Source organism: Vipera ursinii, assembly GCF_947247035.1.
Source record: "Vipera ursinii genome assembly, chromosome: 6".
Taxonomy (NCBI): domain Eukaryota; kingdom Metazoa; phylum Chordata; class Lepidosauria; order Squamata; family Viperidae; genus Vipera; species Vipera ursinii.
In genome coordinates this window covers 28,212,938-28,357,116 of record NC_139515.1, presented here as the reverse complement: position 1 = coordinate 28,357,116, position 144,179 = coordinate 28,212,938, and positions in this window count along the sequence as shown.

Below are 144,179 nucleotides of genomic sequence, written 5' to 3'. Positions count from 1 at the left end.
CACATTGCTTGCACAAGCTTCTCTCTTGCTCCATTCACACATACATTGTTCACACAAGCTTCTCTCTCACTCCCTTCACGCACACATTGCTTGCACAAGCTTCTTGCTCTCTTGCTCCATTCACACACACGTTGCTCACAAAAGCTTCTCTCTTGCACCATTCACACACATGTTGCTTGCAAAAGCCCCTCACTCACTCTTTCACTCACCCTTCACTCTCAAAGGCCACTCACTCACTCTCTCCTCACCACTTCACTAACAAAAGCTTCATCTCTCTCTTTGTCCATGTGTTTTTTCTCTCCCGCCAAAAATCTGCTCTTTTTATAGCTTCTCTTCCCTCCACCTCCTCTTCCTCCTTTTCTCTTCCTGGTGTGCCAGAAGCTCTAATCAGCATGCAGCCGCACATGCAGATCCTGGGGCTTCTGTTGAGCCCTGCAGCTCCAGCTAGTCTCCTCCAGGTCTGTGCAGCACCGCTTTAGCTGGTATCCTCCCCCACTACACTTGGCTAGGGGTTGTGTACCACCTGCCATGTACTAAAGTACCACCGGTGGTACATGTACCACCAGTTGAAAAGCCCTGACCTAGGAAGCTGAAGTTCTGTTGACAACACCAATTTTTAATCCAGTGGTTTGTTTCTATAATACTTTGCTCTGTCATTGGACGTTGGCTTTTTCATGGAAGTATAGATGAAAACACCACTTGTACTCCTAATTCTTTAACTTTCTTCCCTATCTGTTCACTATCTGTTATTGTTTTCAGATTCATTTTTGTGTCATTGGTCCCCACATGTGGGAGAATACAAAGACAAAAGAATGCTGAGATGTTGACTTTTACTTTTTTTGTTTGTTTGATAGCTACAGTGCATTCAGAAAGTATTCAGACCCCCTTCACTTTTGTCAATTTTGGTATGTTGCAACCTGATTCTACAGTTGTTGAAATTCATTTTTTCTCATTAATCTACACTCAATACCACACAATGACAAAGTAAAAACAGAAGTGTAGAAATATCTGTACATTTATTAGAAAGAAAAAAACCGAATGCCTGTGAGCAAAGTGTTATTGAGTAGCTGAGGCAATTTGTTTATTCCTTTTAGAAGCTCTTACTTATCAGACCTTTGTTCATTTCATTGTTATTATTAATCACTCTTGTCTATCTCTTAACTTATTCTTCTAACTATTCAAATAAAGAGGACAACAGCTCCTTAATAAACATTTGACAAGAGGAGGGGGAATTCTAGCTGGCTAAGTGCAATATTCTCGTAAACAAAGGGTCAATTCAATTCCCAAGGTATTGACCAGATGTGTCCTCACACCATCTTCAGGTGCTATGTATTAGAGACTATATTTTAGTCTCTTAGAGATATTAATCTCTATACTTAGAGACTAAAGAGAATGTTAGAGACTTCCCTAAAGATATCTTGGGCAGGATTTCCACTGTTTAAAGTTATGATCAAGATATACTACCAAGCAATCTCTAGGTGCTATTGTTTTTACTTCTTATTTCTTAGGAAAATGTAAAAAGATGGCAAAATCCTATTTGGTTTGAAGCAATTGCCTTTAAATCAATGAAGAATTCTGCTCATTTTGTATGGGGCACTGTTGCCAACAGAGTAGATAATAATATATGGTTTGAGAGAGTGCAAATCATTAGTAAAGTTAATATTAATAACATTTTATATAACTATACTAAAAGATCTTTTTCAATATTCTCCAGTATCCTTCATATGAGAAGTACTTGTTTTTAGAAAGGATACATGGAAGATCCAACATGAAGACCAACCAGCTTTAATGTTGATTTAAAGCATAATTAGTAATACTGCCATGAAGCATTAAGAAAAATAAGTCTTGTTCAATATAAACAAATATGGCTTTTATAAAAAAAGTTGTTTCACTAATTTTCTAGAGTTTTCTGTAAGTAGGTTGAAAGTAGAACTGGAGGTGTTGAAAAAATATAACTTTTAATAAAGTCTGTTACAAAAGATTCCTCAGCAAATTTAATAGTCATAAGGAAAGTTCTTTTGGTGTAAGAGAGAATTATTAAAGACCAATGTAGAAATTAGCAGATAATATTGCAGAGAATTTTCCTACAAGGATCAGTTTTTAAAGTTATTCATAAACCGAATAGTGAAAAAGCAAATTTAGACTGGTTTAAACATAAATCAGTTACAAAGAGCCAATTGGATTTGTGCAAACCTGAATGAACTTTGAATTATTATTTTTTTAAAAAAAAAAGTCCTGGTAAACAAAGGTAAAGCGATGAACATTGCTATATTAGATGACACGTAATAGTATATGTATAAAGTTATGGATTGTAGATTACAGACAGATTTTTTTACTATAAATTATGTCTCAGAGAGGATTACCAATTAGGCTGCAACAATCCCTTTGACAACAACAATAACAACAAAATACAGTAAAATCTATGTTGTTCCCTAATGATTATCATGAATTTTATACTCAGATGGCATAGTTGTATTTTTTCAGGGGCACATCTGCAAAATATTCCTAGAATAGTAGTTATAGAGTAGCCAAGGATCCCTGTTTTTCTCCTCTTTTCCAAGCAAAGAGGCTTGGAAATCCTGGACCAACATATAGTGGTTTAACTTCACATCAATTCTGCCCAGTATAAATAAGAGTTTTATTTCAATCATCTGGATCTCTGGCCTAATTGTCTACATTATTTTTCTTTGTTGAAAAAATATGTAGAATCATTTGGAGAAAATTTTGTTGCAAAGAAAATCTAGGCAATTGATTGGAACTGCATTGCTGAGATTTTATTAGTCTTCATTACAATCTATGAAAAAGTACCTATAACCTTAAATGTAGAAGTTACTATTAATTGCAACGTAAAATTCCTTTTGGGTATCTTAACTGTCTGAATGTACATCAGGCACACATATCTATGCACACACACACACACACACACACACACACACACTGTTGTTAAAAAAACTGAAATTCTTGAAAACTAGGATTCAGTATGCTAGAGGTAAGGCCCTAACAGTGACTGGGAAGTCTCCAGAGGAGCACAGCAGTAGTTGGAATGATCAAAGTAAAATGTTGCTTCATTTTAATACTAGAAGCTCTTAATTTAACAACAGAATGTTGCACATTCTTGATAAAGAATCCAGCCCTAATAAGCAGGCATATACATAGAATGAAGGCTACTGCTAAGCTTGTAAGCCGCCCTGAGTCTTCGGAGAAGGGCGGGATATAAATGGAATTAAAATAAAAAAATAAATAAAATAAATAAATATGGGAATTTTTGCCTTAGTATTTTCCTACATCGAACAGAAATCACCATAACCATAGGACAGGGCTTCTTATAATATATTGTCCACTTACAATAGAACATCAATAGCACTATGTGACATTAGAAATTTACTCAGTAGAAGTTTCAGTGACTTTACTGGGGTTTGTTCTCAGGTTGGAAGGCTACAAAATTGCACTTTTAAACCCAGTGAATTCTCTACAGCTTGGATATACAATCTACATCCAACTGTTTTTGCAGTTCTCAATCCTAATTAGGTTAAAATTAAATGTAATGGATTTTAATAATTAGGTAAAATGAGATTTAAGATTTTTTTTAAAAAAAAACACCTATGTGCTATTTTTTATTTTGATCATACCCACTTTCTCTTATACCTTGCCCCCTTCAGTCCTGCATCTTATTCACCTATACTGCACGTATAAATCTTTCATGTGCTTTCATCTGGATAATAGAAGTAATAAAGAAAAAAAATCAGATACAGTTTATGTTCAAGTTGAATACAACCTGAACTTAAGATGCTTTACTATTAATGACTGAACAAGTCTTTTTTTCTTCACTGTCTTGTGTTCCTTCAACCTTTTAGAATTAAGCAACTTTTAAAATCTTTAAAAAGAAGTGGCTGCTGTAGGAAATATATTAAAGACACACTTCAATTATTTTATTCATTAAAACAGCTGAGTTCAGGCTTATGTAAAAATCTTGGAAAAGAGGCAGTTTTATGAAGAGCAGAGATGTCCTATGTAGACACTGCAAGCTCATTTTTATAATATCTGCAGATCTACAATAGATAGGTGGCCTTTGTTATCTGTAGTTCTGTTTCATGTGCCTGCCTGTATATGTGCTAGTAAATGTAGACCATACCTCAATAACCATAGTAAAAAGTTCTATGTATTCATAGTTTTTGATCCATAATCCTATTTGGAAATGAACATTTGAAATACATTTTCTATAATTTATGGTTGTGTAAATATATACATTTGTACACATATAATTATTTTTAAGATGTTATGTTTTAGGCCAGGAATGTCAAACTGCTGGCCCACAGGCCAGATGTGTCATGCCAAAACCGCACCCACTCCATTGCCAGCAATGGGGAAAAAGTCACGAAACATTGTGCCATATCACGATATGTTGCGCGACATCATGTGATGTCGTGAGTTTGACATGCCTGTTTTAGCTATTTTGTATTTGTCTGCTCATATACATTATATATTTTTATTTGGAATGTAGGTGCAGTACAAAGCCTATCTTGTCCCACAACATCCCTGCAAGTCAAATGGAGCTGAGTATGACTGGGCCAAATTCACTTAGAGACCATCTGTAGCTGAGGATGGACAAAAACCTGGGTGTCCCCAAATCTAATTCAATTATACTTAGAGATGGGAAGGCCTGGAAAAAAACTGAAAAAATTGGGGAAAAACAGTTGTTTTCTGTTTTTCCCCCAAAGCCATTTTTTTCTAGAAATATTGAAATAAAGGAGTGTGGGATATGTTCTTTTCCAATGATAAATAATATATCTATGACATGTATTCAAACTATATAACATGAACACCTTACTGAAAGATTTCTGAGACTTTTTGTAAAGTCTTAAATTATTGCAAGTTCTCTCATCTGAAGACAAACCCTGGAATACAATTCAAGTAATACTGTACTTCTCAATGTAGCTATCAAACAAGAGAAATATGCATTTGTGCCACTAGGGGGCACTGCAGGGAAAAGGTTCCAGTTTATTTTCCTTGTGTAGTTTGCTTGTGTACCTCCTTCAGTTGAATAATTGTTAGTATATAGTAGATCAGACATATCAAGCACAAGGCCCATGGGCTGGATCTGGCCCACCATGTGGTTCCGTCTGGCCCAGGGACCTGCTCTGGAAACAGCAAAGGACTGGCCCACACACCTTGGTCTGGCTCAGGCCGACCAGGCACTGATCTACAACCTGATGCCAGCCATCAAAGCCAGAACGTGCTCAGCCTTAGATCCATGGGGCAGCTCTGGAACCAGCTGATGGGTGCCCCTGCCCTGCCCCCTGGGCATGAACGCAAGCAGAGTCCGATACCTCTGCCCCTTGCTGGTTCCAAGCTGCCTGTGGATCTAAGGCTGAGTGTGTTCTGGCTTTGATGGATGCAACCAGGTTGTAGATCAGTGCCACCCCCTCCCACCAGTACCTCCATGGCCTCCTTGCTGACCTAGCCTCGCAGCCACAAGGCTTCCCTTTCACTGGGACTGGCCACGTCCACCCACATGGGATAGCAACAGCTGGTGGCAGCACAGACACTGGCAGCACTGGCAATCTCCGGAAAACATGCTGCTTGGCGGTGGCCTGCAGGAACCCTACCGAGGGTGTGCAAAGAGTGCAGGCGCAGAGTGAGGCCCCGCCCTCCCCAGGGACTCATTGTGCAGCAACCGGATTGAACTCTTTTCATGTGGGATCCATGTCATCCTTCCCCCCCTTCTTACTTCAGAAGCAAGCATGAGATTGAAGGGGACAGAGCCATCTACTCCCTTGGCAGGTAGGTGTTTGAGATGGCTCACATCGCGGCCCTGAGTGCCAACCTCACAATGTCCCCCTCATTTTCCCCCTTCTCTCTCTCTCTCTCTCTCTCTCTCTCTCTGTTGCAACCTCACTCCCTTCCATCTTCTTTTCCTCTCAACCCCCCCTCCCCCACGAGCTTGTAATATCCCTCACAGCCCTCATGTTGCCTTCCAGGGCTCGAGACCTTTCCACATCTCCTCTTCCCAAGATGCCTGGCTTTACGGAGGGGAAAGCAAAGTGGCCAGACAGTGCACGCCCTCCCCGAGGATACATCCCACGGCAGCAGGTTGGAATTGAGGCCCACATTTGTTTTGCTAATGTGCGCCAGGTAAAGCCATCAGAATGCGGATGTGGAGGGAAAAATGTGGCCGCCTGATTCCCTCCCCCCCAACAATTGGCGACTCTGTACAGCTGGCCCTGACATCTGCCGATAGGCTCCAGTCCACAGAGAGCTCCCGGTGGGTCGATGCATCAATGCCGGTGCATGGGCACAATGCCGTGCTCCCTGGAGGCCACATCTGGGGCTGCCAATCAGCTGGCAAACTCCGTATGGCTGGCCCCAACCTTCACCGACAGGCTCCAGTTGGCAGAGTTCTGGGCCAGCTGTACAGAGTCGCCAGCTGTTCGGCAGCCCTGGATGCAGCCTCCCGCATCCAGGGCTGCCGATCAGTTGGCAACTTCGTATGGCCGGCCCTGACTTCCCCGAAAGGCTCCAGTCGGTGGAGTTCAGGGCTGGCCGCATGTAGTCACCAGCTGATCAGTGGCCCCAGATGCAGCCTGCCAGGCCCACAGCGTCGTGCCGACCCCCGGGAGCTCTCTGTGGACCATGCACCCAGGAGGCTGCATCTGAGGCTGCCGATCAGCTGGCGACTCTGTATGGTCGGCCCCACTGACAGGCTCCAGTCCACAGAGAGCTCCTGGTGGGAGGAAGGAAGGGACAAAGAGGGAAGGAAGGAAGGAAAGGGAGGGAGGGAAGAAGGAAGGAAGGAAGGAAAGGACAAAGAGGGAGGGGAGGGAAGGAAGGAAGAAAGGTAGGGACATTGGGAGGGAAGAAAGGAAGGGACAAAGAGGGAAGGAAGGAAGGAAGGAAGGAAGGAAGGAAGGAAGGAAGGAAGGAAGGAAGGAAGGAAGGAAGGAAGGAAGGAAGGAAGGAAGGAAGGGACAACTTTTGGGTTGTCTTTTATGGTGGGTTGTAGTTCTTACACAAAGGCTGAGATTTCTTTCACCAGAATCTTGGCATGCAGTTTTTGCAACTGTTCCTGTATCAAGAGATATAGTCATTCCTTTATATTGGACTTAACACTGTTTACATTAGTGGAGAGAGAGAGAGAGAGAGAGAGAGAGAGAGAGAGAGAGAGAGAGAGAGAGAGAGAGAGAGAGAGAGAGGGGAAGAACAGCTGACCAGGCACCTGATCATCAAGGTAGTGGTGCATATTAATATGGAGAAATTTCTCATACATTCATCAGTGCAAAAGGAAAGTGATTCAGCAAAGGAACCACCACCGAAGAAATCAAAACTGGCACCAAATCGAAAATACAGTGAAGATTATTTGAAGTTTGGATTTCATTTCCTGGAAGAGAATGATCAGCAGCTTCCTGTTTGTGTTATCTGCAATGAAGTATTATCCAAGCATTCCATGAAGCCTTCTTTGCTCCAGACACATTTTACAACAAAACATAAAAAGCACACTGAAAAGCCAGTAGCAATTTTTGTGCAGAAGAGAGATGAATTTATAAAACACTGTGTTGCTTTCGTGAAGTCCACTACTATCTCCAAAAAATGTCTGGAAGCATCTTACCAATTGTCCTTGATAACAGCTAAGTGAAATAAGCCTCACACAATTGTGGAAGAAGTCATGATTCCCTCTGCCATTGCTCTTTGATGGAAAAATGACTGCTGCTATTCGTAATATTCCATGTTCTGATAACACCATCCAAAGACAAATACAAGATACTGCCACAGATGTTATTCAACAAGTGGTGGAAAAAATCACAGCAGCAGAAAAAATTGCATTTTAATTGGATGAAAGCACTGACATTGCTGGTAAGGTGCAATTAATTGTCTTTGTGCATGTTCCTGATTTGGATGATATACTGGAACATGTATTATTTTGCCACCCACTACCTGGCAGAATGACTGGGGAAGAAATATTCACAATAATTGACATTCTTTCCAGTGAATATGGAATATTATGGACTTGGTGTGTAGAAATTTGTTCTGATGGTGCAGCAACTCTTACAGGAAGAGCTTCAGGGGTGATAGCATAAGCTAAGGCAAGTAAGAGCTCCATTGTTTCAAATCATTGCATCTTGCATAGACACGCACTTGCTGCTAAACGGATGAGCCCAGTGTTACATGAGACTTTGGCGGATGCTGCAAAAATAATAAATTTCATCAAAAGCCGGCCATTGAATGGACGTTTATTCTGGCAATTATGCAAGGATTTTGATTCTGAGCACAGCACTCTTCTCTTTCATACAGAAGTGTGTTGGTTGTCAAGAGGTGAAACATTATTGAGATTATTCGAGCTACGAGATGAAACACACCTGTTCCTGACAAATGTTTCATCACTCCTAGCAGAAAAGTTTGAAAATGTCTTTTGGGTATCCTGCCTTGCCTTTTTGGCTGACATATTTGAAAAGCTAAATGAACTTAATCGGTTGCTGCAGGGCCACGATCATAATGTGTTTGTTATGGAAGACAAAGTTTGTGCCTTCCACAAAAAAATCTCCCTGTGGATAGGACAAGTAGAAAAAAGGAATATTGCCTCACTTCCCAATGTGTCAGAGTTTGAAACAGCTATCAAAAATCATTTGGAAAAATTGTACCCAGAGCTTGTATTTTCCATTCGTGTCAACAGGATGTGATACTAGAATTTTCTGGGTTGCATCACCCTTCATCATGGACAATGTTGAGAATTCTCAATGTTGAGAATTCTGATCTTTCCTCTCCAGAGCAAGAGGCACTTCTGGAATTGACTTCAAATCACAGTTTGAAGGAACTTTTCAATGAAAAAACACTGACTAAGTTCTGAAGTCAAGCTGCAAAACTATACCTGGAAGTGGGGGAAAAGGCTATCACAACCTTACTGCCATTTGGTTCCACATACTTGTGTGAAAAGGCCATTTTCTTCCTCAGCATGTATAAAAACTAAGGAAAGGAATTGCCTTCAGCTGGAATCTGACTTAATTCTGTTAGTAAGCACTCTCCAGCCCCGACTGCAAAGATTAAAGACAGAGAAGCAGGCACAGGTTTCCCATAAAAGTGTGGTAAATTGGTTACTTTTTTCCTGTTTTTGTTTGGTCAAGTTTTTGACACCTTGCTAAGCCACTGGTGGTACTCAAATATTGTCATGTCCTAAAGGTGGCACTCTCCTCTGCCTCTGCGCGTGCACAGGGAGGGCTGTGATTTTCTCCAGGCTGGGGTCTGAGCGGCGTAGTGCTGGACAATGGGAGGGAGGGAGGGAGGAAGGGAAGGAAGGGACAAAGAAGGAGGGAAGAAAGGAAGGAAAGAAGGAAGGGACAATGGGAGAGAGGGAGGGAAGGAGGGCACCCACCCCAGTCCCACCCCCCTCCACCAGAGACCCATGGTTTCCCCCCCCCACACACAGGCACCCTGCAACCTGAGGGAGGGAGGGACAATGGAAGGGAGGGAGGGAAGGAGGAAGGGACAAAGAAGGAGGGAAGAAAGGAAGGAAAGAAGGAAGGAAGGGACATTGGGAGAGAGGGAAGGAAGGAGTACCCACCCCAGTCCCATCCCCCTCCACCAGAGACCCATGGATTTTCCCCCCCACACACACACAGGCACCCTGCAACCTGAGGGAGGGAGGGAGGGAGGAAGAATGGAAGGGAGGGCGGGAAGGAGGAAGGGACAAAGAAGGAGGGATGACCCTGGAACACTGTGACTGTCATAAGTATGAATCAGTTGCCAAGCATCTGAATGTAAATCATATGACCCTGAGGATGCTGCAACAGTCATAAGTGTGAAAAATGGTCATAAGTCACTTTTTTCAGTGCCGTTGTAACTTTGAACAGTCACTAAGGGAATTGTTGTAAGTCAAGGACTACCTGTACTTTATCTTTTTTCCCTTTTTTTGGTCAAGTTTTTGACACCTTCCTGGGAGACTGGTGGTACTCGGATATTGCCTTATCCTAAAAGTGGTACAATGGGTGAAAAGGTTGAAAAGCCCTGCCCCAGTTCACACAGTTCTGCTTCAATCCTGGATCCACTGAGACTTGGGCTCAGAGGAGAAAGCGATTTTGTGTTCTCTTTTGTCACAGACAGGACTTTATTGGCAATCCAAGTTAACATTAGTATTCTTAAATTGTGAATTCTTAGGAAAATATCCCCTCCTTGTGTGTTGCAAACAGCCATTTCCAGTAGGGAAAACAGGACAAAGCAGAGTGGGGAAAATATTTTCCTTTTCTATATTTCCAGTCTGAACTGGACAATGGCAGGGTCCCTACAAGAGAATTCTTTTAAGGGTTATGTATTAATAGAAAAGCAACTAACTTACCTCTGTTCCTAAATGCTAAAGCTGTTGCACATAAAAAACAGAGGAGCTCTGATCAACTATCACAGCCATCATTTTGACAGCTTTGCTGTAATGTTGTCTGTAGACACCCCAACTAAATGCAAGCATGGGATAAACTGAGCCTGCTTTGTTCTTAGTCTTTTAAGTGGCCACAAACTACTAGAAAAGTGGCATTTGATCACAAGCCAAGAAGGCATTGAGAAATGTTTCCCCTTTTGCATTTGAGCATCCAAGAAGGGACAGGAAAGGAGAAAGGGAAAGAGGAAAGACAAACAAAAAGAAAGAAAGAGGGGAAGGATGAAGAAGGGAAGGAGAATGAAGAGGGAAGGAAAAAGAAAATGGGGAAATGAAGGAGGAAACCAAGGTTATAATGAGAGGGCAGAAGGGTCTGAGGGAATTCCTTCCTTAGCACATGGCCACGAGCAGCCCTGCTGCCATTTCACCATCCCCTTGTCCCCTCCTCCTGACCTTTCCTGGTGGTCTCCCATCCTATCACTGAGGATGCTTTGGTTACAAAGCCAGCTCTCCTTGCAGGGAGAGGGAGTGGACCTCCCTCTGACCCACACATTTTGCCCTCCTGCATACACCATGAACAACTGGGCCAAGGAGAGCGAGCCAATCAACAGCAGCCTTGAGGAGGAGATAAGCGCAGTCAGGCACCCCTTTAGGAAAGGCTGAAATGGGTGCTTGCCCTCCACTGCCCAGGGCTCCAGACAGCCTGCATCATTGGGGGTCCTCTGCATGGCCTGAGAAGGACAGCAAGACTCCTCTGGTGGACAAAGGTATAGTGCTCACCCTGGTCTCACCTTCCTCAGCTGGAGACAATGGATCCCCCCAGCCCTGCCAGAGCCACCACAGCCACTCCCCAACGTGACCAACATTGAGGTGGCCCTTGCCCACCGCTATTATGCCCACCTTGGCTACACCCACCCAGCCCCCCAAGGTCAACCAGAGCCCTGATGTGGCCCTCAATGAAATCGAGTTTGACACCCCTGTAGTAGATGGTAGTTTATGTTTTCCCCTCAAGCCTTCACTGACAGGTAAGAGGGTAAATCTGACAAATTAGTTTCTCTTTTGTAAACTTTAAATTAGAGGTGTCAAACTGCTGGGCCATGGGCCAGACACATTACGAAGAAACTGCGCCCAGCCCATTGCCAGCAATGGGGAAAAAGCTCCAATATGTCACGTGACATCATGTGACATCATGTTTGACATGTCTGCTTTAAATGATTCCTATTAATGCTTTCCACCATCACAGCATAATGTCTGGTCAGTAAATTTGCTTTTCTTTTCCTCCTCTCAGTAAAATGGTGAGACCATCATCTAAAGTTTGGAAATATTTCCACAGTGCAATTTCTGCTGAGAGAAAAGCTGCAATTTGCAAATATTGTTAGAAGAAATATTCTTTTCTAAAAGCTACAAGGATGTTTCTTCACCAGCAGCATCTTCAAGTAAAGAAGTGTTGCAATCCATTGCCTCACAAAATACACAATATCTTTTTTTATAGATAAAATGATACCTGAAAATCAGTAGAAAATTGTCACACTCTTGCAAACAGCAATATATGCTTCTGGATGAGCATTGTCAATAAGTGAAAATGCATATTGGCAGGAAGCTTTTAAATTATTATAACCATCATACCATTTGCCAAGCAGACATTCCTTGAGCAAGCCTCTTTTGGAATCAGAATATGAGCATATGATGGAATCTGCACAAGGAAAAATCAGTGAAGCACTATGTCTTGCAGTACTTACAGATGGATGACTAAATGTTTGGGGAGAAGGAATCATCAACTTTGTGATAACAACAACTCAACCAGTCTTTTGTAGAAGCACTGAAACTGGAGAGAACAGACATATTGCAGAGTATACCAGCAGTGAAATATGTGCAGTTTTAGAGAAAATTGAGAGTGTAAAGTATTTGCTTTGCTGACTGACAATGCAAGTAATATGAAAGCTGCATGGGAAATCATAATGGACAAGTATTCACATATTACTGCAACAGAATGTATATCTCATGGACTAAACTGACTTCATGAAACTGGATACCCTTCAAAGGATTTATAGAAGAGCTAAAGAAGTTATCAAATATGTAAAAGCTACTCATGTCACCACAGTTTTCAAGAAGAAGCAAGAAGAATAAATTTCACAATAAAATAGTGACACTAAAGCTCTGTACTAAAACATTTTGGGGTGAAGTGGTGATCTCCTTTGCAAGTTTACTAAAAAACAAAGAAATTCTTCAAGCAACAGTAATAATTGAGGATCTTAAAATTCCCAGAAATATAAGGAACCCTGCTTGATGAGGAGATGTTTTGGGTTCAGCTGCAGAATTCCCTACAGATTTTAACACCGTTTTTTTCAGTAATCCATGCATCTGAATCAGACACTGCACTTTTGTCAGAAATTCCTAACCACATGGCTATAATAAAAACGTCTGTTTTTGAAAACCTTAGTGCATCTCCACTTAGAATGGCTGAAAAAAATAAAGTGAAGGCTTTTATTAAAAAACAGAACAAATTTTGTTGCCATGCAATACATGCTGCTGCAAATCTACTGGACCCGATATTCAAAGGCAGTGGTGTGAGTGATACTGCTGCATCACTGGACTGGATTACAAAACAAGCTGTGCACTTAGGACTTGATGTTGGAAAAGAATTTTCAAATGTTAAAAAATCTAGAATGTTAAATAGCGGGTTCTTTGACACAGGAATGAAGACGCGAAACGGAGTACAGGGTAACTCATCGTTTATTTCATGCTGTGACTGTACTGGAGGAAATGGCTGCAACCAGCCACAATATATAGTCTAGCTCCTAGGTGGCAGCCAATAGGTTTGAATCAACCATTGCCACCTGGAGATAGCCAATTGCAGCACAGGAGACTTGTAGTGGTATTTCCTCAAAAAGTGGTATTTCCTCAATTGCAGCACAGGAGACTTGTAGTGGTATTTCCTCAAAAAGCCCAGTACATAACACCTCTCCCCTCTTAGATCAGACCATAATAACACCAATTAGTCTCAACAATTGTCAAGACTCAATATTCAAACACACTAAAGTAAAAGTGATAATAATAATAAAAAAACAATGTGGACTACAATGTGGTCTACAACGTCTGAATGAATAGGCTACCAAAATGGCCTTTTTAGACAGTTAAAAAGGTAAAGGTAAAGGTTCCCCCGCACATGCGTGCTAGTCGTTTCCGACTCTAGGGGCCGGTGCTCATCTCCGTTTCATAGCCGAAGAGCCAGTGCTTGTCCGAGGATGTCTCCGTGGTCATGTGGCCGGCATGACTAGACGTCAAAGGCGCATGGAACGCTGTTACCTTCCCACCGTAGTGGTCCCTATTTTTCTACTTGCATTTTTATGTGCTTTCGAACTGCTAGGTTGGCAGAAGCTGGGACGAGTAACAGGCGCTCACTCTGCTACGCGGCACTCAGGATTCGACCCGCCAAACTGCCGACCTTCCGATCGACAAGTTCAGCGTCCTAACCCACTGAGCCACCGCGTCCCTTTTTAGACAGTTACATAATAGCAATAGTTTCTGTAGTCTAGTGGCAACAAGATTTACAACAATATATAGCTCTTTATTTTACAACGTAATCTGCAAGATATGAAGGAGGCTTGTGTGCCCTAGAGAAATGTCTCAGAGTTCCCATCACTTTGTGGTCTACCAGCTTACCCAGTGGGCTGGGTAGACTTGTGTCCCTTTGTGCTCCTGAGTCAAGGGGATACGATGCACTCTGGCTGGCCTCTCCAGGTTGGCCCACCCCAGAGTCAGACTGTTTGGCAGAGTAGGCACAGCGGTTGCTGAAGTTCGGTTGGCTTGCTCCTTCAGGGGGTCCATGTTGCACTCCAGAGCTCCCCAGTTCTCCCTCTGGTTCCATCTCAGTTAAGAAGGAAAAGTCCTGGTAGTCCACGTTAGGGCTGGCTTGGCTGCAAGTTTGAGGACCTTGGGAGGGACTTATGACACAGTCCTAGCTTAGTGGCCGTTCTGGAAACTATTTCCTGAGCTGATCAATGTGTCGTCTGACAACTCGCCCTCCCTCCAACCCAACTTCATAAGATAGGGGTCCGGATGCCTTGGTAATTTGACCAGGAACCCACAGATTCCCATGACCATAGTTCCTGGCCCAAACCCACTTGCCCATGTGCAGCCCCCTTGGGGGTTTTGGTTGAGAGGCTTCTGCTGCCACTCTATCTGGATGCAACCTGTCCTGTTTAGTGATCAAACGCCTCCCCCAATGTAGTTCTGCAGGACTTTTGCCTGTGGCAGTGCAGAGCGTAGAATGCTGGCAGAGTAAAAAATCTGCCAATCTGTGATGCCAGTCACCTGTAACGCGCTTGAGTGCTTCCTTCATTGTCCTCACCATGCGTTCAGCTTGACCATTAGAAGACGGATGAAAATGCGCAGATGTTGCATGTCTGATGAGATTAACTCTAAGGAAGGCCTGAAATTCAGCAGCAGTGAATTGGGCCCCATTGTCTGAAACTAAGACATCTGACAACCCATGTGTGGCAAAGAGTTTTCTCAGCACCTGGATGGTCCTAGCAGTAGTCATGTTAGGAATTGGAATTACTTCCAGCCATTTTGAGTGGCTATCCACTACTATAAGGAAGAGCTGTCCTTGAAAAGGCCCAGCATAGTCTATATGAACTCTAGACCAGGGAGTGTGTGTTTCCTCCCACCTGTGAACTGGAGCCTGAGACATTTCAGGCCTAGATTGCTGGCATGTATAACAACCATGGACTTGAGCCTCAATGGCCTTATCAATGCCAGGCCACCAGACAACACTCTAGCTTCTAGCTAAAGCTAGACAACACTCTACTAAGTGTTTTATCTGTGGCAGTTTCAGCAGCAATGTCCCCTGAATTGAGGGGAAATTCAGGTATGTCATGTATGGACAATATTAAGCAGCTGGAGCCGGATCTGGATCCATTAGTGGCAGTGGTAGTCTGCTGAGGCCATCAGCATGGCCCATTTCCTTGCCTGGTTTGTGAATTAATTTAAAATTGTATGCAGATAGGAAAAGAGACCATCTCAACATTCTTGGAGATAGTATGTGGAGGGTTTGTTTGTCTGTTGTAAAAAGTCCCAACAGAGGTTTGTGGTCAGTGTAGACCATGAAATCCCTGCCATATAAATAGTCATGGAATTTTTTTATTCCAGCAACGATGGCTAGGGCCTCTTTGTCAATCTGAGCATAGTTTCGCGAAGCAGAGGACAATGTCCTTGAGTAAAATGCTATAGGAACCTGTTTCCCATTTTTCTCTATGTGACTTAAAACTGCCCCCACCCATAGGGAGATGCATCACATGCAAGACATACAGGTTTAGGCTCTTTGTAGTGAGCTACAGTGGACTTTTCTGACAATAGTGCTTTTAAGTCCTGGAAACTTTTTTCATGTAAGTTAGTCCATTTCCATGGAGCTTTCTTATCTAGAAGCCTGTGGAGGGGCTCTGCTATTGCTGCCTTATGAGGTAGAAATGTGTGATAGAAGTTTAGGAGACCCAAGAATGCTTGTAGCTCTCCTTTGGATTTGTGCCTAGGAGCCATTTTAATGGCCTTCACTTTAGAATCAGTGGGGTGAATGCCGTTAGCATCAATTTGGAAACACAGGAATTCTGTTGAAGAAACCCCAATACTACACTTGGTTTTTTTTTAAATTTGAGGACTGCTTCGCAAAGCCTCTGCAAGACAGCCCAGAGCCTTCTGGCCAACACTTCAGGGGATTCCCCAGCAATAAGAACATGATCAAAATAAGGGCAGACGCCCTGAATACCCTTGAGTGTACAATCCATGACTCCCTGAAAAATACCCAGTGCAACACTGACTCCAAACTGTAAGTGTTTAACTTTGAATGCCCCTCTGTGAGTCACACTCGTTTGAGCCACGGTTGTGACCTTATCAACCGGCAATTGCTGATAGGCCTGTGCTAAATCAAATTCAGCAAAAGTAGTACCCCCTTGCAAGGAGGCTAAAATATGGTTGACCACTGGGACCGGGTAAGCATGTTGCTTGAGGGCTTTATTTAGTGTGCATTTATAGTCAGCACAAATGAGAATTTCCCCGTTGGCTTTAAGTGGAGTGACTAAAGGAGTTTCCTACTCCCCACCATCAACAGGCTGTAACATGCCCTGTTCTACAACCTTATCAATTTCGGAATCAATTTTATGTTTTAAGGCAAAGGGGACCCTATGAGGCTTAACCCTGATTGGAACTACATTGGGATCTAGCTTAAATGAGATAGGTGGGCCTGTGTATGTTCCAAGGGTTGAATCAAAAACATCTGCATATTCCTTGCACACTGACGCGAGGTCTGCAGTTTGTGTCTGGTTTATACCAGTAATCTGAATACCTAAGGCATCAAACCAATCAAGTCCAATGAGACTCGTTCTCTTGCCCCCTACTACTATTACATCCAGGTGCCCCAAAAACCCTTTAAACTTTACCAACAAAGTGGCTTCTCCCTTAACTTTAATGTTTGCATTTTGAAAATCCATTAGGATTATGTCTGAGGGTTTTAGTTTGGCCCAATTGTTACTGCACCTACACACAAAGTTAAAAGTGTCTTGAGAAATGATTGAGACTGCAGAGCCAGAGTCCAATTCCATCTTACCTGGATCTCCTTGTACCAGGAGCTTAAGTTTGGGTTTGAGGGGGCGTCGAGCCCCAGTGCAGCATACACTTCTAAGGCTTCTGAAAAATCCCACACTAACTGGACCCTGGGCCCCAGTACCTCTCCTAGTCAGTTCTTCTGACTGGTGTTTGGGTGGCCGGTCTCTCTGGCGGGCTCTGCAAACCACCGTGATGTGGCCTGTCCTTCCACAAGCTCTACACATGGCTATACGAAATCTGCAATTGGTGCAAAAATGATTGCTACCGCACCCCTTACATCTCAGTAAGAGAACTGCCTTGTAACTGTCTTCTCACTGCAGGCTGTTGCAGTGTTGCGCGTTGGGTTGCCTTTGGAGTCGGTTGATTTCAGGTTCTTCTTCCTTGGAAGATTCTCTGGTGCATTTGGCATCCTGAAGGTGGACCATTTCTATGAACTTTGTCAATTTGGCGGGCTGTACTGTCTGAACTGCACCCCCGGCAGCTTCATTGGACATCACCTTGTCCTGTGCTTCAGAAAACGTTAAATTTGGCCTAGCAAATAGTCTCTGCTGAAGCGTTCTGTCCTGTAGGCCGCAGATGAGCTGGTCTTGTAATCGCTCTTCTAAATTTGAAAATTTGCATAGGTGTGTGGCCTGCCTTAGGCCCACTATGAATTCCGAAGCTGACTCCCTGGGTAGCTGCACTCTTTAGTCGAACTTGAACCGCCAAGCCATTTCAGACATCTTGGGCTGGAAGTGCCCGGTTAGCTTCTTTTTGAGATCTGCGTCGGAGACCGCTTTGATTGGTGTCAGCACGAAAAGGTTCTCGGCCAAATCAAAGGTTGCCGGGCCACACATGCAAAGTAGCGTTGCGGCCTTCAGTCCTTCTTCCATGATCTGATTGGCTCTGAGGTAGTTTTCTACTTGCGATAAATATGATGGCCATTCCTCCGGGTGTTTCATTATCGAATTCTCACAGTTTTCCGACCTTCGGCATTCTTTCTTTCTGGTTCCTGTGTTCTTCCGGATCCTGCTTCCAGGCTCAGGGAATAAGTCCACTGAGCATGAGGTCGCTAGTGTAGCATGCTAGCCGACCTTGAGAGGGGGGAAAGTGCCTCTTCCCACCAGTGTGTGTTGCCTTTCCCTTGTAGACCTCAGCTCTTATTCAGTGAAGCAGGATCCCACCCTTGTCGCCACTGTTAAATAACGGGTTCTTTGATGCAGGAATGAAGACGTGAAACAGAGTACAGGGTAACTCATCGTTTATTTTGTGCTGTGACTGTACTGGAGGAAATGGATGCAACCAGCTGCAATATATAGTCTAGCCCCTAGGCGACAGCCAATAGGTTTGAATCAACCATTGCCGCCTGGAGATAGCCAATTGCAGCACAGGAGACTTGTAGTCTGGGTTGCTGGAGAGCTGTTAGCTGCTCCAGCAACCAACATGGTATTCCCTCAAAAAGCCCAGTACATAACATAGAACATCTTCATCAATTTAGGCCAGGAATGCATTATGAGATTCTGCAAAACATATCCCTCCTGAAACATGGTGGTAAGGTCTCTGCACCACACAATCTCTGACACCTCTTACATCTTGCTTACTGCAGATTGTCTCTTGTATGTGAAAGAATCTGGTCTATGTTTGGTAATATTCATACCAAATCAAGAAACAAAGGATAGAAATGCTTGTTTCAATCTGTGCAAATTTAAAGTTTTTAAAAGTCCATGAGAAACATGACAAAAAGGAAGAGGAAGAAGAAACAGAAAATGATAGCAATAATTCAGAAAATGAGATAGAATAAACTGCATGTATATGTTGTATCTTTGCTTCTTCTTTTTTTAAAGCAACACTCAAAAGGTAAACCTTTTATGGAGCTTAAATATTGAGGTGGACCTTAACTTTATTTGCTATTGGTGCTAAGGGGCAAATCTGATTATTTTTTATGTTGATGGTTTTGTAAGGTCCCAGTCCCTTACTTAAACTTGAGATACCATATCAATCTAATCAGATAACCCAAGCGGAGACTTGTTGATTAAGCAGCACTTATTTTTAAATTTTTTTAATTTTAATTCCATTTATAATTTGATCAAATTAAGCAGCTGGGTGGCCAACAATATGGAATTGTTGGTAGCATTGCTTTATAAACTTTGTTAGCTAATGAAAATCAGACAACAGAGCCATTACATCATGAATAAGACATCAATCATTCCTGTACACTCCCTTATTCCCTCCTTCAGTATATCACATCCATGTACATGTTTTTCTTTTCTTTCTTTTTTATTGAAAAGTTTTACAATACATTTTAAGATAAAAAAAGAAACAAAAAAGAAAAAACCCTCCTCTCCCTCCCCTCTCCCCAACCCACCCCTACCCAACCCTCCCCCCTCCCCAACTTCCCAGAGCTGAATACAGGGTATAATATTACAAACATAAGCTAAAATATGCTAACAACCCAAAAATAAAACATTAAATTCTGTCGCACTTTAACTCTCCATAGTCATCATATTGCTAACAAATAACAAATAACTAATTATACATCATATAAAACCACTACTTATTCAAATGCTAAATGAAACTTTTTAGTCCCATATTTATTCTGAATATATTCAATCCATCTTCTCCATTCCACAATATATCTCTGTTGCGATTGTTCTTTCAAATATGCTGAAATCTTTGCCATTTCCGCCAAATTAGAAACTTTCAAAGTCTACTCTTCTATAGTCGGCAGTTCCTCCTTCTTCCAATATTGCGCTACTAAAAGTCTCGCTGCTGTGATTAGATTCAACATCAATTTAGTGTCTATAACAGTAGTATCTGTAATAATACCCAACAAAAACAACTGTGGAGAAAACTTTATCCTTTTCTTAAATATCTTTTGCATATTCCACCAAATTTTAATCCAAAAAGCTTTGACTTTTTTACAAGTCCACCATATATGAAAATACATTGCGTATTCACAACCACACCTCCAGCATTTGGGCTGACAATTCGGGTACATACTTGCTAGTTTTTTAGGATCTAAATGCCACCTATAAAACATTTTATAAAAATTCTCTCTTAAATTTTGGGCCTGTGTAAATTTTACATTTCTAACCCAAATCTTTTCCCAAGTATCCATTGTTATAACCTCCTGAAAATTCTGGGCCCACTTTATCATACAATCTTTAACAAGTTCCGTTTCTGAGTCAATTTCTATCAATGCGTTATATATCCTTCTTATATGTGCTTGACCTTGATCTCGAATTTGTTTTACCAAATTTTCATTGGTTATTGAGAAACCAACTTTCTAATCGTCTTTCCATCTTGCCTGTAACTGCCCATACTGGAACCAAGTTTGTACAATCTTTTCTTTTTTTAAAATATTATATGGCTTTAATTGCCACACATTCCTTTCTAACCTTAAAATTTCCTTATACGTAGTGTCATCATGTTTAAATCCAATGTTTATATTTTCTATTGCATGTTTAGGTATTGTCCAGATTGGTATCTTATAATTTAACTTATGTCTATATTTTTTCCAAACTCGCAACAGAGCATACCTTAATATATGTATCTTAAACACATTATCCACCTTCTTGTCATACAATAGATATGCATGCCAGCCAAATAACAAGTCATAACCCTCAAGATTTAATAATCTCCCTTGTGTTAAATTAAACCAATCACTTATTGATGATAAAGCAGCAGCCTCATAATATAATTTAAAATTAGGCATTTTAAGACCACCTCTTTCACACGTGTCTTGCATTATCTTAAATTTAACTCGTGACTTTTTCCCTGCCCAAACAAATTTATTAATGCCTTTTTGCCATTCCTCCAAATTTAAATCCTTTTTAAGTATAGGTATCATTTGAAACAAAAATAAAAACTTTGGCAAAACATTCATTTTCACTGCTGCGATTCTTCCCAGTAAAGATAATTGTAGTTTTTTTCCAATTATCTAATTCTTTTTGTATTTTTGCCCATAGGTAAAGGTAAAGGTTCCCCCGCACATGCGTGCTAGTCGTTTCCGACTCTAGGGGCCGGTGCTCATCTCCGTTTCAAAGCCGAAGAGCCAGCGCTTGTCCGAGGACGTCTCCGTGGTCATGTGGCCGGCATGACTAGACGCCAAAGGCACACGGAACGCTGTTACCTTCCCACCATAGTGGTCCCTATTTTTCTACTTGCATTTTTACGTGCTTTCGAACTGCTAGGTTGGCAGAAGCTAGGACAAGTAACAGGCGCTCACTCTGTTACACGGCACTCGGGATTCGACCCGCCAAACTGCCGACCTTCTGATCGACAAGCTCAGCGTCCTAACCCACTGAACCACCGCGTCCCTTTTGTTTTTGCCCATAACAGTTCATAATTATTCTTATATAACTTCACATTTGAGGCTTACAAATAAAACCCCAAATATTTAGTCTTTTTAACTATTTCAAATCCCGTTAACTCTTCTAGAACAACCTTTTGTTCTATAGTCATGTTCTTAGACAGTATTTTAGTTTTTTGTGTATTTATCTTAAATCCAGAAACTTTCCCATATAACATTATTATCTCCATCAACTCTACAACTGAGTAAGTCGGTTGACTTACTGTAATAACCAGGTCGTCCACAAACGCTCTCAATCTATAATCCTGATCTCTTATTTTAATTGCCTTAATTTTATTTGAATCTCATATTTTAATCAATAATATTTCCAATGTTAACACAAACAGTAAGGGTGATAACGGACACCCCTGTCTTGTACCCTTTTCAATATTACATGTTTCTGTCAAACTACTATTAACTATTATACGAGCTGTTTGCTTCTGATATATTGCCCTAATAGGTTGTAAGAATTTTTCCCCAAACTCCATTTTCTCCAATACTTTCACCAAAAATTTCCAGTCCAATTGATCAAAGGCTTTTTCAGCATCCAAAAAATCAGCGTTGCGGAGACCTGATTATTCCTTTCCAAGAATTCCAGTAAATCTACAATATGTCTCACATTATTCTTCATTTGTCTACCACTTATAAATCCAGTTTGATCACTATGAATCACTTGCTGCATTACCTTCATTAATCTATTAGCTAAAATTTTTGCAAATATCTTATAATCAGTATTTAAAAGCGATATTGGTCTATAGTTTTTGGCTTGGGTAATATCTTGATCTTCCTTTGGAATCAATGAAATAAAAGCTGTTTTCCACGATGGAGGCACTTCTCCTCCCAATTGAATTGTCCTAAACAATTCTCTTAAAGGTTCCACCATTTCTGACTGTAAATTTTTATAATAGACGGCAGTCAAACCGTCAGTTCTTGGTGCCTTACCCACCTTTAATTGCTTAATTGCTAAAAAAAATTCTTCATCACTTATCAATTGATTCAACCCTTCCTTTTTTTCTTGTGTAAGAACAGGGATATTAGCTTCCTGCAAATATCCATCTATGTCTGCATCTCAAATCTTATCTCTAACATACAACTTAGAATAAAAATCAACAAAAGCCTTTTTAATAAGATTCTGCTGGTACACTACTTTACCCTTGTATTCTATTCTATCTATATTGCATGCTCTCTGTTTCTTCCTTAACAAATAAGCTAACCACCTACCCGGTTTATTAGCATTACAAAAAGTTTTATGTCTAGCATACCGTAAGTTAGTTGCCACTTGATCTGCCATGAACATATCAAACTGACCTCTTAGTAAACTAATTACCTCTTTAGTCTTCCTATCAGATGGATTCAGAATTAAAGCCTTTTCTTTTTTCTTAATTTCCTCCTCTAATTCTTTCCTCCTAAATTCCAATTTACGTCTATGTTTATTGTTCAAATATATTAACTCTCCTCTCATATAAGCTTTACTTGCATCCCAAACCATCTCCATAGGAGTACCTTTATGCATATTAATTTTAAAAAAATCTTTCATCTGTTTTTTACACTCTTCCACATTTTATTTATTTATTTTATTTATTTATTACATTTATATAACGCCTTTTCCCGAGGGACTCAGGGCGGTTTACAGGGTAATTAAAAACCAAAAATACAAAAGTTAAAAACCAAATTTAAAAAAGATTAAATTTATCCCTGTATAAATAAAACCCAATTAAAATAAATTAGTCCTCAGCCTGGGCCAGAGAGCTTGAAGAGCCAGGTCTTCAGGCTCCGGCGGAACGAACGGAGGTCAGGGGCAGTCCTCAGCTCCACTGGCAGCTGGTTCCAAAGGCCAGGCACCCCCACAGAGAAGGCCCTATCCCTGGGTGTTACCCACCGGCAATCTCTTACCGGTGGCACCCTGAGCAGACCCTCCCTGTGGGAGTGCACTGGACGAAGGGAACTTGATGCCGGCAGCAGGTGTTCCCTCAGATATCCCGGACCCAAGCCATGTAGGGCTTTATAGGTCATCACCAGCAACTTGAATTTCACCCGGAGGGCAACCGGGAGCCAATGCAGCTCGCTGAGTAGAGGTGTTACGTGTTAGTATCGGGAGACCCCCATCACAACTCTCGTGGCCACATTCTGCACCAGTTTAAGCCTCTGAGTGGTCCTCAAGGGCAGCCCCATGTAGAGAGCATTGCAGTAGTCCAAATGGGAGGTCACGAGCGCATGAGTGACTGTGTGTAGGGCATCTCGGGCCAGATAAGGTCGCAACTGGCGCACCAGGCGAACCTGGGCAAAAGCCCCTCTGGTCACGGCTCCTATATGGTCTTCAAAATTGAGTCGTGAATCCAGGAGGATGCCCAAGTTGCAAGCGCTATCAACGGGGGGTAACACCTCACCCCCCATCATTAGAGATGGAATAGTCTGATTGACCTGAGATGCCGATATGCACAGCCACTCAGTCTTGGCGGGATTGAGACAAAGCCTGTTTCTCCCCATCCAGACCTGGACCACCTCCACACACCGGGACATCATGGCGAGGGCATCGCTGGGTTGGTTTGGGGTGGAAATAAAAAGTTGGGTATCATCAGCGTACTGATGCGTATTTTCCTGATATCTAAACAAGTTTTCATTTAATCGCCAAGACCGTCTGTCTCCATTATCTTTTTCTATCTCCAACCATACTGGACTATGATCAGATATAGTTCTTGGACAAATCTTGATCTTTTTAATCCTAGAAAATCCTAGAAAAAAAATCATTAGTAATTAATACAAAGTCAATCCTTGAAAAAGATTGATGCCTATCAGAGAAAAAAGTAAAGTCTTTTTCTTGCAAGTTCCTTTCTCTCCACACATCTCTCAATTCCAAGTCATCCTTCATCTCAAAAAATGATTTAGGCAGTCTAGCATGACTTGGCATACTTCTAAAAAGGCCTCTTTTGTCCATTTGTACATCCAAAACGCCATTCCAATCTCCCATAAAAATACAAGATTTGTAATTCCACTGGATAATCTTACTGTGTGATAATTTGTAAAAAATCTCCTTGCTGTTGGTTAGGAGCATATAATCCAACCAAAAGTATTTTCTTTCCTTCTGTTAATAGTTCAATTATAACATATCTTCCTTGTTTATCTGCTTCAAGTAAAGTAGCTGTTAAAGTATTCTTAACGTAAATAACAACTCTGTTTTTTAGGAGCAGAGGCAATAAACTGTGTCCCCAACCTAAAGTTTGTCAGGTACTTTTGATCAGCTACTCGAATATGTTTTTCCTGTAAGCAAATAACATCATTTTTAAATTGCTTTAGATATTGAAATACTTTCTTTCTTTTATGTGGTGAATTTAAGCCATTAACATTCCAGGTTAGAAGCTTTGTTGCCATCTTTTGCGACCTGAAGCTTTTGGAGCGCCTCTTCCAAAATCACCTGCACTCTCTTTGGCTTCACTCCTCCCACTGCTTCACTACAAGTAAGTTTTTGAGATGTAGCCATGACTCTCTGTTGTTCTTGCTCTTGTCTCATTTGTCTGGCTGCAGTGCGTGTCATTCTTTGGTCTCTGACCTCCTCCATTGGTACTGAAATCTGATCCACTCCTGTAGTTTGCTGGGATTCTCCATCTTTCAGCTGCGTAGCTCCTTCAGCACCTTGTACACTCTCCCTTCGTAGCTGACACTCTCCTTCACCATTCCTCCTTTTAAATTCCGTGGATGGTGGGGGGCCTGCCTTCAAAATATTAGCATAAAAATCTTGTGCCTGTAAAACTGTGTTAAGGCAGTATCTCGTGCCTGTGTGCATCACCACCATACCTACTGGGATCTCCCATCTGAACTGGATATCCAGTTTCCTTAATTCTTCTGCAAAAAAAGGAAATGCTTTCCTTCTCCTTAAAATTCTTGGAGGGATCTCTTTCAAAATTAAAACTTCTTGGACTGCAACTGTAAATTTGTTATTATAAAAAGCTTGAATAACCTCATTTCTTTTTTTTTATTTTTTTTATTTTTATTAAATTTATTATTTAAAAACATTGGACACAGTACCAGCGAGCTGACAAACCTTTTTGTCTACAATGTTTAAATATATATATATACATGTATATATGTACATCAAAAATACACTTAAATACACTTAGATTACAAATCGGTGAAATACCACAATATTTAAAACAGTGAGCTAGTCTGTAAAACCTAATAGAGACCTTTCTTTTTATCCATCCAAAGATACAATTTGTTCCAAATTCTATAATAGTCTGATTGATCTTTATTCTTTAATTCCAAAGTTAATTTGTCCATTTCAGCGCAATCCCAAATTTTCCTAATAACCTCTTTTTGTCCTGGGATCTCATTCTTTTTCCATTTTTGCGCAAATGATATTCTAGCTGCTGTGATAATATGGATCGTTAAGTATAGCACATCTTTAGGATATTTCTCTTTCGTGATTCCCAACAAGAAAAGTTCTGGACTAAACTCCAGATCTTGTTTCAAAATTTCTTTCAGCCAAATCCAAATCATTCTCCAAAATTTTTGTGTTTTACTGCAAGACCACCACGTGTGGAAGTATGTGCCTATCTCTTCAGAACACTTCCAACATTTGGGAGATGCTGTTGTGTACATTTTTGCTAAGCGGGCTGGGGGAAGATGCCATCGGTAAAACATTTTAAATAAATTTTCTTTATACGATGAGGCCAGTGTTATCCTTTTATTCCTATCCCAAATTGTTTGCCAAGTATCTAGGTCGATGTTATGTCCTAAATTGTTAGCCCAGGTCAACATGGGGTCTTTCACTTGCTCTTCAAACAGCTTATATCCCAAAAGTAATTTATAAAAATTCCTTATTTGTTTAGAGTCCGGTCCCAATAATATTTTGTCCAATGCTGTTTCAGAGGTATATATCCCCCATTCATTTTTATCCTTCCTAAATCTCGATTGGATTTGTAAGTAGGCCCACCAATCGAGTTTTATACCTTGTAATTCTAGTTCATTCCTAAGTTTCAATTCCCCCTCCTCATTCAGAATATCCTTGTATGAGATTATGTTACCCAAATCAAACAGATTTGGGTAAACTATCGCTTCAAGGGTGGATAGCCAGACCGGTATTTTGGTGTAATTGTGAGATCTAATTTTTTTCCAAGTATTGAGTAGCGCTTGCCTGATCCGGTGTCTTTGAAAATGCGAGAAAAGACCTTGTTTCTCCGTCCATAGGAAAGCATGCCAGCCATATTGCAAATCGTGACCCTCTAAAGTTAATAGTCTTCTATTTCTCAAGATTACCCATTCTCTAATCCAGCTCAGGGCCGCGGCGTGGTAATATAATTCCCAGTCTGGCAATCCAAAACCCCCATTTTCCTTCGTGTCTTGTAAATATTTCAATTTAATTCTTGGTTTTTTCCCCTGCCAAATAAAATTTAGTGATAATTTATCCAAATTTCGAAAAAATTTAGAGTCGAGTTGAATTGGGATATTCTGAAACAGAAACAGGATTTTAGGCAGAATATTCATCTTAATGACAGCAATTCTTCCCAATAATGAGAGTTTTAGGTTTCCCCATCTTTCCAGGTCACCTTTTATTTGGTTCACTACATTATCATAATTATCCTTTTTGAGTGAAGTGCATCTAGCCGTAATGTTAATCCCTAGATATTTTATTTTCTTGACTATTTCTATATCCGTGATTTCGGCCAGATTACCTTTTTGTTTATTGGTCATATTTTTAACAATCATCTTGGTCTTATTTCTATTTATTCACAGTCCGGCAACCTCACCATATTTAGATAATTCTTCCAATAGCTTTGGTCCCGTCTGACATGGATCCTCCATAATAAAAACTAGATCGTCCGCGAAAGCTTGCAATTTAAAGGTTTCCTTTTTAATGGTTAATCCTTTTATCTTTGGGTCATTTCTTATAGTTCTCGTTAATACTTCAAGAGTCAATATAAACAGCAACGGTGATAAGGGGCAGCCTTGCCGTGTTCCCTTTTGAATTTGAAACTTGCTAGATGCTTCCCCATTAATAATTATTTTTGCTTCCTGATTGTCATAAATTGCCCTAATTATATTTATAAATTTTTCTCCCATATTCATAAAGCTAAGCTGTTGGCACAAAAAAGACCATTTAACATTGTCAAATGCCTTTTGGGCGTCTAAGAAAAGTAATGCCATCTGTTGTTCGCTATGTAATTCATAGTACTCCAATGTATCTAATATTATTCTAATGTTGTGCTTAGTGTGTCTCTTAGCGAGAAAACCATTTTGATCTGCGTGTATGAAATCATTCAGAAATCGTTTCAATCGTTCCGCTATAATTGATGTAAATATCTTGTAGTCCGAGTTAAGAAGTGATATGGGTCTGTAATTTTGGATTAATGTATGGTCTGTGTTATCTTTCGGAATAAGGGTTATGTTTGCCTCTAGCCAAGATTTAGGCGTCCTTGCGCCTTCTAATACTGCGTTAAATACCTCCACTAGGGGTTGAGCTAGGATATTTTGTAATTCTTTATAAATCTCTGATGGAAGACCGTCGGGTCCCGATGCTTTATTATTCTTTTGTGCATTAATAGCTTTTATCACCTCAGATAGTCGAATTTCCTCGTTTAACATATTTCTGGTATCTTCTGTGACCTTAGGTAGTTTGGCTCTTTGAAAATATTCCTCCATTTTCTCCACACTTGCCTGGCTATCTTCTTTATATAAACGTTCATAAAATTCCTGGGCTATAATTTTTTTTTTTCCTCCTGGTGGAATATTCTCCCTTCCTCATCTCGTAGTTCGTGAATCCAGTTTTTCCCCTTTTGTTTTCCCAATTTGTATGCGAGCCACCGGCCCGGTTTATTTGCATTTTCAAAAAAATTTTGTTTCGTGTTTCTCAATTGTTGTGCCAATTTCTCTTTGTCTAGGATGTTAAGTTTGTGTTTAATCAGATCCATAGATTGCTTGATATTCTCTTTTTGTGGATCTTGTTGGAGTGTAACTTCTAAGCTCTTATATTCCTCTTCTAATCTTTCCCGTTGTTGTCTTTTCCCCTTATTTTTATATACCATATATGCCCTCGCTACCCCTCTCATCACTGCCTTAGCTGTATCCCAATTGTTTTGTACTGAGGTGTCTATAGCTTTATTTTCCTTAAAGAAAAAACTTAGTTCTCTCTCCATCTTAGATTTGAATTCGTCTTCTTTTAAAATTGCTCTTTGAAGCGTCCATCTGGATATTTTTTTGGAACCTTTCCAGATAAGTTTAATAGGATTGTGATCTGCCCAAGTACCTGTCGCTATATGTACCTCATCTATTTCTGAACTAATTTCTTTCGTCATCCACACCATGTCTATTCTAGACCATGAGTTATGTCGGTTGGAGTAATATGTATATTGTCTAGCCTTACGATTTCTTTCCCTCCAGACATCTTGGATATTTAATTCCTCAGCCAAGTTAAGAAAAGATCTCGGTAGAGTTCTTCTCTTCTTTTTCCTAAGCGTCTTTCCCATATAATCCAAATTTATATCTAGGATAGCATTAAAATCTCCTATTAAACAAATCTCCTCATAATCAATGCTACATATCTTATTGTGAAGTGTTTTGAAAAATTGTTCTTGGTTATGGTTTGGGGCATATATCTCTACCATCATGACCTTCCTGTGATTTATTATAACCTCGACTATCAGTATTCTACCCTCTTTATGGTTATAAATTTGTTTTGCAGTCAATTTTGGGTTTACATATAGTGCCACTCCTCTCTTTTTCTTGTGTCGGTCTAAGGAAACGAATAGGTTCCCTATTCTTGGTTGTACTAACAAATATTTTTGTTGTTCCTTTATATGGACTTCTTGTATTGCCACGATATCCAATTGTTGGTGAATAAGCCTATTAAAAAATTTCCGCCTTTTCACTGGCGAATTCAATCCATTAATATTCACAGACATAATACTACACTCACCTCCCTTCATCTTACTTATTTCTGGTTTTTGTGGATCTCGTGATTCGGGGCTCTCTCTCTTCCTTGTCTCTAGTTCCATGTTTCTCTGTTAACTCACCGGATTTGTTCCTTCTATCCTCTGTAGCTAAGATCTTCCCATCCATTGCCACACGTATTGTATCTCTTTCTCTTACCTCCCTTCCATCTTGATCTTCTAAATCTACTTCCTCTTGGCTATGGAAGTGGCGTTTGTAAAAATCTTCTGCCTTCTCTATCGTGTCCAGTCTATGCCTTCTATCCTGCCACGTAACAAGAATACCCTCTGGAGTTAGCCATCTAAAGTTTACATTTTCTCTTATTAGTTTGGATGTTAAGAATTGATAGCCGCGTCTCAGATCCCTCATCCTTTTAGGTATCTGTTTAAGGATGGTGATTGGTTGGCCCCGAAATTCTAATGGTTCCTCTCTAGATCTATGCAGAAGCTCATCCCGAATTGATTTTTTAACTAACCTTACATAACCTCATTTCTAATTGCTCTTTTCATAAAATAAACCACCACATCTCTATGTAGCTTCCTTTGTCTTGCAATCCAGGAATTAACACTGAATATTTTATCTATATCCACCATAATATCTTCTGCTGAATGCCCCAGAATCTGTTCAAGAGCTTCTGAGAGTACTTTTTTCAAATTTTCCTTAGGATCTTCTTTCAAACCTCTGATTCTCACAGCAAATTCCATCTCGCAGTACTGCACCAATGTTAAATCATCATCAATCTTATCCATCACAGTTTCAGCATCCATCATTTTGGCATCTAATCTCATATTATTTTGGCTAAGTTCTTCCACTCTCTCATCCAAACGTTCAATGCAAACAGCGAGCCCTTGAAATGCAACCAAAATATCTGCCCTTATTTCGGTATTCTTCTCCTCAATAAGCTCAGCTATTTGTTGAGATTGTTTTTTCAAAGCCTCTTGCAAAGCATCCTGCAAATCTTTTGTTGTTAAAGCTGGTGAGGGTGTGGGTGCCGGGGAAGGAGGCATCAAAGCCTGTAATGAAGATTGCTGAACTGGCGAGGCCCCCACACTTCTAGGAACTTTAGTTGGTTTGGTAGCCATTTTGGCAGCACTTAGTTCTATTGCGCACTTTCACTTTCCGCACCGTTTGCAACTTTTCCACAAAGTAGTCTGAGTTAAAGTTCAAATACTTGCTATTGCAGCATTCTCCTGCACAGCTCTGCCTGCATCCAAGTAATCCCCAATTCCCTCTCAATGGCAGGGATGGTTGCAGCATCCTGCTGTGCTCCAAAGCCTTGGAGCAGAGGCGTCCCAGAGTCCGGAGCAAACTCAGGCTTCGGGGGGGCTCACACCCTTCAACCACCAGAGTTTAAACTCTGGTGGTCTAGAGGAGCTCTACCCCTGCCTGGGCGCTCACCCCCTCCTCTTCTCCCGAGGAGTGGGTTTCCGAGCTGATCATCGCTGTTTTTGGCAGCTCTATGGAGACAACGGGGCTGACAGCTGAAATGGCTGCCGTCAACAGAAACTTGCCACCCGGAAGTCCCCATGTACATGTTTTTCAAGCCTGCATGAGATTTCCCTGGTGCAAAAGCTGATTACAAAAAGCAAGTAAGCAACATTTAGACTAAACAATTTCATTTTGTTCCAGAACCCTTCAGTTTCTTGCTTTTTTATTGCTTTTGAGGGAAAGGGGGCTGGTTATCTGTTTTATTGCAAACATAATACTTTTATATACATAGCATTTCACCAAATTGGAAAACTACTCTACACTTACCAAAATTTCTATTTTTTTCTAGAAAAAACAGGGGAAAATGGGTTTTTTCATTACTTCAAAATTTCCAGAAATTTCATATCTCTAACTATGCTGCACTGTACTGTATGGTTGCTTTAATAATGTTCTGTATGTAACTTTTTTAGCAGTTTGAGTGCTCTAATGTGATGTTTGTGGCCCCACTTGTTCTGTGAGGAGGGGAGATGTTTCCACACTACTAGGTATTGGGTTGCCCCATGGTACTTCCGAGAATCTAGGATTTCTTTTATTTCAAAGTGTTGTTCTCCTTCAACCATGATTGGAGATGGTGGAGGGGGGATTTTTGGCCATAAGGGCAACTGTTGTTCTCATTTCAGCAAGCTGCAGTGAAAGACTGGGTGTATTTGTCTGAGGTTCTTTGGTAATTCTAATTCTACTGTTACTGGGTTTATGATTCTTTTAATTGGAAAAGGTCCTATATATTCTGGACCAAGTTTTTTAGAGGGTGGTAGGGATTTTAGGTATTTTGTACATAAATATGCCATTTCTCCTACAGTGAATGGTTTAGGTTCGACTCTTTTTTTATCCACTTGTGTTTTGTGTGCCTATCTAGCTTTGTCTAAGGCTTTCCTAACCACTGGCTAGGTGTTTTGTTTCAATCCTATGAAATTTAGCTGGAAAGGGTCCAAAAAAACATCTAGATGGACTATACAAAGATCAATATTAAAAGAAGATGACTTCAGACTAAAGATGGAGAGAGAATTTGACTTCTTTTTTAAAGAAAATAAAGCAGAAGACACCTCTGTCCAAAATCACTGGGACACAGCTAAGGCAATTATCAGAGGAGTAGCTATAGAATATATGGTGAAAAAGAATAAGGAGAAAAAACCAATAGAAAATGTTAGAAGGGTAATACAAAAAATTAGAAATAATACTCCAACAAGAACCACAAAACAGAATGTAAAACAACAAATGGACTTAATTAAACATAAAGTCAACATCTTAGAAAAAGAAAAATTAGCACAACAGATAAGACGTACAGAACAGAATTTCTTCAAAAATGCAAACAAACCTGGCCGATGGCTTGCACACAAATTGAAAAAACAAAAGGAATCCAACAAAAGTTGGATTAGTAAATTGCGAGATGACAAAGGGAGAATACACTATCAAGAAGAGGAGAAAAAAATTATAGCCCAGGAATTCTATGAGAAATTATACAAGGAAGATAACCAGGAAAATGAGGAGAAAGCGGAGGAATGTTTCAAAAAGGAACACTACCAAAAGTTACAGATGAAATTAAAAAAAGTTGAATGAAGAAATTAGGATGACAGAGGTGATTACGACCATTAATAAACAAAAAAATAATAAAGCATCGGGTCCTGATGGCCTCCCGTCAGAAATTTATAAGGAACAACAAAACATCTTAGGACAACCTTTATTGGATGTGTTTAACACAGTCCTGGATGAATCCCAAAGTCATGGTCAGAGGCGAATATTGTTCTGATCCCAAAAGACAACACGGACCATACATCAATCGAAAACTATAGACCAATATTTTTACTTAACTCTGATTATAAGATATTTACAACAATTATAGCTGAACAATTAAAAAGGTTTTTAAATGATTTTATACATGTGGACCAGAACGGATTTCTAGGCAAAAGACAAACTAAACACAACATTAGGATAATATTGGATACGCAAGAGTACTATGAAATATATAGTGGACAACAAATGGTGTTATTATTCTTAGATGCCCAGAAGGCTTTTGATAATGTTAAGTGGCCATTTATACATCAACAACTTAGATGTATGGATATGGGTGAAAAATTTATAAACATAATTAGGGCAATATACTCTAATCAGGAAGCTAAAATAATAATAAATGGGGAAGTAACCAGGAAATTTCAAATACAAAAAGGAACACGACAAGGATGCCCTCTATCCCCATTACTATTTATATTGATGCTAGAGGTCCTAACGAGGATAATTAGAAATGAATCGCATATAAAAGGATTAGAAATTTTTTAAAAAATTTAAACTTCAAGCATTTGCAGACGATTTGGTATTTATTATGGAGGATCCACAACAATCAGGACCGAAACTGTCAGAAGAACTAGATAAATATGGGGAAGCCGCTGAGCTGAAAATAAATAAGGGTAAAACTAAAATGATTGTTAAAAATATGATGAATAAACAGAAAGAAAATTTGGCTAGGATTATGGATATAGTTAAGAAGATAAAATATCTAGGAATTACTATTATGGCCAGATGCACTTCAATCAAAGAAGACAATTACGACAAAACAGTGAAACTAAAGAAGACCTGGAAAAATGGGGAAACTTGAGTTTTTCATTGTTAGGGGGAATTGCTGTCTTAAAAATGAATGCACTACCTAAAATCCTATTCCTGTTCCAAAATATTCCTATAATGATAACTTTATTGTCACTTTGAATGTACACCAATTGGCATACGTCAAAATGAAATTTCGTTGCATACAGCTCTCAAAGGGTCACCACCTCCAATATATACTCCTTGTTCGTGGGCCGAACTAGATCAAAAAGTTTTCGGGAACCTGAACAAATTGACACTAAATTTTATATGGCAAGGGAAAAAACCGAGGATTAAAATGACTCCTGCGGGATGCTAAAGAAAATGGGGGTTTGGGACTACCGGACTGGGAAATATATTACTATGCAGCGGCGCTAACCTGGATTAGAGAATAGATAATTTTAAAGAATAAAAGATTATTAATTTTAGAAGGCCATGATTTGCAATTAGGTTGGCACGCATTCCTATGGAATGAGAAACAAGGGCTATATCAACATTTTCAAAAACAATGGATTAGACAAGCACTACTCAAAATTTGGAATAAAATTAGAAAACAAAATTACATTAAAGTACCAGTCTGATTGTCCACCCTAGAGGTGATAGTTTACCCAAATTTGTTCAATTTGGAAAACAGCACTACGTACAAAGATATTATGATGTGGGTGAATTGAAATCCAGACAGGGACTAGAACAACAAGGGATAAAATTGGAATGGTGGGCTTACTTACAAATACAAACATGATATGGGAAAGATAAGAAAGAGTGGGGGATAAATATTCAAGAAACTGCATTGGATAAAATCTTACTGGGGCCAGATGAGAAACAAATAAGGAAATTGTATAGTCTGCTATTGGGGTATAAAATGATTGAGGAACAAGTTAAAGAATCAATGCTGATATGGTATTGGTTTTGATATATGGCAAACTCTCTGGGATAGAAATAAAAAGATAACACTGGCCTCAGCTTATAAAGAAAACTTATATAAAATATTTTACCGGTGGCATCTTTCCCCAGCACAATTAGCCAAAATGTACAAAACAATATCCCCTAGTTGTTGGAAATGATCTGAAGAATTAGGTACTTATTTTCATGTTTGGTGGTCCTGTAATAAGACGCAAAAGTATTGGCAAAGGATATGGATATGGTTAGAAGAAATATCAGGACGGAGAGTAGATTACAGACCAGAATTTTTCCTACTTGGCATAACAAGAGAGAAACATACCAAAGAAGAGTTATATATAATGATACACATCATCACAGCAGCAAGAATGACGTTTGCCCAGAAATGGAAAAATAGTGAAATACCTGACGAGAGAGAAGTGATAAATAAAATTTGGGCATGCGCAGAAATGGACAAGTTAACTTTGGAAATAAAAAATAAAGATCAGTCAGATTATTACAAATTTGGAATAAATTTTACATATGGTGGGAACAGAAAGGAAGGTCTCAATAGAGATACCGTATTTTCCGGCGTATAAGACGACTGGGCGTATAAGATGACCCCCGACTTTTGAGAAGGTTTTCAAGATTTTTCGTCTTATACGCTGGAAAATACTTACATGCCAGTTGCCAAGTGTCCAACACAAGCCCGATTCAGCCCCGTCTGATGCAGATGGTGCAAAGCCTCCCTTTTGAAGCCCAAAGGGGCTTTTCCTTCCACCCACCCTTTGGAATAAATGCAAGAGCTGCGTTCACACAATGCGCTCTTCCAGGCCAGACTCTGCAAACGGCACGCCAGAAGCTGCAACCACCGCGGGAATTCCGAGTCCCTGCCTTTCGGCAGCCTGCATGGCTGAGCGCAATCTGGCTTTGAGAGCACATTTGCAGACGGAGCAGCCGCCGCGTCTGGAGCCAAGCCCCGCCCAGGAGGCGGTCAGCCAGGCAGGCTCAGAAGACGCGCTGGAGAGCCGGGCTTGGTGTGGCCATGCCGAGGCTGGCTGGTGAGGGCCGCTGCGTGGTCTGCGGGTGAGAGGGGCTGTCCAGACTGCCGGAAGAGATAGCGGGTAGCAGGGCACGCTCTGCTTATGCTCAGAAGCCGCTTGGGCGAGGGGGAGGGGCTTCCTGCCGCTCCCAGGGTCTGGCGTTTGCAAGGGGGAGGGAAAGGGGCTTAGAGGCTCTTGGGGGTGGGAAGGGAGAGTCACGTTGGAGGGGGGACTGGACTAAGGAGACTTGAAGTTGCTTTGCAAGAACAGGAGCGTTCAATTGATTTATGTATTATTTTCCGGCGTATAAGACGACTGGGCATATAAGACGACCCCCCAACTTTTGAGAACATTTTCATGGGTTAAAAAGTCATCTTATACGCCAGAAAATACGGTATATAGGATGCTGATTTCACATATTACTAGAATAAGGTGGTCAATAAGATTGAATATTGTATAACTGTACATAAATGAAATGTACATAAAATGTATATATGTATATAAAACACAAAAATGATGTAAGACAAGCAGGAATGTCAGACTGTTAATACCTTGTCCAAAGTTTTAAATAATAAAATTTGCAATATTTTTTTTAAAAAAAGAGAAAAGCAACCTGGAACTAAGGAGAAACTTCCTGACAATCAGCCAGTGGAATAGCTTACTCACAGAAATCCTGGGTGCTCCATCACTGGAGATTTTTAAGAGGAGACTGGACATTCACCTGTCTGAGATGGTGTAGATTGTCCTGCTTGAGTAGGGGGATGAACTAGAAGACCTCCAAGTTCCCTTCCAGCTCTATTCTATTCTATTCTATTCTATTCTATTCTATTCTATTCTATTCTATTCTATTCTATTCTATTCTATTCTATTCTATTCTATTCTATTCTATTCTATTCTATTCTAGTCTAGTCTAGTCTAGTCTAGTCTAGTCTAGTCTAGTCTAGTATGCAGGACAGACGAATGACTATGAAATAAGGAACAAAAGAGGTATAAGATTAATAAGGCTAGATCCCTACAGTAGAATAGTTCCAGATAAATATATTCAAATTTAATACTAATCATTATGTATATCTGCCATATTCAGCAAGTTCAGAGTACCCTGTTTTGTGTTTTTGCAAGTTCATAGGAATAGTTCTACCTTGATACTCTAAATGTACAGTTTTTTGTTAGAACATGATCTGGTACATTGAGTTAAAACGTAATCTATTGGGAAGTTTAATTTCATCTATACATTCTGGTTACACACATCTATTTTTTGTTTTGTATTTTGGTGAATTCATCAGAAATTAGTTTCCACTGAAATAATTAGTACTAAATGGCACTGTTTGATTATTTCAATGGAATTTAGGCATGAACAATTTGCTCATGTATTGCATTCACAATAATAATTGATGTTAATTGATTTAATTCAGATATTTTTATATTTATTCATTTCAGCCAGAGTTTTTGAAAGCACATGGAATTTTTGCTCATTTATATGATAGAAAGAGATCTACTTTTGAAGAATGTAGAGCTGAAGAATCATAGTTTTAACAATACCCCTTTACTGCACTAGTGAGGCCACACTTGGAATACTATGTACAGTTCTGGTCACCATGATACAAAAAAGACGCTGATACCTTAGAAAGAGTGCAGAAAAGAGGAATGAAGACGATAAGGGGTCTGGAGGCTAAATCATAGGAAAAGTTGAGGGAGCTAGGTATATTTAGCCTATCAAAGAAAAGGATTGGGTGGGGGGAACATGATTACTGTCTTCCAGTACTTGAAGGGAGAAGAGGGGATTGTCTTATTGTCCAGAGCACCAGAGGGCAGGACAAGAAGTAAATGGGTGGACACTTATTAAAGACAGATTCAACCTGAAAGTAAAGATAAATTTTCTGACAGTGAAAGCAATCAATGGAATAGTAATGAGTTGTGAGTGCCCATTACTACAGATTTTCAAAAAAAGACAACCATTTGACCGGGATGGTATAAGATCTCCCATCTTTGAGTAGGGAGTTGGACTAAAGGATATCTCAGGTCCCTTCTAGTCCTATGATTTGATGTTCTATGTTGTAAGGTATATTAATAGAATATTAAGGTATATCATCAGTTTTTGCTTGAGATACTTTAAGAACCAATTATCTTCACACATAGGCTGATCCAGGTGTTAATACCTGGAGAAAATGGATTTAAACATTTTTTTTCTTTTTTGCTTGCATTGCAGTTTTGAAATTATTTTCTCAATTAGATCTTTTTTTAATTCTAGAAAAATAATAAATGTATATTTATATGACCTTTAAGTGTTCTTAATTGGAAAACATAATTTTATTAAAATACGGATTCTTTCCATTGCTTACTGTTATTATATGCTTTTTTATTTTGTTGCTTTTACATTTCATCTTTTACCAATCATTTTGATACCTGCTTAGCATAAAATGATATAGAAAAATGTAAATAAATAAATGGACTGACTTTGTCATAAAGCCACTGGATATTTATGATACTCAATATATTCATTGAAGTACAATGCAGTTATAAACATCAAGCTTTTAAAACTTGAGACAACCATCTGGGATAATTCTGCAACTATATGGTTTAATTAGGTAGCCCATTGGATTGAACTTTGTTGTGGTTTGTAATTTTGATAACTTTTTAATAAAGCATGAAAATGACAAAAGTGTGGAAAGTTGAGCAGAGTGGCAACCATCTGAATATGCCCTTATACAGAAGAACCTGACATTAATTGTAGAAATAAGAAATTGCTAAACAAAATCAGTATGTCAGATAGATTTTATTACACTTTACTATTCTACCAATCACAGCTAATATATTTAATATTTCAGACATTTTTCATTTCTTTTAAGCAAAGCAGAATGTATGACTAATTTGAGTTTCCAGTAAGCAGATTTGAATTTTGTAAAGTGAAAAAATGTACTACCTGGATAGCAATTAACATCCTTCGGAATTCTAGAGAGCAGTTAATAAAGTCACCTCACAAATCAAATTCTTGATCATCTCTGTAGATGATTAGAACATCGATGAACATGTTTTTAATGGTTATTCTAGATTTAGTGGTATAACTTGCCATTGAACAAATTAGAAGTAAACATAGATTTAGGCTGCAATTCTATGCACACTTTTCAGAAAACATGAATAATGTCAATCTGTCTCTTCTGGTGTGGGGATATTAAATCCTAACATGCATAATATAACTGTCTCTGGGTTGCTATTGTCTGAGTGCTGTTGATGATTGTCAAGCCAGACCAATGCTAACGGCCAAGAACTTGTTTGTAAGCCCTAAATGGCATTTAAGGACAAAGGATTATGGATTTCTCATACTACCCAGAGATTTTGTGAGCATAAGACTAAATGTGCTTTATTTTGGTATGAACCTTCAGTGACACTGATTGATGATTGTGATGGTAAATAATCAAAGTATGACTGCAGAATAAAATGAGTTCCTTCTGAGCAGATTATAAGACTGCAACAGGTTAAGTTTGCCTTTATAACTCAAATATTTGGATATGGATCACGGTTTGCACACTCTGCTTTAATGTTTTTAAAGTCTAATTTAAATGTTTAGAATTAACAAATTATAATGTCCTTTTCTGTGTGGTATAAATTGTTCTTGTTGATTTCTGCATGCAAGCTGCTATTTAAAGACAGGATTTTTTTCTGAATTTTATAATAAAATCAAGATTTGGATTGTAGTAAGTACGTAAGCTTCAAATTAATAATTGTGGAATAGCAGAGATCCTTAGATATTTGTTACTGTGATAATCTCATTCAGTATTTACCTCTTCTGAATTGTTTCTGTTTATAATAATACTTGTATTATTTTTACTAATTTATGACAAGGTGACCAAAAATGTATTATTATTTTTTGTATATATTTTATTGGTATTTTTAACATAACATAAATCATTCAGTAATTTGTAAACAGTATGTTGTCTGGGTAACATTTATAAAACAATTTTTTACAATTGAATTGTATAATCTATATTCCATATGTTAATTTCATTTGATTTCCCCTTTCCCCAAAGTATCTTTCTATTGCAAGACATTGGATTAAGACAATTATCATTATTTTAATTAACAACAATTAAGTACATAGTTTTTCCAATAATCCTATTTGTCATTTTAGTTGCCTTATCATAAATCCTGTTCCCATGCTCATTTCAACTTATTTCTCCTCCCAAATTCTAAATATTCTTACTAGTGACAACTTTTTCAACAATTAACTACATTTACATTGGTGGATTTAATTCTATTTTCATATAAGCCCTCTCATACTTGTATACTTTTTAATCAATAAGTAAAAAAGTAGAAAGAGAAAAGAAAAGAGGAGAGAGACAAAAAAGAGGAAAAAAGAAGAAAGAAAAAATAAAAAAATAATAAAAAACAAAAGCACTGAGATACAAAAAACAACATACAACTTAAAATATGTATCCCTCCTAATTTAAAATATATTTATTCCCTCAATTTCCTATTCTTTTTGACTATAACTGAGAATGTATTTAATCTATTTAAACTTTAAGCACTCCATTCAGTAGATTCAATCATCTAATCCTTTAACTCTCATTCAAAACACACTTTTTTATGCTTTTCTTATCGTCACATTTAAATAACTAAAACATTTGCTTTGTTTAAATCATTTCAACTTTTTTTTACAGAAAGGAAAAAGAAAAAAAATATTGTATTAATTAAAAGAGTAAGAGTAATATATTTCAAAGTTTTTCCATTTCTTTAGCCATATTCAAACAAATGTTTCTTATTGTATTTGTTAACAAGAAAAAAAATCATCTCTCTAAGAGTAATATATTCCAAAGTTTTTCCATTTTTAGCCATATTCAAACAAATGTTTCTTTTTTAAGTATTCTCTCTGATAAGTCCCATTATCTATTTTCTCAATTTCCATTTTAATCTTTTGTTTCTGGCCATTGCCTTGGTGGAGCAGTGGGCTTATGCCTCCTTAAGCAACAACAGCTGTCTGCAATCAGTGCAGGTTCGCATTCCACCAGGCTCAAGGTTGACTCAGCCTTCTATCCTTCTGAGGTAGGTAAAATGAGGACCCAGATTGTTGGGGGCAATTAAGCTGACTTTGTAATAATGCCGCTTGGGGGGTGTATGAAAGCCCTAATAAGCAGGCATATACATAGAATGAAGGCTACTGCTAAGCTTGTAAGCCGCCCTGAGTCTTCGGAGAAGGGCGAGATATAAATGGAATAAAAATAAAATAAAATAAAATTAATCAGTATGTTTGCTGCATCATTCGTTTCCTTGTAAAGTATTTTTTCTCATTCTTTTCCTTATCTTCAAAGTTGCTTGGACATGTTGAAATATTTCCCATTTGTATTAAATTATGATTTTTTATTTTATACAGTTCCATCTTTAAGTCTCTATCTTCAGAATTATGTTCACTCATCTCTACTGTATTTTCCTGGGAAATTTCTTGGAGTGAAATTAAGTTGAAGATAAGTTGATTCATAGTCTCAAGATTGTTCTGTATTTCTTTGTAGTTTAAAATCATTGTCCTTTGAAATTGTTGCCACTTATCATATCTTTCCTTTTGTAAAGTATTCATTGCTTCAGATTTGTTACTCTCACTTTGTTTACACAGCTGCATTTTCTAAGAACTTTGAGGGTCAGAGAAAAAAATCCTCACCCACCAGTAGGTGTCAGCGTTTGCTCATTTTTCAGGCCTTTCTAGTCTTTTTTCTCTCTCTAAAGGGTACGTTTCGCCACTTCTGGTACCCAAAAGGAGGGAGTAAAATCCCCCTCCTTTTCCCCCCGGGAGATCTCTTATTTTGGGGACTTTCTTCTTCAGGAAAATAGGTAGGATAGAGAAAATCAATATTCTTACCCAGATTCAAGCATGCTGTTTAAAATCCGATTAGTTTAAAAGCTTATAGCTTCCGTTGTCACCAGGTATGGCTGAACATGAAGTTAGCCAGCCTTTTCTTCTGTTGGTTTCTGGGAGGCTTCTCCTGGACCGTTCGGGGAGACCACCATCTCTCCTAAGTCCCTGGGATTTCCTTTCTTCATTCCACCCCTTCAGGATGGGTTCTGGCCCATTAGGGTCCCCAACAAAAAGTAGTTTCAGCCAAAGGGTTCGGCATTCTGAATCTTCAGACTGCTCTCTGGAAAACAGGAACCGGAAGCCCAAAAATGCATTATGTTTTTACTGGATTCTAAAAACTGAGACAAAGTGATTTAATATTCTGCTCTGAAAACTTACTACCATTTCAATAATATACAGCTATACTCATTATATTTATTAACAGTTCTGTCACTTTTAATCAATACTATGTATCATCATATAGACGATCTTGTTTTGCACTTACATAAATCAAAATTTATAATTTAAATTTATAAAATTTAGATGCTGCTCATGTAGCTTGAAAGCATTACACACACATATGTATACAATATATATAATTTATATATATGTGTGTGTGTGTGTGTGTGTGTGTGTGTGTGTGTCTGTCATATGTTAACTCTTAGATTACCTTGCTAGGCCCCAAACATGGGGCAAATCTTTATTTCCTGTTTTCAGCCTTATCTCAAAGACCATTGAACAGGCTGTAGTCACACCGGACAGTTCATATATTTGTGTAAATTACTAACAAAGAATTACTAACAAAGACTACAGCCTGTTCGATGGCCTTTAAGATAAGGCTGAAAACAGGAAATAAAGATTTGCCCCATGTTTGGGGCCTAGCAAGGTAATCTAAGAGTTAACATATGACACATATTTCTCCCCTTGCAAAAAAGCTAACAAAGCGAGAGAGAACCTGTGGCTCAAGAAGTAAAAACACTGCCTAACGTGCAAGCAGCCCAGGTTCGAATCTCAGAAGGGTATGACTGACTGATGAAGACTAATGAGTCCGAAATGCATATCAGCCTCCCTAAATTCTTTGTTAGTAATTTACACACACACACACACACACACACACACACACACACACACACACACACACACACATATATATATATATATATATATATATATATATATATATATATATATATATATATATATATATATATATATAATGCATGAAACATATGTAAATACAATATATAGGAAAATATGTTATCAGCAAGCAACTTCTATATTGTTGCCAAGAAAATGATATAAACATATACACAAAGTCACTAAATTTGACTCAAGGGAGTTATAAAACATTTATAATGATAATAAAACTATTTTCTTTGTTTCTTTTGTGATTTTACAAATTTTAAATATTATTCAATTAGAATTACCATGTTATATGTTAAAATAAAAGCTACAAGCTTACTGGAATAAGCAGTTGTAGTGTCAGGTCCCCAAATCCTTATTGTCTCCCTTCCATATGTGTAATGTATTGGGCCTTGTTTTACTGAGTGTACCACGTGGGTTTCACTTCCCTTCTGAAGCGCGCCATCCCTTATCTTATCCAAGCATCCAGGTTAACATCCCCCCACTTCAGTGATTCAAAGCAAAACAGTTAAAGCAAAAGACTGCCTCTTATATTGTCAGAGCAAAAACATTCAATGTTTGCAGCATTGACAGTTGGCTTCTTCTTGAATTTCTTGTTTTTCTTTTTCAGTGGTATTGTGCTGGACTGGGCTTTTATGATCACATTGTTCAGAGTTTCTCATGTTTCTTAACTTGTTTTCTCCTTTAGGATTTTCATCCATAAAATCATTCCTAGGTTTTCTCTGAGTTTCTTAAAATCAGCTCTTTTGAATTTTAAGACACTGGTTGGATTATTATTACCTGTATTTGTATTATATTGAATTCCAGTATGATGTGGTCACTTTCACCCAAGGTTCTGGCAACTTCAGCTGTATCACTTCTCCTCTATTAGTAAGAATTAGGTTCAATATAGCTTTACTTGTAGTTCCCTTCCCTCGTTTTGGATGGCAAAATTGTTGGCTAGGTTGGTTAGGAATCTGTTTGATCTCCCACTCATTGCAGAGTTGGACTCCCAGTTGATATCTGGGTAGTTGAAGTCTACTAAGGTCTTCCCTCCATTCCTATTAGGACCTCAAACTTAACTGTTGCCTTCATGTCCATTGCTTGCTGCTCTGGCCTCTTGTTTTCTCTGCTCTGGTCAGGCCTGCCATTCAGTTTTCTGGTTGGTTCCGCTTCGCTGTATCGTCTGATCCACTCAGCCAGCCACTCAACTTTAGATATCAGAGCTCTCTAACTCATTGTGCCTCTGATGCTGCTGCTGCTGCCTTTCTCCCCTCTACAGATTTTGCTACCACCAATTTCTCCCAGCCTCTGGTTCCTTTTGTTGGTGCCCCAGGCCCCTTGTCCTCTGCCAGTCAGGCTTGCTAGGCTAGTAGGTGGTGCGAGGGCTTCTGATCTCTCTGGGGATGGAACGTTGATCAAGTCCTCCATCTGGGGCAGGTCACTGAGGTGGGCTATGGGGCTGGAAGGATGCAGGGAGAGGGATGTGGTAGTCAGGCTGACTCTAGTTTGCTGGGCCCTGGGTTGGGATATCTGGCTGCCCTATCGAGCCGGGCTGCCTAGGTATGGGTCTAGGCTATTCCTGAATATACTGTGACTCACCAGTTTGCTGCCTCCAACAGCCTCCCTTCTTGTCTGATATTCAGCTGCTGGTTCACTGTTCTCAGTTACCTCTTTTCCAGCATTGGACTGCTTAGTTGGACTCCTTGAGCTGGATATGTTGTGCTCTGCTGCTGGCCGCCTCCGACTCAATGTGCAGCCATTCATTTGCTGTGCTTCTGTTTTCCTCCTTACACCAGTTTCTTCTTTTCCTTTATCCTTTCTATCCTCCTTATCTAACTTTTTGCTCCTTTTTCCTCCCTTTCCCCCCTCTCTTTGTACCTTCCTACTAAATTTAGTAACTTCTCTTCCTGTAATGTGATACTGCTTCCTATGCTGCCACCATCTTGCAATTCAGTATACAAGGTTGGGATTGTTTGGTTGCAGTCCTTAATTAAATTTGGGCAATTTTGCTCTTCCATATCCTCTTGATTAAGCTTTAGTTCATTGGGGTTTTTTGCCACTTTTAAAGCCACATTTAGACAATTCTGCAACTTTTTTGGGATCAATGGGCTAAAAGAAGAGATAGAACTTTACATAATCTTCCTTGTATCTTGAACATCTGAAACTTCTGATTGACTTTTCTCAGCAGTTTTCTTTAAGTATTAAATAGTTTGGAACCAAATTGAATGCCCGAGTTACCATATTTTTCGGACCATAAGACACACCGGACCATAAGACGCACCCAGTTTTTAGAGCAGGAAAACAAGAAAAAAAATTCTTTCTCCTTCTCTCTCTCCCTCTCTCTCTCTCTCTCTCTCTTTCTCTCCCTCCCTCTCCCATTGTCCCTCCCTCCCTCCCTTCCTTCTTTCCTTCCTTCCTTCCTTCCTTCCTTCCTCCCTTCCTTTCCTCCCTCTTTGTCCTTCCCTCTCTGCATTAGAGCAGTACCCGCGGAGGCGGCCCTGCAGTCCGGCTTTCTCTTGCAGAAAGCAAGCTGAAACAGAGTGAGGGAGATTGCCAGAAATGCGAATCGGCCGATCTCGCGCTCCTGCAAACTCCCTCGCTCGGTTTCAGCTTCCCTTGCTACAAGGGAAAGTAGGCTGAAATGATTGCAGCAGCGCGAGATCAGCCAATTCGCATTCCTGGCAATCTCCCTCACTCCGTTTCAGCCTGCTTTCTCTTGTAGCAAGGGAAGCTGAAACTGAGCGAGGGAGAGTGCAGGAGCGTGAGATCGGCGTTTCTCAGCACGTGCCGATTCGTGCTCCACTTGCAGAGGTACGGATCACCTTCGGACCATAAGACGCACCCTCATTTTCCCCCCCCACTTTTGGGGAAAAAAAGTGTGTCTTATGGTCCGAAAAATACGGTACTTTTTAAACAAATAGCACCATTTTTTTAATCTTCAGGACATATTGGAATCATTATAGTCTGAACATAATCCAGCAAGAGAGTCCAAAATAATTTAGTGTCAAATTAAGACACTGAAAGTCCAAAGCTATTTCTATGCCCAAAAAAGTGGAAAATCACATTTAAAGAAATTCAAAGAATTAATATCCTTTAAGACACCTAGTGTTTAGAAGCTGTTAAGATAAAGTAGACATACTTAGTAATAGACTATTGTCCTTTTAAGGGTATCCAGTAGCACTTGCTATCTTAGGATAGCATTTGCCATATCTAAAGTCAGCATCCCTGTCACTATGTTTCTTTCAGTAACCACAATGGGCAGTGATCTAGGGCAGTGGTTCTCAACTTGTGGTCCACGGATTCCTGAGGGACCGCAATGTCATTACAATTCCATGAAGACTTGAACAAATGTTATGATTTAAATCTTGAGTTAAGTCTTGGTGGTCCATGGCCATAATCTGTGGCTATAAAAGGTATTTAAAGGGGGTTTGTGATGAAGAAAAGGTTGAGAACCACTGATCTAGGGTATAAGCTGCATATCTCAATTCATTTTTTCCACACTCTTAGATAACATATAAATATCCAGTACTTTAAAAATGATATGTAAATCTTAGAATAAATGAAGATTCATACATAAATGGAAACAGATTACATATAGTATTGATTCTGCTTCTTGATCCATCTGAAGTAGTTCTAGACCTCTGTTTTCTGAAATCTTTTAGGTTATTAAACTAGATGATGAATTCTTTAGGGATGAGTTCCTGTTACAGTAGTAAAGTGTCATCCATTCATTGCCTAAAAAACTCAGATATATATTTTTAATTCTATATATCATAATTATTATATTCAAAACATCAACTTCAGCCTGAATCTCATCCATCCCTGTCATCATGGCATTTACTCTTCCTGAAGTTGAATCTGTCATAATTTTTGCTGTAGCAAATTCCATATGAATTAAGGTTAGATTAAATCCCACATATGATAAATTAGAGATTTTATTCAAAGTATCATCGAGTTCAGAATACTCAGAAGAACAGAGAACAAAATCCTACTGTATGAAATTATTGAAAAAAGCTAAGTCAGTTGCAACACAGGATGCTGAAAAATACAAATCTTTTTTTAAATCCTTTTTATCTACTACATGAAAGTTCTCAAGTTTTAGTACCTATTTCTTTACAAAGCTGTTATTAAAATAAATGCAAATTTGTATATTACATAGTGCTAATGAATGCACACATAAAACATATTCATAGACACTTTAACAACTCAACCTTTCTTATCCATGTATTGCATTAACTGTTCTAACTGCTGATACTTTCTCTCAAAATGTAGGTGTTGCTCTGTTTAACTATATGTGAAATGAGCTCCTGAAAAATGAGAAGACAATTTTAAAAATCATGTGGCAAATATAACAGAGGTGTCCTCAATGTGAGACTGCTACTGAAGACAATAGTCCAGTATAAAGCATAGAAATTTAATATTTTTAATAATACTTTCCTTTTTTCTACACACATAACACAGGTGGTAAATGGAGATTATGGCAATTAGTCTTTTGAGAAACACTCTTTAGAACCAAAATATCATTTTAAGTGTTCAGATTTAAATATGTATAAAATATATTTTATGCATAGGGAAAATGGTTTTCATTTAAATACTTCATTTCCCTGTTTTTTTCTGGGGCATTGCATTAAATGAAAAACCTCAGTCACTAGCTGCTGCCTATTTCTGGTGTTAATTATCTTTTGTTTGCCCTTGATAATCCTGAGGTTGGTATGCAGATAATGAAGGCTGCAGAATCATCTCAGAGTGGGAAAAAAACAATGGTATTGTCAATTCGGCATCACAACACTTTATAAATTATGAATGTTATCTACATTAAGAATAGAAGATTTTTAAAATTACTTCCATGAATAGATTAAATTACAAGTATTATTACATTTCATTTTATTAAGTGCATCTTAGTAGTTATTAGAGCAAATGAACATGTTCTCTCAATTACATAATAACATTAGAACTAAAAATTGTGCATCAACAGTCCCACATGCATAATGCAGCTTTGTATATTAACAATATTTTTCAGTTTGTATGAAGACAATTATTACCTATCCAACAATAACATTGTTATTGGTTGATTAAAATTCAAGAACTATCTTTTCAGATAAAAGCTTAGTTTTTTAAAAAAAAATATCACAAAGAGGTTTCAGTCTCAGGAAAAATGCAAATATTGTAATGATTCAATTTTTATTTAATTATGTAAAACAAAGCTTGTATATTCCAGTTTGAAATGTAGTAGAAAGGTATTAGTAATTTAAGATAGTAATGTATGCTAAAAAGATAATTTCATTTTGTTTTGAAAGGGGTAAAGGGTCATTGTAGTTCTATTCTCATAATGAACTTTTTTGTCCCTTTTCTTGTTTGAATAAATAGCTAAACGTTAATAAAGGCCCATATAGAAAGAAAATAATAGCTATGGGAAGATCCATGTTAGAAGGGTAGCATTCTGTGTAAATTCATTTATTGTATTATTAGTCCATTCTAAATTCCATTTTACAGTAATATATACACTGATAATAAAACATAATCATGAGCCACTATAGAGCAAGTTTCTCTTTATAAATTTTAAAATATAGCACCAACAATGTATTTCTTAAACTAATAATTACAAAAGCCACAGATTTATTTTTAAAAAGATCTGAAATAAATATTCAATATTTATTTGGACCTGAATCTGTGACACATAAGGGAAGAAAAATCCATAGAACTTTATTCTAATTAAGTGGTTGAATTGAAAAAAGGACAAAAAGTGAACTGCACTTGCAGTGCTTAAGCTCTTGCTGTACTTTGGATCTGCACTGAAGAATCAGACTGCACAGATTTTATCGATGCCATAGTCCATGTATTTATAGATGTAGGCTGCATTTTCAATCTGGGGACAGTTTGTTTGTTTAAAGAAAGGCATCTTTACTCTTCAATTCAATCATTGTTCTTCAATTTTGGAGTGCTTCCCTTTTCGGCCAAAACAAGATATCATGTGAATAATATCAAAGCAATCAAACTATATTGATAAGAATGTTTTTAATCTCCTAAATAAATCTATTCCAATTACAAGTCTGTATTAGTAAATATTTTTATACTAAGTTTCTTTCAACATTCTCTTATCCTTACATGATGTTTTGTATGCTCTTATCTCTTTCTAATTTGTATTGAACATTTTAAAAAAAGTTTTGATACAATGATAGCTTTAGAAATATTTTTAAGATATGAATCAAAATTAAATCTTTAAAGCAGCACTGATTCAAATATGCTTTGAAATAAATGAGATTTAAATTGCATGGTGGAACTGGAAAGAGACAGAAAGTGAACTGCAGTTCAAATAAATATAGACTATGAACTGGATTTTTATAAGAGGAATAAAAGGTTTTGTTTTTTCTCAGATATTTTGAACTATCATTGAATCTTTTTACTAAATATACTTCTGCTATGTAAATAATTCAACTCATTCTTTATAAGTGTGGTATGATTTTTAAAATTATTTTTGTATAATCACAGAATAAAATATAATCCCTTGCACTGGATTTTTGTATGCAGCTATAAATATTGACATGTTACTGCTACAGTAAATGAATTTGGTTTATTTATATGAAGGCAGTTCAAAACCAAGCAATCTGCTTTAAATATAAAGGTATTAACAAGAGTAGGAGAGAGAAATAATAAAATGCCAAGGTATAACTCTTTAATCATTGCAGGATTTAACAATCATTTCAGTTCTTTGATTCAGCAAGCTTCTTTAAATGTGGGGGGGAAAGTCTGCACTCCCTAGGAAAATGGGGGGGGGGAAATCCTCATCTTCTAATAAAAGTTCTGAAAATTTTGAATACTATTATTTTTCATTGTTGTTTTTCTGTTTAACTTTTATGAAAGCCTGTATTGAGGATAACCCTGAAAATCCCTGCTTATTTACTTCCAATTGTGCAAACTTAAAATCAGTAAATATACTAATTGGGCCCAATATTGAAATATATGCAATTAAGGCACCTTTTATATTAGTGATGCTGTGAAAGACCAAATGGTTTCTTCTGATGCTATTAGATAAATTTAGACTTTTTATTACTATTGGAGCAGATTAAAAATCCATAAGTTAAGACACTGGCTGGAAATAATGTAATTGGGCTGCCAAAATAACTAGATATTTTAATTCCAATTAGACCCAAGTTATAATGTGCTAATAATAATATCAAAAGTTTAGCGCCCACTAGATTGTCTTCATATCTGTCTAATACAATTAGTCATGACTTTTTGCTGCTTAAAAAAGTTTCAGGCATTATAGAGTTAACTATTTCCCTGAATTACTGCTATTTAAGAAGAAAAATCATATTACTTTCTTAATCTTTCTAATTCTTCTCTTCTAAGATCATCTTGCATTTCTTACTGTAACAGTGATTCTTAGTGTTGTCTTGTTTTCTATCAATTCTGTTAATCAATTGAGAAGCTGACATCAGGCTTTTAGGTAAGTGCTACAAGCTGAGCCCTGAGAATTTGTAGCAAGATACCAAGTATGTAGAAGATACTTCTCTGTCCATTTGAGCATCAATATTGCTTTAAAAGTTAATTACTTTGATATTATGTAGGTAGCACACAAAAGATCATGTAGTAGTTTATGATCTGTCTTTTGACTGTCACAAGAAAAAATTCTGGGAAATGAAAGGCAGACATAGTTCACTAAAATTGCACTGAATCCTTTCTAATCAATAAAGATAAATCAACTATTTGTGGTTAAAGCAATCCTCTCTTTTACTGAGATATATTATCTTGATTGTTTTAGGAATAATTATTTCCAAATATGATGACTAACTTTTGAGACAACAATAACCATGATGCAAGGCCACGTGTGCTTAAAGATGTTTTTTTTTTCTCCCCAGCTTGAAGCTTTTTAATGACTTTAATTTGGTTTTTTATGATTCCAGAAAATATAGTTGGGTGAGGCTGGCTTTGTTTTTAAATCCTGGCTCTTTTTCTTTTAATAAAATTATTTTGCTGACAAAAATACTGATCCTGTTTCTTGCTTTTAACAGACTGATTCTGTGATATATATCTTATTGGAGAAGGCACAAACCTCTATGAAATGTGTGTGTGTGTGTGTAAATTAGCTGAGTAATTAAATATGCATGGCAACGAGAAGGAAAAGAATAAATAAATTGAAGCGAAGAAGTAAGGTACTGTAATCTAATGTGGATTTTCTATCTAAAATTAATGACTGATACGTAATACACAGCATGTAGAAACTAACTGCTGCACAGAGAAAAAAATCTTTTCATTGCATTGTATTTTCTGTCAAGCAAACTTTTCATATAAAGCATTAGGCAATTCGTGTAATTTAATGAACATCTTGAATAAAGTACCTTTTAATACAAGTGATCAAATTGGGTGCTTTTTATTTCTGTTCAAAATGCTATAAAAGATAATAATGTGTTTGTTTTTAAATGACCAATAATGCCTAGTGTCTAATACAAGGCATTCCTATAATTGGACAGCAATTTCAGTGGTGTGATCTTTTAAATGACTTGATATTATTTCTTAACACCTTTGCAAGCAACAAGGAAATAAAGTTTAGACTGCATTTTCAAACAGGAGGCATATCTTGTAATAGCTTATTAGACTGTCATCTTAAAAATGAAAATCTATACTAAATGATCATTTGAAAATCTTGATGCCCTTTGTATTTAATTCTCTTTTACATTTTCACTGTGGAAATTTTGTTCTGTTATTAAGAAAGATAATTTGATGAACTGAAAAGAAGGGTCAGGAAAACTTCCACTGACTAATCTTTCAATTCATTGGTAAATAGCTGGAGTATTAACACTATTACAGGTATCGGTATGATGGGAATATCGGGTTGACCTAGCAATATTGCTGCTAAAAACCAATATTTTTTTTTAAAAAAATAAAATAAATTTATCACAATAAAGAAAACAAAATTGAGCAAATGACTACAATGAGGGAGATGGGCATAAAGTAAGAGACATATTTGTTACCAATTGTAAGTTCTTGTAAAAAGTCCTTTTTGTTTATTTTATCCAAATATATTGTAAATACATATATTAATCCTTCTGAACTGTATAATAATATTAATTAGTCCATAGACCAAACTACTTTTTGTGTAGAACTAATCACAGGATTATAAGTACTGGTTTTGGGTCAGAATAGCACTATACTATAATTCCAGAAGAATGATTTGAATTATCTAGGTACAAATCCCCTTCATGGATTACTGCCTTGTCGTGGCGAAGGGGCTTGCGTAATTCAATGAAGCTATGAGCTATGCCGTACAGGGCCACCCAAGACGGAAAGGTCATAGCAGAGAGTTCTGACAAAACGTGATCCACTGGAGAAGGAAATGGCAAACCACTCCAGTATCTTTGCCATGAAAACCCTATTGACAGTACCAAAAGGCAAAACGATATGACGCTGGAAGATGAGCCCCTCAGGTCGGAAGGGGTCCAATATGCTACTGGGGAAGAGCAGAGGGCTAGTACTAGTAGCGCCAGAAAGAATGAAACGACTGGGCCAAAGCCGAAAGGACGCTCAGCTGTGGATGTGTCTGGTGGTGAAAGGAAAGCCCGAAGCTGTAAAAACTTTTCTCCATAGGAACCTGGAATGTAAGATCCATGAATCAAGGAAAGCTGGACGTGGTCAAACAAGAGATGACAAGACTAAACATCGACCTCTTAGGTATCAGCGAACTAAAATGGACAGGAATAGGTGAATTTAATTCAGATGACCATCAGGTATACTACTGCAGGCAAGAATCCCTCAGAAGAAATGGAGTAGCCTTCATAGTCAATAAAAGAGTAGGAAAAGCAATACTGGGATACAATCCTCAAAATGACAGAATGATCTCAGTTCGAATCCAAGGCAAACCATTCAATATTACAGTAGTCCAACTCTATGCCCCAAACACCAGTGCTGAAGAGGATGAAATTGACCGGTTCTATGAAGCTCTACAGCACCTTATAGAACTAACACCAAAAAATGATGTCCTTATCATCATGGGGGATTGGAATGCTAAAGTAGGAAGCCAAAAGATAACTGGAATAACAGGCAACTTTGGCCTTGGAGTTCAAAATGAAGCAGGGCACAGGCTAATAGAATTTTGTCAAGAGAATATGATGGTGATAGCAAACACTCTTTTCCAACAGCCCAAGAGATGGCTCTACAAATGGACATCACCAGACGGTCAACACAGAAATCAGATTGACTATATGCTCTGCAGCCAAAGATGGAGAAGCTCTATACAGTCAGTAAAAACAAGACCAGGAGCTGACTGTGGCTCAGACCATGAGCTTCTTGTTGCAAAGTTTAGGCTTAAATTAAAGAAAGTAGGGAAAAGCACTAGGCCAGTCAGGTATGAATTAAATCATATCCCTGTTCAATATACAGTAGAGGTGACAAATAAATTTAAGGAATTAGATCTGATAGACAGAGTGCCTGAAGAACTATGGACAGAGGTTCGCAACATTGTACAACAGGTAGCAACCAAAATCATCCCAAAGAAAAAGAAATGCAAGAAAGCAAAATGGCTGTCTGAGGAAGCTTTGCAAATAGCTGAGGAAAGGAGGGAAGCAAAAGGCAAGGGAGAAAAAGAAAGATATGCCCAATTAAATGCAGAATTCCAAAAAATAGCTAGAAGAGATAAGAATGCCTTCTTAAATGAACAATGCAAAGAAATAGAAGAAAACAATAGAATAGGGAGGACCAGAGATCTTTTCAAGAAAATTGGAGAGATGAAGGGAACGTTTAATGTAAAAATGGGCATGATAAAGGACCAAAATGGCAGGGACCTAACAGAGGCAGAAGAGATAAAGAAGAGGTGGCAAAATTACACAGAAGAACTATACAAGAATGAGCTTAACATCCCTGATAACCACAATGAGGTGGTGACTGACCTCGAGCCAGACATCCTAGAATGTGAAGTGAAGTGGGCCTTAGGAAAGCTGAGCAACAACAAAGGTAGTGGAGGTGACAGTATTCCAGCTGAGCTATTCAAAATCTTAAAAGACAATGCAGTAAAAGTGCTACACTCAATTTGCCAGCAAATTTGGAAAACTCAACAGTGGCCACAGGATTGGAAAAGATCAGTTTATATTCCAATTCCAAAGAAAGGCAGTGCCAAAGAAAGTTCAAACTATCATACCATTGCACTCATTTCTCATGCTAGTAAAGTTAAGCTTAAAATTCTACAAGCTAGACTCCAGCAGTATGTGGATCGAGAACTACCAGAAGTACAGGCAGGATTTAGAAGAGGCAGAGGAACTAGAGATCAAATTGCTAACATACGCTGGATCATGGAAAAAGCTAGAGAGTTCCAAAAAAACATCTACTTCTGCTTCATTGACTATGCTAAAGCCTTTGATTGTGTGGATCATAACAAACTGTGGCAAGTCCTTAAAGAGATGGGCGTACCAGAACATCTTATTTGTCTCTTGAGAAACCTATATGCGGACCAAGAAGCAACAGTGAGAACTGGACACGGAACCACTGATTGGTTCAAAATTGGGAAAGGAGACTGGCAAGGCTGTATACTGTCGCCTTGTCTATTTAACTTATATGCAGAGCACATCATGAGAAAGGCAGGGCTAGATGAATCAAAAGTTGGAATTAAGATTGCCGGAAGAAACATTAACAACCTAAGATATGCAGATGATACCACTGTAATGGCAGAAAGTGAAGAGGAACTAAAGAGCCTCTTGTTGCGAGTGAAGAAGGAGAGTGCAAAACTTGGGTTGAAACTAAACATTAAGAAAACCAAGATCATGGCATCTGGCCCTCTCAATTCCTGGCAAATAGATGGGGAAGAAATGGAGGTAGTGACAGATTTTATTTTCCTGGGCTCCAAGATCACTGCAGATGGGGACTGTAGCCAAGAAATTAAAAGTTGCTTGCTCCTCGGGAGGAAAGCAATGGCAAATCTAGACAGCATAGTAAAAAGCAGAGACATCACCCTGTCAACAAAAGTGCATATAGTCAAGGCTATGGTCTTCCCAGTTGCAATGTATGGCAGTGAAAGTTGGACCATAAGAAAGGCTGAGCGCCAAAGAATTGAGGCCTTTGAACTGTGGTGCTGGAGAAGACTCTTGCGAGTCCCTTGGACTGTAAGACGATCAAACCGGTCAGTCCTAGAGGAGATCAACCCTGACTGCTCTTTAGAAGGCCAGATCTTGAAGCTAAAACTCAAATACTTTGGCCACCTAATGAGAAGGAAGGACTCACTGGAGAAGAGCCTAATGCTGGGAAAGATTGAGGGCAATAGAAGAAGGGGACGACAGAGAATGAGGTGGCTGGATGGAGTCACTGAAGCAGTAGGCGTGAGCTTAAATGGACTCCAGAAGATGGTAGAGGACAGGAAGGCCTGGAGGAACGTTGTCCATAGGGTCGCGATGGGTTGGATACGACTTCGCAACTAACAACAACAACAACAACAGGTACAAATGCTTTTTAAACAGTGCATATTTTCTTTGTGTCAAAATTTTCAATTTTCAGACATCTCTTCAAGTTTCCCCCTCTTGGCACTGACTGCATGCAGCATGAAAAAACTGCAAATGTGGGACTTCCTGATGGCAAGGCGTCGCCAGAGGCAGCCATTCTTAGGCTGTCAGCCCCGCGGCTCCATAGACCCGCCGAAAACAGCGCCGATCAGATGTTTCGGTGGCTCGGAAGCCCCCTCCTCAAGAGAAGAGGAGGGGGTGAGCGCCCAGGTAGGGGTAGAGCTCTTCAGGGCCACCAGAACAAAAGTTTTGGTGTCTGAAGGATTGAGCCCCCCCAAAGCCTGGGCTTGCTCCGGACTGCGAGGCGCTTCTGCTCCAGGTTTTTTGGAGCAGAACAGGGCGTCTGCAACCATCCCTGCTAGCAAGAGAGAACTTTGGAGAACTTGGATGCATGCAGAGTGATGCAGGAGATTCAGGTGAAAATGGATTTATGATCTTTAACTCAATGGACTTTGCGGAGTTTGAAAGTGAAAGTGCGTAGCAGGCAATAGTGGGTGAAAATGGCGGCTAAATCTTCTAAAGTTCTTAGAAGCGCGGGGGCTTCTCCGGTGCAGCAGTCTTTGTTGCAAGCTTTATTGCCCCCTGCACCTGCACCTGCACCAGCCTTTACAGTTAAAGATTTGCAGAATGTGATGCAAGAGGCTTTGGAAAAGCAATTGCAACAATTAGCTGAGATTATGGATGAGAAGTTAACAGAAAAACTAGCTGAGGTTATGGATGAAAAGCTGGATGAGAAGTTAACGGAAATAAGGGCAGACATCTTACATGTATTTCAAGGCATGGCTATATGTATTGAGCATTTGGATGAAAGAGTGGAAGATCTCAGCCAAAATAACATCAGATTAGAAGCAAAAATATCAGAGACTGAGAATGTGGTGGAGAAAATTGATAGTGATTTGATCCTGGTACAGTATCACGAGATGGAGTTTGCCGTCAGAATCAGAGGCTTAAAAGAGGATCCTAAAGAAAATTTGAAGGAAATAGTTTCTGAGGCTCTGGAAGGGGTGCTGGGGCGACCAGCAGATGTAATTATGGAAGATATAGATAAAATTTTCCGTGCAAATTCGTGGATTGCAAGACAAAGGAAATTACCCAGAGATGTGGTGGTTTATTTTACAAAGAGAACAATTAGAAATGAGGTCATTCAAGCCTCTTACAATACTAAATTTGCAATTGCGGAGCAAGAAGTCTTGGTTTTAAAAGAGATCCCTCCAAGAATCTTAAGGAGAAGGAAGGAGTTTGCTTTTTTAGCACAAGAATTAAGGCGACGTGATATTAAGTTCAGATGGGACATACCAGTGGGTATGGTGGAGATGCATGAAGGTACGAGACATCGTCTTACTACAGTGATGCAGGCACGTGATTTTTACAGTAATGTTTTAAAAGCAACCCCCATACCACTTTTGGAATCTATAAAGAAAAATGGCGAGGGAGAGCCTCAACTACGTAGTGAGAATCTACGAGCTGCTGAAGGAACAACGCAGATAGAGGAGAAAGCTACAGGAGTGGATCAAATTTCAGTATCATTGGAAGAGGCTAAAGACCAGTGGGTGACGTGTGCTGCTTCGAGACGAATGAGACGAGAGCAAGAACAAGACCAGCAGAAAGACATGGGACTTCCAAAACTTACCTATCGTGAAGCTGTGGGAAGGGCGCTACCTAAGAATGCAAAGGGGATCTTGGAAGAAGCGGTCCAAAAGCTTTGGACTGCGAAGGATGGCGACAAAGTTTTTAATTTGGGATGTTAATGGTTTAAATTCACCGTAGAAGAGAAAGGAAGTTTTTCAATATTTAAAATAATTTAAGAATGATGTTATTTGTTTACAAGAAACACATATTAGACTCATGGACCAAAAGTACTTATTAAATTTAAGACTGGGTGCACAATTTATTGTCTCTGCAACAGACAATTACTACACAGCAAGATTACTCAGTTGGATTATAAATCTCTTATTTTTATGGGAGAGTGGAATGGTGTTTTGGACGTACAAATGGACAAGAGTGGTTTTTTTTTGAAGTATTCCAGGTCATGCTAAACTGTTTAAATTCTTTTTTGAGATGAAGGATGACTTGGAACTGTGAGATATTTGTTTTGTTGTTGTTGTTGTTGTTGTTGTTTTTCCGATAGATATTAATTTTTTTTTCTAGGATTGATTTTATACTAATTACCAATGATTTCTTTTTCAGGATTAAGAAGATTAAGATTTGTCTAAGAACTATGTCTGATCATAGCCCAGTCTGGCTAGAGATAGATAAGGATAATAGAGATAGGCGCTCCTGGCGTCTAAATGAGATTTTGTTTAGAAATCAGGAAAATGTGGATGAATGTAAAAAACAGATGAAGGATTTTTTTTTTTTGAAATTAATATGTATAAGGGCACCACTATTGAAATGGTTTGGGATGCTAGTAAAGCTTATATGAGAGGTGTGTTAATATATTTGAATAATAAATATAGATGTAGTCTGGAATTTAGTTATTACATAAGAACAAAAGGAAGAGATGAATCAATTGATAATTGAGGAAGAAAAAAACTGCTTTTATTTCTTTGATACCGAAGGAAGATTAGGATGTTACTCAAGCAAAAAATTATAGACCAATATCACTTTTGAACACGGACTACAAGCTATTTGTTAAGGTTTTAGTTAACAGATTAATATGGGACTAAAAAGTTTCATTTAGCATTTGAATAAGTACTGATGTGATATTTACATTTCTTGTAGTTATTTTATAAGAGTTAAAGTGTGATAGATTTAATAGTTTATTGCTGTTTGCATATGGTAGATTATGATTGTTTCTATTTTTATATAATGTATTGAGCTCTGGGAATTATTTAGCATTTGAATAAGTACTGGTATGATATTTATATTGCTTGTAGTCATCTTATAAGAGTTAAAGTGCGACAGATTTAATAGTTTATTGTTGTTTGCATACGGTAGATTATGATTGTTTTTACTTTTATACCTTGTATTTAGCTCTGGGAAGTCAGGGAGGGGGGAGGGGGAGGGAGGGAGGTGTTAGGGAGGGTTGGGAAGAGGGGAGGGGGTTGGGAGGGGTTTTGTTTTGTTTTGTCATAAATAAAATGTACTGTAAAACTGTTTAATAAAAAAAACTGCAAATGTATCTGAAAGTATGTAAAATTCATTTTGGCTTGAGATGAAGGTAATTTAAATTCTATACTAAAAAGTAAAGTGTACTACATCATATCATAAATTCTTAAGATGAGTAAGACAAGACATGCTTCTTTGCTGTTGCTGTTGTTGCAAGAGGTGTAGACTGACTCGGTTTCCAGAAAAAAATATTTTCAGTTCTTAGCACCTTGTTGATACTTTCATGCTTTGAATTTTTCTGTTTTCCAGGGCTTATTTTTATACAGCAAAAGGGACCATTTGTTAAGTTATTTGCAAATAACTTAACCCTCCCATCCCAAGCAACTAGCTCCAGATTTTAATCTAATGATCCTTTAGAGTGCCAAAGAAGATGATTGACAGTGAGCAACATTTACCTGACACCCTTGAACATTTCACAGAGACAAGTTGATAAGAATTTGTATAAATACTAATATTAAGCAGAATTAGCTTTGGGAAAAAATAAAGAAATTGTACTGAGGTGAAAATTGTCACTGTCAGGAGAAATGAAGTTATATCAGAACAAGTGTCATACAATTTTCTCTAGAGTGTTTTTAATAAAAATAGCTTTTCTTTGAATATTTTGAAGTCAAACATGAGAGGCAATCTGTGCATTTGTCAGAGTTTGAGAGTGTGAAAAATTGCTGCCTTAAATCGTTTAAGCTGAAAAGCAACTTCTTCCTGCTGAGATAATTTTGCATTGACTTACTGTGCAAGCCCTTCAGGCATTCCCAGCTCAGAGCAGAACTTTTCAAGGTAGAAACATAGAGAGAGAACATTGAAGAAGGTTGGACAAGGATCAACAACAACTCCAGGCATTCGGGCAGATCTGACTTTGATTAATTAGAGAGCTTCCCACCCCCATTTCCACACGTGCTGCATGATGGATCGTTAGAGTGGATGAGGATACACAAACCTGGAGTTGACTCTTACAGGAGGTTTTGACATTCATGCAGAGAGAGTTTTCAACTGACTAAATTGTAAGATTTTAATTTCGCCTAACAGACAATTGTCTAAAGTAGAAGCAGTTTGCATTTCTGGAAATTTAACCAGTGATTATATGAATATGCAACAAATTTTAAACCCTACAAAGTATTATTTATTTCGTTCTTTCCGATTATGAAAGTTTAGTCTTAATTTATTGATTCAAAATTTATTTTTAAAAGCTGCTTAATAAACAGGTAAAAGAAATTATCATTTGTGTATGTTTTAATTAGATTACAACATAATCAAATGTAGGGTTTTAAGAAAGAGTCCCTTTTATTAATAAAATAATTGTTTCCAAGTACATATACTTAAATTTGAGATGTTAGAAACTTTAAACTAATGTCTAAAAATTTAAATAATAAAATAATAATTTCTATTAAATTGTTTGGAAGTTATATGATTTTAGAAGGTAATTGATGAACTGGCTATAGTGTTGAAGTTAATTGAATAATACTTGCTTTCCTAAAAATAGCCAAACAATTCTAGCATAGGATTAATAAAAAATAATAATTTCTAGTTTTTCTTAATGCTTAATTTTATACTGAACATAATTTTGCAATTTTCAATTGATACAAATTCAGGGACATGTTTACAGTCAGCCTTTGCTAAAATTATAGAATAGCCTTGCTTACTATCTTATGAAATGGCAGTATTATTACTTGGCCTGACCCTAGATCAATGAAGGAAACAAGATATATGTTTATTATATGGAAATCTTTGAACAGGCAACAAAATAACATTTTATTTTTCAGTAGTCCATAAGTATTCATTTCAGTGTTTGGTGATGATCTTTTGTTATAGGACTGATCTTTAGGTCCTTATTGCAGAAAATTGATTTTCAGTGTACATTTTCACATAATGTACATTGAGCCTGAGTTTTCTTTTGAAGCCGTTCTAATTTCAAGGTGGTTTATGGACAGAACGTAAGGCCTTTTGGAATAAAACTATTTGAAATCCTGGAAAATGAAGATCTTGTTTTTTATATGTTGAAAGAAGCTTTTTTTGTTATTGTTTTTGTTTTACTTTTGTCGCAAGCCTTAATTCATTTTGAGCCTTAGCTTTCTTCACTTCATCTTTGCATGCTCTGGCTATTTGCTGATATCGTGCCTTAGTTATGTTCCCCTCTTTCCACTTTTTATAACTTGTCCTTTTTGTCTTTCAATTTATCAGAGAGTTCTTTATGCAGCCATGCAGGTTTCTTTTGAGACCTATCATTTTTCTTCTGTGTTGGTATTGTGCTAGATTGGGCTTTTATAACCTCACTTTTCAAAATTTCCCAAGCTTCTTGAGTTGTTTTCCCCTTGAGGATTCTCATCCATGGAATCCTTCCCAAGCTGTCTCTAAATTTATTGAAATTAGCTGCCTTAAAGTCCAAGACTTTAGTTTCACTATACTCTATTACTTGTGCTTGTATGACGTTGAATTCCAATACTGTATGATCACTCCTCCCAAGGTTCCTGTTAGTTCAACATCTTTTATCATTTCATCTTTCTTACTGAGAATTAAGTCCAATATGGCTGATCCCCTAGTTCTCTTCTCTACTTTTTGGGAGACAAAGTTGTCTGCTAGGTTTGTCAGGAATCTGTTTGATATTCCACTTGGTGCAGAGTTTGTCTCCCAGTTGATGTTAGGATAAAGTCCCCAATTATTATTGTGATGTGCTTCCTACATACCTTAGTTAACTGACCAGAAAAAAGTTCATCTATTTCCTCTGTTTGGTTGGGTGGCCTTTAGTATTCACCTATGACAATGTCATTCCCCCCCCTTTTATACTGACCCAAATGCATTCAAGGCAGTTTTCATCATTGTTATGCTCTAGTTATTTCTTATATAGAGAGCAACTCCACCTCCTCCTTTATTTGGTCTATTTCTTTTAAAAAATTTAAATCCTTCTAGCTGTATGTTCCATTTGTGGGTTTCATCCCACCAAGTTTCCTTAGTGGCAACAATACCATATATGTGCATATTATTTATAAAGAGTAATGCAAATAATTTGTCTTCTCCTTCTTGAGATTTTTATTTTATTCTTCCAAATGAAGTCTAGAGATGTGAGCATTCCTAGTGGTTTCCCAGCTAGGCACTAACCACTACTAATCAAGTCCAAACCTGCTTTGATTGCCCAAAGTAAACTAGGTGTTGCGCTGAGCGACCGATCAGGGTTCTGGCCTCAACTCTTAGAGCCCCGTAACAGGGGTGAGAATTTAGAGGGACCCTCGCAAGGGTGAACACCTTGAATATGGAAAGATTCTGCCCTTTGCCACCGACCCAGTGTGCCGGACATATCAACGGTCACACTTGGGAACTGCAATAGCGCAGGAACAGGATCCTAGGACAAACTGAGGCACCAACACAAGTTTGTTCAAGGTGAGAGAGCACAGAGTGCCCAGGGTGGATGGTGTTGTCCCCCCGAACAGCTTTGCACAGCACTCTTTTATTGAGCACTTTCATCAGGGAGGGGGAAATACACTCATGAGGGAGCAACATATGGAAGGTCATAGGAAAACATAACTCATTGCATACAACTGCTAATGAAGAGAGCAAAAGTCATCACAGGAAACAATAAAGCATAGCTTATCATATACAAATGCTAACAGAGAACTGCTAATGAAGAGGGCAAAGGTCATTACAGGAAACAATAAAGCATAGCTTATCATATACAAATGCTAACAGAGAAGACAAGAGTTATCACAGGAATGCAGACTTTACAATTGTAAATGGGGGGAAGGCAGAAGTTTTATCACTAGAGACAGGAAGGCAGAACTTTGTAACTTTTAATATAGGAATCAAAAAGTTCTTTTGGGAGTCTGGGATAACTACAACTCCTCCTTTTCTGTTTTTTAAAGCCAATTACTGAGAAGGCCCCTCAATGTCCAGAACTTTCTCTTCTAGGATACTTATGCGGGAAAAAGAGAAATCCTTCGATACCTCCTGTGCCGGCGCCAGTGTTCCTTTCAAAGAGTGTTGGTGTGAGGGTTCATCAGAGGTAAATTCTAAAAGAGGATGTTTGCATTCACTGTCAACAGTGTGTTTCATAAACAGAATGTCATCGCTAATGCTGCTCAGCCTTCGTTGTAGAAAATCTAAAAGTTTACCCATAACACATGGGCCAATTGCACATGCAAGTAATAATAAAATTAAAGGACCAGCTATGGCTGAGAAAAGGGTGGTCAGCCAGGGAGAGAAGTTAAACATTCCTTGATACCAAGTATAATGCTGGGAGCGTTCCCCTTCTCTGTCTTTTAATCGTTTGTTTAATTCTGCCATGGAGTCAAGCACAATCAAAGAAATACTGTTAGTAATACTTCTGATAAAAATAGGCAAGACACAAGGTAAAATAATGCATCCTAATACAATCATACCAATTAAAGCTACAATAGCTTGTAAACCAGGTAATTTGGGAAACCAGTAGCCAAGTAATTCCTGAAAGTTGAAACCATTTCAAGTTTGGACAGGAACATGAGCTACAGAGTTCACATAGATGATGATGGTAGACTCGTTGTTAACAACAGGTGGCTGCGACATCTGTCACCCCATTGATCGCCAGGGTTGATTCGGCTGATCTGGCTGGCTAGGCGGGTGTCCCCTTCCTCCCTCACCGCTCCATGTGCGTCCCTCCCGAAGCTGCGCGCTCGGTGGAAGAGGACGACCATCCCAGATAGAAGGAGTGTACCGATCTTCGGTCAAGGGTTAACAACAGGTTGTTCCTTCTGGGTCCATGCGATGGGCAAAAACAGTGTGAAAAGAGTCATTTTTGACTGGAACCAATGTCAAAGGTGTGAGACATTGTAAAGAACGGGATGGGATAGCTGGTGAGGTGGAGGCACAATGAAATGCTGCAGGCTGAGTGGGCGGCAAAACTTTGACGTCTGGGGTAAGCTTTCAGATGGAATTGTGTTTTAGTGGCATCAGTCAGTGGTGTTAAAGCTGAAAAAAGTCACAAACCATGCTGTCATCTTTAATGGGTTCTGCAGTTGTGTTTGTGGAGGCATGATACGGACGAACGTGGCGACCGGGGATCCACAGCACTTTGTCTGGCAGTTGGACTGCAGCATATCCTCTGCCCCAGGTGATAAGGTCTGCGGGGCCTTGCCAAGTCAGGTCTGGAAGTTGGCGATACCACGCTTTGGGTTTAGGCTGATCTGCAACTGGAGATGAAAAATGCTGCTCTGCAGCTGTGGTTAAGGGATAGCCAGTCAAGTTGGAAAAGTTTAGAGTGTAGAGGAAAAGGTTAAGAGTTTCTTGCACTGCTGGGAGGTTGCGGTTTCGTTTTCCCCCGTTCTGATTTTTATAGCGATCTAAAGCATGTTTCAAAGTTTGGTTAGCCCTTTCCACCAAGGCTTGGCCTTGGCTATTATATGGAATTCCAAATTTGTGTGTGATTTGCCAATGATGACAAAATTCTGCCATGGCTTGACTGCTATAAGCAGGGCCATTATCTGTTTTGAGTTCTTTTGGACATCCCAGAACTGCAAAGGTCCGAATACAATGATTAATTACATGTTTGGTGGCGTCACCCCTTTGGGGGGTAGCCATGATGAATCCTGAAAAGGTATCAATTGAAACATGCAAATACTTCCATGGGGCAAATGGTGCATATTGTGTGACATCCATTTGCCAAATTTGGCAAGGCTCCAATCCCCTTGGATTTACACCCATAGGAATTGCAGTTGCTTGTTTGCTGCAGGTTGGACACTGCTGGCGAATTGCAATTGCTTCTGCAGCGGTGATGCCAAACTGCTTTTGTAAAGCTTTGGAATTTTGATGAAAATAGGAATGACTTTCCCAGGGGGTGAGGGGTTGCAAAGAACAGGCTGAAGGTCCGGAGGCAGCCTGATCTGCAACATTGTTTCCTTCTTGCAAAAAACCTGGAAAAGGCTGATGACTATGAATGTGAGCAACAAAAATAGGATGTTGGCGTTCAAAAAGCAAATTTTGCAAGGTTAAAAAAAGTTGTAACAAATCTGGTTGAATGGAGGGGGATAAATAAGATCCATAAATCACTTGAATTGTGTGATAAACATAAAAGCTATCCACAATAAGATTCAAAGGTTGAAAGGAAAAAATTTGACAGGCCAAAATTGAAGCAGCCAGTTCAGCTTTTTGAGCTGACCGCTGGGGTGTTGTTTGCTTGGTTATCCATTGACCATTTTCCAACCAGGCACAGGCGCCACACTCCTTGCTCCCATCTGCAAAAACTGTAACAGCAGAATGTAGGGGGTGAGGAGACAAGGGTGACAACCAGTCAATGGGTACAGTGCGAACAATTTGCATACGATAATCGGGTGGTGGGTGGCAAGAAACCTTGCCATGCCAATCAGCTAAGGAAAATTGTAATTCACTTGAGGTTTAAAAAAATGATTCCCAAATTTGCAAAGACATAGGCACAAAAAGAGTGTCTATCTCCAGCCCAATCAAGGCTTTCGTTCGGTGACGAATTTTAAAAATCAATTGAGCCAATTGTGCTTCTCTGGTTAAAACAGAAACTTTGGGCGTGTGGGATAAATGAATCCACTCCAAAAATTTCAATTGGTTAGCACATTGAACAATAGCAGCAGTAAATAGTCCAGGCGTATTTAAAATAATAGCAGCAAAAGGAACAGACTCACATCATGCAACATCCACCTCTCTCTTTCTTCTACTTCCCATGTTTCTCCCTATCCATATTTCTACAGTACATTCTTGTTCCTATCACAAATCTGTGCAAACCAACTTAAAAACCACTTTTCTGTTTCTCCCTTCTATTATCCATTCATTCACTGCCCTTCTGCCCTTCTGGCCTAACTTCTGTCTTCTGTTTCTCTTAGCTATTAATCAATCCTCTACATTTCTCTTCTCCAAAAGTATTGAAGATTCCATAATCATATTTGGAGTCAGTGTATATGTTCCTCCTTTCCTGTATTAACAATCTCAGAGCCTGTTGTAAGGCATGAAATCCACAGGTTAGTGCTGATTAAGGGAGGGAAATTCTCCCAGATATCACCTTCTATCAATGTGTCCTGCACACAGACACAAAAACATCAAAAACAAAAAAACAAAAACAAAAAACAACTCCACAAAAAGATCAGAGTAATTTCTTTTGGGTGATGTTTAACTAAAAACTCAAAGAATTCAAAAAACTTGTCCAACAAATAATCTCTCCTCTTTCGAGTAAAAAAAAATTGCAAGCTGAAACTGCAAGAGTGGGCATCAAGTTTCACATCCACCCCCTTTCTCAGACTGGAATTCTAAGCAGAGAAAAAAAATGGTTAAAAGGACCAGCCACCCCCCCTCTTCTGGCTGTCTCTCCCTTTCTCACTCTTAAAGTAACAGAGCGGGGTTGGGGGGGTAAAAGAAACTTTACAAAAATCTCACCACCAAAAAAAAATAGTTTGCTCTCCTTTACATGCATTTTCTCTCACACATCATCCATGGCTTTTACAACAATAAAATCTGCAGTTTACTGTTCCTTTCACAGCCTGGGACGGGGTGGGGGGTGGTAGGTGGGTTTGAGGGCTAACACACTCACATTTACATATCAGCAAATTAACTCATTCACTTCCATTCTGACTGCTTGCATAAACAATTTCACATACAAAAATTCCATTTCATACTTTCTCCAGACAAACCATACATTGTTAAATAAGGCCTTTTTGTTTGGTGTTATCAGAGAGGATTTTGACCCTCTTCCAAGTCTTGGAAATAACACAGAACAACACAGACAGACATATATGCACACATACTATTAAAACAACATTTATTTAAAACAGAACAAAACACACATATCAATTTGGGGTTTTAGGTCAAAACAATAATCCAAAGAGCTAGATTAAAAGAAAAAGAAAAAGAAACTTGATTTTATTTCTTTGATTTTTCTTTTTTTTAGGTTACAACAACAACTACTTTCCTGTTCTTTGATTTGGTAGACAAGAATTGTCAATTTAGCTTGGCTCGGAGCCTGCAATGGGAAGCTAGATCTCAGACAAGTCCAGGCAGTTGAAATCAACAGGCGCGCCCCTGGACTTTACTGAGAACAGCTCGCCCCAAGAGGCTCTTTCAAGCCCCACATAAGCCAATTTTAACAGGAGTTATCCACAAAGTCTGAATAAGCCTGATTGGGACCTTGATAAACCTTTGCAAAACCTTCCTGTATCAAATTAAAAGCCTCCCTTGGGCTTTGAGCCTGTTGGTCATTAGTAATGAATTGTCCCGTGCCAAATAATTGATCCCTATTTACTCCTTGAGGTAATCCAGCAAGAATTTTTTCTCTATTTCTTTTTTATTTATATTCAGATTCCCAAACAAGATATTGTGATAGAGTCAAAACCATGTTAGCTTACCTATACTTATTAAAAATCCTTGCACATAGTTGATCAATTCATGATGCAAGGGTGTATACTCTTGGATTGGTTAACCTCCGGCTGCTGGTGCTGGCAAAAAATTAACAGGATAACAAGATGACAAATCTTCCATGTTCAATTGTCATTTAACAGATTCTGGCTGAGCCTGAGGGGTTCAGCCGCAGCTGAGGTGCCCTGCTGAGTTTCTCCTGGCTGAATCCTCATAAGGAGGGGGAGCCGGAGAAACTGAAAAGGCTTAATGAAAAAGAGAATCAGTGAAAAGTTCAGAGGGGTTAGAAGCATTAAGAGGAAAAGAAATGTCCCGGAGGCATGAGCTGCAAGCATAGAGTGAACAAAAGGTGCCCCTTGAGTGGGGTGGGGAGGCGGAGGAGGGAGATTTGGAGAAGGAGGAGGAGGGAAGGGGGGAGGAGGGGGTTTAGAAATAGTAATGGCAACAAGCTCAGAGGCTTTTTCCTCTTTGCCAGGAGCAGAGAGAGGGACAGGCACAGCAGGGCAAAGAGAAGAGGCAGAAGGAAGATTCTCCGGAGGCAGAGCAGAGGGGGGGACAGGCACAGCAATAGGAGGACGTTTCTCTGATTTTTCATAGGGTGGGGGCGGCACGGATGAAGGCGGAAGATCAGAAGAGTGATCAAGAGGTTTAGAGGTAGAAGATGTCAGATCTAAAGGAGATGGCAAAAGTTTTAATGCTGCCATCACTGCTTGCCATGCGGACAAAATGTCAGCAGGCGCCCTGGGATGACTGTGAAGATATTTACCTAGCTTTTCCCAGGTTATAACAGACAAAGTGCCTGATTCCGGATAAGCTGGACAATTTTTGTTAATATATTGTAAAAGTTTTGTTAAAAGTCTCTTTCCTACAGGATGGACCATGGTGCCATTGTGTTTTTGAACAAAATTAGCCTTCTGCACTATATTAAAAAGTTCGTCCCTATGACCTGACGAAACTTTGAAAAGTGGGGAGCCCATTACTCACGATTAAAAGCCTTCTCCGAGGTGCGTGATAACAGGAATGCAGGCAGTACACCCCTGGACAGGAGTCGTACTGTGGAGTTGAAGCCGCGATCCAACGGACGAGCCCCCAGTTGTTGCACTGAGCGACCGATCAGGGTTCTGGCCTCAACTCTTAGAGCCCCATAACAGGGGTGAGAATTTAGAGGGACCCTCGCAAGGGTGAACACCTTGAATATGGAAGGATTCTGCCCTTTGCCACCGACCCAGTGTGCCGGACGTTCCAACGGTCACACTTGGGAACTGCGATAGCGCAGGAACAGGATCCTAGGACAAACTGAGGCACCAACACAAGTTTGTTCAAGGTGAGAGAGCACAGAGTGCCCGGGGTGGATGGTGTTGTCCCCCCGAACAGCTTTGCACAGCACTCTTTTATTGAGCACTTTCATCATGGAGGGGGAAATACACTCATGAGGGAGCAACATATGGAAGGTCATAGGAAAACATAACTCATTGCATACAACTGCTAATGAAGAGAGCAAAAGTCATCACAGGAAACAATAAAGCATAGCTTATCATATACAAATGCTAACAGAGAACTGCTAATGAAGAGGGCAAAGGTCATTACAGGAAACAATAAAGCATAGCTTATCATATACAAATGCTAACAGAGAAGACAAGAGTTATCACAGGAATGCAGACTTTACAATTGTAAATGGGGGGAAGGCAGAAGTTTTATCACTAGAGACAGGAAGGCAGAACTTTGTAACTTTTAATACAGGAATCAAAAAGGTCTTTTGGGAGTCTGGGATAACTACAACTAGGTTATGCCATCTACTGGAGAAACAATGTTGTAGAAAAGCAGACTTGCAGAATGATTTTTGCATTTATTGTTTAGTCTATTATCTAACCTTCAAATGAGAAGCTAACCTTCAAATGAGAAACTACTGCTTGCTCTCCTTAGAATTGTCATATGTAAACCTGGTTTAAATGACAAGCTGCTTTCAAGTAGGGACCTGGCCTAAAAATGTATGCCCCAAGACCATCCTATGAGGAGTTAAAATGTGCAAACAATAACATGAAAATAACTTCTGAGAATTCAGTTTGTAACACTGACTTATAAACAGTTTATGTGTATATTTATGAAAAAGAAAATTGTGAGTACGTTTGATATAAACATGTTGAAGATTATACACTGATTGGATTTTCAAAAATTAGTTTAGGGATAGAATAATATATGTAAAAAAATAAGTTATTGAACAGTAATTAAACCTTGATCTTGTTTAATATTTTGAATAGACCACTAAAAACTAGTTCATAAGTTGAAATGGAGCACATATATAACAAAAGACAGAATATAAATCTAACAGATAAATCCAGAATCTTAAATTGGTCATAGCAAATTCTGTCCTGTGAAGTAAATAATCATTTTGTTAAAATAATTTGCATAATTCAAGAATTCTCCATGCATCAAAAAATCCAAATGTATACACATCAATATCACATTGACATCTTTAAACATTTTTTCTCTTTCTGACGTCATATTAATAAATATGTATTAACCTAAGCTGAAAAAATGTAAAGCAGGCCCAAAACATGCCTGCTAATAATTTAATAATTCTTTTTTTGAGGTGGAAGGAATAATTTATATTGTTGATGAATCACATTTTTAGTCCCATATCACCTGAACAGATTTAAAATAATATGCAGCACAATGCTTATCCAGTTGTAGTTATCCTAGACTCCCAAAGACCTTTTTGCTTCCTATATTGAAAGTTATAAAGTTCTGCATTCCTGTCTCTAGTGATAAACTTCTGCCTTCTCCATTTACAATTGTAAAGTTCTGCATTCCTGTGATAAACCTCTGCCTCCTGCTCCATTTACAATTGTATACAAAGTTATAAAGTTCTGCATTCCTGTCTCTAGTGATAAACCTCTGTCTCCTGCTCCATTTACAATTGTATATAACAAGACTTGTCTCCTGTAATTGCCCTTGCCTCAAGATATGGCTTCCTGTCTCTTGTAATTGTCCTTGCCTCAAGTTATGCCTTCCTGTGATAATGTCTCTTGTAATTGTCCTTGCCTCAAGTTATGCCTTCCTGTGATAACCCTTGTCTTCTCTGTTAGCATTTGTATACGATAAGCTATGCTTTATTGTTTCCTGTGATGACCTTTGCCCTCTTCATTAGCAGTTGTATGCAATGAGCTATGTTTTCATATGACCTTCCATATGTTGCTTCCTCATGTGTGTACTTCCCCCTCCCTGATGAAACTGCTCAATAAAAGAGTGCTGTGCAAAGCTGTTCGGGGGCAACACCATCCACCCCGGGCACTCTGTACTCTCTCACTTTGAACAAACTTGTGTTGGTGCCTCAGTTTGTCCTAGGATCCTGTTCCTGCGCTATCGCAGTTCCCAAGTGTGACCGTCGGAACGTCCGGCACACTGGGTCGGTGGCAAAGGGCAAAATCCTTCCATATTCAAGGTGTTCACCCTTGCGAGGGTCCCTCTAAATTCTCACCCCTGTTACGGGGCTCTAAGAGTTGAGGCCGGAACCCTGATCGGTCGCTCGACGCGACAACTGGGCGCTCGTCCGGGATCGCGGCTTCAACTCCATGGTACGACTCCTGTCCAGGGGTGTACTGCCTGCACTCCTGTTACCACGCACCTCGGAGAAGGCTTCTAATCATGAGTAATGGGCTCCCCACTTTCCAAAGTTTCGTCAGGTCATAGGGACGAACTTTTTAATATAGTGCAGAATGCTAATTTTGTTCAAAAACACAATGGCACCATGGTCCATCCTGTAGGAAAGAGACTTTTAACAAAACTTTTACAATATATTAACAAAAATTGTCCGGCTTATCCGGAATCAGGCACTTTGTCTGTTATAAACTGGGAAAAGCTAGGTAAATATCTTCACAATCATCCCAGGGCGCCTGCTGACATTTTGTCCGCATGGCAAGCAGTGATGGCAGCATTAAAACTTTTGCCATCTCCTTTAGATCTGACATCTTCTACCTCTAAACCTCTTGATCACTCTTCTGATCTTCCGCCTTCATCTGAAGCCCCCCACCCTATCCTTCCACACCATCTACAACATCTTCTGAGAAACCTTCCTTACATTCTTCATCATCATCTGAATTTCTAGCCTCCTCTTCTCCAACCTTATTGCCAGGAGGCCAATTAACAAATCTTCTTACTTCATCTGTTTTTCTGATGGATTCTCCTGAAGAAACATCTCTTTACCCTTTAAATTTAGCCCCGGGTGGAGGGGGTCCTGCAATTCATCAAAATATACCTATAAAATTATTAAAAGATTTGAAAATGGCAGTAAAAGAATATGGTATCCAATCGCCATATGTTAAAGGATTACTTGATTCATTAGTAGATGCTAACTCGGCAATGTTACTTTATGATTGGAAAACTCTTTTTTCTATGCTTTTAACTCCTGCTCAATATGTCATCTGGCAATCAGAATACGAAAAACATGTTGAATCAGAGGTCCGAAAAGGACTCCCTCAGGTTGTGACACGTGAACACTTGTTGGGCATCGGTCAATTTGCCACCTTAATTCAACAGCAAAATTGTCCTCGGCGTGCTTTTGCCATAATACATCTCTGTGCAATGGCAGCTTTACGCCGAGTAGATGATGCCTCCGGAGAATCTGCTCAAAATTTTCTCAAAATTGTTCAAGGACCTACGGAACCATATGCTACATTTATCAGTCGCCTTCAATTGGCATTAGAACGACAAATTGATAATAAAGCTGGCAGAGATGAACTAATTATTAAATTGGCTTATAGCAATGCTAATAGTGATTGTCAGAAAGTCTTACAACCCATTGCTAACAAACCAGGAGTTACACTTGCAGAATTTTTAGAACTTTGTCACAGTGTAGGGACAACTTCCTATACGATGGAAGCACTGGCGGCAGTTATTTCTGCTACTAAAGCGTCTCCTGAAACTTCTCCGGATGCTTTTCCTATCGCAAGAACAGGAAATTGTTTCAACTGTGGCAAACCGGGTCACTTCAAAAGTCAGTGTCGACAGCCTGGGGGAGGGGGTGCGCCTCGTGGCCAAGCACGGGGACCGCAGCCACCCCCCAACACAAAGCCAAAAACGGTCTGCCCACGTTGCCGCAAAGGATTCCACTGGGCTTCGCAATGTCGAGCAAATGTTTCCATTCAACAAAATCAGGGAAACTAGACACGGGGCGATCAACCAGCCCCGCTCCAAAGGTTGAAACTATTTCCACACTTCCTTTTGATTTGGCAAATACTCAACCTTCAAATACATTTTCATTGCCTGTTATTTTAACTTCAGATATAACATATGATGATCCTGGATCAATTTTTACCATGCCATTATCAATTACATTACAGAAGCCTGTTTCCTCTAATATTCCGGCTTTACTTATTCCTAATTCTGTTTTAATTGTTGAAGGAGTAGTCGCTGCTCCTTTCCTTTATGACTCTACTTCACTTCATAATCTTTCTTTATCTGCCTATGGCAATAGGACCTTTCACCTTAGAGCAGGCACACAAGTCGCCACACTAATTTTTCTGTCGCCACCAACTAACGACACCCCTGGTGTTTTTTCTTTGCATCAACCTGTTCATGCTTCTAAATCTTTTCTTACTGTTTCCTTACAAGGCCGTTCTTTTTATGGTCTAATAGATACAGGAGCTGATGTTTCCGTGATCCGTACAGCTGAATGGCCTGCTGATTGGCCTCTTACCAATACCTCTGCCGTTCAGGGAGTGGGAGGAGCACAGGCTGCCAAGGTTAGCACTAACTGGCTGTCTGCCTCCACTCCTGATTCTTCGGCTACTGCTTTTCTTAAACCTTACGTGCTGCCTCTTCATTGTAACCTCTGGGGGCGAGATATTCTTTCTCAACTTCTGGCTACACTACATATTCCATAAATATGCTGCCTAAACCTTTATCACTTGCTTTAAAATCTAGTCTTCCTGTGTGGGTAGATCAATGGCCACTTCCTATTGAAAAACTCACTGCTTTAATAGATTTAGTCCAACAACAGTTGTAGCAGGGTCATATTGAGCCTTCTACTAGCCCTTATAACACACCAATTTTTGTCATCAAAAAGAAATCGGGAAAATGGAGATTATTACAAGACTTAAGAATGATCAATAACATTCTCCAACCAATGGGCCCATTGCAATGCGGCCTACCTAATCCTAATTTGATTCCTCAAAATTATGACCTTGTTGTAATTGATTTGAAGGACTGTTTCTTTTCTATTCCGCTTGCGGAACCTGACCGTCTTCTTTTTGCTTTTACTATTCCTGAGTTTAATAATAGTAGACCCACTAAAAGGTACCAATGGAAAGTTCTTCCTCAGGGAATGTTAAATTCTCCAACAATGTGCCAATACTATGTAGATAAAGTTTTAGAACCATTTAGACAAAAATATCCAAAAATTTTGGTTTATCACTATATGGATGACATACTAATTGCAGCAGAAGGACCAAAGGGTACTGTTATGCAAACAGTCCCTTTCCTTACTCAGCTTTTAAATTCTGCTGGTCTTTTTATAGCCCCAGACAAAATACAGTCACAATATCCGGTACAATATTTGGGTCATAAGGTACTTGCAGCTGCAGCTGCCCCTGATCTTCCACTTTTAAATATTGGACCAGTTACTACCTTGGTCAAATTACAACAATATCTTGGTACTTTGAATTGGGCTCGACCTTATTTCTCTCTTCCTACTAATATTTTATCTCCTTTATTTAAGGCCTTAATAGGCCCCAAACATCCTGCAGATAAAATCATCTTGGATTCACACCAATTACAAGTGATTCAAGATGTTAATCTGGCCCTTCGTACTTTGTGGGTGGATCGATTAGAAGCCAACATTCCAATATCTTTGGCTGTTCTTTCCACTCCGCAATTGTATACAGGAATTCTTATGCAAATTAGTAGCAGTAAAAAACTTCTAATTTTGGAATGGTTACACCTTTCTCACACTCCTAAAACTTCTATTTTTTCTCGAATCACCCAACTTGCTGCTCTTTTTACCAAAGCTCGAAAACGGGCAAAGGCAATGATGGGTCTGGAAATAGACACAATTTATCTTCCTTTCCGATTGACACAATGGGAAGAAATGTTTGTAAATTCAGATGTCCTTCAAATTGCTCTTGAAAATTGGAATGGAAAGTTATCTTTCCATCTCCCCACAGACCCTCGACTACAATTTATCAAAACGATCCCAACTACAATTTTTAATCCAATAGCAAAACAACCTATTCCGCAGGCACTAACAGTGTTTACAGATGGTTCAAAAGCCATTGGGGCATGTGTTTGGCAACTTGATTCCACATGGCACAAACATCTCACTACGGGACAATCATCAGCTCAACAAGCTGAATTAGCTGCTTTTAATCTGGCTCTTTCCATTTTTCAAAATCAGCCATTGAACATAATCACGGACAGTCTTTATGTTGCCAACATTGTTTTTTCCATTTTTGATGCCTATATTTCTCCTTCTTTATCACCATCATTAATGACGTTATTTTCACAGCTGCAACAATTGTTACAAAAACGAACAACACCATTATTTGTAGCACATATTAGGAGTCATCAACATCTTCCAGGATTCCTATCAGAAGGGAATCATATGGCGGATGAAGCCTGTAAATCTGTCTTACAGATTTGTGCTTTAACAGCCGGAGAAAGTCACTCATATTTTCATCAAAACAAAAAGGCTCTTGTGAAGCAATTCGGACTCACACACCAAGAAGCTGCTGCAATCATTCAACAATGCCCTACTTGTAGTCTTCAAGCTCGAAGTATCCCTGAAGGAGTAAATCCTAGGGGTACACAAGCTTGCGAGACTTGGCAAATGGATGTTACACAATTTCCTCCATTTGCCCCTTGGAAGTATATTCATGTATCCGTAGATACGTATTCAGGCTTTATCATGGCCACCCTACAAAGAGGGGAAACGGCCAAACAAACAATCAATCATTGTATTAGATCTTTCATAACACTGGGATGTCCTAAAGTTTTAAAAACTGACAATGGTCCTGCGTATACAAGTACTGCATTTTCGGAATTCTGCTATCGATGGGACATTATACACAAATTTGGTATTCCATTTAATAGCCAAGGGCAGGCTATTGTGGAACGCACAAATCAAACACTTAAAAATGCATTGCAACGATATTTAGGGTCAAAAGGCGCAAGCCCCCCGACACTCCCAGTGTTGCAAAATGTTCTTAATGTTTGTCTTTATACTCTCAATTTTTTGAACCTTACAGGGTCACCAGCTACTTCAGCCGCTTCTCGACATTTTTCTAACCCTCCTTGTCCAACCTCCAGACCTTCTGTTTATTATAGGGAACTACCAGATCCTGCTTGGAAAGGACCGGTACCCCTGATCACCTGGGGAAAAGGCTACGCTGCAGTCCAACTTCCGGATCGCACATTGTGGGTCCCTGCATGTTGCGTACGGCCCTATCATGCTATCACAAAGCTTTCCCCTGCTGCTGACTTTATGTCTTTGCCTTTACTCTTTAGCGACAGCTCGATTGAGGGCTGACCCGCATATTATACTTGCACCCCCTTTTACATCTGTCACTTTCACTTTTCGAGATGACTCTCTGCCTCACTGTAATGATGCATTGCAACACCGCGGTCGTTATCTTGCCTCTCCTTTTCCGGCACATATTCAATACACTTATTTTCCATGTGCTATTTTCCTTCATGTAACGGTCACCCCCTCCACTATTGGCTCTTACTCCTGCCTTGGATTTCTAGCCAATGGCACCCGTTTCAATCAAACCGTGTATCTCTTCTCTTCATATTCTGCCTCCTACCTTCCTGTTCCTTCTCTGCTTGCATCTTGGCTCTCCAGATACCCACCCTATTCAAAGGATCCCTGTGCCGTACGTTACGTCCGTTGCAGACACCCCTCTCCTGTCAACACGCTAAAGTGCCTCTGGTCTTTTGATCGCCTCATCGGCCACTGTGAAGGAGGAAGCAAAATTCCCCTGCTGCCTCATCATCACATCCATCAACGGGCTTCACCAAGTCACGACCAGCGAGGGCGCGATCAAAGTCCTTTGTCACTTTCCCGCCGGCTGCATAACATTGCTTGGACGATTACCGATGCACAGCCTGCTGCACCAGCCGCTCCAAGAACCATTCTACAAGCCTCATCACCACGTCAACATTTTTCTCGATCACGACGCTCTTTGCCCTCCGTCCCTGACAACCAGCATCGCCCTGCAAACTACACCTGGACTATCACTGACTTTCAAGGAAACACCCTATACTCCATTTCCAACCGTACCCTGTGGCCCTGGTTTCCCACTTTGCTGAAATGCTCGTAGGAGCCCATGGGTTTAAGCACAAAACAAAGTGCGATCCTTCCCCTCGTGAGGTCTGGAACACAGGCCCAGGCCTGTACATTTGCCCAGGCTATATTACAGACCTATCCCATATAGACGAATGTGGAACCGCCTCTGATTGGTATTGCAAATCCTGGCAATGTGTGTCCACAGGAAAAATTTGGTGGACTGCACCTTACACTACTGATTACATCAAGGCAGAACTGGGGCCGGACTCCAACTTGCCTTGGTCTTCATGCAGCAATTGGGCCTGCTGTGGTGTTCGCCTCAACCCAATGCACGTTACCTTCACGTCACATGGAAAGAGGCTCCCGCTTGCTGCTTGGTTAGCAGGGAAAAAGTGGGGGGGCAGATCCAATGATAATTCTGGATACCGTCATCCAGGTAATATTTTCATAATTCGACTCACTATGTCCCTAGAAGTATCCCCACCTGTGGGTCCAAATAAGCACAATAACTCTCCTTTTTTACAACCCTTTCCAAGGGAAACTAATCCGTTGATAACTCTTGTTTCCTCCACACACGACGCCCTAGTAGCAGCCCATGCTTTCCCTGACAATGATACCAAATGTTGGTTGTGCTTATCTTCTCAACCCCCTTTTTATGAAGCTATTGGCTCCCCCTCCCCATTTGCAAATAGCACCTCTGATGCCACTTGCAGGTGGTCCAATTCTTCTATAACTATATTTTCCATTGAAGGCCAAGGATGCTGTCTTGGATATGTACCTTCTAATTACTCCCACTATTGTATTAATGCCTCATCTGACGCTTATATATCTTGTATGATATTTTTACCAAATGAAAGGACAGGTCTTCCTTATGGAGTTGAGGGGTGGTCTACAATGTATACTCACTCTACAACAGCAGATCTTTCCAAATGACTTAAGGGTCAGTTCTTCATTCCCTCCAATGGATCCATCTGGGCCTGCTCCACTGGTGCCACTGCATGTGTCAGTGGAGACATATTACACACACAAAAAGCCTTTTGTATCCAGGTTTACCTTCTCCCAAAAATGTCTGTCTTTTCTGATAATGACTTTATCTCCCGTATGGAACCACCCCAATATTTTCTTCGAGCTAAGCGCGAGGTAATCACCACTATGACCTTAGCCATTCTTTTAGGCCTGGGAGCCACTGGTGCAACAACAGGTATTGCAGGTATGGTCCTGGGTGACCAAAACATCCGCAAGCTAAGCATCGAAATTGATGCAGACCTCAAACGAATCGAACAGTCTATGGTTGCTCTCCAAAATTCTCTCACCTCACTATCTGAAGTTGTTTTACAGAATAGAAGAGGCTTGGATTTCCTTTTCTTGAAAAATGGAGGCCTATGTGTAGCTTTGAAAGAAGAATGTTGCTTTTACACTGATAGCTCAGGTATTGTGCTTGACTCCATGGCAGAATTAAACAAACGATTGAAAGACAGAGAAGGGGAACGCTCCCAGCATTATACTTGGTATCAAGGAATGTTTAACTTCTCTCCCTGGCTGACCACCCTTTTCTCAGCCATAGCTGGTCCTTTAATTTTATTATTACTTGCATGTGCAATTGGCCCATGTGTTATGGGTAAACTTTTAGATTTTCGACAATGAAGGCTGAGCAGCATTAGCGATGACATTCTGTTGATGAAACACACTGTTGACAGTGAATACAAACATCCTCTGTTAGAATTTACCTCTGATGAACCCTCACACCAACACTCTTTGAAAGGAACACTGGCGCCGGCACAGGAGGTATCGAAGGATTTTTCTTTTTCCCGCGTAAGTGTCCTAGAAGAGAAAGTTCTGGACTACATTGAGGGGACTTCTCAGTAATTGGCCTTAAAAAACAGAAAAGGAGGAGTTGTAGTTATCCTAGACTCCCAAAGACCTTTTTGCTTCCTATATTGAAAGTTATAAAGTTCTGCATTCCTGTCTCTAGTGATAAACTTCTGCCTTCTCCATTTACAATTGTAAAGTTCTGCATTCCTGTGATAAACCTCTGCCTCCTGCTCCATTTACAATTGTATACAAAGTTATAAAGTTCTGCATTCCTGTCTCTAGTGATAAACCTCTGTCTCCTGCTCCATTTACAATTGTGTATAACAAGACTTGTCTCCTGTAATTGCCCTTGCCTCAAGATATGGCTTCCTGTCTCTTGTAATTGTCCTTGCCTCAAGTTATGCCTTCCTGTGATAATGTCTCTTGTAATTGTCCTTGCCTCAAGTAATGCCTTCCTGTGATAACCCTTGTCTTCTCTGTTAGCATTTGTATACGATAAGCTATGCTTTATTGTTTCCTGTGATGACCTTTGCCCTCTTCATTAGCAGTTGTATGCAATGAGCTATGTTTTCATATGACCTTCCATATGTTGCTTCCTCATGTGTGTACTTCCCCCTCCCTGATGAAACTGCTCAATAAAAGAGTGCTGTGCAAAGCTGTTCGGGGGCAACACCATCCACCCCGGGCACTCTGTGCTCTCTCACCTTGAACAAACTTGTGTTGGTGCCTCAGTTTGTCCTAGGATCCTGTTCCTGCGCTATCGCAGTTCCCAAGTGTGACCGTCGGAACGTCCGGCACACTGGGTTGGTGGCAAAGGGCAAAATCCTTCCATATTCAAGGTGTTCACCCTTGCGAGGGTCCCTCTAAATTCTCACCCCTGTTACGGGGCTCTAAGAGTTGAGGCTAAGCTACAGCATTTTGTAATTTTACTTCTAACTTTGGGTATATTTATAATGATCTTCTGAATAAATCAACACATTTTTATTTTCCAATGAAGTTCTGTACATCTCATCATAGAAGGAAAATTGAGTTTAAAAAGAAACATTTTTCAGTAATTCAGTTCAGGATTGTAGCCCAAATATTATATATTTATAGGTGTCTCACACACAGAAATACATGGATGTATATTAGAATTGTGTGAATTTTTGAGTAGGGTGCTTTTGTTGTCTTGTGAAATGCCTCTGCAAATGGATACTGCAATTTCCGTCTACATATAACTGCAATTTTTGTCTTGTCACTAAAATACCTAATAGTCTTTTGTCACTTTAAAGAGAAACTGATATATCAAATTACTTACAATAACATCATATTAAAATCATGTAGATTTGATATTGTACATACTTCATTTTTCTCTCCCATTTATCATTAAAAACATTGTCATAACAAAAGAACTCTTTTCAGATGCTTCCAAATTTCAGATAGTTTAGATACCTGACTTTATGATGTGTTGAAAATTTCAGTCTCATTTATTCCACCTCTATGACTGTGCTTTAATCAAATTAATGTTTTCTTAATTTCACAGTGTTGGAAAGATAGGAATGAAATATTAATTACAGTATATGTTTTCAATATCATTTAGTAGAATGAAGTTTACATATTTATTTATTAAGCATATTTTTATGGCTGCCCATCTTATCAAAGGAGACTCTAGTTCAGGAATGTCAAACTCGCAATGTCACGTGACATGTCACAATGTATCATGACTTTTTTTCCATTACCAGCAATGGGGTGGGTGCAGTTTTGGCATGATGCATCCGGCCCACGGGCCGGCAGTTTGACACCCCTGCTCTAGTTGGTGTATAACTAGGGTCTTCAAACTTGGCCCTTTTATGACTTGAGAACTTCAACTCCCAGAATTCCTCAGCCAGGCATGCTGGCTGAGGAATTTTGGGAATTGAAGTCCACAAGTCATAAAAGGGCCAGGTTTGAAGACCCCCTGGTGTACAATAATCCAAGAAAACAAGGTTTATATAAAAACACTCATGTAAATATATTAAAAAATCAGTGATAAAAATTAAATATTATTAAAATTAATATAAACCCCAGATATGGCGTGAATGAGTATATCCATTTCAGTAGTGGAGCCATCCGAATATGCCTTCAGTTAAAGCTACTCCTTTTATTTTGAAAGTTCACCGTTTTGTCAATTCTGTATAGCTACAACAACTTTTATTTTTTCAAATGCAACCTTCAGGATACCGTGGTGGATATGTAATGCATTTGCTTTCATTTATCACTTCCTCCCAGAAGAATGCATCCATTTTTAAAAATACCCATTGTGCTAAAGGTCAAGAGAAATTCTTAAGGGTGAAGCAGCACTCGCCTGTTAAAATGCTAAAAACTAAGAGGTAAAAGGAATCAAGTGTAACCATTATCCATTTCAGAATATGAAGAATTTCATGTGTATCACACTCATGCTCTGATACCAAGAACAGAATGGCAGAGCATGATTCCATTCTGTGACAATGGAAGCCAGAATAATGTCGTCTCCTCCTCCTCCTCCTCCTCCTCTTCCTCCTCCTCCTCCTCCTCCTCCTCCTCCTCCTCCTCCTCCTCCTCCTCTTCCTTTTCCTGCAAAATGCTGTGGATGTAATATACTTAGACTTCAACAAGGCATTCAGCAAAATAGATCACAACCTCCTTCTTGGCAAGCTAGATAGCATCACCATGAGATGGGTTTGTAACTGGCTGACAAACCATACTCAATGAGTAGTCCTTCATGGTACTACATCTACATGGAGGGAAGTAAGCAGTGGGTACCACAAGGTTCTCTCTTAGGCCCAGTACTCTTCAATAGCTTCATAAATTACTTAAATGAAGGAGTAGAAAAAGAGCTTATCAAATTTACAGATGATACTAAGGTGGCAGGAATAGCCAACACCCTAGATGATAGGCTCAAGATCCAGATGGATCTTGACAGACTTGAACACTGGGCCCTATCTAACAAAATGAAATTCAATGTAGAGAAAAGTACATTGAGGCAAGAAAAACCAAAAGTACACATATAGATTGGGTGAAACCAGGCTTAATAGCAGTAATTGTGAGAGAGATCTTGGAGTCTTAGTGGACAATCTGTCAGAAGAGTATAAATCAAACTCTATCAGAGAGTGATGAATCATGGTTCATTATGATGCATGATAAACAAAGAAAACCCAAAGCATATATTCTACTATTAACCTTTTAATTACAAAGAAACTTGTAAAAACACAGAAAGACTCATGGCTACATGTCTATCTTCCCAGAGAGCACAAAGAAGATAGATATGTAGCCATGAGTCTTTCAGTGTTTTTACAAGTCTCTTTGTAATCAAAAGGTTAATAGTAAAATATATGCTTCGGGTTTTCTTTGTTTATCATGCATCAAAATGAACCACGATTTACCAATCTGATAGAGTTTGATTTATACTCTTCTGACATGGTAGCAGAGGTCAATGGATCAACCATCTTTAACTACATAACTTGCCTTTTCGGGATGATGTACCTGGAATTTTGATACCCTAGACAAGTGACTCTGACTAAGCAAATTGCTATTAGCTGATGGTACATAAAAAACATCAGGAATGTATGCATCGAGCTCTTCAATGTAAACAGTTCCTTTTCCCATGACCTGAACAGGATGATTTGAAAAAGAGTAAAGCTCACGAAGTTCAGGTTCAGGCTCGTGCATCTCTGTATAAAGTTCTTTTCTATACGTAACATGTAATGCTGCTCCACTGTCCAAAGTCCAAAGAAGTCATCTGTCGTACTCTGGTTGCGGTTGTGGATCATTGGTTAAAGCCAGTGTGGCGAGTGGGGCTTGCGGATCATGCCTGGGACCATGACCATGACCTTGTCATCCGCCTCTACCTCTGCCTCCTCTGGAATCTGTTCCTCTGGGCTGGTATGTGGCGGGCACTGGAAATCGTTGGGGACAATCCCGGGTGGCATGTCCCACACGATTGCAGATATAACATCTTGGCATCCTTGGAATGTAGGCTCTTCCACGGAAGGGAGGCCTCGCTGGAGCTCTTGATGCAGGTGGTCCTCTCAAATGTGGCACGGCTTGCATAAGTGCCTCTTCTTTGGTTAGAATTCTGCATACATGGTCCACTGTGCATTGAGCGATAGGCACTTGATTAATCTTGGTAATAGCATCTTTCCATTCATAGTTCAATGAGTTAATAATAATGCTGATCATTTGAAAGTCATCAATAGGATAGCCTTTTTCACCCAGTTCTTTTCTTATACCTTTCATTTTAGTTAAGTGTTCTCCAATACGTTCACCAGGTTTTAATCTAGAACCATGGAACTCAGACAAAAGCAAACATGTAGACTCAATTGACATAGGCCGATAACATGCTTCTAATTGAGTCCAAATTTGTTGAGCAGTTGCATCTCGTGAAAATGTGAGCTGCAATTCAGTGTCCATTGACATCAACAATGTTGTGCATGCTCTATTATTTAAGTTCCATATGTCAGGAGTCCATGGCTGGGCAGGAGGATTAAATACTATGCCATGAGTACCTTCTCTACGGAGCAAAAGTCCAACCTCACTGACCCATGCCCTGTAATTCTGTCCTGACCGCTTCAATTTTGAATCACCAGCCAGTGGTACAATAGAGGGTGCCTGTTGAGGAACATGCAATTGAGGTACTGGCTGTGCAGGTTGTGCAGATCGGACTTGACCTGCAGGAGGCGTTGGTGCCTGTGCTTGTGGCAGTTGAATTAGAGCTGCCGTGGGTACTGGTGCTGGGTGTGGCTGTACTGGAGCTGCAATTCCACCCTGGCCAGCAGGAGGCGCTGGCACTTGAGCTGCTACATTATATTGGCCTGCAGTTAGCACTGGCCTTTGTATCTGAGAAACCAGTGGAGGCTGCACTTGGGCTGACGGCTGCTGTGCTCCATCTGGGACAGGAACCTGGATAGTAGCAGTATTAATAGGGATTCTAGCTGGAGCACCAGATGCTTGGAGCAATAGTTCATTAATAGACATCTTTGAAAATGCATTCTGCATTCTTTGAAATGCATTTCTATCTTGTAAAACAGATTCACCAGCAGATGGTGCTATAACATTAGATTCAGGTATCATTGTAGCCTGCACTTGGTCAGGAGACTGTGATGTGGGAGCCTCCTGTTCCCATTCGTCTGATACAATACTCCATTGTGGGTGTGGCAATGGCTTTGAAGAAGAAGGCAACATGGCCACCTCTGGAATGTGTATGCCAGCAGAGTCTCTCCCCTGCTGTTTAATCAATGAGGCATATGCCTTTGCGTGATGCAGCTCTTTGTCAAAAGCTTCAATTTGTTCATAATAACTTTGCAAAACCTTCTCCTGCACAGTTTGTTTAGGGCTAGGAGGATAATGACTCACTCCCTTTTCTAATGAGCCTTTTGGTCTAGCACCGAGCCCCTCAAAAATAGTCTGTGCTCCACCAGAGTAAATTACTTCTTGGGTGTCAGCTTGAGTAAAATCAGAAAATGGTGAAACTGACCTTGACTCAGAGGCTGGATTCTCTTCTCCAAGACGTGTAGCGGATGGGAGGGGAGTCTGAAACCTGAAGGGAAATCTCTCTGTGAAATGGCTGTCTCCTCTTCAGCAGACTAATAATGGGCCTTCTTTTTCCTTTTCTTTGGCATATTGCAGCAATTAATCACAGCTTCCTCAGTACCAGACTAACTAGTTGGCTTAATTGCCTATACGCTTATCAGGGGCAATAAATCTTGAAAATAAAAACAAGCCATCCTCTGCTACCAAATGTCAGGGAAATTAATACTTCCCTATCAGAGGGCGATGAACCGTGCTCCATACGACACATGGTAAGCATCAGGTAAAAATAAACAAAACCGAGGCATATTCTACTGTATATAAAACTTTAATTGGAAAGCAAAAGAAAAGCTCCTAGGTGACTACATCCTTCATCAGACAGAATACAAAGTAAAAAAAATGAGAAAACCTCTGTAGACATGCGCAGTTCTAGGCATGAAACCATAACATGGCTGGACATGTGACAATCACCTTGGTTACATTGATAAGATTACTATTCAGCTGGCAGAAACAGAGAGTGAGACATGCGGAGCTGACAAACAGAAAAAAAACACAGTGACACAATCAATTAAATATGAGCCAACAGTGTGTGGCGGCAGCCAAACAAGCTAATGAAATCTTAAGTTGCATTAACAGAGGGATTCAGTCAAGATTCTGTGAAGTACTAATACCACTCTATGAAACCTTAGTAAGACCGCACCTAGAATACTGCAACCAGCTTTGGTCACCACACTATAAAAAAGATGTTGAAACTATAGAAAAAGTGCAGAGAAGAGGAACAAAGATGATTAGGGGACTGGAGGCTAAAACATATGAAGAATGGTTACAGGAACTGGACATGGCTAGTCTAGTAAAGAGAAGGACCAGGGGAGATATGATAGCAGTGTTCCAATATTTGAGGGGCTGTCACAGAAAGGAAGGGCTCAACCTATTTTCCAATGCACCTAAAGGCCAGACAAGGAATAATGGATGGAAACTGATCAAGGAGCATTCAACCTAGAGATAAGGATAAATTTTTAGACAGTGAGAACAGACAACCAATGAAACAGCTTGCCTTCTGAAGTTGTGGGAGCTTCATCCCTGGAAGCTTTCAAGAAGAGACTGGACTGTCATCTGTCAGAAATGGTGTAGAGTCTCCTGATTGGGCAGGGGGTTGGACTAGATGACCTACAAGGTCCCTTCCAACTCTGTTATTCTTTACTGTTCCTCTTCCTTCTCCTTCTTCTTCACAAAGAACATATAATGGAATTTTAATCTTACTGTATGCTTAAGAAAAAACTTATTGTAATAATTGCTAAACCTGTGTGCTTTGTATCCATTGCAACTTCTCTGCATAGATACTCATGCAGCACCCAGAGAAGAAACATGTGGAAACACAAGCAACTCAGCTGTTAACAAGTGCAAAAATATTCCCAAGGGAGAAAAAAAATCTTCTGCAGAGATATGGGGAAGAAAATGCTTTATACATATATCATTAAAGAAAAACAAAGATGTAAATCCCGCTGAATATTAGATTCAGGTATATCCTTCCCTCCTAGTGGAAGAAATATCTAGTGCCATAAAATTATTGAAAAATGGCCAAGCTTCAGAAAATGATATTAAATACTTTGAATGGCTACATAGCATTGGCACGGTCAAAGATGTAACCAAGACTGAAGGTTCCCTCCCCACAAGGTTACAAAATAACAAATTGAACTTCCCATCACTAATATATGTCATAAATCACAATCCACAATTATCTACTTTGGCAGGCTTTATAATGGAAACTCCAGCCCGCCAAAAATAAGGTAGCTTGACCTTGGTTCCCACAAGAAAGTATTTGTTATGGCTAAACACATCTCCCTCCTCCCATTGCTGTGGCAACCAAAAACGAGCTGAAGATGGCTGAGGCTAGGATCGTTTAAAGGTTTGATACACAGTTTACACAAGATACATGAGATGCCTTAGAGAAGAAAAAATACTCAATGCATGAAAAAATGCTAAAGCGATTCTTGTACACTGGAAAGGGGCCCAAGATGATTTAAAGTACTAGTGCCCAATAAGCCTTCTTTCAGTCATTTACATAATACATTAACATCAAGATAATAACAAAAAGAATATTTTGAACATTAAATGATGCACAGCCAAAAGATCAGGTAGGGTTCAGAAGTGGCTACAGCACAATGGATCACATTCAGGTTGTTCAGCAAGTCATTCAAAAGCATGATGAGTACACAATGCCTCTGTGCATGGCTTTCATTGATTACAACAAGGCATTTGGCTGAGTATTCTAGCAAGCAACTTCTATATATATACATATATACATATACATATACGTACATATACATACAGATATATATATATCCCCTTCATGGATTACTGCCTTGTCGTGGCGAAGGGGCTTGCGTAATTCAATGAAGCTATGAACTATGCCGTGCAGGGCCACCCAAGACGGACAGGTCATAGCAGAGAGTTCTGACAAAACGTGATCCACTGGAGAATGAAATGGCAACCCACTCCAGTATCTTTGCCATGAAAACCCTATGGACAGTACCAAAAGGCAAAACGATATGACGCTGGAAGATGAGCCCCTCAGGTTGGAAGGCGTCCAATATACTGCTGGGGAAGAGCAGAGGGCTAGTACTAGTAGCGCCAGAAAGAATGAAGCGACTGGGCCAAAGCCGAAAGGACGCTCAGCTGTGGATATGTCTGGTGGTGAAAGGAAAGTCCGATGCTGTAAAGATTTTTTCTCCATAGGAACCTGGAATGTAAGATCCATGAATCAAGGCAAGCTGGACGTGGTCAAACAAGAGATGACAAGACTGAACATCGACATCTTAGGTATCAGCGAACTAAAATGGACAGGAATGGGTGAATTTAATTCAGATGACCATCAGGTATACTACTGTGGGCAAGAATCCCTCAGAAGAAATGGAGTAGCCTTCATAGTCAATAAAAGAGTAGGAAAAGCAATACTGGGATACAATCCTCAAAATGACAGAATGATCTCAGTTTGAATCCAAGGCAAACCATTCAATATTACAGAAGTACAAGTCTATGCCCCAACCACCAGTGCTGAAGAGGATGAAATTGACCGGTTCTATGAAGCCCTACAGCACCTTATAGAACTAACACCAAAAAATGATGTCCTTATCATCATGGGGGATTGGAATGCTAAAGTAGGAAGCCAAAAGATAACTGGAATAACAGGCAAGTTTGGCCTTGGAGTACAAAATGAAGCAGGGCACAGGCTGATAGAATTTTGTCAAGAGAATATGATGGTCATAGCAAACACTCTTTTCCAACAGCCCAAGAGATGGCTCTACACATGGACATCACCAGATGGTCAACACAGAAATCAGATTGACTATATGCTCTGCAGCCAAAGATGGAGAAGCTCTATACAGTCAGTAAAAACAAGACCAGGAGCTGACTGTGGCTCAGACCATGAGCTTCTTGTTGCAAAGTTTAAGCTTAAACTGAAGAAAGTAGGGAAAAGCACTAGGCTAGTCAGGTATGAATTAAATCATATCCCTGTTGAATATACAGTAGAGGTGACAAATAGATTTAAGGAATTAGATCTGATAGACAGGGTGCCTGAAGAAGTATGGACAGAGGTTCGGAACACTGTACAAGAGGTAGCAACCAAAACCATCCCAAAGAAAAAGAAATGCAAGAAAGCAAAATGGCTGTCTGAGGAAGCTTTGCAAATAGCTGAGGAAAGGAGGGAAGCAAAAGGCAAGGGAGAAAAAGAAAGATACGCCCAATTGAATGCAGAATTCCAGAGAATAGCTAGAAGAGATAAGAATGCCTTTTTAAATGAACAGTGCAAAGAAATAGAAGAAAACAATAGAATAGGGAGGACCAGAGATCTTTTCAAGAAAATTGGAGAGATGAAGGGAACGTTTCATGCAAAAATGGGCATGATAAAGGACCAAAATGGCAGGGACCTAACAGAGGCAGAAGAGATTAAGAAGAGATGGCAAAATTACACAGAAGAACTATACAAGAATGAGCTTAACATCCCTGATAATCACAATGAGGTGGTCACTGACCTCGAGCCAGACATCCTAGAATGTGAAGTGAAGTGGGCCTTAGAAAAGCTGAGCAACAACAAAGCTAGTGGAGGTGACAGTATTCCAGCTGAGCTTTTCAAAATCTTAAAAGACGATGGAGGAACGTTGTCCATAGGGTCGCGATGGGTCGGACACGACTTCGCAACTAACAACAACAAATATATATATATATTTACATTTATATACCGCCCTTTCCCGGAGGACTCAGGGCGGTTTAGAGGGTAATTAAAAACCAAAATACAAAAGTTAAAAAACCAAGTTTAAAAAAATAAATAAATTTATCCCTGTATAAGTAAAAACCCCAGTTAAAATAAAATTAATCCTCAGCCTGTGCCAGAGAGCTCGAAGAGCCAGGTCTTCAGGCCCCGGCGGAATGAACGGAGGTCGGGGGCAGTCCTCAGCTCCACTGGCAGCTGGTTCCAAAGGGCAGGCGCCCCCACTGAGAAGGCCCTATCCCTGGGTGTCGTCCGCCGGCAACCTCTTACTGGTGGCACCCTGAGAAGACCCTCCCTGTGGGAGCGCACTGGACGAAGGGAACTTGATGCCGGCAGCAGATGTTCCCTCAGATATCCCGGACCCAAGCCATGTAGGGCTTTAAAGGTCATCACCAGCAACTTGTATTTTACCTGGAGGGCAACCGGAAGCCAATGCAGCTCGCGGAGAAGAGGTGTTACATGGGAGTATTGGGAAACTCCCATAACAACTCACGCGGCTGCATTCTGCACCAGTTGAAGCCTCCGAGTGGTCCTCAAGGGCAGCCCCATGTAGAGAGTGTTGCAGTAGTCTAGCCGGGAGGTCACGAGTGCATGGGTGACTGTGCGTAGGGCATCTCGGTCCAGATAGGGTCGCAACTGGCGCACCAGGTGAACCTGGGCAAAAGCCCCCCTGGTCATGGCTACTATATGGTCTTGAAAATTGAGTCGTGAATCCAGGAGGACGCCCAAGTTGCGAGCCCTATCAATGGGGGGTAACACCTCACCCCCCATCGTTAGAGATGGAATAGTCTGGTTGACCCGAGATGCCGATATGCACAGCCACTCAGTCTTGGCGGGATTGAGACGAAGCCTGTTTCTCCCCATCCAGACCTGGACCGCCTCCAGGCACCGGGACATCACGGCGAGGGCATATATATGTGTGTGTGTGTGTGTGTGTGTGTGTGTGTGTGTGTGTGTGTGTGTGTAAATTACTAACAAAGAATTAAGGGAGACTGAAATGCATTTCTAACTCTTTAGTTTTCATCAGTCAGCCATACCCTTCTGAGATTCGAACCTGGGCTGATTGCACATTAGGCAGTGTATTTACCTCATGAGCCACAGGATCTCTCTCGCTCTGTTAGCTTTCTGCAAGGGGAGATATGTGTCAAATGTTAACTATTTAGATTACCTTGCTAGGCCCCAAACATGGGGCAAATCTTTATTTCCTGTTTTTCAGCCTATCTTGAGGCTATGGTTGGAGTTGTTCACCAATATGTTATTTCAGCCTTGCTTTAACTTAGTAAAAGATGACAGAGTTAAAGCACTAACTGATGTTATTGACAGCTAGTACTATCTCATATATAAATTATCCACCACTTTCTACATATTGTGGAGGATATAACAGGGTGGCATCCACCTGCACTGCAGCACTACCATTCCTAAACAAATATAAAAGGCGTCTACTCCTGCTCTGCTGTATCCTGCTCTTAGGAAGAAATAGACAGAACACCATTGGTGTGAAAATGTCCAATAAATGTCTATTTGGTTCTACATGCTAAGAGTTCATCTGGCTTAGATTCTGATGTAATGATAACAGATTTGATGCACTTTATTTCTACTGTTGGATCCCATTGGCCATGGGAGAAAATATAATTTTGGTGGAAAAGAGATGTAGGCACTGTCATGGGTATATAGAGGAGAAAAGATGTTTCCAGAGCATATCTGAACTATGATTAGACACAAGTAGGGAAAGGTCCATCATCATTATATTGGGAAAAATCCCAGTTAGATGAACTCATAGTTAATTGAATGACTAAACCCAAAAGGTACTCATTAATGATTTCACTTTAATTTAGAGGGAAGCATTAAGTAGAATGCTGCAAGACTTTATCTTTGGAATGTTTTTAATCAATGATCAAGATGAAGGAATTCAGATACTTATCAGTTTTGGAAGGGACACTGAGGTAGGAGATATATCTAATCATGCAAAATAATTAGTCCACTCTACTCTAACCTGGTCAGACCCAACCTGGAACACTGTCCAATTCTGATCACCATAATTAAAAAAGTATTGTGACAAATTGGAGTTTAGAAGAAGGCCACCGAATATGCTGGTGATCTGGAAATAAAGTCCTGTGGGAAACAGTTAAGGAATCTTGATATGTTTAGCCCACAGAAGAAAATAAGCAATATAAGAGCATATGGCCTTATTTTGCATTGCCCTAGAAGACAGGACTAGAACCACTGGCTTAAAGTACAAAGAATGGTTCAGACTAGACTTCATGAAGAACTTCCTAATTTCCTAAGCTTTTAGCTAATCAGCTGCTCTTCACTGAAGAGTTTTAAAAAGAAGATGGATGGTCATTTGTTAATGGTGTTCCAGTGGATGTTCCACTGAAAACTAGATGTCTACAATTTTAACACTATAATTGTATTATTTGTGCATACTAATTATCATGCCCCAGCATGATACTGTTGTTGCTCGCTAGCCCCATCTATTGGCCAGGGCCAAATACCTATCTGTATTGTTTGGAAACTGACCCAGCCATTTAAGAGTCATCTTCCCAGCAACCCGCACTCCAAAAACAAGTGCATCCTGGGAGGCCAGACTCCGTTTCCTTTAGCATTCAGAAGGAAACAGAAGCCCAGGAAGAATCCAGCCTAATCTGTGGCGCACGTTCATCCAAGGACAAAAATCTACATCCCATACACAAGCAGCAATGGTGAGATTTAGATTTATCTATATTCATTAATTGTTATGCTCACCATATTTTTAAATGGGTTCTTATTGTATGTATTTCTATTTTTCCCAGTTTCACCCATCTTCTTCCTTTAATAAAGCATCCATATCTATGCATATGGTCTGTTTTATTGGAGGATAGGTGGGTTTAGCTGCATGTCAGGCTGCAGACAGAGTAACTTGTAGTGAGGACAGAACAGTAATAGCTGTCTTCAGATACAGAAATTCTGAAGTCTTCCTACCATTCTCTAATTTGTCTTTTAATATGTATTATTTTGAGGAAAAAATCCCCACTCTTCTGGTGAATTCATTTTTGGCTGCTACAATTGCAGCACATGGATTATTTTCTAATACAATTCCTGCTCATATGTGAGCTTATTGTATTTCCTTTTGTGTCTTTTTTATTTTTCAATTTCCCTTCTTTGTTCATTATGGATATTTTTCTTTTGAAAAATATACAGTATACTATGCGGGAAAAAAGCATATTGTACAATGTCACTAAGCAAGATAGTTGTAGCTGTTTGACTTAACCTTCAAACTATGTTGAGAGTCCACTTTCTATTGGAAACAATATTTGACAAGCCAGTACTGAAGGACTGAAACAGCACAGGCATGGTAAAATACAAAGCCATTCTACTGATATGAAAAGGAGAATTTAAAAAGTAAGGGGTAGATATTTTTATTTTATGATGCCCTTGTTTCTAGTTGTTAAACAAGTATGTTTTAGTACTAGTACTTTCTACCCAATAACTTGTTAAAACTCCTGTTTTAAGCCCCTTCAAATGTAGTACAGCAGGGGTCCCCAAGTCCCGGTACATGGACTGGTACCAGGCTACAGCATACCAGCAACTGGTTCACCAAACAAGCAAAGCCCCATCCGCAGGGACTGAAATCCAAAATATGAAGACTTTACTACTTATATAAGAATAACAGTAAGTAAAAAAGATTTTTTTTATCTAAAAAGTTGCTAAGCTTGTAAGCCGCCCTGAGTCTTCGGAGAAGGGCGGGATATAAGTGGAATTAAAATAAAATAAAATAAATAAATAAATAAATAATTTTCAGATTTGATCATACAGATGATCAAAAGCAATTCCAAATAATGATCCTATTTGACTCCATGCCACAAGTGATAAAATGCCACAAGTGATATTGACTGGGTGTCCTGTGTGACTGTCTGCTTTGAAACTCAGTTAGCGACCAGGAATAAGCCAATATTGCTCAAACTGCTAAATCACCACAATTCTTCTATTTCTTTATATATGGCAGGAAAACAGTTTTCATATAGAATGTGGGAGAAAACAGCTTGCAAATATATTCATGCAGACAGAAAGCTTTATTTCATAAAATTTGAGATAAACTACTTATGAATTCAAGGGTTTATGGTGCTGACTTAAACTAAAAAGCATGTTGATTTGAGCTGAAAAGACCTGTTATCTCTGAAACAAAATAGATGAATGAAAATTGTGTCCTGATAATTTCATGATTAAGAATTTTGGATAGAAATATCTATAAAATATCTTCCCTGCTTTTTTAGTTATTTTTTCATTCTCAGGATACCTGTGATTTTTTAATCTATCTGTCATGGTTCTGATTAATAAGACAGTTCAAACAAAATTCAGACATTTTTAATCTAAAAAGTCTTAATAATGAAACACAGCATCGGCACTCATGGATGGATGCCAGAATCTGAAATCTCCTCCCCTAAGCCCATTGTATCATACACAATTCCCACCCTTATTTACATGTCATAAATCACATTATCCAATTAGTTTTACATATGAAGTTTCACTTCCCTTTCTGTGCACGGCTATTTCTTTTCATCTCAAAATAGCCATTTGACATTTCCCTCCCTTCTGTGATTCAAAGCGAAGCAGTTTAAACAAAAGGCTGCCTCTTATATTGTCAGTGTAAAAACATGTCAATGTTTGCAGCATTGACACTATCATTGTCATTAGACTCACAAAAAGAATGTGTCTGAAACAGTAGATTTATTATAAGGTAATAATATGAACTCTACATAGTCAGAATTCACAGAACTATTTGAGTCAATCACAGACATCTCTAAAGTTCAAGCTTGCATTCTTCCACAACAGCAGAAACCTGACTGAGTGGGAAAGTGGTAAATTTCCTTAACAAGTTTGAACAAGAATGGGGAATTGATTTATCACATTTAACTGCAAAACAATTTCATCTGGATTTTTTTGGGAAGATAGACTGACTTTGGAGATTGGATTTATCATGTTTATTCAGAGAACAATTGATAAAAGATAGTATTAAGAAAAAAAACATGGATATTTGTTCCAAGATGAATCACTACTATCTTTTGGGATGATCTGGGATAGATAAGAAGCCATGGTAAATTTTATGAGTTGATTGCAATAATAGCTTGTTAACAGAGGGTTTTGAAACTTTAATCTTTCCTTTCTTCTTATTGCTTTCCTGTTAACTATTTTCTCATTAATATGCTATACAGATGTCATAAATGCAACAAACTTGCAAATAGATTTAGTAGTTTAAACATTTTGGGGGCCTGGTTCACAAGGGGCAGGAAATTAATATTTATATTAATCAGTATTCAACTGGAGGGAGTAATATCTGTGTCTGTATTAGGTATTTTTAATGCACTTTTAAAATGTCTTTGTTTTGTATTTTTTAATCTTTTTTAAACAAATTTTTTGAAGTTTTGAATTTGTATTTTGTATTTTAACTTTTTTGAATTGAATAAAATAAAATAACAATTCTTCATAAACAGGATAGAAGGAACTTTGTATTTTTTTAAAAAAAATGCAAACATGGAGTAAACAATATTAATAAATTCTTTTATAGATAAGAAAGATGTGTGAGGGATAGAATAAAAACAATAATTTAACATAGAGCAAATTAACACTAATATATAATACCAAATGTATTTGAACTACATTATTTAATGGCTCTGAAATTCTAGAAGGAAAAACTGTAGAAATGAGACTTAAAATTACAACTGGATTTTAAACTGAAAGGCTAAAAAAAGTACAAGAAGTTATCCAAATATTTAAATAAATAGTCAATATTGTTGCATAGATGTATTTGGCTAGTTGGCCTAGATAAATATTTTGCCTGGGAAGCAATAGTACTTGAGAATTCTAGCTTGCAGAAGCCATTCATAACAATATGGTCCTTATTACTGATTCTAAACTTCATTGAAATTTTCATTTGAATCAAGATTTGAGAAAGTATTTTAAGTCTGAATGCAAGAATGTAATTATGCTTTTTATTCATTCATTCATGAATCCACCATTACTCCCAAAGTGTTTGAGGGCTGTTCCAAATATATACCGACAATGAACCATTTGCATTCTAGTACTGTTAGTCAATCTCATTCCTTGCATAGGCATTTTGTTTATTGAGTTTAACTCACCACACTTACATGTACATAGGAGAAAAAAGTAGTATATATACAGACAAAAAAATTTAAAATGTTTTTGCTCTATTAACTATCTGGGGCGGTGAAATGGGAATATAATTGTAGACTACTCTGAATTGATGTTTTGATAAATATTTCAATGGAAAATGTAAGTACTTGAAAAATTAAAGGGGATTTAGATGGAAATGCATGACAGTTGTCAATAATGTGCTCTCCTAGACCTTTATTTTAAAATCATTCAAATATGTTTATAGATACAGACTTATGACTGTTTAATGATGGTCTGGAATTACAACGGCCAGAAATAGTGCTTTATAGCCAGGAAAGCACTTTCAGTGCACCACCACCACTGTGATCACTTGATCATGATCTACTCTAGGTGCTTAGTAACCTGTTTATATTTATGACCGGTTGCCAAGCACTCTGCAATTAGATGATCACCATTTGCAATCTTCTGTGCTGGCTTCTCCAGAAAGTCAGTGGGAAAGCCATCAGGAAAGGTTGCAAGCTGCTGCTGCCTACCATGAGAATTCCCTCTTGTCTCTGTGGGCTGGCTGAAAGGTCTGTCTACTGACCTGAATGCTGCCAAAGGAATTCCCTTCTGTGCATGGAAGGAAGCTGAACTCCTTTGGCAGGATACAGAAACAGAGCTGAAATCCTGAAGATTTTGCTTCCCTTCTTGTACCCCACCAAAGGAATTTCTTCTGTGCACAGAGGAGAGCTGAAATCCTTCAGAAGGCACTTCTTTCAACCAGCCTCTATAGACAAGAGGGAACTGAAATCTAAGCAGAGTGGAGAGGCAACATGGTAAGATAAGGAGTGTAGAGTGTCTCAGACAGGTGGGGGAGGCCCAGCAAGAGCTGCACATGAGTCTGTTTAGGAGTTGAAAATACTGCTTGGACTTTGACATGGTTTTAGTCTCCTAAATGAAGAGGCAGCATGAAGAAAAGAATGTTGGGTACTGTGGAGGGGGAGGAGCTTGTAGGCCCGGTGCAGGCTACATGCGAGTGTCTCTCCGCTCAGGGACTGAGAATCCTGAGGGTTCCTTGGTGCTCTCTGAGCTTAGTTGTTTTCTTACTGACATTTCATTACCCAAACTAAGTAATATCCAGTTTGGGTAATGAAATGTCTTCAAGAAAACAACCAAGATCAGACAGCACCAACAAGTCCTCATTTCAACCCTGTGCTACAAATATTCTCCTTTAATGGCTGATAATCCTCAGATTTCAGCAGGGAGGATTTTCAGTTCCTCAGCAGAGCCTCCTAGGGTCTCATCCATTCCTCTGAGGCATCCTGTGCTTCTTCCCTGGGGCTCAGTCCACTTAAGTACCCACAAAATCACTTAACCATAACCAGGAATGCTGTGATTGTAGTTAATGAGAGAAGTAATCATATGGCCATCTCAGTTAATAACTATTTCACTCAATGCCAGAGATTCCTACCCCAGTTGTGATCATAAGAAAAGGACTACCTGTATATCATCTGATTTCTAAAAGACAAGTATTTCTAAAAGACAAGTATGTTTTCTTTACTGTTATATAGTTCAGTGTTATAAATAATGTTTCAATAAATAGTATTTTGGGTGGGGAGATAAAAAAAGATATGATTTGATAAAATTGTTACTTCAGCTAATTCCATTGAAATGTCACAGTTATAGGCTTAAAAATTATGCTTCTCTATTAGGTGATAAAAAATCTTAATTTGCTAAAAATGGATCCTAAAATGGCTAATTTTAGAATATGTGCTTTGATAAAATCCAGCATAAAAAGTGGAATCTAAAAAGGGTTTTATTTAAATGTACAATTTTTAATATTTCAGGCATGAGTGCTGTATTAAAGTACAATAATACCCTATATATTTCTGAGCATTCATCGTTCTGTTATTATGACTTATTACTGCCAATGTTTTTAGTTCCATGTATCTTTATTACAATCATACAGAACACAGCCCATGGTGGAAGTGTTGCATATCTTCCATTCACTGTAGTTGAACCGTGAAGAGCAGATGATGCCTTTGGTCTGGACCTTCATGTTTGCTGATTATAGTGATATGTAAGTTCTGCTTCAGAAAAAATACAAATAGACTTTAAAGAATCTACAGGAGAATCATTTTTCTTTTTTTGCCAATCCCCCAATCTTTCTCCCAACTCTAGCCTGTTTTGCCTTTAAATAAATCACTGCATGGCACAATTTCTTCAGCATTAGTTTCAATAAGTCAAATGTTTTCTTTATCTCTCAACTCTTGGCTTCTAATTCTGGCTGGAGTATTCTCCCTCACTTGCCTGTCTTGCACCCATCAACTGGCTTGAGATTCTATATAATTTACAGCTCTGGCCTTCTATGAAATAACATGGCTTTGTTTTTGTTGTGTCTGTAAATAGTTTGCAAACAAGGAAAATAGCAGATTGCAAAAGCAGGGTTTAGAGCGGGAGATTCCGGTGCAATCATTGGTTAAAGTAACAAGAAGCGGGAAAAGAGTGTTTGATGATTGGTTACAGTTCAAACAGTTCCACTATAAAAGCTTGCAACATTGAAAGTTGACAGTTGACTTATGTGTATTCAATAAACTCTTTCATTGTGAATCACTCTGAGTCCTCGTCTATCAGAACCAAACAATTGGCGACGAAGGTGGGATAGACAGAAGACCAGAGAATTGGCGAAATAGCTGCGCAAAGGCGGCAAATTTGAAAGGGTGTCACAGTCAACCGAGCGGCCACGGCGGAATAAAGAAAAATTCTCCGAATGGCGAAAATAGGGTCATTGAAAGAATTCGACCCAAACTTTCCAGAGGATTGGGAAGAATACATTGGACAAGTCGAAGGGTTCCTGCTTGTGAACGGAATCACAGACGACCGGAAAAAGGCGGCAGCATTACTGACAATTTGCGGCACACCGGTTTATCGGATCGCTGTTGCACTGTGTCAACCACAGCCGGTCTCAAGTGTGCCATATGCTGACCTCTTAGCCAAACTAAAGGTTCACTTCACGCCTAGGAGATCCGAACTCTTCTGGCGGCGCATTTTTGAGAAAAGGAACCAGAGACCGGGCGAATCTATACAAAAATTCGTTGCTGCCGTCAGGGAAGCCGCAGTACGATGTAAATACGACAATTTAGAAATAAGAATTCGGGACCGAGTAGTACTGGGCTTGCGAGACGAGCAGCTGCAAAACAGAATAATCGCCAAACCCACCGGCGATCTGCAGGAAGTGCTGGATGAACTTTTAACATACGAATCCACCGGGTATCGCGACCCCCCCCCGCAGTAGCATGGCAGTGTCTGCCGAGATCAACCAAGAAGGCTATGTGGACTGCGGGGAGGTGGACCAGCAGTGGGAAGAAGACATCGCTGAAGTCTCCAGACGATTCGGAAAATTGGCGCCAAAACCATCCCGAAGTGAGGGGCCTGAACCTAACCGCCGTCACCAACCCGCAACACCGCAAAGACAAGCGATAGGGGCCCAACGACCATGGAGGGACTCCACAACGAGACCGCGCGACAATGACAACCGGTGCGGCAGCTGCGGGGGCAACCATCCCCGCGCCTCTTGCCGATTCCGTACCGCCAGATGTAGAGCGTGTGGGAAGACCGGCCACATCCAGGCCATCTGTAGGAGCCGTGCTCGCGACAACCGCCTTCATGAAGTCGATGTGTGGCCCGAAGGTAAGGTAACCCCTTACTTTAGTGGCAAAGAGACCCCTAGATCGAGGGTTAAAATTCCAAACCGAGGGGAGGTGGCGCGTGTCAATCGCAATAGGAAGGGAAAAAAATAGCAATTTTCCAGAAGGAAAATTGAAAATCATAGTCCAATTGCAAGGGGTTCCTTGCAAAATGGAAATAGACTCAGGGGCTTCAGTGTCTATAATATCCAGTGAAACCCTTGAAAGGATTGAACAAATAAGTGGAAGACAAATTCCACTTAGTTCAACAAAAATCCAATTAACTGATTTCCAAAAAACCCCAATTAAAATAATAGGAAAGATTACCATTAGCGTTAAATTTAAGGGGTTTAAGGGGGATTTAGAATTAATAGTTACTGAGGGACAAAGGACTAGCCTAATTGGCCTTAATTGGTTCCGGGCCCTGGGTATTTGGATTGGGGGAATAAATTCAATTATTAAAAATAAGACCCTCGAATCAGTCTGCAATGAATTTGCAGACGTATTCGATGGGTCTCTTGGTAAATACAAAGGGCCCCCAATAAAATTTAATCTAGACCCATCAGTAAAACCTATCAGGCTTAAGGCCCGAAGGGTGCCTTTCGCCCTGAAGCAAAAAATCGAGGCCGAGCTCGACAAGCTTGTAGGCCAAGGCGTCTTAGAATCAGTCGAGGGAGGTTTGTGGGAAACGCCGATCGTCACACCCCTCAAACCTAACGGGGATGTGAGGATCTGCGCTGACTACAAAGCCACCCTGAACCTGGGAATGAAAAAACATGCTTACCCGGTCCCGACGGTGAAGCAGGTCCTCGCTACGATACAGGACGGCGCCATGTTTGCCAAGTTAGACTTGGCGCAGGCGTACTTGCAATTAACTGTTTCTGAAGAGGCTGCAGAAGCTCAGACGATAGTTACCCACAAGGGGGCGTTCCGAGTCCACAGACTGCAATTTGGTATTGCAGCAGCTCCAGACATCTTTCAAGAAGTGATGGAGAGGACCTTAAAGGGCATACCTGGTGTATGCCCTTACTTTGATGATGTCTTGATAGCTGGGAAAAATGAAGAAATATTAGCAGAGCGGCTTGAACAGGTATTGCAAAGATTTAGGAGGGCTGGATTGAAATTAAAAAAGGAAAAATGTTGCATAGGGGTCAAGTCCACTGAATTCCTTGGATTCAGAATTGACAAAAATGGAATCCATCCTACCCCTGATAAAATCAAAGCAATTAAACTGGCTCCAGAGCCAAAGAATAAGGCTGAACTACAAGCCTTCCTTGGCTTAGTAAACTTCTACCATACATTTGTGCCACACAAGGCTGCCATTGCAGAACCCCTCCATAGACTTTTAGATAAAAAGACCCCTTGGCAGTGGCATAATAAACATAGAGTGAGTTTCCAAATTTTAAAGGACATTCTTTCCAGCCAATCAACAGTAACCCATTTTATTGAAAATAAACCAATTTATTTAGCATGCGATGCTTCACCGTATGGTGTGGGGGCTGTTATCAGCCACTTAGACAACCAAGGTACACAAAGACCAATTGCATATTATTCCAGGACGCTAACCAAAGCAGAGCGGAATTATGCTCAGATAGACAAGGAAGCATTAGCAATCGTGGCAGGAGTAAAAAAGTTCCATGATTACCTTTATGGTAGGAACTTTACCATACTCACTGACCATAAGCCCCTATTGGGACTGTTTACTATGGACAAACAGACACCCCAAATCATGTCTCCCAGAATGCTGAGATGCTCCATTTTCCTCTCAGCATATTCCTTTTCTCTCCAACACAGACCGGGCAAAGACATGGGACATGCTGACGCCCTCAGCAGACTGCCATTAAATATCACTGAGGATGACCCTGCCCCTGTGGGACAAATAATGTCCCTCCTGGACATTCCTGATTGGCCTTTAACTGCCAAAGACATAGCTCTGGCAACAAATAATGACCATATTCTAAAGAGAATTATGGCCTGGGTCCTTAGTGGGTGGCCAAATACTAACCCAGATGCCAAGTACATTCCTTATTTTAGAAGGAAAGATGAACTGTCAGTTCATTTGGGATGCATACTGTGGGGAAACCGTGTGGTCATTCCCGAAATCCACAGACCAGCTATTTTATTAGAGTTACATGAGGGGCACCCAGGAATAGTACGTATGAAGGCGTTGGCTAGGAGCCACTTGTGGTGGCCAGGACTAGACAATGACATTGAGGAATGCGTTACCAATTGCTATTTGTGCCAACGTTCTAGGCCTGAGCAACAACACACTCGTACGCATAAGTGGGAGTTAGCCAGGAATCCTTGGTCCAGGATTCATATTGACTTTGCTGGACCTTTCCAAGGGTTAACCTTCCTGGTAGTAGTGGACAGTTTCTCTAGATGGCTAGAGGTAGTACCAGTCAGTTCATTAACCTCAGGTAAAACAATACAGGTATTAAGGGGCCTCTTTGCCACTCATGGGTTACCTGATGTAATTGTGTCTGATAATGGGCCCCAATTCACCTCTGTTGAATTCCAGGATTTCCTCAAGGCCAACTCGATTAAACACAAGACATCAGCACCCTTCCACCCATCCACCAACGGCTTGGCTGAACGAAATGTGAGGACCACTAAAGACGCATTAAAGAGAATCATCCGGGGCGACTGGCATCAAAGACTGGCCGAATTTTTGCTGACCCAACATACGACCCCATGTACAGCTACCGGCAAAAGCCCAGCTGAAATGAGGTGGGGAAAGAGACTAACCACCAAATTGGACAGATTACACCCTGACAGACTTCTACCAAGTGCAGAACTGGACATTCCAAACAGATCATTCAAAGTGGGGGATTTAATCTGGGCCAGGAACTATGCACAAGGGGACAAATGGATCCCAGGGGTGGTTACTGAAATATTGGGTCCCTTGTCTTACACTATTGAGGGGGAAGGGAATAGGATCAGCAAAAGACACATAGATCAGCTGAGAAAGAGAACTATTGGTTGTTTGCCAGTAGATGGGGATCAAAGTATATTCGGGGGGAACTTTACATCTAGGTTCAGTGATAACAACACGCCAGATAGTGGGGAAGCAGAAACGCAAAATAACTCATCCCCTGGTAACCAACAACAATTTAGTCAAATTGACTGGGAAATACCCCCTCGGAGTAGGCCAGCGATAGCTGATCTTCAAACACAACAAAATCCACAAAGTAGTAACAGGGAAGCGTCAGAGTCAGTTAGCCAAGAGTCCAGGTCCAACAGAGGGAACCAGCCAAGCAGACAACCAGAAAGGAATGACCCTAGCAGCCATAGCAATAGATACCCTTCAAGAGTCCATAGGCCACCAAAATATTTAAAGGATTTTGTACATAAATAACAACAACTGGGGGGTAAGGGGTGTTGTGTCTGTAAATAGTTTGCAAACAAGGAAAATAGCAGATTGCAAAAGCAGGGTTTAGAGCGGGAGATTCCGGTGCAATCATTGGTTAAAGTAACAAGAAGCGGGAAAAGAGTGTTTGATGATTGGTTACAGTTCAAACAGTTCCACTATAAAAGCTTGCAACATTTGACAGTTGACAGTTGAATTATGTGTATTCAATAAACTCTTTCATTGTGAATCACTCTGAGTCCTCGTCTATCAGAACCAAACAGTTTTATATGTCTTAGTTGGCAGGTGAGCTGGTCTAGTGATCATTTGGTCAAAGATCACTAAAAGAAAGTTGGCTATTTGGGGTTTTAGGATATTTACAGTGGTGTTATATTTATTTTATTTGTGTTAATGGGATGCAGAATGAAATGAAAAGTTCTATATGTATTTATGTGTACATTAGAATGCCTGTCCATCATCGCAGATACTGTCAGCCCCATTAGGCAGACTGGGAAATCAATTCCATAGGAAAGCTAACTGACTGTTTTGTACCATCTCTTCCTTCTTATAGGTCAGTGAATTAGGGGAAAATTTGTATGAGCCATTTCCAAATGTTACTGAACTGTTCTGGATATAAAAAATGGTTCAGCTCCTTTTGCCTAGCCTACAACTTTTGCATGTATCTGTCAAGATCATCTTCCTTACTCTCTACATATGTGTGGCTTTAAATGTGACAACCAGCACATTGAAGTGCACCTAGAAGCCAACTTGTAGCCAGCCCAGTTCAGGACTGCCCATCACTGTTCATGTCATACTGAACCAGCAATAGTTTCTAGAATATTTTCATATTCATTTTCAGTCCCATGCTTATTCAATCCTATGCATCTGTAAGGTGACCAAAGTGTAAGTGTCTATAAGAAGGGATTCCTGGTCAACTGGTACACAAGGTGAATCTCTGCGAAGATCCCCCTGATTTTTCTTCAAGCAGGAACTGTGAATCCATAAGGACTCCCAGAATAAGATTAATTACTAGATGCAAGTGGGGCAGTACAATCTTATTCAAAGGTAAAAATGGACAATCCCAAGCACCAGAGGCACTACCACCCACAACTGCATTGTGAGTGAACCATAACCTCAAGCCACAAGAACATGACTTCAATAGCACTGAAGTCCTCTTACCAATATTGATTGCCCCTGTCCATGGAGAAACAATGCTACATCTCATTCTCTCACAGCCTGCAGTCATTCCAGAATGTTATCATGATTGCTGGCATCAAAAGCTATTGAGAGATTAGGGACAACCACAATGGTTACACTTTCCCATCCCTGCTCATTTCCAGGCCATCCCCAAGTGCAGCAAATGCTGCCTCTGCACTATGTCTCAGCCTACACTCACTTGCAAGTGGTCTAAATCAGTTTCTTCAAGGGCCCCACTGTAACCAAAACACAATCTCAACAACCTTTCCCCAGAAGGGAAGATTGGAGACTGGACAAAAGTTATCTAAAATAGTTGGGAAAGACCCTTGGGGAAGAGGCATGTCACTGCCTCTTCAAGGCCTGTGCCTCTTCTCTCACATATAGTATGCCACCTCCATTGCAAGTACCCAGCTGTCGGTCAGTTCATGCATGGCTTTAACCAAGCAACAGGCACAAGATCTACAGTAATACATAGGCGGCTGGGTGAACAATACAGAGAATTCTGTCTACATTCTCAGGACTCAAGTTTCAAACTTGTGTCAGAGCAAAATAGGTTTCTCCACTCTAGATTCTCAGGTTCTGCCCTTGTACAGCCTACCCTAAATAACAAGACAGTTACAAGAAAAAAAAAAGTAAATTGTTAAACAGTTGAAGGCAACAAGATCTGGTGGTGGTTTTCAAATACAACAATCTGTATTTCCTTGCTCAGCTCTTGAAATGCATGGGAAATACTTCTGGGATTATATTTTTTTCTATTAACAAATAATACACTTGCTTTTTATTGCTTAATGTCTTTATGGCTTTTTTAAACACCAGGCTCTTTAAACATTTACAGTAATATATCTTGTCACTGCCATACTTAAAACCAGAAGGGACCAAGGGTACCTATGGGAAAGAATAGCTGCTACAATGACATTTTGGTGTAATTCAGTCTAAATTTCAAATATTCCTCTTTCACATAATCAAGTAGTATGCAATATTTTTTTAAAATGGCAAGTATACACTGGCTGAATTGGCACTTAGCATCAGTCCTTTTACAATATGCACAAAAGCTTCCAGCAGGGAATGTTTTAAGGGCCATCCTTTGAGAGCACAAACTCACGTATGTACAATCAGTAGACATCAAGGTTGCATCTCCAGCTACCCTTGAGATGTTATTTAGCTAATGCACAAATGTTACAGTTAAGCAGTTAGCAATAAAAATGGAACAAGCTGTTGTACACAGCTACACCTTTTTATTTGGGATAACCTCTATATGTTATAATATTGCATGAAATAAACTTAGCATGCAATTGTTCTAATTAGGTGCATTCTTGCATTATAAAAATGCTGCCGAAGTCAAGTGCCCCTTCTTCATTGCTTTATTTACATATTTTCTGAATAATTTTGAGTATCATGGTACTGCCATCACTTTTGAATGCATGCTGGAATTGAATGTAGAGATTCATTAACTACAAGTAAGGTGAATTTGTCAGGAAGATTTTCTTTGGAAAATTTAGTTATGACGAACAAATTGCTCAAACTTGTTGGCGGTTTGTCCAAACATATATATAGAATCATCACATGAAAAGGAATAGTTATTAAATCTATGAATCCAGGATGCTGCTTCAGGTTAATCCATATGTTCTATTTTGCAAGTACTTGTAGGTCACCTGTTATTTGTGATAAAAAATGACTATACAAATAACATTGCAAATACTGTGTCAGAGGTTGTCTGAGTGAATGTTGAATACTACAGTTAGTGAAATGATGAATTTGAAATCTAGAAATACAAAATGATTAGAAATTAATTTCAGCTCAAGTTGAATAGTGTCAGGTATATCTCAAACAACATTTGACATTTTCTAGTAGCAGATATTTGATGGCAAAAGCATATAAACAGCATTTTAACTGTTAACTTGCAGCCGAGTTTAGAAAAATTAAAATGAATAACGTTTGCAAAGTATTCAGGGATGCTTTAACAAAAATGAAATACTTTCCTTGCAACATTAAAATACCTCTGTACTTCAGTAGTCTAGTGCATTTATTTTGAAGATTTTGGTATAACTATATTTTGGAGCCTTCTATTGTCTATTTGCTTCATTGATAGCCCAATAGAAGTGCTGTTTCTCTGCTTTCTAATGTTTTGTACAGTCCTGTAAAATTCATTAATTGGCATACTATCAAATTGCTTTTTTGCAGTCACTTTTATGCTAAGACAATTTTTGAAATCTGAATGTTTGACAAGCAAACTTTTATTCTGTTCTAAAAGGTACGTTTGTTAAAAGGGGCATGTTCTTTTTTGTCTAAAAGTATACAGTATATAAGGTGGAGCTGAACAGCAAGACTGACCCTTTGTGGCTTAGCAGAAGAATTTCAGTATGTACTCAGGGCTTTACTTCTTTTATTCATATGTAATTACTAGAAACTTACTTCAGGAGAAAATGGCATAGGTTTGTTTGAGAATGCAAGCCTTCTTCAGTTTAGTATTTGATTTCTAGCTATACTAATTTAGCTAAAGTTGAAGCACTTTCTATTATAGGAGAGCTAGAATAATTTTTATCTATTCATATGAAAAGGATGTGGAAATCTAATTGTTACTCCTTTTCAGGAGAGACCCAAAATGCAAGTTTTGCTGGATTCCAGCTTTGCATCTATCAAAAGTTCTATCAAAAAACAAACAGAAAATAAAGTTTCATTTCCATTCCTTTTCTTACCTTGTAAGACTGAGAATAGTAAAAGTGATATTGTGTACTGACTCAAGCTTCATCAAAATCTCCTTTTCAACTTCTTTGTCACCTCTAAAAAATGGCCCAATTTCTAGTTTACCAATTTGAAATATTTCCAAACTGAGTAATCACTAATTCTTCAATTCCTCAAAGGAAATTAAAGCCCTACATGGCTTAGGCCCGGGATATTTGCAGGACCGTCTGCTACCGGGGACGACTTCCCATCGCCCAGTGCGCTCACACAGAGAGGGCCTCCTCAGGGTGCTGTCAGCCAGACAATGTCGGCTTGCGACCCCCAGGGGGAAGGCCTTCTCTGTGGGAGCACCAGCCCTTTGGAACCAACTCCCCCTTGAGCTTCGGATGGCCCCGGACCTCCAGTCCTTTCGCCGTGACCTCAAAACTTTTTTCTTCCATCAGGCTGACCTGGATTGATGATGGGTTTTTAAATATGTTTTAATTTTTAATTTTTTAACTGTGTAGTTAATTTATTTTGGGGCTGTTATTTAATTCTTTTTTAAATTTTTGTATTGTTGTTTTTTATTGTTGTTAGCCGCCCTGAGTCTTTTGGGAGATAGGGCGGCATATAAGTCCCAAAAATAAATAAATAAAGTAAATAAATAAATTTTTCACTGAAAAAAGTAAAAAGGGGACTAACTTACTTAAAACAATCACATATCCATTTATGTGAATACTGAATTCACAAAGATATACAGTTTGGCTGATCAGCCTTTATAAAATTGTCTTCAAACTGAGGAGATTCTTCTCCCTATAAAATCAGCTTTCTTCTATTTCCAGATTAAAATGCTTTCCATCTACAAATTATCTAGTTGTTCAATAGGAACTTATGCTTAGCTACAGATACAAAATTTTGGAAGTAATTTTTCTAGTATTCCTGAGGAATAAGGATTATTTCAAATGATTTTTTATTTAAAAAATTGCCAATACCTAAATCCTTAAAAAGATGCATTTCTGTCTCAGTTGGTTTTTAATCATTTTTTTAACTCAATTGCCCTAAATGTAACTGAGTTAAACAGAAGGTATATTTGAATAGCAAGAATAGACATATTTTGTCACAGCAATATAACTATGTAAGAATTGTTATCTGTGCTGCAGATATGCTCAATGGACTGTGAAAATAACTTTGAGAGGCAGGAGGGAGAGACCCAGCCTAGACAATGGTCTAATAAACAAAATCTGAGCCCACACCAGACATGTAATTTGAAAAAGTACCTTAATTGGGGCTTCACCTCCCCAATCTCTGGAATGTAACCGCATGGGAGAGGAGATGTGATTTTGGTCTTACAAGATTCCTTTACTCTCTAGTCTTTCAAGAAAAGTAGTATTAATATTCATTATTTTGGTTTCTTGATCTGACTGTGTTTAATGCTGACAGTATGGTTATAAGTTAAGATTAATTTACTGCATCCTGATGCTAAGTATGTCATATTCTAAGAACCAATGTGGTGCTGTGATTAGGATACTGGACTAGGAAAGAGTAAACTAGTTATAGGGAGTTCACTGAAACTTTGGACCAGTCACTCTTTCTTGCTCATTCTATATCACAGACTGAGGACAAATGCAAAGTGGAGGAGTATTAACACTATCTTTAACTCCTAGAGGAAAGGTGGTCCATTGAAGTTGGGCATCTAATTAATTCAAATAAATAAATTTAGCAAACAAATGGCATTCTCTCTGCTAGAGAAATCTTGGGATTCTTCTTTTCCTTCCTATCTTATTTGTGACTAATAATGCTAATATTGTATTTAATTTATTTGTGTCTTCCTGTGTTTAATAATAAGTATTTTCAGTAAATTATATTGAAGTGTGGACTGTGCTGTATCTCAATATCACTGGCAAAATATGTTCCTTGCCTGATGTCAAGAGGCAGAGAAAAACTGTATTCATTTTTCTTTTATTTCAAAATATAAAAATCAAGAGGAAGTAAGAGGAAATAATACAGAAACATTAAAAAAGAGACTTTAAAAAAAACACCCCAACATCTAAAACTGACTGTCAGGACCCACCCCAATCCACATCTTATGAAAGAAGAACTCTTGGAGACAGGATTGTCAAAGCAGGAACTTTTACTAAAACATGATTGACAGTGGATAATCTAGACAGGATCTGGAAACTGTCACAGATTGATACTTTTAAAGTGTTCCTGAGTAAAAACCCCTCCCCTCAGTCCATTTGGTCAGTCCCAGATCAATTAAGTTTCATGTGTCAGAACCCTTCATGGAAAAAGGAATTTTCCATGCATTTACAACATCGTTGCTTCCTCCCCTTCAAATTCTATTCGGAGATACAAACCAGAATCCCCCCCCTGCTCTTTCTTTGTTCTTCTCAGTTCAAAGGTTCTTTCCCTGGTCTTTGATGATGGCCTCCAGGCAGGCTGAATAAACAATCTAATGGATATGGATGGCCAATTAACATCTCCTCTTCCCCTCCTTGGGAATGGCAGAATCCAGTAAAGGATGAGATTTAAGTTTGCACAGATAGGGGTTTAGGAATGGAATATAAATGGATTCAGACACTGACATTGAACCCATTCTCATGAGAATACCATACTGTTATGTTCTGTAGTAAATTATATGGGCCATTATAATTGAATAACAGCTATGTTGTCTGAAAGTTAATTGCCTGTCTGCAAGTTTGCAAGCTTGTATTTTTGGGCGGGAGAATTGCTTAAATTTCATTGGCCGCTGCCTATCAGCAGTCATATAAATAGATGTCAAGATGGCTGTTGAAGCCACTTATGTGTTAACCTAATAAAAGTTCTGTTACTTTTACCTTTGCCTTGTCAATGCCTTCAAAAAATCCCAGTATTTAATACATACCTTATTTAAATTGTTTAAAAACAGTTTATATAATCAACTCTGCTGGCTGTATATGGAAGTCATCCAAAGTAGCAGAGATATTAAATATAAAAGTGCTTATGGTGGAAATGCCAATTCAGGTCCTTGCTCTCTAATTACTACAGTAATACTACAAAAAATGCTCAGTTATTTTACTTGTATGAGCAAAACAAGCTGAGTTTTGGTCAGGTTAAGTGACCAGCTTCTTCAGGACCATAGTTCAATTCCAAGACCCCAAAGAACTATAGTTTCCTTTTCATTATTATTACTTTTGGAATAACTCCCAGCTGCAAGGTTACATATCATTCACCTCTTCTTTCCATGATTGGAAAAATTAGTAAATTTTAATTACTTGAAGGAATTAATGGGAAAGAACACAGTATATATCATATCACCTATCTACTATATAGAGTGTGTGAGGTATTTAAAAATACATCAACTCCATGCAATTGACATTAACAACTTGCAGTAATAATATGTCTGTCAAGCCAAAGGCATACTTTTTAGTAAATTATTTAATCAAAGAGGTTATACCAACTTTGCTCTCATTATTGAGAAGAGAAGTATAAGTTTGAATTGGCTGCACAGTTGCTAGTACCCTTTAAATAATACTGTTAAAAACCTGTGCAGAACCCCACCAAACATGAAACTAACTAAACAAAAAGTTATTATTCCACATGGATTTATCTATACCTAAAATATTTTTTACAATAATCAGAAATAGAACTCCCCCCATAAAGAACTGGGGGAATATTCAGAATATAGGCTGCTTTCTTTCTTTCATGCATTTTCCTTTTCCAAACAATGATTTCTTTCACTCTGTTGTGGGCTTTAAATTCCCTTTTAATATTTACTGCATCTGTACTGCAAGAAACATGAATTTGTATTTGCTTGCTTATTTTGGGGGGAGAAAGTCTTCAAATATCTCATACCAAATTTCTCATGGATACCCCTATATGAGAATATGAGTGAAAAATTTAACAAACAAAATTTACATAAGAATATTTATAGCACAAATTGTGGGATACGGAAATGTGAAAATATGCACTCTTCTGTTTCTAGTAAAATGTATACAAAGACAGCTTGTAAGCTAGATACTCTTGCACACTTATGCGAATGAAAGAATCTTTACAGAAGGCTACTGAACACACTGCAATGTTTCTTCATAATATCTGTTTGTGGTGAGATTGAAAGGAGACTTTCAATGTTTTTCTTCCCTGTCTTCTCATACTACATGTTGAATTAAGTATCCAAGGGATGGGGGGAGACAGTTCTTATGGACCTTCTGAAGACAGGTTATGCAACAGGTTCAGCAATAAGGAAACAATTCTTAAGAACTAATATTCTCCTACTGTAAAATCAGAGCCAGTTTGGAGTAGTTGTTAAGGCACTGCAATAGAAACTGGGATTCTGTGAATTCTAGTCCACCTGATGTGGAAAACCAGCTGGGTGATCTTGGGCCAGTCCTTTTCCCTCAGTACTAGGAAGGAGGCAAGGGCAAATCATATCTGAAAAACTTTGCCAAGAGTATTGCATTAGTCCAGGCAGTTACCAGAAGTCAACACTAACTACGTAAAAGGCACAAAATAAATAAAAATCAGAGACTTTCTCTATTTGCCTAGTCTACTTATGCCTGTTATCAGAAACTGGGATATTTATATAATAAAGTTAATTTTCAGGCTTAGTTCATCTGTCTTCTCAGTTGAGTCCTGCCCAAAAATTGACAAAATGCAGCTACTTATGCTTGCCTTTCACAATGACTGAAAAAGAAAGCTTAGGGCTCCTTGGGCTAAGACCCTTGAGGTCACTGGAAAGAACTTGGAAAAGCATGGAAGTGACCATACTGGTACCTAGGCAAGATGTCTCAATTTTCCCTTTCCAATAGAAATTTGTGATAAAAAAATGTAACTTCACATGGGTGTTAAATATCTCCAGATTCTCAATTTTGAAATCCCTTTCAGTAGCAGATAGGTTTAAGGTGAGATCTCACTGTAAATAAAATTCCTTACATATTATGGGTAGTAAGAAATGTGAGTGAAAAGGAGTAGTAGTAATATTTGAGTACTGATCAGTATTGCAAGAATAAAGAGGAACAAATCCCATTTTTTAAAACTTTGCAGTACTCCTCTGCTTAGTCCAATCCAAATGTATCTCAAAGAAATTATTTGGAAGAATAGCTTTGTTGTCATTGGTGAGAGTCTTCCTTCCAGCTATCTAACTCAGGTTATGTGTGGAGTTTTTCATTTTTGGCTTTTAATATTTTGGTCTTCTGAATTTAACTTTAAGATGGCTGCTTCAGGCTTTAAAAATGCAGAGTAATGTACAAAAGTACACATTTCTGCCCATTATAGAATATGAAACGAATGTTTCCTGTGGTGGAAATAAATAGGATGGTCACCCACAGTTTCCATTGATTTAAATTCTACAGTAAATTCATGGGAACTGCAGCTGCTTAGAGACTTTGAAATCTGGTCACTGTTCAAGTCCCATTGGTCATAGCCTGCATTTGCCAATTGAAGTGCTTAACCTTAGGTGCCCAGTTTGAATTCTCCCCCTTCATTGCTTACATGATCACCTGAGTTCATTTCATTGTCAAAAGCCCACTATTCAAAAACAGCCATGCCACCTTGAAGTTAAGCTGTATGTCTAAAAATCTAAACTTCTTTGTAGAATGACAAGAGAGAAACTAAGATACTGAATCTTACAAAACATCAAATACTGGTGAATTAGGGAACTCTTTGTATTTAGATTCTTTCATAATAATAATCAATTGAGGAGAATTATAATCAAAATTCACATCTCAATGTGCCAATAAGTTTGTGGACTTCTGTAACTGCTCTCTTGGACTTCTTTTGTGATGCCACTGTAGCTCTACCTTAAAAACAGACTTGCTCCAAGTTTCTGTGAAATGCTATGTGACTGTGCTTATCCCTAAATCTAAAACTAACTTTAGCTAAACTTGCAGCAAAATATTTTTAACAAAAGGGATTACTTTGGGAAGTAGAATAGTAAATTATACAGTTGGAATCTTTATCCTTTGATTACGTAGCTGACTGAACAAATGTATTTTGATTCATTCGGTTCTAATTTAATTCCTCTTTGCAAATGACTTGATAGCTGACCCATTTTTTTATGGCTAGTACCTCTGGGAAAACATTTTTTTTAAAAAAAGTATATTCTTTTAAAATGCAGTCAAACTTGTTAATCATGACATTTTATAATTCATGTTCCAAGCCTTTGTTTTAACAAAAAATAGGAACAAAAGTTATACAAACAGATGAAGCTTTCAGATATTCTCTTCAAATTATTGAACTTTTACTCAGTGAATTGTATTTTAATAGTGGCGCCATGGAAAACTGTGTTCCTTCTTATTTTATAAATTGCTTTATGTTTTAACATTTTGCAAATAAGAACTTTAATTAATGCTTCATTTTTCTTCTATATGCAAGCTTTGTTTAAGGCAGGTTTGGCTTTCTTCAAAAAAACTGAATGAAATCATTTTGAAATATTACACTAGCTAATAGAAATTATGAGAAACTATCACTCTCTCCATGTGTGCGTGGCAATTTAATGTCCAAAAATGCTATTCTAGAACTATACTACTCAGAAGTCAATCCCCATTAAGTGTAACTAGAGAAGAAAGCATAGCATTGCAATCTGGATGCTGAAACCCATCCACGTATTTCGGTATCCTGAACAAAATGGGTTATATAAACCTTATACAACAGCTTAAATTTATGCTTAAGAGCTATGATTCAAAATACAGTTTGGTTATCTTGACATATTAGGAAAGCATGATCTCCTGTTTCTGCTAGCTAATTTCAATTGGCTGCAATTCCAAGCTTTATTTATTGCCTACCTTATGCATATAAACAGATGCTATGATTGGCATCTGTAGGGACAAGACATTGATAAGGGCTGGCAATAAGTTGTTATATGGCTCATTTGAGAAGCCATGGAATAATTATTAATGGTGTCTTCATACTTTTTCAAACTTGGTAGTTCCTTGATTTATGGAACGGGTGTCACAATTCAAACAACAGCTTTTACTCTGAGTTTTAGAGTGCTTTATATTTTATATATGTATTTAGTGCTATTAGTATACATGGCAGTATTCAGAGCACTGTTCTATGATTTGAAAAACTTAGGCATCTATAATTCAGCCAAATGGAAGCAACAAAGCAGAGAGGGAAAAGAGAAAAGGATTAAATACTTTAATCCTTTAAAAATAATGTTCTGCACTCTTCATGCTTATGGGCCTTTCCATTTTCCATGTGCCTGCCTTCCTTGCCTGTTTGTTTGTTTATCTCTATTCCATCTTTATTTAGTATAACTTCAGGTTTCATACATAATGCTCCTATCACCTATTCTTCCCACAAGAGAGAGGGAGAGGGAGAGGGAGAGGGAGAGGGAGAGGGAGAGGGAGAGGGAGAGGGAGAGGGAGAGGGAGAGGGGGAGAGGGAGAGAGAGAGAGAGAGAGAGAGAGAGAGAGAGAGAGAGAGAGAGAGAGGCTCCTATCACCTATTCTTCCCACAAGAGAGAGGGAGGGAGAGAGAGAGAGAGAGAGAGAGAGAGAGAGGCTCCTATCACCTATTCTTCCCACAAGAGAGAGGGAGAGGGAGAGGGAGAGGGAGAGGGAGAGGGAGAGGGGGAGAGAGAGAGAGAGAGAGAGAGAGAGAGAGAGAGAGAGAGAGAGAGAGAGAGAGAGAGAGAGAGACTAGCCCAGAGCCATTGAGTTGGTTCACACTCTTCTGGTTTCTAGTTCCTACATTTATTACAGCTTTTTTTAGTGTAGTACTGCATATACAGGTGAAACTCAAAAAAATAGAATATCGTGCAAAAGTTCATTTATTTCAGTAATGCAACTTTAAAAGGCGAAACTAATGTATGAGATAGACTCATTACATGCAAAGAAAGATAGTTCAAGTTGTGATTTGTCATAATTGTGATGATTATGGCATACAGCTCATGAAAACCCCAAATCCACAATCTCAGAAAATTAGAATATTACATGCAATCAATAAAACAAGGAGTGTACATAGAACAATATCGGACCTCTGAAAAGTATAAGCATGCATATGTACTCAGTACTTGGTTTGGGCCCCTTTTGCAGCAATTACTGCCTCAATGCGGCCTGGCATGGAAGCTATCAGCCTGTGGCACTGCTGAGGTGTTATGGAAGACCAGGATGCTTCAATAGCGGCCTTCAGCTCTGCTGCATTGTTCGGTCTCATGTCTCTCTTCTTTCTCTTGGCAATGCCCCATAGATTCTCTATGGGGTTCAGGTCAGGCGAGTGTGCTGGCCAATCAAGCACAGTAATCCCACGGTCATTGAACCAGGTTTTGGTGCTTTTGGCAGTGTGGGCAGGTGCCAAGTCCTGCTGGAAAATGAAGTCAGCATCCCCATAAAGCTCATCTACAGAAGGAAGCATGAAGTGCTCCAAAATCTCCTGGTAGACGGCTGTGTTGACCCTGGACTTAATGAAGCACAGTGGACCAACACCAGCAGATCACATGGCTCCCCAAATCAACACAGACTGTGGAAATGTCACACTGGATTTCAAGCATCTTGCAGTGTGTGCCTCTCCATTCTTCCTCCAGACTCTGGGTCCTTGGTTTCCAAATGAGATGCAAAAGTTGCTCTCATCAGAAAAGAGGACTTTGGACCACTGAGCAACAGACCAGGTCTGTTTTTCTTTAGCCCAGGTAAGACGCTTCTGATGTTGTTTGTTGTTCAGGAGCGGCTTGACAAGAGGAATACGACATTTGAAGCCCATGTCCAGGATCTGTCTGTGTGTGGTGGCTCTTGATGCACTGACTCCAACCTCAGTCCACTCCTTGTGAAAGTCCCCAACACTTTTGACTTGCCTTTTCCTGACAATTCTTTCCAGGCTGCGGTCATCCCTGCTGCTTGTGCACCTTTTTCTTCCACACTTTTCCCTTCCACATAACTTTCTATTAATGTGCTTTGATACAGCACTTTGGGAACATCCAACTTCTTTTGCAATTACCTTTTCAGGCTTTCCCTCCTTATGGAGGGTGTCAATGATGGTTTTCTGCACAACTGTCAGGTCAGCAGTCTTCCCCATGATTGTGATTCCTACTGAACCAGATTGAGAGACCATTTAAAGGCTCAGGAACCCTTTGCAGGTAATTATGGCTTAATTAGCTGATTAGAGTGGGACACTTTGAGCCTAGAATATTGCACCTTTTCACAATATTCTAATTTTCTGAGATTGTGGATTTGGGGTTTTCATGAGCTGTAAGCCATAACCATCACAATTATGACAAATCACAGCTTGAACTATCTTGCTTTGCATGTAATTAGTCTATCTCATATATTAGTTTCCCCTTTTAAGTTGCATTACTGAAATAAATGAACTTTTGCATGATATTCTAATTTTTCGAGTTTCACCTGTACTTTCTCATGCAAGTAAGTGTTTATGAATACTTTTTGTTATGTATTGAGCTTTTGGGAAGACCTTATCACGTGTACGCTGGAACGCTAACGGTTCTCCAGCAACACAGATGGGACTTTCCAGTCAGGGCTGCAGTCAACTTGGCGGGAATTTGATTGGTTGTCCAGACTATGTGAAACTATATAAAGACTGCATGGATACCCCTAACCCTCAGTACAGTTAAAGTTATGAATAAAGCAACTATTCTTCTGTACTCATCTGCCTGGTGTCTTTCCTGCTCGTCCGAACCCGAAACATAACACTTTTAATTGTGGTTGTTCAGCTTGTGGTGAAATAGTATTCAGAGGTGGCATTTATGTTTTCAAAATTAAAAGATTATAAATACACTTCATATTGTAGTGACCTACACTATATATTAGTGAAAAATCGATGCTAGGAACCATTTCTTTATTTTATTAGTTAAGCTTATTTTGAAAAGATATTGTTTTACCTGCTAAGATGTCTCATTAAGCCTTATGTATCATATTTTCTTTCTCTTCTAAATATTGTAAACTACAGATCTTCAACACTAGGTATTTTGAGAAAGCCTGCCATATCAAAAAATACTTTGGGTATAAAACAAGATTACTCTAAGAAAGAACTATTTAAAAACTTCCAAATTTTTAACAAGCCCATTTTTTTCTTTCTACTTTTATTATTAATGTTTTCTAAAAATAGAAAATTGGCTGAGCATGAATTTATGAATTAGCAAGTCTATTATAATGATGAATGGAAACTACCATTTAAAATCTGAATCATTCATCAGACTAGTCAGTATGTCAGATGGCATAAGAATGCATGAATAATGCTTAGTATTTTTTACCTGATTTTTATAATGGCCTGAATTTTGCACCAAATGTAGCTAAAGAAATCATACTGAATATAAAATAATTTACAGGTAGGGACAGCCAAAGAAACAAACACATAGAATAGATCATAAAAAAATCAGAGTTCTCACTTGAGACACAAATGACCAAACTGAAATTATCCTACTTCAGATACATTAGGTAAAGGTAAAGGTAAAGATTCCCCCGCACATGTGTGCTAGTCATTTCCAACTCAGGTACATTATGCAAAGTCTAATCTCCCTGTAGAAGGCTGTTATGGTAGGAAAGGTGGAAGGAAAGGGAAGAAGGTGAACAGAAGCAAGGAGAATGGAACTTAGTTGCAGTGGCAATGAGTGTACTGTTGGAAGACTTGAAAGACTAGGTTAAGGATAGACAATCATAAAGAAAATATTTATGTAATTCCTAACAGTTGACACCTATTTGATGGTATATAATTTTTAAAAACCTGTAGGCAGAAAAAAAATGGAGTCAGACAGAAAGCAATACTAATATGGAAGTGACTGAAGTCTCTTGGTTTGGGTTTGGGTTTTGACCTAGAAATTCCAGCTGGGCTACAATTTATTCCTTAACACAAAATGGCACATTTCTTTCAGATTTGTACCAAAGCCCAAATAAGATTGAGCTGCTTTATTTTTACTTTATTATCAACCTTGTACACTGCCACAATCATGTAACTGTCAGCAATTGAAACATCCATTGTATACACAATATACACAAGTATAAACCTCAACATGTCCCTTACTTCCCTTAAGGACAGGCCCAATTGTTGGGACCCCGAGAGGTGGCTGGGCTTAGATAGGGGCCTCTGGTGGAAATGCATTAAGAGGCCCCTGGTATGTTTTTTAGCCAGTTGTTTTAAAGGGCTAGGGAGGGGGGGAATGCGAGGGAGGGGAGGGAATTGGGGTGTGTTTCATCAACCGGCTGTCAGTCGGGGCCTACAATAGTTCCCGGTGAGATGGGGTTGGGGGCATGGGCTTTTGGTTCCGTTGGTATTGGGGTGGGGTTGCAAATCCCCACGATGATTGGGAATGGCAGCAGGCGGTTACACGGAGGGCCGCATCAATATCTAGGACTGCGCCCCTGCTGTCTTCGAGCGGTGGCGTGTTCCAACCCTCCGGTTATTTACCTTTTATCCAGGGGCGAGGGGGACCAGGACCCTGAGCTCACACTTGTGTATTTTAATGCCAGATCTGTTGTGAACAAGGCTCCCCTCGTCTGGGAATTGATCAAGGAGGAACACGCGGATCTGGCATGCATTACGGAGACCTGGTTGGGCCCAGAGGGCGGTGTCCCTCTGGTTGAATTGTGCCCTCCAGGTTTCTGTGTGCTACACCAGCCTCAGGCTCAGGGCAGGGGCGGTGGGGTGGCGGTGGTTATACGGGAGACCTTATGTCCGCGGGAGACCACCGTTGTCCAGATAGGCAGGAGTGAGTCCCTCCTCAAGAGATGTGGCCCTCGGGCTCAGTTGGGCCTGTTGCTAACATACCTGGTGCCCAGCTGTGTGGCAACGGCCCTGCCCGAGCTGCTCGACACCCTCTCAGGGTTGACGGTGGAGTTTCCCAGACTCATAGTTCTGGGCGACTTCAACCTGCCTTCCCTGGGAGAGTCATCAGAGTTAGCTCAGGAGTTCATGGCTTCCATGATGGCCATGGACCTGACCCAAGTAATTCAGGGCCCAACTCATGGGGCAGGTCACACTCTCGACCTGATTTTTCTATCTGGGCAATGGTTGGATGATTTGGGAGGGGGCTTGCCAACTATTGTCCCCCTGTCATGCTCATTATCATTATCTTCTGTGGCTGGTCTTCCGCTATGTCACCCCCCGCCCCGCCGCTGGGCTGTGGAACAACCAGGTGGTTCCATCCCAGGCGCCTAATGGACCCAGAATGGTTCCAGATGGTGCTTGGGTCCTTACCTATCTCCCTCACTCACAGCCTGGTCAATGCCTTGGTGGATGCCTGGGAAAGGGCGGCCACCGAGGCACTCGACTCTGTTGTACCCTTGCAACCCCAGACCCGGCAGAGATCCTGTTGGGCTCCATGGTTTTCTGTGGAGCTCCGGGAGATGAAGCATCAGAGTCGGGGTCTAGAGAGCGGTTGGAGGGCCACCCAGTCTGAATCTGACCAATTGCGGCTAAGAGCCTTCACAAGGTCTTACCTAGCTGCGATGAGGATGGCGAAGTCTAATTACTTTGCTGCCCTCATTGTGTCCGCAGTTAATCGCCCAGCCGCCCTGTTTAGAGTGACTCGCTCTCTCCTTGATCGGGAGATGAGGGAGGAACCCTTACAGGGGCAGGCTGAGGAGTTTAGTCATCATCTTGATTCATATCGAGAACCCCGGAGCCTCCAAACAGCAAGGGAAACACCGGCCCGGCAGACTTTGACAGTTGACAGCTGTCAAATGGCTGCCGGAAGTAACAGCGCATGCGCACTGCCCCGCCGGCCGCCATTCTCAATGACAGCTGTCAGACGGGCTGCCGATAACAAACACACATGGGCCAGATTTGACAGCTGCCGGAGCTGTCAAATCGGCAGTCCTCGATCAGGTCCTCCAACCGAGCCGAACGCTTAGCTGAGAGGAATTCCCTGACAGCCGCCGAGCTGTCAGATTGCCGTATGCTGATTGGCCGCCGCCCAAGCGGCAGGAGAAACACTGTTATCTGATTGGTTGTAACGTTTTGACAGTTCCTTATAAAAGCCGGGTTTGTGTTGACAGTCAGCTGCCCGGAGCTGAACCGAATAAACTTCGTGAACCTTGCCTACGGTCTCCCTCTTGTCTTTGTGAAGACAATTCACCTGGTGACGAAGGTGGGATCCCGGTACTACAGAGCTGCCTACTGAGCTGAGACACACCGCGAAGGAGTTCCGATCCCTCTCGCTGATAAGTCACTGCTGAAGTCGCTTTTTGAGGGCAAAGGAACCCTTCTGCAGCTTGAACAGTACTGTGGACCCAGACCATGGCAAACTTAGATCACATCAGAGAATTCGACGTCCGCCATCCCGAGGGATGGGAGTCGCACTGGGGGCAAGTTGAGGGCTACCTCGTCATCAACAAGATAACGGAGGACCGCCACAAAGCTGCAGCCCTTCTGTGCCTCAGTGGGCCCGCTGTCTACGACATCGCTGTAGGGCTCTGCAGCCCAGATCCCGTCGCGACCATTCCATACGCTGAGCTGACCGATCGCCTCAGCAAGCACTTCATGCCCCAACGGTCCGAGCTGTATTGGCGCCTCCACTTCGCCCGCCGCCGCCAGCAACCGGGCGAAGCATCCACAGCTTTTATCGCAGGGGTACGTCACGCAGCCCGCAGATGCCAATTTCCCGACCTGGAAGACCGCATCAGAGACCAGGTTATCGCCGGTCTCTCTAACGAACGGCTCCAGCGGAAATTGGTAGCCAAGCCCACGATGGACCTCGCTGAACTCACATTAGAAATCATGGCCTACGAAGACAGCCACCGCGAGGGCTCCCCTGTGTTCAGAGGCAGCCCTGCCGGGTCAGTTCACCATGCCTGGGAGCCGGACAGCGAACACCCGGACGCCTGCACCGGCATCGATGACATCATGTCTCGCTTCAACAAAATGAGCGCCGACCATGGAAGAACCCGTAGGCCATCCAAACCAGCCGGTCCAGGCCAAAGACCCATTTCCACCGGCCCCAAACCAAAATGTGCCAGCTGTGGCGGGGCTCACGCCAGAGCCACCTGCCGTTTTAGAAATGCAAAATGCCACGGATATGGGAAGACCGGGCACATTCGCTCCGCGTGCTGCAGCCTGAACCAGGAAACCCTCCATGAGCTTGAGGAAATTCCAGCAGGTAGGACCAAAACCCCCCTCCCTGCCAAGGAAACCTCCCAGGCCTCAGTGTTTTCCATCCTTGCCAATCAAAAAATCTCGACCATCCACCATTTACAACCCAAAATCAAAATCTGGGTTAAGATTCAAGGGGTGCCCTGCGAGATGGAGGTCGACTCCGGGTCCTCCATCTCAATAATGTCCTGGGACACTCTCAAAAAAATCGGCTTTAAAAGCAGACGCCGTATTTCCCTTCAGCCCTCCAAAATATTCCTCACAGATTTCCAGGGGGGCGCTATTCAATTAAAGGGACAAGCACAACTGAGAGTGGAATTCAAAAAATTCCTAGGGCACTTAACAGTCCAGATCATAGAGGCACCCAGAACCAGCCTCATCGGTTTAGACTGGTTCGAGGCTCTGGGCATCAGCCTGGAGGGTACGAACCGCATACAATCCCAAACTCTGGAAAATGTTTGCCAAGCGTTCGCTGATGTCTTCGACGGGACGCTTGGCAAATATACTGGCACCCCCATCGACCTCAAACTTAAACCAGAGGTGGGTCCCATCCGCATAAAGGCAAGAAGGGTCCCCTTCGCACTAAAACAAAAAATCGAGGCCGAACTAGATCGTTTAGTCGCCCTCAGGGTTCTAGAACCAACAGATGGGGGAACCTGGGAAACACCCATCGTGACACCAGTCAAGCCTAATGGGGACATGAGAATATGCGCAGATTATAAAGCGACCCTAAACCGCGCATTAAATCCCCACGCATACCCAGTCCCTGCAGTTAGGGACGTGCTCTCAGAAATAGGTTCTGGCTCAATATTCACCAAACTCGACCTGGCGCATGCGTTCCTCCAGCTACCTGTCACCCAAGAAACAGCTGAGGCCCAAACCATTGTCACACACCGTGGCGCCTTTAAGGTAAACCACCTACAATTTGGAATCTCAGTGGCTCCTGGTATCTTCCAGGAAGTCATGGAAAAAACCTTAAAGGGAATCCCAGGGGTCTGCCCCTATTTCGATGACGTGCTCATCGCAGGGGAATCCGAAAACAACTTGGCAACCAGGCTGCAAGAGGTACTATCCAGATTTCGGAAAGCAGGGTTGAAACTCAAATGAGAAAAATGTTCTATAGGCGTTCCATCCGCAGATTTTTTAGGCTACAAAATTGACTCGCAAGGAATCCACCCCACCAACTCTAAAATCCTTGCTATCAAAGCCGCCCCAACTCCCAAAAATAAAACAGAGCTCCAGGCTTTCCTTGGGCTTTTGAATTTTTATCACGCTTTCCTACCTGGGAAGGCAACCATCGCAGAGCCACTCCACAGGCTGCTCGATAAAGGGGCAGCCTGGCAGTGGACAACAGCCCATGAATACAGTTTCAAATCACTCAAACAAATGCTATCCAGCAACACCACCATTTCCCACTACAAAGAAGACAAACCTCTCTGCATAGCCATACGGGATCGGAGCAGTTTTGAGCCATTTAGACAGTAATGGCACTCAAGCCCCGGTGGCCTATTATTCTAGGACCCTTTCCAAAACGGAAAGAAATTATGCCCAAATAGATAAGGAAGCCCTAGCAATAGTGGCGGGAATTAAAAAATTCCACGACTACCTATATGGCCGCCCCTTCGTGATCTACACAGACCACAAGCCCCTGTTAGGATTGTTCACCTGGGACCGCCAAACCCCCCAAATTTTGTCTCCCAGGATGCTGCGCTGGACAACGTTCCTCGCAGCATATTCCTATCAGCTAATATACAAGCCGGGACACCAAATGTGTCACGCTGACGGCCTCAGCAGGCTACCCTTACCCCACGTAGAACCAGACCCAGCCCCGGCTAGCAACATCTTGGCCATTCAGGAGCTCCTGGAATGCCCACTGACGGCGAACGATATCGCTGCTGCAACCTCCCAAGACCAAACGCTTAGCAGAGTGTTAGCGTGGGTACACACTGGTTGGCAATCCTCCTGTCCAGGCACAGAATTCCAGCCATACTTCTCCAGGCAAAATGAATTAACCTCTCACCTAGGATGCATACTCTGGGGGTGTAGGGTAATCGTGCCACCCAGGCACAGACCCAAGGTCCTGCATACGTTGCACGAGGGCTACCCTGGCATCGTAAAAACAAAAGCCTTGGCTCGCAGCTACGTTTGGTGGCCGGGCATCGACCAAGACATAGAAAAACACATTGCTGGCTGCTATTTGTGCCAGCAGTCCCGTCCGCTCCAACCCAGAGCCCCAATTCACAAATGGGAACTCACAAAAAACCCCTGGTCCCGCATCCACATTGATTTCGCTGGACCCTTCCAAGGGCAGGTTTTCCTTATAGTCATGGACAGTTATTCCAAGTGGCTGGAGGTTCTCCCGGTTCACAGCACAACAACTACCACAACCATCCAAGCCCTCAGTGGAATCTTTGCAACACACGGTCTCCCCGACGTTATAATATCAGACAATGGCCCTCAATTTACTTCTCATGACTTTCAGATCTTCACGAGGAGCAATTGTATTAGGCACTCGACGTCGGCTCCCTTCCACCCATCGTCCAACGGCCTTGCGGAGGTTATGGTGAGGGCCACCAAAGACGCCCTCAAAAGAATCATCACGGGGAACTGGCACCGTCGCCTGGCACAATTCCTCCTGGCCCACCACGCTACGCCCTGCTCCTCCACCGGAAAAAGCCCTGCCGAACTGCGATGGGGCTGCTGCCTGGTGACAAGGCTCGACAGGCTCCACCCAGACAGACCAGCAGCCGAAATGGCCTCCAATGCCCAACCAAAAACTTTCACCCGGGGACAAAATGTCTGGTCTCGGGATTACGGGGGAAGAGATAAGTGGGTCCAGGGGGTTATCCTGGACCAAACAGGGCCGTTATCATACACGGTGGACACGGGGACAAGGCTAGCACAACGCAGACACACAGACCAGCTTCGACCCAGGTCACCCCCCAACCCCACTCTGCAACCGACCCCAGAGGAGCCTGCGCCATCCAGCACCCCCAACCCCGACGAACCTTCACCCCCCCCCGGGACTTACAACCACCAACCGACATCCTTCCGGAAACAAACCCACCGGCAACACAACCAGAAGAAATCACCCCCTGCCTCCGCCGATCCAGCCGAGTCAGAAGACCCCCTGCATACCTCGCGGACTTTGAATGGGAGGGAAACACGCCGACAGACAAAAACCCCGTTAATAGTGTTTGTTTTAAAAGTTCAACTGTTGTTACAAATAACATACCCATTTCGGGGGGGGGGAAAGGGGGTGATTCATATCGAGAACCCCGGAGCCTCCAAACAGCAAGGGAAACACCGGCCCGGCAGACTTTGACAGTTGACAGCTGTCAAATGGCTGCCGGAAGTAACAGCGCATGCGCACTGCCCTGCCAGCCGTCATTCTCAATGACAGCTGTCAGATGGGCTGCCGATAACAAACACGCACACGCCAGATTTGACAGCTGCCGGAGCTGTCAAATCGGCAGTCCTCGATCAGGTCCTCCAACCGAGCCGAACGCTCAGCTGAGAGGAATTCCCTGACAGCCGCCGAGCTGTCAGATTGCCGTATGCTGATTGGCCGCCGCCCAAGCGGCGGGAGAAACACTGTTATCTGATTGGTTGTAACATTTTGACAGTTCCCTATAAAAGCCGGGTTTGTGTTGACAGTCAGCTGCCCGGAGCTGAACCGAATAAACTTTGTGAACCTTGCCTACGGTCTCCCTCTTGTCTTTGTGAAGACAATTCACATCTGGTGGATAAAATCGCTCAGATCCGGGCCGGTCTGGACTCAGACTGGGCAGAGTCTGACGCGGAGGAATCAAGTGGTCTTGAGCATGTTATCTGGACTGAGTTCGATCCTGTGTCCCCCAATGACGTGGACAGGATCATGAGGAGACTGAGGTCCACTACTTGTTTACTGGACCTGTGCCCCTCCTGGCTGGTTTATGCAGCCCGGGAGGAGACACGAGGCTGGTTCCATGCAGTAATAACTGCTTCCTTGAAGGAGGGTATCTTTCCCGCCGCCTTGAAGGAGGCAGTGGTGAGACCCCTCCTCAAGAAGCCTGCCCTGGACCTGGCTGTTTTAAATAACTACTGCTTGGTGAAGGTTGTTGAGAGTGTGGTGGTGCATCAGCTTCCTCTGTTCCTGGAGGAAACTGATTATCTTGACCCGTACCAATCGGGTTTCAGGCCTGGGTACAGCACGGAGACAGCATTGGTCACACTGGTGAATGATCTCTGGCGGGCTCGGGACAGGGGATGTTTCTCTGTCCTAGTCCTTTTAGACCTCTCAGCGGCTTTCGATACCATCGACCATGGTATCCTACTGCGGTGTCTCAGGGGGTTGGGAGTGGTAGGCACTGTTTTACGGTGGTTCTCCTCCTACCTCCTGGGCCACTCGCAGTCGGTGTTGACAGGAGGGCAGAGGTCTGCCCTGAGGTCTCTCATTTGTGGAGTCCCTCAGGATTCGGTCCTCTCTTCCCTCCTGTTCAACATCTACATGAAACCACTGGGCGAGCTCATTTGTGGTTTCGGGGTGGGGTATCATCAGTATGCTGATGATACTCAACTTTTTCTTTCCACCCCGAACCAACCAAGTGATGCACTCGACGTGATGTCCCATTGCCTGGAGGCGGTCCAGGTTTGGATGGGGAGAAACAGGCTTCGTCTCAATCCTGCCAAGACTGAGTGGTTGTGCATACTGGCATCTCGGGTTAGCCAGGCTGTTCCATCATTAATGATGGGGGGTGAGGTGTTACCCTCTGTCGATAGGGCTCACAACCTGGGCATCCTCTTTGATTCACAGCTCAATTTTGAAGACCATATAGGAGCCGTGACCAGGGGGGCTTTTGCCCAGCTTCACCTGATGCACCAGTTGCAGCCCTATCTGGACTGAGATGCCCTATGCACAGTCACCCATGCGCTCGTGACCTCCCGGCTAGACTACTGCATCGCTCTCTACATGGGGCTGCCCTTGAGGACCACTTGGAGGCTTCAACTGGTGCAGAATGCAGCTGTGCGAGTTGTTATGGGAGTTTCCCGATACTCCCATGTAACACCTCTACTCCGTGAGCTGCATTGGCTTCCGGTTGCCCTCCGGGTGAGATTCAAGGTGCTGGTAATGACCTATAAAGCCCTAAATGGCTTGGGTCCAGATTATCTAAGGGAACACCTGCTGCCGGCATCAACTTCCCATCATCCTGTGTGCTCCCACAGGGAGGGCCTTCTCAGGGTATCGCCGGTTAAGGAATGCCAGCGGGTTATTCCCAGGGGAAGGGTGTTCTCTGTGGGCGCGCCAGCCCTATGGAACCAACTTCCCACGGAACTCAGGACTGCCCCCGACCTTCGCTCATTTCACCGGGACTTGAAAACCTGGTTCTTCGAGCTGTTTGGCCCAGACTGAGGGGTTTTAATTTAATTTAATTTAATTTAATTTAATTGGGTTTTAGTTTAACTTCAGGGACTGTAATTTAATTAATAGTTTTAACTGATTTTAATTTTGTATGCTATGTATTTTAATTTTCCCTGTAAACCGCCCTGAGTCCTACGGGAATAGGGCGGTATATAAATTTAAATAATAAATAATAAATAAATAAATAAACAAAAGTAATAAATAGCTACATAAAATAATGGTGGAAATAAATAGGAGTGGTAGAGTACGTTAAATCAATAGAATGCCCCTTGAAATAATTCAATTTCCAAGAGTTATACAAATAACAGAAGGAGGGGATGAGTCTGAGCTCCAAGGGGAAACTACTTCAAACTGACAGTGCCACCAAAGAAAAGCAACATCTAATGCTAGAACCCTTTTACCTCAAATTTGGTTCAAGCAGATGATCCTATAGGTAATCCAGATGACAAGCCTTGAGAGCTTTATAGGCCAGCACCAAACAGGTTCCAAAGAGTCTAAATACAACCCAGTGTAAACTACAGTGAAGTAGTACATCTATGTAGACTATAATTAATTGAGCACAATTGGTTGCACTTGTATGAAGTCCACAGCAATTCTGAATCCTTTGTAGAGTGCCCAGCCTTACAGCTTAATTGCTGCTCCACTATGAACAAAAAATAGGTGATTTAGCAATGCACTTTCTAGAGAAACGTGACACCAGAGGATCTTCCAAAAAAGAGAATTGAAAGGAAAGTCTGGCAACATAAAAAAGAGGGAAATCTCTCTGCAACAGATCTTTTTAGTGGGGTAGAAGACTAGCCCTTCTAATGAAATTAAAAGAAAAATTGGGACCAAGCATTCATATCACATCACATCCTTGGATGCTAGTTCTCCCATAGCTTACAACAATTCTTTTGTCATGCCAAAGAAACTTGATGACCCAAGGAGAAAGTTGAAAGTTTATTGAGCCTTGGTGGAGCAGTGGGCTGATGCCTCCTTAAGTAACACCAGCTGCCTGCAGTTAGTGCACGTTCGCGTCCCACCAGGCTCAAGGTTGACTCAGCCTTCCATCCTTCTGAGGTAGGTAAAATGAGGACCCAGATTGTTGGGGGCAATAAGCTGACTTTGTAATAATGCCGCTTGGGGGGGGGCGAAAGCCCTAATAAGCAGGCATATACATAGAATGAAGGCTACTGCTAAGCTTGTAAGCCGCCCTGAGTCTTCGGAGAAGGGCGGGATATAAATGGAATAAAAATAAAAAATAAATAAATAATTGTTATATAAAAATCCTCTTAAAGACTGAAGGGACCAGAATATAATCTTTTATGTATAACCCAGCTATTGTTCATTCTTGCCTGCCTGCTTTCTGTACCTCACTTTGGTGTAACTTTAAATGTACTGCTCAAAGAGAGAAAAAGCTTCCATGTAACTTTAAGTGTACTGCTGAAGGAGAAAAGCTCCTGGCTGCATGCCAGCAATTGTGTAATCAGAGTGTAGAGTTGTAACAAGCTGTGCTTAACTTGATAGATAAAGAAATATGAATTTGGATGAAAAGAAATCTTTAGCTGCACAAGAATTGTCAGCATGAGAAAGTGCATTAGCTATAAAAGGGAAAAACTTTTTTTATTAGTTTGTGCCTTTCCTCCTCTGTCTCACTCTGTTGGGGACAGGAGATTGGGAACACCTGGCTTTTCCTTATCAAGAATAAAGTTGTATTGTTTGCAGAGTCTCACTGGGATCTCCTCTGAGTTAGCTCGGGAGTACATGGCTTCCATGACGGCCATGGACGTGACGCAAGTAATTCATGGACCGACCCATGTGGGAGGCCACACCCTTGATTTGGTTTTTCTATCCGGACGGTGATTAGATGATCTTGGTGGGGGCTCTCCAATTGCTATGCCCCTGTCATGGACCGATCATTATCTCCTGCAGCTGGTCTTCCGTTTTGCCACTCCTCGCCATGGGTGTGTTGAACCAACTAGATGGTTCCACCCCAAGCGCTTAATGGACCCTGAGAGGTTCCAGGCAGCACTGGGGTCTCCACCTGCCTCCTCTGCTCACAGCTCGGTGGATGCCTTAGTGGAAGCCTGGAAAAGGACAGCCACGGAGGCACTTGACTGACTTGTACCCTTGCGGCCCCTGACCCGATGCAGATCCCAGCGGGCTCCATGGTTTTCTGTGGAGCTCCGGGAGATGAAGCGTCGGAGATGGGGCCTAGAGAGCTGTTGGAGATCCAGCAATCCGACCGATTGCGACTAAGAACCTACATTAGGTCTTATCTCGCGGCGATAAGGGTGGCGAGGTCTAATCACTTCGCTACCCTTATCGCATCCACAGATAATCGCCCGGCCGCCCTGTTTAGGGTGACCCACTCCCTCCTTAATTAGGAGGTGAGGGAGGAACCCTTGCAGGGACGTGCCGAGGAGTTTAGTCAACATCTGTCAGACAAAATCGCTCGGATTCGGACCGGTTTGGACTCCGACTGGGCAGAGTCTGACGATCAGGACATGGGTGGTTTTGTCAATGTTATTTGGGAGGAGTTCGATCCTGTGACTCCGGAGGAAGTGGACAGGATTATGGGGAGGCTGAGCTCCACCACGTGTTTATTGGACCTGTGCCCTTCCTGGATGGTTTATGCGGCCCGGGATGGGACACAAGGCTGGTTCCAGGCGGTCATATCTGCATCTTTGAGTGAGGGTAGTTTCCCCGCCGTCTTGAAGGAGGCAGTGGTGAGACCTCTCCTCAAGAAGCCTGCCTTGGACCCAGCTGTGTTAAATAACTTTCGTCCGGTCTCCAACCTTCACTTTCTTGCGAAGGTTGTTGAGAGCATGGTGGTGCATCAGCTCCCCCTGGTTCTGGATGAAGCAGATTATCTAGACCCGTACCAATCGGGCTTCAGGCCCGGGTACAGCACGGAGACGGCATTGGTCGCTCTGGTGAATGATCTCTGGAGGGCTCGGGACAGGGGATATTCCTCTGTCCTAGTCCTATTAGACCTCTTAGCGGCTTTCAATACCATCAACCAAGGTATCCTGCTGCGGCGTCTCAGGGGATTGGGAGTGGGAGGCATGGTTCTTCAGTGGTTCTCCTCCTATGTCCTGGGACGCTCACAGTCGGTGTTGGCAGGGGAGCAGAGGTTGACCTCGAGGCCTCTCGTTTGTGGAGTTCATCAGGGGTCAGTCCTCTCACCTCTCCTGTTCAACATCTATATGAAACCGCTGGGTGAGATCATTCGTGGTTTTGGAATTGGGTATCATCAGTACGCTGATGATACCCAGCTTTTTATTTCAACCCCAAACCACCCCAGTGATGCCCTCGACGTGATGTCCTGTTGCCTGGAGGCGGTTCGGGTCTGGATGGGGAGGAACAGGCTTCGACTCAACCCTGACAAGACTGAGTGGCTGTGCGTACCGGCATCTCGGGATATTTAGGATATTCCATCTCTTTCTATGGGGGGTGAGTTTTTACCCCCCTTAGATAGGGCTCGCAACTTGGGAGTCCTCCTAGATTCACAGCTTTCTTTAGAAGACCATATAGTAACTGTGACTAGGGGGGCCTTCGCCCAGGTTCGCCTGGTGCGCCAGTTGTGGCCCTATCTAGACCAGGATGCCTTGTGTACGGTCACTCATGCGCTCGTGACCTCTCATTTGGACTACTGCAACGCTCTCTACATGGGGCTGCCCTTGAGGACCACTCGGAGGCTCCAACTGGTGCAGAATGCAGCCGCGAGAGTTGTGTTGGGAGTTTCCCGATACTCCCATGTTACACCTCTGCTCCGCGAGCTGCATTGGCTTCCAGTTGTCTTCCGGGTGAGATTCAAGGTGCTGGTAATGACCTACAAAGCCCTACATGGCATGGGTCCGGAATACCTTAGGGAGCACCTGTGGCCAGCATCAACTTCCCTCCGCCCAGTGCGCTCCCACAGAGAGGGCCTCCTCAGGGTGCCACCAGTCAAAGAATGTCGACTGGTGGCCCCCAGGGGGAGGGCATTTTCTGTGGGCACGCCAGATTTATGAAACCATCTTCCAGTTGAGCTCCGGACGGCGCCCGACCTTTGCTCCTTCCGGCGCAATCTAAAGACTGATGATAACTTTATTGTCACTTTTAATGTACACCAATCAGCATACATCAAAATGAAATTTCGTTGCATACAGCTCTCAAAGGGTCACCACCTCCGATATATACTCCTTGTTCGTGGCCCGCTCAAATTTCACATTGTCCATTTTAGTCTCTAGGGAGTGAACAATGGCAAACAGGACAGATGGAAATGTGGATTAGCCCTCAAATTCGCTTGTATTCCGACAACCTTGCCTTCTTTCCTTTTTCTGATCCTGACTCTTCCACCTTTTCCTTAAAGAGGCCTTGCTTCTTTTCGCCCATGGAGCACGCTGCCACCACCACCAACTCCTCCAAAAGCCTCTCTCTCTTCCTCTGGGCCTGCCGACAGCCTCATCCAGTTCCTTCACTCCATAAGCTCCAGGTCCTCTCCTCCTCTGCCTCCTCTGGAAACAGACCTGATTTGCAATAGAATCCATCACTGGGCCAGCAGTCAGATCTTGCTGCTGGCAGAACAAATTCAAACAGTGCCAATGACTTTTAACGGTCTCACCAACAGTTCCAAAACAACTAGAAACTCGCCAGGCCACCAAAGATTGTCGGTCGTATGTTGTATGTTACCTTAGTTCCACCATGTTGCTCAAACACATTAAAATGAGCCTTGGTGGAGCAGTGGGCTAATGCCTCCTTAAGTAACACCAGCTGTCTGCAATTAGTGCAGGTTCGCATCCCACCAGGCTCAAGGTTGACTCAGCCTTCCATCCTTCCGAGGTAGGTAAAATGAGGACCCAGATTGTTGGGGGCAATTAAGCTGACTTTGTAATAATGCCGCTTGGGGGGTGTATGAAAGCCCTAATAAGCAGGCATATACATAGAATGAAGGCTACTGCTAAGCTTGTAAGCCGCCCTGAGTCTTCGGAGAAGGGCGGGATATAAATGGAATTAAAATTAAAAAAAAATTAAAAAAATCTTCCTGATCATGTGGCCTATAGCCTTTACTATCCCTCCCAAAACTATTCGCCTTCAAGAGCCAATGCAGCCGCAGCCATTCCAGGCGCCGCCATCTTATTTGTTCGAACAAGCCAGCCTGGCCTGATGGGTGATGGGATTGGGTTTTATTACTGTTCAATGTATTTTAACTTATTGTTATAGTTTTTGGGCATCTTGTTTAATCTCTTTTAATTTTTGTATTCTTGTCTTTTAAATGTATTGCCCTGTTCACTGCCCTGAGTCCTTCAGGAGAAGGGCGGCATACAAATAAAATTATTATTATTATTATTATTATTATTATTATTATTATTATTATTATTATTATTATTATTATTATTATTATTATTATTATTATTATTTTAGGATTCTGAGCTGAAAAACCTTACATATTTCCTGATCCCCTAACATGGGGCTTGAAGGCACTGTTCTTTCGGAGCGACTCATATTGAGTCCCCACTAGCTGTCGTCATTTTTGGATGGATGGAGAGCCTTCTTGTAATCTCCCAGAGGAAACTGGACCTGGTAGATCTTGATGTCAAGAGCACTCCCAGGGCCCTTGCCCCTGGTGACTTTGTGGCCATTGAGGACAGAGGACTCTTCTGTGAGAGGACTGGAACACCCTGGCTAAATTGAGACATTGACGGTTTAGGAGGTGGGGAAGGGAGACCAACCTGGTGGTGAGTATAATTTTGTTAGGGGGAGATGGGGAGTGTTGTCTGAATGGAAGAGTGAGATGGAGAAATACCTATTAGAGGTTTGCTCCAAAGCAAGTGTGGAGGAATGATCTGTGTTTCCATCTCCCTGTGAGGGGAATGGCCATTGACTTCTGAAGTGGTAGATGAATAGTGCTTGTTGAATATTTTGGGGAAGGTCCAAGTCTGACATACAAAGAAGGGTGTAGCTGGCCCTGATTCTGAAGGAAAGGAACTGAGAAACTCTTTAAGGACAATGGGAAATAGGCAAGGCAGGATTGTTGGTCTAGCCACCTCAGGGAAAGAGTGCATTCAGTTAGAATGTGTTTTTAGTAACTGGGAAGCATTGAAACCCTGGGTAACCATTAAGATAAGTTCTAGTAAAAACAAATTTTGAATCTTTTGTACCACCATCTGGCCCACATATTTTCTTGGATCTAAATTTTTGCCATGGCTAAAAGAAGGTTCTGTGGATATAGAAGAAATCAAGGCTTTAACTGATTATCTCAATACTCAAGGAAGAATAGAGGAAGAATTATATGCGGGTTACTTCCTCAATTTGCCACTAAGAGAAGACATCTTGAAACAATGTCATCTTAAACCCGCCAGATCCTTGTTGTCCAAAATTTGTCCTCTCTGGACTTCCGATTTGGTGCTGCAGCCGTGATGGATGTTTGAAAGTGGTGTTCCATCTTCCAAGTCCGATTCTGCATTGGTGGGGGGCCCTGGAAAGGGTCGAAAGTCACCCTGTAGGAGCAACCAGCAAGGAGCGGATCCCTGCTTGATATTGTGGGAGGGTGGTACCTCTTCTGCTCGATTCAGGGCAGCCCTCCAAACTAGTGGACAGAAGACCAGCCATTGAAATATGGCCTGTCACTAGGCTGCTGACAGCCAAAGTCAAATTTATCATCAGGCACCTACAAGGCAGCACGGATAAGATTGCGTGAGATCTACCTCTCTTCAATCCTCCTTATTTTTTCCCACCTGTATAAGCTACCCAAAGTATTTTTTCCCCTGTAAGAGAGGGAAGGGAGATTCTATCCCACCCTCTAAAAACAGTGGTGACTGACATCCAGGGCAGTTTAAAACATTGCACGAATAACCTATATTCTTCTAAAATTTGTGGACTAAAATATTTCTTATTCTTATTGAAGATTTGGGTTTCTACCTACAAAAAAGAAGTAAAATTGGAAAAAAGATTATAAAAATTTCAGACTTAAAAAACAAAAACAAAAAAAATCCCTAAATGATATGGGTGACATCTTGTAGCTAAATTTGATATTACAATTTGTTATTGTCTAAAAGAGACTTGGCTCAAGGCCCAGACTATAGATAAGAGTTTTGCAACCTTGACAGATATCAGCTGAGAGAAGCCCAGCTGTGTTCTATACTCAGTGACAAAATTATTTTCATTCTCTGATTGTAAAACTTTTAACTTAACACTCTACTAAGAGAACATGGATGAAAATCAGGAACAGACTCTCATTATGTTGAAAGCAATTTATGAAACTATTCTTACAGCTACTGATGAAATAAGAAGCTACAAAAAAGAACAAGATGTCAGCCCAGTTATAGAAACACAAACTTTGATTACAGATGAAGAATCAACTCCACAGTTAATGGAAAACCCAGAAAAGAGACTGACAACTTGGAAACAGGAAAATACTTTCTATATAAACCAGAAGAAACCTGAAGATCAAGAAGAAGAACAGACTGAAGGGAAGATAAACATTTCAGGACAACTACATTGAGATGGAAAAATAGAGAGACAATTTGTTAGTCCTTCCAAAAAAATGGTGACCAGATGGCCTTTTCTACTTCAAACAATATATATATAATAACACAGGGAGATCTATTGGAAGGTAAGTTAAGCAAAGAAAGAAAGCTAGAATAAGGCTGAAGAAAATTGGGGTTTTGACTTATTAGTGAGAATTAAAATGGAACATACTCAAATAAACAAGATGAGTACTTTGAATACTAGATTTTGTTATGAGCTGAGATAAAGAAAACTTTAGTCATTTAAAACTTGGAAGTATAAATATTAAAAGTTAAACTCAAATATTGATTTGAATGTAAAAGTAATTAAGATATATATATATATATATATATATATATATATATATATATATATATATATATATATATATATATATATATATATATATATATATATATATATATATATACTGTATATAAGCTAAAATCTATTTTGGTTACAAAATTTAAGACATTTGGAAAGTAATAGAAAATAAGAATGTTTTACTGTATTATTAATTAGTTGATGTAAGATGGTGAGAAATAGAATATATTTAAATAGATAAGACATGTATTTTGAATATTAGATTTTGTGATGAATTGTGATAAAGGGAATTGTGATCATTTAAAACTTGGAAATTATAAATATTAAATGTTAAACTTGAATATTAATGGGAAACTAAAAATTGGGAAAAACTAATTAGGACATTGATTGTCTATAAAGCTTGAATGTTAAAATAACCAGGATATGTATAAACTAAAAATTATTGATAAATGTAAGAAAGTTATTTTTATTTAGATATAATAAGAATTGTATTAGTTTAAACATGAGACAGCAAATACTAAGGGGCAAAGAGAGGAAATACTTAATGTAGTAATTTGAGGCTTGTACTAAAGATGTTATTGAATTATTGATTAACTAAGCCGCCATGTTGCTTTTTAAATATTAAATGTAAAATTAGAAAATTGATATAACTTTTTTTAAAAAATAAAATAAAATTTGTCCTGTCTGAAAAGTGGGTAGAAATATCTGTGCCAGAAGAAATTTTGGAGGATCAACAGGGGGAAGAATTTCTACCCCTCTACAATTCAGGAACAAATAATCCTCCCATCCCAGCACCAATGCCTCCAAACCTTCCATCCCTTTCCCCCCACCACCACTTCCTCAGCCCTACGAAGAAGTCATTAACAATCCCCTATTAGGATGCTGGCCTGAGCCTGCAAATTTATTGTCTCCAACTTTTGAAGTAAATGCCAATGATCCTATAGGCATAGAAGTTTCGAGGGAAACTCAGGAAGCCATTATTCAAGATAACAGGAAAGGGGTGCCCAAACTGTACATTGTCATTGGATATACCAAATTATGCAAGAGCTAAAAGAAAGCCTGACACTTTTTAATCCATTTGAAAGGTGGCTTCCGACGCTTTACTGACCTAGATCCAGATGACCCCTCAGAATGAAGTCATTCTGAAAATGACTTTCGTGGAACAAAGCACCCCTGATATCAGGAGGAAACTCCAAAGATTAGATGCCCCAACTGCCCAAAATTTGTAACTCCTGATTCAAACAACTTTTACCATCTACTCCCAACAAGAGGAAAAAGAGGAAGAAAAAGAAGACAGGAAGATGAAGAAACAGGCTACCTTCCTAGCTGTGACTTTACAGTCACAGCCTAAGAGAAGACCTCCAAACCAACAGTTTGGGAATTTACAGAAAAACCAATATCTCTGATGCAAACAGATGGGACATTGGAAGAATGAGTATCTGCTAAATCGTCAAAGCCTTCAGCTCAATAGACAGCTTCAACAACAATGGCTTCAATTTCAGGTATCCACAGGCCATCCCCAGAAGTAGATGATAGCATGGCAAGAACTATATTGATGGAACTCCAGAAGACTAGTTTCTACCCCAGAACCTCTGGTGGAGTTACAAGTGGGGGGACAATTCCAACCTTTTCTTGTTGACACTGGGGCAACTTACAGTGTCCTCAATGTGCCATGTCTAACCACTCAAAGTACTCCCATAATAGGTTTTACAGGAAGAATGGAAACTGCAAAAAAGAGTGGATGCTTGGAAGTTAAAGGGATCCAAGGTCCCAGTGTGACTCATTCATTTCTCATTTTGCCTCAATGTCCTATTAATTTGTTAGGAAGGGATCTATTAGGAACGTTGGTAGCTACCCTCAAGTGCTTCCCTGAGGGAGTAAAGCTATTTTTTCCCCTGATCAAGCACATTTGTGTTTCCTGAGTCTGCAGGATTCTAAATCACCTTCAGACACTCGCATTAACCCTTCTGTATGGTACCAGGGAACGACTGGATATGCTAAATTTGTTGTTCCCCATTTGGCAAAACTGAAACATAATGCAGCCCCCACTTCAATAAGACAGTATCCAATAAAAAGGGAGGTTTGCATTGGCATAAAAGAACATATTCTAAACCTTTTTAAAATTTTGACATTCTTGGAGAAACTCAGTCCCCATGGTCCACTCCAATTTTTCTAGTCCCAACGCCTGATGGGACTTGAAGGGCAGTCCAAGACCTAAGAGAAACAAACCAGTGGATTCAAGCTTTACACCCTGTGGTGGACAATCCTTATACCCTTTTGACCACCCAATCATACCACCAAGTGTGGTACACCATAATAGACTTAAAAGATGCCTTTTTCTGCATTCCCTTGGCCTTAGATTATTTCACCTTTGAATGGAAAGATCCAGATGATAGATGCCATTATCAGTTAACATGGACTAGATTGCCCCAGGGATACAAAACCAGCCATACAGCCTTTACTGCTGCCCTATCTGCAGATTTAAAGGACTTTGATGCCACACCCACAATGCTTTTATAATATGTAGATGACTTACTACTGGCAGACGAAAATGAATGACAGTTGGAGGAAAAATCAATTGAGTTGCTAAATCATCTGGCCAAAAAGGGATATACAGTGTCCTGAAAGAAAATCCAATGGACTAAGCAAACTGTAAACTATTTAGGTTATGTGCTAGATAAAGGAACTCAACGCTTACGTGAAAGTAGGCTCCTGGCACTGACAGCCTTACCAATGCCAACCAATGCGAAATAACTTAGATCCTTTCTGGGCATTACAGGATATGCCAGACTATGAATCCCCCTTTACTCCGTAATAGCCAAACCATTGTACCAACTGACCCAAAAAGATATAGTTTGGGAGTGGACTGGGAACATACCCAAGCCTGGAAAGCCTTGTGGAAGAGTCTGGCGAGAGCAGCTTGCTTGGCTCTGCCAGACCAGTCTCAGGGATTTGATTTATACCTTACAGAACAAAAAGGTTGTGCTGTAGGAGTTTTGCTACAAAAGGTGGTCCCAGAATGGGTTCCAATGGCCTACTTGTCAAAATGTGTGGACAATGTTGTTAAAGATAGCCTGTACTGTTTCACGTAGAGATGTGAATGCTAATCTCTCTTGAAACAGCCAGAATAAACTCAAATGAAATGGAATAAACAAACTACTTTTATTCCATGCTTCCAGTGTCAATAACTCACGGTTACAGCACTGGTCCATTCGGAATGCAAGACTGTAATTTAAAGTCCATCTCATTAGGTGAAAAAATGATGATCTTTCCATCCTATGCAAAGCTACATGATGAAGATGGAGCGAGATCCCCAGCCACGCCAGGGTTCATTCCAGAGAGATAGTACAAAAGACAAAGGCAGGAAGTCCTACCATAAAACTTCAAACTCCACCCACTTAACTAAGTAAGCATGGTACTCACTAAACAGTTAGACTACAATTCCCATAAGTCATATCTTGAGGAAATAACATTGAACCCTGTAAATGCTACATGTTCTTACATACATTGCTGCTAGTATTAACCCTGAAAATGCTGAATACACTAACACAGTTCTTAATTCCTAAAGTACATATAAAATAGAGCAGCTGAAAGTATACTGGTCCGGCACATAGCCTGTGTGCTTAAAAGCAGTCACAGCTACAGCTGTCCTGATTGCAGAATCAAAGAAAATTATCCTTGGAGCCCCTCTCCATGTTTTTACACCCCATACAGTTCAAACTTTATTAGAACAAAAGCTTCTTGCTTGGGCAACATACAATAGGATTTCCGAATATGTGAGTACTATTGTGGAACAAGAAAATGTCCAATTACCCTGACATCAACTGGGAGACAAACTCTGCATCAAGTGGAAGATCAAACAAATTCCTGACAAGCCTAGCAGACAACTTTGTCTCCCAAAAAGTAGAGAAGGGAACTAGGGGAGTAGCTATATTGGATCTAATCCTCACTAACAGAGATGAAATGATAGAAGGGGTTGAAGCTACAGGAACCTTGGGAGGAAGTGATCATGCAATATTGGAATTCAACATTATGGAAGCACAAGCAATAGAACACAGTCAAACTAGAGTCTTGGACTTTAAGAGAGATAATTTCAATAAACTTAGTGAGGGCTTGGGAAGTATTCCATGGATGAGAATCCTCAAGGGGAAAACAACTCAAGAAGCTTGGGAAATTTTGAAAAGTGAGATAATAAAAACCCAGTCTAGCACAATACTAACAAAAAAGAAAAATAACAGCTCTCAAAGGAAACCAGCATGGCTGCATAAAGAACTCTCTGATAAACTGAAAGATAAAAAGGACAAGTATAAAAAGTGGAAAAAGGGGCACATAACTAAGGCAGAATATCAGCAAATAGCCAGTGCCTGCAAAGATGAAGTGAGGAAAGCTAAGGCTCAAAATGAACTAAGGCTTGCAACCAAAGTCAAAAATAACAAAAAAAGCTTCTTTCAACATGTAAAAAACAAGAAAGAAGTTAAGGAAATGATTGGTCCATTAGTGGGGGAAACTGGCAAGAAGATGACAAGCAACAGGGAGAAAGCAGAACTATTTAACTCATTTTTTGCATCTGTCTTTACACACAGGATTAGCAGTATGTCAGTGTGTAAGAATTCTGATGCTAGAGAAAAAATTCCTGGAAGCATTTTTGGTGGAGATGTGCCAAACAACTTAAAAAAAAATCTGTCTCAGTGCAACAACACAGTTCCACCAAAGGCCACAGGTATGTTGAGTGTTTTGATATATGCATTACTAATTAACTGTGAAAAGTTTTGAACAGGTGCAGTATTCCTTTGTATAGGTTTGGAACTGTGTGAGATTGCACTTTAAGGAAAGGTCATAAAAAGGTAAAAAAAAAATTCCAATCCATAAAGAGGATCCACACAACTATTTTGGAATATAATGTCCTAGGCCAGGGATGGCGAACCTTTTAGAGACCAAGTGCCTAAACTGCAACCCAAAACCCACTTATGTATTGTCGGGTGCCAGGTGGGTATGGCCCATTGGGTGGGTGTGGCCCATTGGGTGGGTGTGGCCAATTGGGTGGGCGTGGCTGCAGCGGTAACGGCAGACTGGGTGGGACTAAAAAGTTCAATCAATCAATTCCAACTGTGCAAGATCTTTTTTTTCTCCGCAAAAAGTTGAAATTGATTGATTGAACCTTTTTTTTTCACACGGCAGTGGAGGCCTAAAGCGAAAAGGTTTTATAAAACCTAGTTGAAGGCCTAGGACTTGGGCGATGGTGTGCATGCCCACAGAGAGGGCTCTAAGTGTCACTTGTGGCACATGTGCCATAGGTTCGCTACCACGGTCCTAGGCTTTCCCCTTTTCAATTTTTATTTGAAGTTATTTATTTGATATGTTGCTTTATGTCCAGTATTCTGTATCAGAACTTATTTGATGTAATCTTTCTGATGATGCAATTTTTCATAACATTGTTTTTTTCCTCTTTTATTCCAATATTCTTTCTTCCAGACAATAATGACTTCAGCCTGGAAAAAAGGCTTATATGTTCTTCAAAATTTAAATTTAATCTTTAATGAAGTTTGGACAGTGAAGCAAAGTAGATATTATTAATTCCACCACTCTGTGGACTCAGATGACAAAAGGTTGTAAATATTCCAGACAGACCCAAAATATTTTAGTTTAGTTTAGTTTAGTATATTAAGAATCAATTCTCAACTATGCTGTTGTACCTTCTGTTTTGATAAATGAGACAAAAATAAAAATAGTTTTTATGGATATTAAAAGGTGTTGCTGTGGATCTCTGACTGCCTTAAACAAATCTTACTGCTTGGAAATAAATGAACTGTGAAGCTACTTTAACATCTGAAAAATGAATTGTGGGTCCATTATCATCTGACCATGTTTCACTCTTCTCCAAAATCAAACTCCAGGCTGTAAATCTGAGTAAGGTGACTTTTTTCTATTCAAACTTTTCTTCAAATAGGGCCTTGCAAAACATGAGAGAAGCTGGTCTATTTTATTGAAAATCTAGATTACTAGCCACAAAATTATTGGAATAATCATTTAGTTCCAACTGAATTTTAAATTGTTTTTGTCTTGTTTAATTTCAGCCAAATCTTATATTCTTTTTTACTTAATTTGTACCTTGCTTTATCATATTAAGAAAGGATACTTGTGTTGGCTTGCATGTGGCTGTGTATTGGAATTCTATATTGAGATCCTGTGCTGACTGAAGAAAGGGAAATTTATCCAAATTGTATAGTTAGTATTATTGCAATGGTACAATTACCTAAAAGCCGACTAAGTTCCAAGATGCCTTCACAAGCGTAAATCCCTAGAGATTTTTGCAGAAGCAAGATGACAGTACCGGTTCTTGCTGAACCTATCTTCCAAACTAGTTTCTTAGAGTGGTAGTATGGCATGGTTTAGAGTCCTAGAAGCCACTCTGGACTGATTGCAGCATGCTCATGTTTAAAATATTGTTTTAGGAAATAATTAAAACAGCAAAAATGAAACATTGATTGAGATAGCTATTTCTGTTCTCATGGCCATTGTCTTTCATTTCTCTTATGTTCTGGGTCCCATAAGTGCCTCAAGACACTGAGAAGCTGGAAGTTCATTGTCTGCAGTGAAAGTGGCTAGTCCAGGGGGAATGTGCCTCATTCTACATCAAGCCATGGATTTATATTAGTACAGGCAACAGAATTCCTTCTTCAGTGCTGAATAGCCTTCTTTGCTTTTCTACTACTGTGGTGGTCCTACTGGTAAGGTAAGTTGGTGTGGGGCTTGATTTTTCGGGGTACACCTCACCCCAAAACTAGGGGTGACAAAATAGCTACAGAAGAGATGAGAGTCCTTAAAATATTTTAGTGGGACTGGAAATGAGGACATGATATATTAGCATTATTCCATTAACAGAAATGACAAGTGTTAAATACTGTGATCAGTGAGGCATTGAAGGGACGAGAGTGAAAGTAACAGTACGTTTATTCAGTCAACACAGAAGCAGACTTCAGCACCCAGTTCAAAACATGAGTGTTTTTTCAGTGGCTGTTTCAGCAGCCACATCCCCTGCATGAAGGGGAGACACTAGCAGATCCTGGATTGGCAAGATGCATGCAGCAGGTGCGGAGTCTGGTTCTGAATGAGGTAGGAGCAACCTGCTGAGTGCATCAGCATGGCCCATTTCCTTGCCAGGCTCATGGACTAGCCTGTAACTGTAGGCTGCCATAAAGATTGACCACTTCAGCATCCTTGGAGAGAGGATCTGAGGGGTTTGCTTGTCTGCAGTAAACAGACCTAAAACAGGTCTGTGGTCTGTAAAGACCGTGAATGGGCATCCATAAAGGAAATTATGGAATTTTTTAATTCCTGCCACTGTGGCCAGTGCCTCTTTATCAATTTGTGCATAATTCCTTTCCACAGGGAAAGTGTCCTTGAATAGTATGCTATGGGAACTTGCCTCCCATCAGCCATTAAATGGCTCAAAACTGCTCCTATCCCGTATGATGAAGCATCACATGCAATACTGATATGCAGTTTCTCATTGAAATGTGTTAACACAGAGTCTGACGACAACAGTGATTTGACTGCTTTGAAACTTTTGTCGTGGATGCTAGTCCACTGCCATGGTGCCCTTTTATCCAGGAGCCTATGTAGAGGCTCTGCTAATGCAGCCTTCTGAGGAAGGAATGCATGGTAGAAATTGAATAACCCTAAAAATGCCTGTAGCTCCCCCTTTGAGTGAGGTCTGGGAGCCTGCTGAATAGCCTTAAGCTTTGAGTCAGCGGGGTGGATTCCAATGGCATCTATGCAGAACCCAAGGAACTCTGTAGAGTTCACACCTATTTGACATTTGTCTCTCCTGAGCTTCAACCCTGCTTCTTAGACATTGTGCTAATATTTCTGCTGACTCTCCAGCTATTAGAATGTCATTGAAATAAGGATACACACCTGGAATATTTTTGAGCATGCATTCCATCACACTCTGAAAAAGCCCTGGGGCCACACTGACCCCAAACTGCAGGTTACGAACCCTGAATGCCCATCTATGGGTAACTATTGTTTGAGCCTCTGATGTGGCATCATCCACAGGCAGTTGCTGATATGCCTGTGCCAGGTCCAACTTTGCAAATAAGCAACCTCCCTGTAGTGATGCCAGGATGTGGCTCACTACAGGTACTGGATATGCATGCTGCTGAAGCACCTTGTTAATAGTGCACTTGTAATCAGCACAGATGCGCACTTCCCCATTTGATTTCACTGGTGTGACTATGGGAGTTTCCCACAAATTGCTATCTACCAGTTGCAGCACACCTTGCTGCACTAACTTATCTAGCTCTGCATCTATCTTGGGTTTAAGGCAAAAGGCACTCTGCGAGGCTTGATCCTGATTGGTGTTATGGTTGGTCAAGGTGAAGAGTGATTGGTGCTCCCTTATATTTGCCTAAGCTGGGGCTGAATACATCAGCAAACTCCTGGCAGACAGCTGCCAAATCTGCTGTTTGAGTTCTGTTGATGCCAGTCACAGGGCATCAAACCAGTCTAAGCCGATCAGGCTTGTGTGCTGGCCATCAACCACCATGATGTTGAGGGGACCTTCAAACTCTTTGAAGCTTACTTTAAACATAGCTTCGCCTTTAACCGCTACATGGGAATATTGAAAATCTGTCAACACTAAATTTGATGGCTTGAATCTAGCTGCCATAGCTTCAAATGTATTTGAAGGTTTTGTATGAAATTATGGACAGGGCTGACCCGGTGTCCAATTCCATTGTGCATGGAACTCCTTGTAGCTTGACTCTTAGTCTAAGCTTTTCTTTAAGGGGTCGATGGGCTCCTGTTCTCAGAATGCTCCTCCTTCTGGAGCAATATCCTATTCTGTTTTGCCCTGGGGCCCCTTTACCTTTCCTGGGGAAGTCTTCGGGTGGAGATTCCCTCTGGTGACCTTTACAGATGATAGCAATGTGGCCCTGTTTGTCACATGCTCGGCACACAGCCATACAAAACCTACATTCTGAGTGCTGGTGCCGTCCTCTGCAGCCAGCATAGCTAGGGAAGAAGGCTGCCTTGTCAAATGGCTGCTGCCTTCTTTCTGGGAACTTCTGCACCCAGTCAATCTCACTGTTTTCGTCTGGGTTGGTTCTCTCTAAGTCTTCATGATTAACAGCTCTTTGGCTGGGGACATTCTTTGAGGGTCATAAAGCCTTGACAGCTCTTTCACAAACAGCTTCTGCTATAAGTCTCTGTTTCTCAGGCCACATACCAGTCAGTCCCTGAGCCTATCTTCTAAATCTGGAAATTTGCAGAGTTTGGATGCCTGTCTCAGGGCTGCCACGAATTCAGCAGCTGATTCTCCTGTACTATTGCTCTCTCTGCCCGAACACATGTCTCCAGGCAATGATGGATAGTCTCGGTTTGAAGTGGTCTTTGAGTTTCCCCTTCAACTCAGTGTAGGTAACTGACTCCAAACTGGCTGCGGCGACTAGATTCTCTGCTATGTCAAAAGTCGCCTGGCCGCATATGCAAAGTAATACAAACTCCATCTCTCTGGGTGGGATACATCGAATTCAGATAGCTTGGCCATAGGTGACTGTTACGGAGTCTTTCAATGCCTTATGCTGCTAAGTGCTTCTGTGCGGATCCTAAGAACGGATCCTTTAGGACAGTGTTGCCTCCAGCGTGGCTTGCTGGCAGACAGAGGGGGGAACACTGTTCCTACCAGGGTGCTGATGCCTGCTTTTACCCCTTAGAGAACTTTGGATCTCAGACCTCCAGCTCTTTCTTCCTTAGCAGCATATCCCACCTTCGTCGCCACTGTTAAATACTGGGATCAGTGAGGCATTAAAGAGACGAGAGTGAAAGTAACAGTTCATTTATTCAGTCAACACAGAAGTGGCTCTAACAGACGCTTGACATCTATTTATATGGACTGCTGCTAGGTGGCAACCAATGAGTTTAAAGTGAACATTCCCGCCTAAAACACAAGCTTGCAAAGTCAGACAGAAAGTTAAGGATTTGAACTACAACAACAGTTAACCATTTATAACTGCCCTTATGAAATTACCTTAATACACAACAACAAGGATTCTTTTTTCTCACAAAAATCATTGTGATACCTAATTTTTCTCCTGTTTCCCATTTCTTTGCTAAATCCCATGAAACCAGAAAGAAGCAATAAAGAACCAAAAGGTCAGAGATAGGAGAATATTAAAATACTATTAGTTTCACTACTTCTTTCTTACTTCTTTCTATGTTATTTTCTTCTGAAAATTAATTTTAATTAATTGCTTTTATTGTTTACTGCAAGCTACTTATGAATGAGAATTACCTGCCTTTCTTCAAGTCACCAGACAGATCTTCTGTCAAAGAGTGGTTTGGATTAAAGAGCAAACCAACAGGTCAGACCAAAAGAAAGTGTTTGGCTGACATATATCTTTATAGATAATGGAGCTCACAAGAACTGAGATATTCCTATAGGTCACACCTAGAAAGTCCTATGGGAATATTCAGGATTTCTATATGAACTTACTCTCCTGGAAAGGTAATTTCTGGATCCAGAATCAAGCCACAAATATTCCAGTCATGTTTCTTGTTGATGCCCCTTTTTGTCCAACTGGTAAGCAAAATGATCTGTGATGTGGATAGGCAGCTATCATGAGGATAGTAACTGCTTGTGCAGTTACTAGTAATAAACATGTGTCTGCCACTGCTTGACAGAAGATTCAAATAGCATTTTAAAAGGTTTTGTCTATCTATCAAATGTAACATTTGTTTTCCAGCCAGTAGAGAAACTATACCTACCTGTGTGAGACAGAAAGGAGTACAAATATTGAAAAGGGGAAAGATAGTAGAAACCATGAAGTTCGTGATTGTGAAATGATTAAAGATGATGTAGCAGTAAGCCTTCCAAAGAAACAGTGTTCCATACTTTGAACATTGAGCCTTATCCAGATCAGATAATTCTATGTAATTATAGAAATCCATAAAGATATCATTACAAGCAAGGAAGATGGTTGAATTAATAAACATAAATATGGATCCTTTTTGCAAGAAGAAGCAGGAAAATTTGCATCCAAAGCCTGGTGCTCTTTTTTTTTATTAAAGAGTTTTACAAAAACAAGATTTTACAATATATCCCCAAATCCCACCCACCCCAAACCCACCCACTTCCCCCCACACTTCCCAGAGCTAAATACAGGATTATAGTTATCATAATCATATTCTAAATAAAAATTATGCATAATATACAATTAACCAAATTCATAATGTGCTTTAACTCCCCTTTAACATAACTACATACAAAGTACCAATAACAATATCCCTCTAAAATCTACTCATAAGCTAAATGGAACTTTTTAGTCCCATATTTATTCTGAATATAATCTATCCATCTCCTCCAAACTGAAATATATCTTTCCTGTGAATGATCTTTCAAGTAAGCAGAAATCTTAGACATTTCTGCAAGATTCGAAACTTTAAACACCCATTCTTCTATAGTAGGCAAACTATCCTTCTTCCAATATTGTCCCACCAGAAACCGTGCTGCTGTTATCATATTCAACATCAAATCGGTTTCTTTAACATCACAATCTACAACAATACCCAATAAAAGCAATTGCGGAGAAAACTTTACCTTTCTCTTAAAAATCTTTTGAATGTTCCATCAAATTTTAATCCAAAAAGCTTTTATATTTCTACAAGTCCACCACATATGAAAATAGGTGGCTTCTAAACTACCACATCTCCAACATTTAGACTGTAAATTAGGATACATGTTAGATAACTTCTTGGGATCCAGATGCCATCTATAAAACATTTTATAAAAAATTTCTCTTAAGTTTTGAGCCCGAGTAAATTTAACATTTCTGACCCAAATTATCTCCCAAGTGTCCAGCAAAATTGGTTCCTGAATATTTTGTGCCCACTTTATCATACAATCTTTAACTAATTCCGCTTCCGAATCCAATTCAACAAAGCCTGGTGCTCTTGAATAATATAAATAGAAGATTCTGCCAGCAAAGGGAAAGCGTCTTTGAAAAATAAAGTTATTATTGTATCTTGTTCTTCTGTCCCTCAAAAGGGGTTTAAACTTCAGAAGTGAATGTATACATTCTAAAAGTGTTGGGTTTACTTTGCTGTAGTGGTCTCTTTGGATCCTTTTAGTAAAGAAGACTATTAGTCACTTTCCACAGTTAGCTTCTATGTTGAGGTTCTTTAAACAAAAATCATGTGCCTTTAGGGGTTGTAGGGTCCTTGCTGTGATTTACATAACTTAATGTAAGCTGGCATGGCAGACACCAATTATCGGCAGCCTTGGAACATTGCTACCTGTAGCTCTCAGTGGAAAGCATGTTTTGGTTGTATTAAATCTGTACAAAAATGACAGTGGGGGGAAAAGGAGAAAAATAAATGGTGCTGTGAGTGTTACATGTAAACCTTTGGGAACAACATTGTAAGAAGTGGGATCCTGTGAATTCAGTTTTTCTTAGCTTGAACTAACCAAAACTGGGAATGTATGTGTGTGTTTATGTGCACAGCAAAGTAATTCTGGAAATTTGGAGCAACTTTCCAAGTGGATAATCTGCTTTCTAGATAATTTTCCAGAAAGCTAAAATGCTTGTTAGTTCAGTGTGGAAAATAGGCCTGGTTGGGCAGATTAAATAACACGGTTATACAATGTACAAAGTAATGGGGTTCTAATCATGTGTAGGTAATAGTAATAAAGTCAGAAGGGACCTTGGAGGTCATCTAGTCCAACCCCCTGCTCAGGTCGGAATTAATCCCATAACCTGTAACTTAGTAAAGTAGACCAAATGGGAGGTTTAAACTGAATTTAGAGTTCTTTGACTGTATTGAGTCCCAAACAGGCTTTATACTTTGCCAGATTTTTTTTCTAAATTCTATGAATGCAGCCACTGATTTTTGCAGGAGTCTCATGTTTATACTACCAGAAACAGGAGAGGCAGGTGGACTTAGCCAATTGTTTGCCATGCTTTATCCAAAGCAAGAGTTAATTTAGAGAGTTCCTCTCTTTGACTTTGCAGTAGCCTAGTGAAATGTATTCTAATCA